The 144,179-nt window shown below is 30.9% G+C and overlaps 1 protein-coding gene and 1 long non-coding RNA gene across 2 annotated transcripts; both read right to left on the bottom strand.

Moving 5' to 3' along the window:
- Positions 1-24,667: 24,667 nt before the first annotated feature.
- Positions 24,668-25,903, bottom strand: LOC149056651 (uncharacterized). Its single transcript, XM_089224080.1, has 4 exons — positions 25,709-25,903; positions 25,539-25,638; positions 25,122-25,406; positions 24,668-25,042 (listed from the first exon to the last, which is right to left on the bottom strand). Exons 1-4 carry the CDS (start codon positions 25,901-25,903, stop codon positions 24,744-24,746), a joined length of 879 nt encoding a protein of 292 aa, XP_089080206.1. The 3' UTR covers positions 24,668-24,743.
- An 18,198-nt stretch (positions 25,904-44,101) lies between these two features.
- On the bottom strand, positions 44,102-94,121 carry LOC149056650 (uncharacterized). The gene is made up of 3 exons (XR_016190856.1): positions 94,034-94,121; positions 60,588-60,783; positions 44,102-46,804 (listed from the first exon to the last, which is right to left on the bottom strand). It is a non-coding gene; the product is annotated as an uncharacterized LOC149056650 (long non-coding RNA).
- Between the last annotated feature and the right edge of the window lie 50,058 nt (positions 94,122-144,179).

Below are 144,179 nucleotides of genomic sequence, written 5' to 3'. Positions count from 1 at the left end.
TGCTGCTGTTTTACTTGTAACGAGGGTATTCGTGAATAGAGACCAATTTTTGGACGCCACACGAGTACCAACAATACATTTTTTTTTTTCCCAAAGTACTAGAAATTAATACTCTGTTGGCCGAGGGATGTTTTTCCGTTCACAGTAAGTTGTGTTGCATATTCAAACTAGAAACACGAGAACAGAAATTTCAAAACATATTACCTATATGTGATGGTTCCAGACCCAATGCGTTGTGAACAAATAAATTTCATAAATTTCTTAAATTATAAATAGATTCACTTACCCATTCAAGATTCTCGTATACACTATGGTAGTGTTTTGCCATTTTTTTCTCTCCTCTTCGGTTCCTTTTCTACCGCCGCCACCGCCGGACAAAGTGTCAATAACAAATAATATATAATAGGCAGATTGAGGCGGCGGTATTGTAGCCGTTATGCGTGTGTTTTTTTTTTTATTTATTTATTTTTTAATCAAAATGGACAAAAGGGAAAAATATTCGGAGTGCCGGTGAAAAATGAAATTGCGACAAAAGATCGTTTCCTTGTGACATTCGGCTAATCCATCAGTAGAAGACCCGGCACTCCCGCCCCCACTCCGTCTCAGTCAAGACCCACCCGTGCCTCACCCCGTCGATCAAGCCCACTATAATACGACAACAACAAGAGCAGCGAGCGCCTAGACGGACTCCTTCCTCCATTACACTGCAGCGCCGCGCACGCTAATTACATTTTTTTTTTCTGACGTTTATAAAAATTACACTTCGGATATTATAGTAAACGTATAGTGTAGTAGTATACACGACGCGCGTATCTCGTCGTGAAAAATGAAAATATTTTATTAAACTTTGCCATCGCCGCCACCGCAACCGCATTCCGTGGAAGTGCAGCGCGGGAGTGAAGACTTTTAAAAAATATTAATAGATTTCTTCGGCCCACGGTGGTCTTTTCATCACCACTACCCCCCAACCACAACCATCACACGCGCTTATGCAGCTGCGGTGCTCCCTCTCTCGCCGGCGTCGAGCTCTTCTTATAAAATATAATATTATAATACATTATTTTTTTCCCTCGAGTTTTCCTCCCTAATAAATGATCCTATCATCGTTCTAAGTACAATCATTAGTCAGAGCTGTTGCTCAAAAAAGAGTAATTTGCCCTGGGAATTCTTGTCCGGGATTAATTTCCAAAGAGTATAGTATTAAAAATATATTATTCATTCAAATTAGTTCTAATAGGCTTGACGCCTCCTCTTCAAAGGGTAAACAAAAAAAAAATACAATAATATAAACGATAAACTAATTCGTATTGTATTAAAATGCACACTTATATAGTTATATATATATATGGATATTATATACTACTTTTTTCAAAACTAACGTTTAATCTTATTTCAAGAGAAAAAAAAAATACGAAGTTATGACCGAAATAGCACTTCTTATTGTTATAGTATTATTTAAATGTTACTGTGAATGTGAAGAACAACAATGCATACGGTTACGAGTGCATCATTATTTTTGGGATGGATTTACGGTAAGTATCCGTTTGCTCTCAGTATTTTTATTTCTCATAAAAACTCCGATGATGTTCACGCAACGATGAACACGATCGTAACGTATTCGTTAAACTTAGTGTGATGTCTGTAAATGTGGTCGAATGAACTCGTAATTTCGTCGGTGTTCGGTATATAATATTTCGAAACTTTACGTTATGAAATCATCCAACAAACATATGTAGTCAGTAGTCGCGATGTAGCGGGAAATAATCATTGTAATATTTTATAGTGACTTGGTGAAGCGCAGTCATACTCTCAATCTGTGGAAACGCGCTGAGCTTACGCACCGGCCACAGTTGCTAGCTCCCGGATGGGTGACCACCCGGGATTTCTAGCAACATATTATCCTTGCCACACGTGCATGTTACAACCCTACAAACTTATAGAAAAAAAACCTACAAACAAAACTAATCTTTACCGTACCACCCCACACCTAATGGCTTTTGTTTCCGCGGGTTTCCACCAATAAATAAGTAAATAAATAAAAATAAAAATATTATACACTATAGTTATTACTTACAAGCGTCTTTCAAATCAGCATCGTGTAAGAATGATTCTATGAAGTTTTAAAATTTACAAATATCACCCCCTCCCCCGCCAGTTCAATAATCTAATCCAGTGGTTCCCAAACTTTTCCCCTTTGCCTTTTTTAGACCAAATATATAGCCACGGCGTTCTACTGTGAATACCATGAACTGAAACTTTTTTTTTTGTGGGGGGGGGGGTGGGAGTGGAAGTGTTGTTGAGTATTAATAAATCGTTATGAAATAGGTCACAACACACATTTCCCAGCTTTAATCCTCCACACTCGCCATATACGTCCTGGTGATTTTTTGAACATTGTTTTTTTTCTTTTTTCCCCTGGCATTTAAACGACATTACTAAAATATGAAGTTTATCATAGTTTGTTATGGTAAAGGCGTACGAGTATATCCATAAACTGTACAAATATATTTTCAAAGTTATGAGAAAAATAAATAAGTGCAGATTGCACGTTCTTGACGTTTCACCCAGCCCACCCGCTCAACAACACAAAATGTCTGCATGATAATATTTTACGAACTGATGTATATTATGTACCATATACACCATGATATTAATTTGTTTAGGTGCCCGTATTAAATTAAATAATATAATAACGTAGCTGGTTGGTGACACCTGTTGAGAGCCCCGCAGCGCGTGAGGTTAGCTTGCGAAAAGCACTAGTCGAATAATAATTGTCGCCGCGTACCTGTTATTACGATAATAATATTATGAGTGCGCTCGTGAAAATATAAAATATTATATGACTGATAAATCAGGGGCGTTGTATATTATGATAGTTATTTTATATTATGTTGGCCGCATATCACTTGCGTCCCAAAAAAAGGTATATTTTTCAAGTTCCTATAGTGAATTTAATCGGTAACATGCGCCCGTTTTAGGGACTTGAATCGGTTATATAATTATTATCGATATTATCTATTAAAATCACTAATATCGATAGTTCATAAACTTAAAATATCATAATATAATATAACATAGATTTTTATATAATAATAATTATTATTATATTTACTTATATTTGAATTGAACTGTAATAATTACTCTCTATTATCATGACAAAATGTAAGACATATGAAATGTTATATTATTTTTAATCGTATACCTAACTTACTTATTACCTTATATACTTCTATATTATAAATTAAAATTAACATAAATGTATTTTTTTATTTTCATTTTTACATCAAAATTAAATCGATGTTTTCGAGACGCAATTATTATAGGTTATTAAAAACAACAAAAAAGGTGTACCGGGACGCAAAATATAGACTATATTATGATCCTTTTTAAATCTTTTTGTGGTACGCTATTCACCTACTGAAAATGATTTCCGGCGCAAGTATAGTCATCACCTAAATTTATATATTATATATATAGTATCAAGTATGCCTATATTATTATTGTAATATATAACGTATCCGACGATTTTGCGTTTCAATGAAGCGCATAAATAATTACAGCGCTGAACTCTCGACGTCGGGGGACGTCTCCGATTCGAGTTCATAATAATATAATACGATATTACCTACATTAATTGAAATTAAATCTGTATGGTCGTATTATATGTTTGGTTAAGCGGTTTTGCGCGAGTGTGTGCGGTGAGAGTGCATATACGTATAGTACCTATACGTATATGAATGCGGTGGTGGCTTTCGATGAAACCCCAGATCAAGAGCGTGTGTGAGAGGCGACTTTCTGGTTTTGGGGGTGGGTAGAGAGACTTGCTCGGGGAGAAGGACTCCTGTGCAGGATATAATCGAAAATTTCGGGTCCACCCGGGGTCGTTAATAACCGTCCAAGTAGCTGTGCCGGTATTATTGTTGTAACGTCGTCGTCACATTAATTGGATTTCGCTGTTGTAAAGTGTTTAGACCAAAGAGGCATCCGGCCAAATCCCCGTAATCCCGGCCACCGCCGACGCTGTCCACGAGGACGTCCTTAATTAAACCGAAATTCCACCGCGCCTATTCCTACACACACGTACACACACATCACCCACATCCTCACACGTTTATATACCTACTGTGACTACACCCCGTTCTCACACACCCGGCGTTCGGAATACCCTCTGACCCTACGCATGAAGGTCGACGCGTCATGTAATTCGTGTAATATGTTGCACGATCCTCTGCACCGGTCGAGTGTATATATTATATATGTATTATATGCGAGAGGCTACAAAATTCCGAACGTCGGTTACTACACTACCACTAACCTAACCTATACCACGCGTTACCAGTCTGCACCGACCACTGCAACAGCGTCGCTCACAACTTGAACGCGTGTCCGGCATTTAATTCGGCCTTCATATTTTTCGTTTTTTTTTTCACATCGCTATTGTATTTCCGAATTGATTTAATCAATCACCAACCCCCATCCACCCACCGACGTATGATGATCATTGCGACGAACGTATATCTCGTATATCGTATATCTATAGATATAATTGTTACGAGTATATTATGTTTACATAGTTGTTGGTACAAAATTCACCAACTTAATATAGCTATATATATAAATTATAAATTGATCACTTACGGGTTTTTTTTTTTCATCGAAATTATTATCGAGTGGAAATAAAAAAAGGTTTAATAGTATTCTGAAAAGTTCATCACATATATTCGTTGTTAACTGAATATTGGACATTTTGTGAAATTTTTAATAAACCTTAAACAAAAATTATAAACAATTTAAAAAAAACAATAATAATTATAACATCTCCATAAAACTAATAAATTCTACTTACTTGACTACATATTTTTTTGGAGGGGGGAGGGGGTCGCAGCCTCTTCAGACTTCCACTGGATACGCCTACACTGACTTACGGCTTATCCATGTGTTATCTATAATATATAACTTTTATAATTATTGCAGCATTGTAAAAATACTAACTTTATGATTGTAATTGGTTTTTTTTATTTTACAATTAAATAACCACTACGTATATTAAAGTGTTTCGTGATATTTCGTTCTATAAATCAAGATTAAATTCTAACATGACGTAATCATAAAATTCGCATGAAAAGCGTTCAATTCATTTCTGAGCTTGTATAATATTCGTTTTGTGTTTTCATAATAAAACGATAAAAAACTATAAAAATGTATAAGACACTCTAACTTTTAAGTGCGCACAATATATATTTTTTTTTACTGACCATCGACACTGGTTAGATGTACTGCAGTAATGCACTATTTTTTAGTTGTTATTAAAAATGTTTATATAGTTTTTCACATATTTATAAAAATTATTATCAATTAAGCTACTACAATTGTAAAAAATTACAGTAAAGTATTTAATTGTTTTTATTTTATTTCATATCTCGCGTTCCTAAAAGTCGTATAATGTTAAAATAAAATAAAAACAGTTTTAGGTTTTAGATAGTTTTCCTGCTGACTTTTTTTTTTTATTACAATATTGGCCATATTGAAAAATGTTACGACGAAATATATTATATAGTAATTTATCCTAAAGTTAAGTTAAACAACGATTTTATATCAATGTTGATAATTTTGTGAGGGAGCGTTAAGTAATGCGATATCGGTACGCTCATTATAAACGCAAACTATTTATATATATGTATTGTACATTTTTGTGATTGTTTTTAGATCCACTAAATGTCTAGGTGATCTAAGGAACGAAGAAAATCTTTTGTTATACACGTATGCTCCATACTTTGACCTAATCAAATCTTAGTCGCCAGCGATGGCAACTATTTTGATAAATTACGATGTTCAATAAAGCCTCATCGTTTGTATAACAATTGACATTTTGGATTCCCGCTCAAGATGTATATTCCGACATTCAGAACGGCTCAACAGGCAACTTACGAAACTATGCATCGAATATTTCACTAGGTGACCCTAAGTGAAAAATGTACCAATTAGATGTATTTTCCTATCAGAAAAAGGCGCTGAAGTAAATTCGTCGAAGTGTCTTACAGATAATTCTAATAGAGGCGATGGCGATAAACATAAATTATATACAAAAATGTGGAAATCACTTACACTATAATATACTGTGTATATTATATTAATATGCATATTTTACCATACACTCTGAGAAACGAAAGTTTTCGTTTTCGTTACCATCACAATATTATTATGTATTGCAGTTTTTCCAATTCATTTGACCTTGTGGAAATTAAAATCGAGAGAAATATTTTCGATGAAGAGTGCAACACAGCCCGTGAAAATTGTTCGGTGTGGCGCCTACAAGCCGGTCAAACTAATAATAATATGTGTACCATTTGTTATTATCGGTGCACAGCAAACGTCTACTAATTAAGATTTGTTTCCATCGAGAAAATTACGAACTTTTCGCGGGCTAGAACGGTGAGAAGGGTCACTATTCCCCCGGAAAAAATCGTTTCACTGCTGATTCGATTACGACTGCGTTGTACAACCATTAGCGGATTTTATCAAGCATTTTGTATTCGGCTAAATGTGCGCATTGTTAAAAATCACGACAAGTGTATAAGCATCGTCGTTTACATAAATTATATCTTGTATTCATATCAGTACCTACTGTTGTGTGCAACGTTAAAACTTAAGAGAAAACTTTTTTTTTATTGCACGAAAAAAAACTATATACAGTTAATGGCTTAGAATAGAGATAGGTATTAAATATATAACGTTGTCGTCCTTGAACTGTTAAATAAGTGATGGGGTAAGTAAAGTCGCGATAAATAACTCCGTAGTAGTTTTATAATATTATTATGGTATGGCCAGAGTTTTTTTTTTTCTAAGCTATAAATAATATTTCTTTTTAATTTATTATTCTAATATAATAAATGTTTATATCTTTTATGAGCTTGAGATTTTTGTTTGGAAATCGCGGAATGTTAAATAAAAAAGAAAATATTTTATTCAGCCTCGTGTTGTAAAAGTTATATTCAATAAATTAAAAACAAGACTACAGCTGATATTTTTATAAATATCATTTTTTAAAACGTCATTTTAATTCAATTTGATATAATTCTTGCATTTTAGAGACACGTTTTGTTATCAGATTTATAGGTTGGGATCTCAACGACGGCGATGTAATCAAGTGGGCGAGGAGTTATTTCAAAACCGTTGATATTATTATTTAAATTAATGTATTAATATTAATTATTAATTGATATTAATTAATTATTGATTCTTTTAAGACATAATTTTAATTTTAATCTGCATTTAAGTGTTTATGAATTGCCAAACGAAACGAATACAAAAAAAAAAGAAATGGATATTAAAATGTTTGTGTATATCACATAAATATTATAATATGAATTTTGTAGGTCAACATTTTAGAGTTTCATGAAATATTCTACTCCTTTTGAAATCAATTTTTATCAATTATTATAAAGAATTTAATTGGGTTTTATTTGATCCTATGATTATTTAAATAAAAATATACTTACAATATTTATGAAACACTTTTTTGAAGAAATTGCAAAATTACGTGTATTATATTATAACAACGTTCTATTACCACGGGATAGACAAATCCATGTTAAACGTGGATGTGATTTTTGTTCAGTCTGTTCAAAAAAAATAAAAATAAATGAATAACAATAATATTATTTGGAAAGTCTAAATTCAAAGGACAAAAAATAATATATCTAATAGGTATATTATAATGGTAGGTAAACAAAATAATAATGATTTTCAAGAATTAATAGAATATGATAATCACTAGCTGTTATGAATACAAAGACATTGAGTACGAAAATAATATACCCATATAAAGGTTTACGAAAACCTGCAAAATATAACGGACCGAAAATTATGATTTTTTTTATCAGTATAAAATCTGATCATCGCCAAAACAATTCCCTCGTGTCGTTAATCGAACATATTACTACGTACAATACGCGTTTTTACTGGCATTATAACTATAATATAGGCACCTACGTATATTATTATTATTATTTTATTACTATTATTTTAAGGGATGCATACGAATTGATATGATGTAATCCTTTTAAAATTGTTATGCGATACCACACTCGCCGAATGCCTCTCGTGCATGTGACCCAAACAATTGCAGCTATTATGAATTGCTGCAATTTACGCTAATAGATTCCACATGTTACACCTGCGACTGATTTTCGATTTCGATATCGTAAACGGCATCTGCGTTCCGGTTGTACTGTCGAAAATCCCGGCAAATGTGTTCTAAAATAATAATAATAATAATAATAATAATAATAATAATAAATGTAATAATTATAGGTCATAATAATATAATAAAATAATATGCGTGCACGGGGATATCGAATCATTTAGATGTGACACAAAACGGATAACAATATTTAAGTACCTACATACAAATGTACAAGACGTTCTATAAAACCGTTAGAAATTAAATGGTTATTTTTTGACACGATACTAATATCATGTATAGTATCAGACGTTATCTGCAACACTAGAGAGTTCTTTATGATTATACGGGAGTTGAGTTAAAAGTTTTTTAACATTATTTAGTTAATTATTTGCAAAGTAAAAAAAAAAAAAAAAATAGGCGTACGCTTAATAAACACAATTACTTAACTGTAATAATATTTTTTTGGCCATAGTAAATTAAAACGTTTCAGCACATAATGTGCTATTACAAGTATTTACTTTTGTACAATTTTGATGGCGTTGATATCATTAATCATAATTTCTATAACATGATATAGGTAATGTTGGTAATTTCGACGGTTAAGACAAAAATGTGAGCTAATGAATACGGTTTAAAATTTCAAGTTAATGAGAGGGTGTTATAGGAAGGTGGTATAGACTTTAGTGAAACAGATTTTATATTTAATAATAATGGTGTTGCGTGAAGTGATAATAAATTGTGGATAGATGGTGACTTTTGCGATTAGTGCATTTTGAATAGAAGAAAGAAGGGAAATTAATGGACTTATTGATGAATTAAGAGTTGTTACGAAGTTATAGATTTGGTCTGTGTTCATATTTTGACGTGTGATAATATAAAAACCATCATAATATGGGTCTTATAATATAATATTTGCATTTAGCAATCAATGATAATTGTTTTTTTTTTCATGGGTAATTTTTAATTTTTAACACAAACATTTAAATAATAATAAAATTAATTTTGAATACTTGAAAAAAATTGTTTTTAAACAAAGTAACGGTAAAATTATTTGAATATTTAACAACATTACTGAACGGGCCGGGAGCGTAAGATAATAATACGCGCGCCCGGTTACCCAACTACTTCGTAGCGCACGCACACACCGACCGACCTGTGTAAATGTGTATACGTGTATATAGCGACTCAAGGGAAGTGGACGGGGTCGCCGAGCAAGACCAGAGAGTGCTAGTGTGTGGTGGTGTGTGTAGATGTGTATATTTGTGTGTGTGTGTTCTTAACTGATAAAGGAGATAGGTAACTCTAAGTAAAAATGGTAACTCAATTTAAATGCTGATAAATATATAATAAACAGTAATAATGATACTACGGCCCTTTTGGCCCAACAGGTAAAAATATAATATTATGCTGCTATGTGAGCTTGTATAATTGACAAATATAAATATATAATACGTAGCCCTCCTGGCCCAACAAGATATAATATACGCTGCTATGTGAGCTTGTATAGACAATAAATATAAATATATAAATTACGGTCCCTCTGGCCGGTAAAAATAATAATATTATAATAGTGTAAATAAATAACAATAATAGTAAAAACTCACAATTTGTGGAGCGCAGTCTGGCCAGCTGGTCCTAGCTATACGGAAAAGTTCACACTCACACATACAAAATAGAAAAATATAACAATAATAATAATAATTCACGACATACACACTATGCCGGAACAATAGTAAAAATAATAATCTGTGGCGATTAGCGCCCGTACAATATAATAATATTAAATAAATTAAAGTGGCGATTCGCGCTCACACGAATTACGAATTATAATAATACTAAATAAATTAATGTGGCGATTCGCGCTCACAAGACATAAAATAATACTTGGTACGTCGTGCCGATAAAAAAACTATATAAAATAAAAAGACGGCGATTTGCGCACGTAATTCTTTGCGAGTATTTCTCGTGATACTCCGAAAACTAGACTGGTTTGGTTGGGCGGCCGTGCTAAGTATATTCGCTTAACAGCGGCGGGCGATCGCACGTAATCTACATATTATATAATAATTCACAGTTGATACGGACAATTAAAACAGAAATAAAAACAATAATACAAAATATAAATATATAGGTACAAACAGGTAACAGATATGTGATGTGGGTGTGTGTGTGTGGTGAGCCGGTCGGTGGCTATATAGTGTTATATGGCGTCGACATCCTCCCCCCGTTGAAAATCTGATTTTTCAACACTTGAGTCCTCATCATGCACTGGAAGGCAACATAGTTTCACTGTTGGTCGACGCATTTCCACTCCGCTGGCCGTGCGAAGAGTTACCACTCGAATAACTCCATCCTTACCCGGATGAAGAAGGATGACTCTTCCTAAATTCCACTTGGTTGGATGATTGCTTTCTCCTCTTATTATCACTACGTCATTTATCTGCATTGGTCTTGTACTGCATAACCACTTACCGCGCACTTGACACTGTGGCAGGTACTCACTCTCCCATCGTTTCCAGAATGTTTGCATCAGATATTGTACCTTTTTCCAACGCCGTATACCATTTGGCTCGGCTTCTGTGAGATCATTCTCAGGTGGTAGGAACATGGGCCCACCAATTAAAAAGTGCGCTGGTGTTAGCGCCTCTAAATCAGCCGGATCGCTACTCAGAGGTGTCATTGGTCTTGAGTTTACACAGGCCTCTATCTGGCATAATAACGTGCTGAGTTCTCCCAAAGTGAGCCGTGTGTCCTTCATTATCCTTGTGAGATGAAATTTTGTGCTTTTCACAGCATTCTCCCAAAGCCCTCCAAAATGAGGGGCTGATGGGGGGTTGAATCTCCATTCGATTCCTTCTCCTTCCATTCGCTTATCAATTTTGTCCATGTATGCAGTGAGCTCCTTTTGCGCCCCAACGAAATTAGTACCATTATCGCTATAAATTCTCTTACATTTTCCACGCCTTGACATAAATCGACGTAAGCAAGCTACGAATACAGCACTTGTTAGGTCTTCCACAGCCTCTAAGTGAATTGCCCTAGTCGAAAAACACACAAAAACAGCAATCCAGGCTTTGATGCCGGTTACTCGACGGATTCCGCTTCTGATAACAATCGGACCAGCAAAATCTACCCCAGCGATAGCAAAAGGCCGAGAGCATTGTACTCGATCCTTTGGTAATGGGGCCATGAGTGGTAACAAAAACTTAGGTCTTGCCCTTATACACTGAACACAACGTGATGTTACTGAACGTGCCATTATTCGTCCTCTCAGTGGCCAATACATTCTTCTTATTTCGGCCAACAAGGCCTGTGGTCCACAGTGCAGTAATTCTCGGTGCCGATCTTCAAATATTAAGCGCGTTATTTTGTGGCTTGCTGGTAGTACTAATGGATGCTTTTGCTGTTCAGATATGTTGGAATACTCTAGGCGCCCTCCGACATGGATTATCCCGTCCTTTATGAATGGCTGCAAATTCTTGATTTTGCTTCTTCGAGGTAGTTCCTTATTAGCTTCTAATGATTTTATCTCCTCGTGAAACGACTCTCTCTGAACCCATTTGATCACAGCGACCTTAGCGCCTTGTAACTTGGGAACTAATAAATGCTTTGGATATTCAATAGTTCTTTTTAGCTTCATATACCTTTTGAATCGTAAGAGCCATGCTACTGAGCGTACTAGTTTGTGCCAATTCGAGAACGCGTCGAAGAGCTTAGTTAATGGTAGAGAAATCACTAATGCAAGTTTTACTGTTCGTTGTTCCGGGATCTCTTCATCTTTGATTAACTGTACTTCTGAAGTATTCCATTGGCCTTTTTGATCTGACATCCATCTTGGTCCATGCCACCAGAGATCTGCTCCCAACAGCTCCTTGGTACTTATGCCACGGGAAATAACATCAGCAGGGTTCTCGGCTGTACGTACGTGGTGCCACTGGCTCGCATCAGTTAATTCCAAAATTTGAGATATTCGATTTAGAACGTAAGATTTTAATCTGGTTTGCTGACTGTTTATCCAACTCAAGACTACGATCGAATCAGTCCATAATTGGCAACTTCCCAACTGGAAGCCCCATGACTCTGACACTTTGTTGACTAATTCGGCCAAGTAATAGCGCCCCATTCAGCTCTAAGCGTGGAATGGTAGTTCCCTTCAAAGGTGCTACACGGGTTTTCGAACATAAGAGTCTCGAACTCCATATTCCGTTGCCATCTATAGAACGTACATAAATGCACGCGCCGTACGCTTCTTCCGAAGCGTCGCAGAACCCATGGACTTCGATGTCCTTCGACAGACTTGGAATCGCTTTCCTTGGAATTTCTAGTACCTTCAACTGCCCTAAACTTTGGTAAAAGGCGCTCCATTTTGTTTGCATGGCTATTGGCAACGGTTTATCCCAATCCATTTTCTCTGCCCACATTTGTTGCAGAAAAATTTTTCCTTTTATCAGCACGGGTGTCAAAAACCCAAGAGGGTCAAAAATCTTATTGAGATCTGATAATATCACTCGCTTAGTTAAACATTTCGGTTGTAAAATAGGAGATATAGTAAAAAAGAATTGATCTAACAGTGGCTTCCATTCCAGTCCTAACGATTTCACTATTTCTCCATCTCCTATCTCAAGTGTAAACAACGTATCACCTTCCCGTTTACCCATTTGTTCAATTATATCTCGTGAGTTTGAACACCACTTTCTCAGTGGCATTTTTGCAGAATCAAGGATAGAGTTTACCTCTTTCTGAATTCTACAACAGTCCTCCACACTGTCCGCGCCTGTCATTAAATCGTCCATATAAAAGTCACGAAGAATAGACCTTGACGCTTCGGGGTATTGTTCCTTCACTTCTTCTGCCAAAGCAACTAGGCATTGTGTAGCCAGAAATGACGCTGGTGTCGTTCCATAGGTCACAGTCGTCAATTGATAAGTACGCAACTGCTCTTCCGGATTTTGTCTCCACAAAATCCGTTGCAGGTTCCAATCATCCTCTGAGACGCGTACTTGACGGAACATTTTTTCGACGTCGGATGTTACGACGTATTGGTGTTTTCTAAAACGGGTAAGTATTCCGAATACGTCCTCTTGCACGGTAGGACCGCATTTCAATACCTTGTTGAGCGATAGCCCTGACGAGCTTGTGGCTGACGCATCAAACACAACTCGGAGCTTGGTTGTCAGACTTGAGCCTTTAAGGACCGCATGATGTGGTAGGTAAAAATATGGTTTTGGTAGCACTAGTTCATCGACGACTTCTACCATATGTCCCATTTCAATATATTCATTGATGAACCTTGTGTATTCAGTTCTAAACTTCTCATCGTGCTGGAATCTGCGTTCCACACTGAGGAATCGGGATGTCGCCATAGCCAACGTAGAACCCAACTCATTCACTGTGTCTTTCCTTGGCAGACGTACTATGAACCGTCCCTCCTCATCTCTGTATGTAGTTTGATTAAAATGTTCAACCGTTTCTGCCTCTTCCAAACATCTTTGATTTGCCTTCGATAGCCGTCCGAAACTGGAAGTCTCACCGACCATAATCGCTTTCCAATCTTCCTCTAAAGATTCGCCGACTGAATGAATTCCAGCTAAGGTCACTACTCCTATTTCACCGGTCACTATCCACCCAAGATTGCTGGAGTTCAAAACTACATTTTTGACGTTTAATGGTATCCGAGGTACAATAGTTGAGAACACATCAAAAAATACTCCACCACCTATTAATAAATCAACTGTCCCTGGATTTTGAAAGAAAGGGTCTGCTAGTTGTGACATCAAATCATCTGGAATTTGCCAACCCTCTTTTGGCGTTTCACATGATGGTAAATTATTCACAATTGTTGGCAACACGTAACATACCAACTTAACACAATAATCACTTAGTCTTGATTGAACTAAGACTTCAACATAGGATACAGCTCTCACTTGGCTCGCCCCAATACCACCGACTGGTAGGTTAGACTTTTTACATTCTAGTTGCAGTGACTTGGCGAGGTTCCCTGATATAAAATTCACCTGTGAGCCGCTATCAAGTAGAGCTCTACACTTACGCTGATTGCCTCGCCTATCAGTAACAAGGACAACTGCAGTTGCTAGAAACGTGTAGTTTTGTTCTAGTCCATTAAAAGCGGATGCAGCTGCCGACACGTTTGACGTCTCTGTTGTAGCCCGTTCCCTTTCAGTGGGTTGTTGAGGCTCTGGATCCTTGTCAAAGTGCAACAGTGTGTTGTGCCTTCGTCTGCATATACGACAACCATAAAGAGATTTGCATACAGTTGCCATGTGAGTTGGAGAAAAACAGTTGAAGCATAATCTTGAGTCTCGAACCACTGTGACACGATCTCCTATTGATAGATCTTTAAACTTACCACATGCGTATAGTTTATGTGGTTCAGAGCAGCAGCTGCATTTTATATTATTGGGGATTGAGGCTATGAGTCCTTTTCTTGTAGCTGTATGATTAGACGTCTTCTTCGTAATTGCGCTATTCGTCGGATATCTTGCCCTTTCACCCTTTTCATTAGCATCTAGTGTTTCGGAGCTCTCAAATGCAATACAACGACTTGCAATGAATTCTTCCAGCTCGATATATGTTGGTAAATCTGTGTTAGTTCGACGCAACTGCCATTCATGACTTGTGGTCTGGTCTAATTTCCTCAAAATAATTGTTACGAGCCATGCGTCCCAGTGCTCAATCGGTTGGCACAACGACTCAAGTGCGGCGATATGAGTTGAGACACATGAATGCAGCTTCTGCAGTTCGTTCGCCGAAGCGACCTCTACTCGGGGTGCGTCAAGAATGGCACGAATATGCGACTGAATAACCAAGCTTTTGTTTTCGTACCTCTGTTGTAATTTTCTCATAGCTACTTCATAGTTGAGTTCTGTGATCGGTATCCCTTTGATAATATCCGATGCTGGACCACCTAGTGCCAATCTAAGGTAGGAGAATTTCTGAGCTAACGAATAATGCTCATTATTGTGAACCATTGCCTTATAAAGGTCAAAGAAGGAATTCCACTCCTGTATATTACCGTCAAATTTCGGTATTTCAATAGGAGGAAGCCGCGCTTGTTGAGAATGCGAAGCACTAGCAATTAATGAATTATTACTCATCGACGAGTTATGCGACTTCTCCTGGTTAATCAACTCTTGCATCTCCGAGCGAACCGCATAATAATCATTTTCAAAGGCTTCTCTAGCCTGCTCATTATCCTCAAAATTGTCAACATCAAGAAGTTCGATTTGACATTGTATCTCATCGAACTTCCTGCTGATCTGCGGCAGTTCTTCCTGCCTGAACTCCACTAACGTAATACCTTGTTCTCTCGGATTAAATGTATTCATAAAATTTCGAGCTCGTGTTAACGAAGCCTTTATGACACCTCTTTTCCTCTTTAGGTCAGTTAAGATCCTTTGATCGCTCTCGTCTAAACCCATAATCAATGTGAACTAATACAATATCACGTCGAGGTCACCAAAATGAACGGGCCGGGAGCGTAAGATAATAATACGCGCGCCCGGTTACCCAACTACTTCGTAGCGCACGCACACACCGACCGACCTGTGTAAATGTGTATACGTGTATATAGCGACTCAAGGGAAGTGGACGGGGTCGCCGAGCAAGACCAGAGAGTGCTAGTGTGTGGTGGTGTGTGTAGATGTGTATATTTGTGTGTGTGTGTTCTTAACTGATAAAGGAGATAGGTAACTCTAAGTAAAAATGGTAACTCAATTTAAATGCTGATAAATATATAATAAACAGTAATAATGATACTACGGCCCTTTTGGCCCAACAGGTAAAAATATAATATTATGCTGCTATGTGAGCTTGTATAATTGACAAATATAAATATATAATACGTAGCCCTCCTGGCCCAACAAGATATAATATACGCTGCTATGTGAGCTTGTATAGACAATAAATATAAATATATAAATTACGGTCCCTCTGGCCGGTAAAAATAATAATATTATAATAGTGTAAATAAATAACAATAATAGTAAAAACTCACAATTTGTGGAGCGCAGTCTGGCCAGCTGGTCCTAGCTATACGGAAAAGTTCACACTCACACATACAAAATAGAAAAATATAACAATAATAATAATAATTCACGACATACACACTATGCCGGAACAATAGTAAAAATAATAATCTGTGGCGATTAGCGCCCGTACAATATAATAATATTAAATAAATTAAAGTGGCGATTCGCGCTCACACGAATTACGAATTATAATAATACTAAATAAATTAATGTGGCGATTCGCGCTCACAAGACATAAAATAATACTTGGTACGTCGTGCCGATAAAAAAACTATATAAAATAAAAAGACGGCGATTTGCGCACGTAATTCTTTGCGAGTATTTCTCGTGATACTCCGAAAACTAGACTGGTTTGGTTGGGCGGCCGTGCTAAGTATATTCGCTTAACAGCGGCGGGCGATCGCACGTAATCTACATATTATATAATAATTCACAGTTGATACGGACAATTAAAACAGAAATAAAAACAATAATACAAAATATAAATATATAGGTACAAACAGGTAACAGATATGTGATGTGGGTGTGTGTGTGTGGTGAGCCGGTCGGTGGCTATATAGTGTTATATGGCGTCGACAATTACTGAGTACATACAAATCTCTGAAGTGTTTGTAACAAATAATTTATTTAGTATGTTGTATTTGTTTAAACAACGTATTCACTAGGTAAATGTTGGCATGAGAAAATAACGAACGTTTAAACGGCACAAAACCGTGATGTGGGTGGGTGGGTCTGATCGCAGAAATCGTGTCACTCCAACTGCACCACCCATGACATAACGATTATCTTCTTTTTCTGCTTATACGATGTTCGGTGTTGGACTTAATATTATTTGTGGAGACATCGAGAAACCCGAGAAATTTCAAAAATATATACCTATATGCACAGTTGTACTGCAGATTACATCCTAAGTCCCTCATACAGTCAGTGCCGTCACGAGGGCAGGACAAACGGAGTCACTTTAGTTGCGTCCCGTAAAAAAGGTATACACGAATTGCGTCCCAAAAACTACAGGACGGAATTCGTATATTTTAATCAGAGGTTCTTAAACAACTAACAATTATAAATATAATCACAAGTCAATCAAAACATTGTTTATGAAATGTAATAAAAAAGTAAATAAATGTTAAATCATTTAGATCTAATCAAAATCAATATCAATTTAGTTCATAATATAGTAAATAAATAAATAAAAACGATAGTGTTGTTAATCAAAATTTCAGTCAAAATTTAGGTTTATAAATTTATAATTATTCATTATCGAAACATCATATCAGAGCCAATACTCCCTTATAATTAATATACCTCGGAGAACCCATGAAAATAAAATAAAAACGGGGCACATGCCTCGTGTATATATATACAATATCGTGTAAATAAAATATTTCCAACTGGCACTGCGATTACAGTAAGGATATTTTTCGAAAATTCCAAACGGGTTGGGACAAACCGTTTGTCGTGTCGCAACTAGGTGATACATATAACAATATTAAAATACACGTATGTATTATAATAGTGCGCATATAATATATAAAACTCAGTGGACACGAGTAATAATATCATACTGTGCATCCCACGTGTATTAAAAATTATAAAATCTGACTGTCCATTAACGTGCACGGGGAATTAATAACGAAATGTCAGAGCGTCCGATGTATACATATTATTATTATTACTATTATATTATACGTTTGTGTGTGTAATAATGTTAAAACGGTCCCGTGGTCATCGTGACATTTTGTAGACGTAAACATAACTCTAAAAAGCCTCTCGCGGCCCACCGACCCTCCCACCGCATCACCCACCGCATCACCAATGCTGCCGCCGCCGCCACTGCCGGCCAGTGTCCGACCCCCCCTCACCATGCATCGATAACGCTCGCCGAATCCGACGCAACACGACGCATCGTGCCGTATTTTCACTCACTGACGCACACACATCTGTTGTTTACAGGGTGCCCACTCGACTTTAATTTTTGTGTGCTTAAATTGAGTACCTACCTATCGTCCGAAGTATATTACATTAAAACATCGTATAGGTATTTTAACGGAGGAAATCTGATTTTCACTACTTTTACCATTTGTTTTTGTTTAACGGACCAGCTTAATTACCATTTCATTACTATTGTAATTTGTTAACAATAATCATCAATATTTTAAGAATAATTTTCTGTTTCGAAGACGAGGGTGTTGTCACCCGAAATAGAAATTGAAAACCCATAAAGACTAAAACACATTATCGAAAATAAAAACAATATCCAACAATATTATTTGCGTTTTTGTCGTTGTTGTAAATGCATAATATTACTATAGCCCTACAAGTGTTCTAAATACTAAAGAACAATTCAAAATATTATCAAAAAAACTATTGCAAGTTAGAGCAGTCAGCTGTAAACTGATCACTCCGTATATACGGTTACCACAACCACCACCCTACACACGTATGGGGCATTGGGGCCAGTCGCTTATATACGCACATGCACTCGGCGGGGCGAGAGCTTTCGGTTCACTTCATTTCACTGTCCCCAGCCTATATATTATAGTGTGTGTGTATAATATAGCGGCCGACTCGTTTATTGCGAAATTGATTTATAACCTTGTGCATATCAACAATACACCCCCTTCGTATTCCGAACACACCCTTCTACGACCGAGTCCGCACCCCCTCCTCCCTCACTCTACGAGTGTCCGGTTTTAATACGTAATAATAATAATAATATATATATACGTGTCCACTGACCATATCAGTCGGTGAATTATTGCTATACATCAACAGTTATATTATTATTATTATTACGGATATATTTGTGTATTACTGTAATTATATTAATATATTAAATCAATGTGGGTGTGTCTACTGAAAACGCTGATTGATATACATCACCGGTGCATCGCGCAACGATATGGGAACAGAGGTTGTTATCAGTGGCGGTGACGTTCCTTACAACAATTTCAGTTGTAAACCGTTGTAGAACGTTTAAATTCTAACGATGACAAAATAAAATAATCATATTGTTTATTATTGTAAATTGTTGGAAATTTATAAAATTAGTGGTTTCCGGCGTTTCGGCCGTCGATTGATGACAAGCCGATTAATTACTATCACTGTAATACTCGGTAAAATGTCCTACGAACCCCGCACACGCACAAACAGTTCAACAATGCATTTTCTATATGAATATGATAAATATAGTAAAATAAATATACGTCGACGACGAGACAACGTATAAGCGATTGAAATTCCCTTCCCTATTTTGTATATGGGACTATCGCACGGTTAATAGTATGAAAATAATTGCATCGGAATTAGTACACGGAAACTTAAAAGTTGGTGGTACCGACGTATTAGTGATTTTCAAAAGCGTTATATGAGCCAATAACGGTTTAATTGACGTCATTTTATTTATTTTACTCATTTTGTTGGTACGACACTGCACCACTGCCAGGACTGTCATCGACAAGAGACCAAGGCTCTTATAATCTTAATTTATTAATATTTAAAATCAAATTCAACTAATTAAATTTTTAAATTTTTAAATCTTTAATATTTGTATTTTAAATTATACCATGATGAGTGATAAAGATAATGGTATTATAAATAATAGTTTTATCATACGCGAGTGTGGAAAGAAGAAAAAACGTTATATAACTCTTGTAAAGTAAAAACCATAAGATAAATTGCCAGCTTTCTAGGGATGGAAAAAAAAAATTTGTATAAGTGGGTACAATTTTTTGTGACTACTTACACCATTGATTACTCTAGTTAGTAGGAACATTTAAACATTAGAAAAAATTGTTATTGTAGCACAGTGCCTAGTAATAATATTATATTAAGCTATCATCATTATAGTTTTGACAGTCTTGACAGCAGTGTTGTAAACAGTAATATTTTATAAGAAAACAATCACATAGCAAAACATTACGATGTTTAAAATTAAACGTATAACAAAATATTTACCTTTACACACCGTGATGCAAGATCTATAAAGAAGAGATTAGCCAGTGTCGGGTGAAGAACTGATAACAACGGTGTGGGGTGGACAAGTGCGTGACGTAGCAATAGACCACAATCAAAAAATGGTCGTTGCGTTTTGTGTTTTGCGTTGTTCCGTAATTCCGTTCAGTATTCAGAGTATTCTTTATTTCTTTTCTATGATTACAAATGTATGATTAACTTATATTGTAATAAAGTAGACAAATAAATGCTATATTTTATTAGTTATTGTTATATTAGGTATAACTATTTGTTATTACTTATGATTATTGTTTGCAGCTCTAATACTTACACAATTATACTTATTAATTGAATTCCTATTTAATTTATTATTAAATCTTTTAATACGCCAACAAATATATCATCAAGATTGTCAAGAATGATATTTAGACGATTACATTGCCGAAATGAAGCAATGCAAAAAGTGGTTAAGACTTATATTAGTTATATTTTCCAAAGAATATTCATAAGAACAAAGTTTAATTCCATGCTGCGTCTATCATACTTTCCTGCCATCTGGAAAATTGCTGTCGTAATTCTCATTCCGAAAGTCGGTAAACCTAAAAACATGGTTACCTCGTATAGACCCATTAGCTTGCTGCCCACCTTAGGCAAACTCTATGAAAAATGTCTCCTCAAGAGAATCAGACCCATCTTATCCGAGCATAGTATTATACCTAATACTCAATTTGGTTTTCGATCAAAACATTCGACTCTGCATCAAGTACACCGTCTAACTGACACGATTGCCTCTGCGATCGAAAATAAAAAATACTGTACAGGTTTTTTTCTCGACGTCGCACAGGCGTTTGATAAAGTATGGCATAATGGACTTCTATTCAAACTAAAACAATTTATGCCAGCTCCACTATACCTTATCCTAAAATCATATTTAGAACGCAGAAAATTCAAGGTCAGACACGGCAATGCTTTCTCTCCACTGTTTAACATCGAATCAGGTGTCCCTCAAGGTCGCGACCTCTCACCTGACTTATATAACATCTTTACATTGGATATCCCTAAAACCGACAACACTCTACTTGCTACATTTGCCGACGATACTGCTATCCTCTCAAGTAATAGTGACATAACTATAGCTGCACAACACCTTCAAGAACATTTAAATCTTATAGATAACTGGGCCAATAACTGGATGATTAGTATAAACGAGAGTAAATCTTCCCAAGTCACTTTCGCTCTACGCCCTGGCATTTGCCCTACCATCAAACTTAAAGACAAAAGTATACCTATCTCGAACGAGACAAAGTATCTAGGTATAATTTTAGATAAACGTTTAACTTGGAAACCCCATCTCCAAAACAAAAGGAAACTTGCCAACAGTAGACTCCATCTCTTCCGACCTCTTCTTAAATCTAAACTTAATCTAAAAACCAAAATGTTATCGTATAATACAATGATCAGACCTGTCTGGTCGTATGGTATTCAAATATGGGGGATGGCCAAACCCTTAAACATTCGCCCCATCCAATCTTTCCAAAACATTGCCCTACTTACTTTAACTGGTGCTCCATGGTACATGACAAACCTTTCACTTCACAACGACCTCAAAGTAACTAATGTCAATGACTACGCCAAAATTCACTACCACCGTTTCCACTCCCAACTCAACTCCAGTACTAATCCTCTCATTAAAGATATGGCTTCCCTGCATATCCCAAGCAACCCCTCTTGCAGGCTCAAATGAAATTGGAATCGAGATCTCCTTAAGTGATCTAAATCCAACTATAAGTTCTTAGGTGTTACCAATGGGTGACTTCCTTAAAAGTTGTTGTTTTTAAAAAAAAAATTATGTATATATTCTATATCAAAATTACTAAATGTGCCTGTTGTACAGATTGTTTTTGAAAAAAAAAAATAAAAATAAATAAAAAAAAAAGAATAAAGTTTGAAAATCAAAATAAATTAGAAATGAATAAATTAGAAAAAAAGAAAGTTATGTAAAAAAATTGTGAAATAAATTTTAAATTATTTTTGTCTTCAATGTATTTTGTTGAAACTAAAGAGAAGAAAAAATCTTCTTTTTATACCTATTTTTTCCATCTTTTCCACTTCATAAATTGTTTTGTATTTTTATAAATTGTATTACGTTTCATTTAATTTGAATGCCACAAATCACTATTAATTAAGTGTCCTAAATTTTTTGCACAAAAAAAGTGGTAAACATGCAAACCAAAAGGGTCAAAATTTAAGTCAAAATGCACAAAAATATATTCCAATATTCACCATAAGATTATAAGTAGGTATTAAAAATAATATAGTCATTCAATTGTACTTATTTCTGTGTTAATTATATTTAACTTATCAAATTAAACGAGAAAATGAGTAGAGTAAATGATAGCAAGAAGAAACTGAACATTTTGATTATATTTTTATATTATTTTAATGAAATTGTGATAATTTATAATAATAATAATAAAATAAATTTGCAACAATAATATATATATACAATGTATATAATATATATATTTTACATACATGCATTTTTTTGTGTATTAAAATATTGCTGCACCCTCTAAACGCTGAGCTTGGTGAATTTCACTATCTGGACATCCCACATCCAGTTCATGAAATTGTCGATTTCACCACAGAATACATATAACTATTTCACTTAATGGATGCGACATTAACATAATAAATTGGTGATTTATTTAATAATTACATTATGAATAAATATATTCACATTCATATTATAGTTTAATTATAATTAAAAATGTTTATGCGCCTACAGCATATAAACCACCTATAGACCGTGAATTAATATTATTAATAAGGTCTATTGACTACGTTACTCGTAACAGCCAATCACCGCGTTTTTTGATTACTGGCTAACCTCTTCTTTATAGATCTTAACCGTGATGGACTGCAACCGGTTAACTGATAACACACAAATACAAATATATGTTTATTAAAACGTAAAAAAGTCAAGGAAATCATTTTCGAATTTAAGAATTCCCCATATTATTTCGGTTATTTCGATATTTCGACAATAATATTTTGTTCTGTGAGAATTGTTATATTATGGAAAGAGGGACGTCGTGTTCGGAAATATAGTAGTACCATTGAGGTAAACGGAAGGAAATTCACACACACACACACCCAAACACATGTATCTAATAGGTTCACCACAAATTACAGTAATAACAATGACAACTATGACGACGATAATATCTAGTTGTTTTTACGACCCTAGTCCGAGAAACGGAGTGTACGCGATAAGAAAGTATATAATATACATTATGTAATATTATTATCGTGTACAATACGTATAACGTTAAAAAATAGAATTCCGTGCGTCACGGCTAAAAGAGTATAATATCTTTTATGTTATTCGTCCTTAAAGTTTAAAATTATTATTTATTATTAGTATAGCTATTGTTATTACCATCATGTTTTTTTTTAAATCACCAAAAATAAATGAATACATAAGATATTATGGATATTGTACATAAAGTATAATTATATATATATATATATATGTGTGTGTGTGTAGTTTTAAACGTGAGCTATATACAAATAAATTATGTACAACTTTCGAAAGTGAATAAAGCGAAACATTTGTCGAGACGTTGAGCGATATTTAATCATAATAAATTGTACATTCGTTCGCTATACATAATAATATTATGTATATAAAATACATAAGATTGGAAGTCGAATAAAATACGAAACTATACGGAATCGGTGATACATCAACGTTAAAGTGCCGATTGATTGATTTCATTCATTGGAAAAATTATATTGCAACATTATATTATCATAACACACCTTCGATTCGATTTGAAATTCTAACGCAGAAATAAACTCGGCCTTTCTAGGCGACGCACAGTGGTCTGAAACCCATTTTTAGCTGGCCAAAAGTGCTATTTAAAAAAAACAAAAAACGCTAAATTTTGGTATTTAAATATTTGTATTACAGTATTTTCATTGCAAATTAAAAATATGAGGTCAATCACTTGATTATTTAATATGATACAACCGCTTGATTGGAAATATATAGATTTTTAACAAATATTTTAAACTTTTACGCTATAAATGGTAATCATTTTTTTTCACTCTAAATGATTTATTTAAAATTTTTTCTTCTAATTCACACTTATTATGCTGTTCTTGATATAATTCTGAAAGAAATTTTTTTTTTTTCATTTCTATCAACAGTAATGCAAAATTGAACACAAAAACACACGTTTTCCAGTATTTTTTCGGTTATTGAAGAACATTACTAAAAATTACGCAATTTTACGGACTATTGAATACATACATTTTGTAGAAAAAATTGTCAGTAATAAATTAAAATCAAAAAATTTTGCACCAAATTGCTTTTGTAATGTGCACTTCAATTTTCCAAAATTAATAAGTAGGTACTCACTTTTAATCAAAAAATTATTTTTTATTTTTATTTTACGTAATTGAACCACTTTATTTGATGTACAACTACAAATGTTATAATTATATGAAATGTACATCATTTTAATAGAAATATAACACCTATATACACTTTAATCAGACAAATTAATGTCTGTTAATGATTGATTTAAATCAATCATAATATCTTCATTAGTTTCATCAGCTGCGTTTGATTCTATCGGTCTTAAAAGTTTTTTAATGTCCTCTGAAAATTCTTGTGCATATTTTGGTAAAGCATTCCGCAAGGAAGATATATATGGATCGGATGTAAATAATAAGGTATGCATTAAATCTTCATTCGTATTTAATCTAGAATTTTTTCTAGTATGATGCTCTCTATACACCTTATATTCTTTATTTCGGATTTCTTGAGCTTCTTCCGATAGTTTACCTTAAATATATAAATATATGTTACATTTTAGTAAAATAATATAATATGTTAACAATATTGTTTATCATACTAAATATACCTATTGGAAGAGGAGCAAATCGTATAACGGCTGCACCATGTATTAACACTTTGTGTAAACTCGCAGGCATATAATACCATGGGTATAATGACACAAACATTTTTGCTGTTATTAAACAGTACTCTTCAAAGTAATCAACATTGATTGCGTGTCCACTTGCCATGGCTAATAGTACGTTCCTACATCGTTGTATTAGGTCTGCATTAATCCCAGTACAATCCGCTGAAATTTCGGGTTTTCTAAAAAATTTTCGTGCAGTATTACCGTAATTTGTTGTGCCGTGACCTGTGCAAAATTGAATGTTTTATAATAGTTTACTTAATTTACAAATATAAGCTAGCAACAATAAATTATTTAGTGTTGACTATATACAAATTAAATGTATAGCTATTGAGGGTATATAAAATAAGTATATACCTTGCAATACCACATCGACTAACAGTCCCATCTCGGACAGAAATTTATTTTGTATGAGTTGTTTTCTTTTGTTGAACATATCTTTATGAACTGCCTTAACCTGATGTTGGAATACAATATACAATTTTTGTTAAAATAAGTTTGAGATAATGAAATATAATAAGGTTTACCTGCCATGTTTTGAACTCTAAACGATATGCTAAATGCAAAAAATATTCAAAAAATCTTATCCATGCATGTAGCGTTGAAAGTCCAAATCTGTAGTTGTCTGTAATACTAGGTCTATTTATGACATTATCAATATTATTGAATTCTTTTGATTTACACCCACAAATATAACAAGTCTGGCTTGATATTCCAGTCATTGAATTACAAACCTTTTTAAAATGTAAAATGAAAATGTACTGAAGTTTAAGTTTAAGTTTATATTATAAAAATAATAATCTGTTGAACTTAAGTAATTTATTAAAAACACAGACATATTACCTTTTCATCTACCATTGAAAATATGAGTGTATGTTTAACTTGAACGACTTGGTCATTAAACAGAACATCTGTGTTGCATACATTATTAATTTGTTCTTCTATGTCTTTAACTTCTTTTTTTGTGCTTTCAGTAGTTTCTTTTTTATACATAAACTTAATCGGTCGGCAGAATTTCGTCGATGATGGAACAGGATTTTGCCAAATAATATCAGAATCATTATTTCTAATAGGAAAACATCGAAGTTCTAGAGGCACAAGTGAAAACATGAACATATGGTTTGATCTGTAGGTGTAGAACTGTCATTAAATTTTTGTTTATATTGAGATTGACCGCTGCTCCCATCACATCCCCACTTGTACACCATTTCTAATTCAGCGTTTAAATTCTTGTTACAAATTGAAGATATTTTTAATATTCTATTTGTAGTATGATCTAAGAGACTTTGTAGTGGAATTTTACAGTAAGATTCTGTTATATCTATGTTTCTAGGATAACAATTTTTTTTTTCCAAAATAATATTTTCATAGGACGGATATTCATTACAGTTTCTCTTTTTAGATCCGAGACGAATGTTTGTATACTACTGTTTTGTGAGCTTATTATCTATCATAAATGCTAAAGCTTCATCTGGACTCCATCATTATCCAAACTCTAACATAATATTATATATTATTATTATCATAGTTTTCCGGCACAGTAATGATTAGGCTACACCGTCGTCGTGAAGGTAAATAATCTGAGAGCATTGTAAACACGTAATTCATAATCGAATACTTGATGTATTGTGTTTTTTACTAATATTTTACCTACGTAGAAACACATACGGTTACACGGTAACCTATATTATTGTATGTATTTCTCTAACAATTATGGTGTTGGTCGAAATATTAATGATGATATGTATGAAAATATAAACGTAAAAAATTGTAATTCAATACGTTCAATGTGCTTTAGAAAATATATTGGCATAACATTGTGCTGCAGCGTTTAAACAGACTAAAATGCACTTCAAAACACTAAGACTTAATTTAAATTAACTAGGCACATATAAATATATTATAAAAGACGCTGAGACGGGTAAATAATGTTTTAGATCAGAAACAGTCTTAGAACGATTTTCAAGTCAGCGTTAAGTTTTAATATTTGAAATCGAGAATATTATTTAATATTTATGTGACGATATCCTCCTAACAACGTATTATTAAATAATTTCAGACGTCAATAATAAATTGCAATAATATTATATATATTTTGTGAAATTCATCGATACGAACTTTAAACAGTCAAACAAAATAAATCGTTCTAGACTAACGGTCATTGTTTTTTTCTTCAATTTGTACGTATTTAAAATGTATAATATTTTAATGGCTTTAATACGGGTAATAGTAATAATTGGAAACACGAGAATAATATAATAATATAAATTATAATGTCGAGTTGTCGGTCAAAAATCAAATTTTCAAAAGCCTGGCATGGATGAAACGAAGAGACCATCGTCGTTGTGGTTGTTAAGGAGATTTTTATCAAAAATATTTATGCAAAACTGCTGCGGAACCAATAAACTCCAAAAACGTTATACATTAATTGATCCTTGTTGTTTTTTTTCATAAAAACAATTTAAATAACGCGCACGCACAGGCTTGATGGGAATACCTGAATCCATCAACCCATGTCTTTATTTATTTTGGGTGCGAGTTATACTGATTTGGTATTATTATCGCATAATTATTATATTGTTTGTCGAACATATTTTCTACGTCTGCAGATTAGAACTCGTATAATTATTATTCCACTAGTACAATATTATTAATTGTTTTCGAATGAACTATTATTACGATTATAAACCAATATTATAATGATATTGTTATAACGATTTTACAATATTTTAACGGCACCCGTAGACGCGACACTTTGTATCGAAAGGCATTTGACCTGTTTCCGGAGAGAGGAGGATGTGCTCGCTCAGCAGAGTTTTTGGCATCGTTTTTCAGGCGTATATTCTATGTTTTTGGCTCTGTTTTTGCCAACAATTCGAGTAGGTATTTTAAAATTGGATTTTTTCTATACACAGCGCACAGAATACAAATCGTATATATAATATAATATATATATATATATATATGTATAGTTGTTTTTTTCTAATAATGTTTTAGCGACTAAAAAAAAAAAAAAGAAGTGCTTGAGCCAAAACACTAATTTCGATATAGATTATTTTGAATTAATTTTTAAAACTGTGCAATTCGCTTGGACGTAAAAGATTAATCAGCCCTTCGTATCGACTATAATTTAATTTTATAATAATTATTATAATGCGTTTGTTACGAGCGCACCTACTATGAGCCACGCATTATATTATTATTAATTAAATACGTATGTTGGGTTAAGTTAGGTTACGTATTTAGAGGATTTTAAAGGACGTTTAGATATCATGTGGTTAAAAAGTATATACGCGAAATATCAATTAAGTATAATAATGACTGGGCAGGGCAGGGCCGGGCCGAGGGCCTGGCAAGGTGGGCAACTGCCAGGGGCGCAAAATATGAGTAGGAATGGGGGCGCAAAATTTGATGTAATCTAGGGAGGGGGCGAAAATTTTTATTTTGCCAGGAGCACCGCTATTGATCGGGCCCATATTATTATAATAATACCATTCTAGTATCGGCATAGGTCCACGGCACGGTAGTAACGCAACAATAACTAATAGTCTAATAGTCGTGTACAACTAAACAGTCACATAATTATCCAGACTTTTTTTAGGGGTGGGGGTGTTACACGCTATAAAAAATTTATCATTGTTAGTGTAACGTGACAACGGCGATAGTGATTACTGGTATAAACACAGAATATTTATTGGTATAAGACATATTTTATTATTTTAGTATGCGTTCATGTATAAGAATAATTATTTTAAATCGTTTTAAAAAATAATAGCAAATACAGTCAATTGAGCCAATGAGGGGGACATGACCTCTGTACCCCCCTGGATACGCCACTGCAACTAAATATATTTTATGAACCTATCGTGATTGTTATAGTTGTCTGAAAAAACAAATAAAATTATACACCTGAAAAACATATTCAAATCCAAATTGCTTTTAAGAAAATCCCTAACTTGAAAATCTGATCAATACAAATTTGTAATATTTTTTTTATGTATTAACTAAAAAATTGATACCTAGTTGATAAAATATAATTGTACCAACGCCATTTATGTCCGTAACATATTAATACTATATCATCTCGAGTCCTTGAAAATGTCATGAATTTCGAATAAAATATTAATGCAGATTCGCCTAGCTATTGTGCTTCACATTCGGAATTGTGTAGGTATCCGAAACACGAACTCAATTTAAGCACGCCACCTGTTATACACATAATAATATTATATTAATATCAATACAAATAAAATATTATTTTAGATTGTCGGGGTGTACAACACATCTAAAATATAATATTACCTATTTATAAAAACATAATATTGAAGTTAAACAAATACCAGAAGGCGGGACTACAAAAAGATAATCAATAGGTAGGTATGTGCATGCAATATACAAGCTGATTTTTTAAGCATGTTCGTCTTATTTTTATGGTTAAGCTATGAATATACATATACAGGGTGATTTTTTTATCGAAGAACACTCATACTCATACACTCATACTTTTTAAATAATGAGTGTTCTTCGATAAAAAAATCACCCTGTATATTAAAATTCGGATTTTTTTAATTTTCAAATAGGTACACTTGAAGACCATTTTTTGGACCACTTAAGAATGATCGTGTATTACTGCAACAATACAAACTTCAGTTTTTCAAACAAATTAAATTAAATTCAAGCTAGTATCGTTTTCGAGTTACGTAACTTTATGATATAAGGATAACGATTTCCAGTTAAACAGGGAGGTGTTCATTTGAAAAATTGAAGCTGATATTGCCACAGGAATACTACTTTAGTAGTACAAAAATATCATAAATTTGCATATAATATGGTCTTTAAGTTTAATTGAAAATTCTAAAAATTAAAATTTGAATTACCTTATGTGCTATGAAAGCGGAAAACGGGGGTGAGCATGATTAAAAAAAATTACCCTGTATATTATACTCTGTCGAATCGTCATTCCTTATTATTACAAGACGATAAACTATTTCGAAATTATTTGCGAGGAACGTCAAGCTAGTAATTTAAACGGTTTATTTGGCTTCCACCTCGTTAGAGAAAAATTACATACCAACCATGGACATAACCCTAGCTTTAGGTCGTCGTACATAATAATAGAATAATTCCCAATGTCCAATAATTAATAGGCAATGAACAAATAGCTGTTAGGTGAAAACCCATCGGAAACACGAAAACACGGGTATTCGTTATAACTCATAATAATAATGATGATAATAATAATACCTATATAAAACGACTGCAGGGTATAAATATTTGAAATAATAATTAGTAATTTATTGATTTGGTGTGAAAGATATTGCGGGGTTTAAAGACCCACAAACATAATTCTGGTTATGCACTGGTTATTATTATTATTTTCTATTTTTCGATCAATGGACACTACACTGGTTGCTTTATTGCGTATGTGGTATATCATTATAGCTTTGGTAAAATAATGAAAAATGTCGACTGCAGCAGCAGTCAACAGCTGATTTAAATCGAACTTTTATCAAATAATCACGAAATTCATAAGATATAATACCTAGGACTGTTCGATTATTTTTTTTACCACTCGATAATTAATTTCACGTTTTAATCGATTATTTCGATTAATCGATAATTAATTGTCATTCCAAAAATCGATTTTTAACGACAGATTAATCAATTTTTTATTGACCAATTAATCGATTTTTTTATCATGGATAAATTGATTCCTTAACTTCTACACAATTTTAGACAAGATTTGCAGGATGACTATAACATATTGAAGTAGATGTCCACTTACTTTTATAATATTATCCTCAATACATTCCGAATCAGTTAGCAGAATGCAGACGTAAGATAAGATAGACTGATAGACGCATAGCAGCCATATAAAAGTAAACAAACTCTTAAAATGTAAAAAGTGCTAAAAATAGAAATTAATTCGAACCGTCAAAACACGATTGAAGATAATCTTATCTTTAATCGTGATTATAATAGGAAATTCGATAATTAGATTAATAGGAAATTCGATTATTTGATTAATCGGAAATTCGATTATTACGATTATTTGATTAACTGGAAATTTGATTATTTCGGTTTTTTTATTAATCGGAAATTCGATTATTTCGATTATTTGATGATTAATAGAATTTTATAAAAACCGTAAAATAATCGTTGGGAAAAATAATAATCATTATAATCGATTAATCAAACAGCCCTAAAAATACCGCCATTGAATGGTTCAACAGTATTTCAAGAGTTAATCAATTGCGCTTAAAATTACCTTTTGATATACAAATTGCCCTAGGTCTTTTCTGGGTCGATAGACCAATAATAATTATACGCAATAAAATAAAAAATATTCAACGAACGTCTATATTAATAATATTAATTGTACATTATAAATCTATAACTAAAAAAGCGGGTAAGTCGTAGATGTCGCTCTGCTGTACAGTAGGTTACAAGTGGGTTACTGTAATGGATGGAATTAAATTTGAATCCAATGATATTATATCATTGTATACGAAAAACGATTCTTAGCGAAGACGGTTTATCTTTCTAGGATATATTATAAATTATTAAAATTTTTCAAATCTTAGATTTAAAAAGAAAAATGTTATGAATTTCTAGTTTGAAATAATTTTCGAATGCTCGTAAAAAAAAATTGTGACTATGCAATCCTTTTATTTTTCAATTGTTATTGTAAAAATATGATAGGAGCTATGTATTAAATTTTCAAATCTTAGATATAAAAGGAACATTTTTTATGAATTTCTAGCATAAAATAATTTATGGATTTTCGTGATTTTTACGTATGTTGTCAAAATTCAAACTTTGAATCCTTGTAAAAAAAAAATTGTGACTATGAATTTATTTTATTTTTCAACTGCTATTGTTAAAATGTGTTAGAAGCCTTGTACTAAATTTTCAAGCTTTTCTGCCTAACAAATAAATTGTTATTGATATTAATTAAAAAAAAACTAATAATGATCGAAAATTTCAAATGCCTATGAATAGTTCAACTTAAGTCGAAATTTTTTGAAAATTGCATGGTGGATAGAATATACTTATATAAACATTTATTAACAAAATTTCATGTATCTATGGTCATCCGTTTTAAAATTACTTCAAAAACCAAAATTGATTTTTGTCGAAAAATGAGTGTGCGTAAAATTTCCCGTTTTTCCCTTAATTTTTATTTTGTTTTTCTCGATTATTTAGAAAAGTATTAAGAAGTTTTTACTTTTGACCCCCCCAAAGTACCAACTAGATTCACTTTCTGATCGAACGAGGTACTGAAGTCAAAAATCGAAGCATTTTTACTGCCCCAAGACGTGATGACAGACACAAAAAAAAAAAATAAATAAATAAAAATAAAAACATACATCATGGTAAAACCAATACATTCATCGCTCCGCTCAGAATCTAAAATACACATACATATAAATAATTAAAATTTTATAAATGACTATTATAATATTATATTCAACAAATTTATAGTATATATTTTTATAAAAATGTATATATATGCAGCGCAATTGGTGTACAGGCCTAAAGAACAATTTTTTTTTAAGGCACAACTGGCCCATGTCCAGCATTTCATCGCATCGACAATACAATATGATAAAATATTATTTAAATAAATTCTTAAACTTTTCAAATGAATTCTCATTCACGTCTTTTGCGTTTCTCTAATATTCTCATAAATAACGCGATGAATGTCATAACGATTATTATAGACATTTAAAACGATCACCTTCCAACCGTTTGAATTTAAAAGTAATGAAGTCCAACAAAATATATATATAATATTACTATGGGTATGGTTATAAAGGTATTACCTAAAATTGTACAGAAAATATCTTTAAAAAAATAAGAATTATAATATTTTATATTATGGTTAACATTTTACTTATCCAGTGGGTTTGAAGTGAAACATGTCAAACTTTTAATTGACAAAAATATTATCATAATCTAAATTATAGGTATTTCATAAGATTATTTTATTTTTCATAATTATTATTGTAGGTAGGTAATCGATTTCGTAGTTGTACTTGAACTGAACTATAATTTATTACCTAAAATGAAGAAGAGGATTGTCTGTTCTTTTTTGTTCTCTTCTTGAATTATGTCACTAAAAAGCTTGTCTGGCGGCGTTACTCGTTTATTTTTACAACAACTCTGTTGATTTCTCCCCTTCGATTTCGCAATTTCGGTATTAAAGGATTTTTTTTTTCAAACTTTTCATGATTTTAATCAGTTCACCACAGTGTAACGTTTTGACTTGTTGAACTTTAAATTTATGTTAAGTAACCATGTAAAGTTTATACACGTTTCACGACTATTGACATATTATTATCGTGTTGTATTTTTTTTTTTTTTTTACAGTGGACAAATATAGTAATAGGTACCTACAACATAAGTTTATCGTTTATTTCAGTCCTAATATATTACATAGACTGTATTTTTTTTTACTTTTGTTTCATGTAACAAAAATAAATTATTTTACCGTAAATATTATGCTCTTAAAAACAAACTATGCGTATATTGTTTTGTGTTTCATTAATTATTTTGATATCATATCAATAATGCAAAGGTATCCCAAATCAATATAAAGAAATATTATTATAGCGTAGTCAATGTAAACATTTAGGGCCGTTCTTACAATGTCCGGTTAAGTGTCGGTTAAGACTAACCGGTAGAATTCTATCGGTTAACTCATGATAAATTCTTCCGGTTAGTGTTATCAGGCACTAACCGAGCATTGTAAGAATGGCCCTTAATAAATAACATTATAAGGTTTATCGTGCTTATCAATTATTAGAAGAAATAATTACAAAATATTCCTTTTATCGTATCACTGATTGATATTCATCACAATACAAGACCTAGCATTGTACGATTTGTTATATTGTTCTCAACTCCATTATTTATTTAAAAGATTTTTTTGCATTGTAATTTTAAATACAAGGACATTTCCTTTTAGTTTGATTCATTTCGTGTTTATCTTTTTAAATAATTTTTTTACCCTTTCACCTGCTTAAATGAAAAATTCACGAAGGGAAAAAAACGTGACAAGTGGACGACTATATACCATTAAATACCTTTATTTGCTCTTTTTTGTTTCTAACCAAAGCCATATTTTGTTTGTAGATCTCTTAATTTTGCCAAGTGCGAATTTTCACCCTAACAGTGCATTCAAAAAACAGACCATTTTTTCTCTCTTCTTGTTATCTTCGTTCGTATAATCAAATTAGTGAAAGTTATTTTACGTAACGCACCAGTACACTTTTTGCATTTGGTTTTGTGGTTCTAAAAAACTTCATTTTTTTTTTTTTTGTTACTCCGAAGAATAAGTTTACAGCTTTGACAATTTGGTGTATAATATAGTTTTCAATGTTTTGTTGAAACTTTTACATTTAGGATTTTTATCTAAATCTCTTGAAAGAAAAATAAGCTTTATATTTTGGATTTCTTTCTATAAAACCTGAGACTCGTGACGTCAAAAGTTTGAAACAACTTTTAAAATATTATTGTTATATCATTTTTTAAATTGCGGATTTTTATATTAAATGTAACATAATAATATAATCATTACCTCTATGATATAATAATTTTGGTATATTATTATAATATGACGATGGCTATCCTTTTCGAAAAATCAATAGTTTTGTAATTTTCATTTTTAAAGCGTATACGTTCCTCACATAATATATTATTTTCATTATATATTTAAGAATTGATTTTACAGTTCAACGTTGAATGCGTTCTCATTAAATCGACCAAATTTGATGATTATTGGTTAGACGGCGGTTGTCACAACACGGCGCAATAGTAATACTTTTACACTGAATTATCATATTTTATTGACATTTTAGACAAATAAAACGATAGAAACTGATAGTAATTGCGAAACGCCTTCATACACCGTATACGCGTATCTTCAAAAATATATTATACAGCATTGTAGAAAATAAAAGAACGATCGAAACGATTTCTCGTGTTTATAGGTCATTTCGTTGTATGCTCAATGTTGATAAATCGTTACAGTGTATTATGACATAGGTGGTAAATGCCGGTTGCTCGCTGTTTTGAACTCATAAATTTTACTCCGTTGATGTGTTAATGCATCTACTTCCTCTTCGTGTTCAGATGTTACTCTGTAAAACATGTACATACTACTTATACATATATATATAATATACTAGTGCAGAACCCACTTTAAAAATGATACGTGAGGAGCTTAAAGTCTCTAAAATATATGAGTGTGAAATCTTAACCAAGTTTTTGAATCAGGTAATTTTTTCTTATTTTAAATTGTTGTCAAACAAACGACGATTCCCGATTGAAATAATGATTGAAACCTATTCGTACAGGCGACCTAATATACTCTTAAAATTAGAGAACTTAACCCAACTGATCAGTAGATGTCTTATTTTATTTATTATTATTATTATTATTATTATTAATTTATAAGTTTAAGTTTCCGATAAACTCAACAACGTTTCTGTTTATGTCGCCTCAAATTAAAATTATTATAAAATACTAAAGAGCAAATAGTTTCAATTTTTATCAAATTTATTTTAATCTTTCGTCATATAAAAATCCAACTAAATACGTTATTAAATTTCTATTTTATAACGTACATTTAACAGAAAACAAAAAATATTTTATGATACGTAAAACGAGGTCAACATCATCATAATAATAATTATTATAATTTTGAAAAACATTTCAAGGCGAATAATTATGTTCTTATGTAAATGTGTTTTAATTTTAAATAACAAGAATAATAATTCTGATTCAGGTTAAAAAAAATACTCAACAATTATAAAATACAATAATGTCTAATGAAACTATTATACTTAACAATGCATCATATCAGATAGTTTACGTAATTGTTTCGCAGCTAGAGGGCGTTAAGGCTTAGGTTTACTCGTATTTTTGGAGATTTTCATACAAAAACCATACCAAGAGGGGTCTCAATATTTTAGTTATAATAAAACAATATTTGCTCGTTAAAACTTGAAAGTTTTTAAACTTATATTTGCATCGGCTTTTTATTTTCAAAGAAAGCAATATAACAACATTGTTGAAAATTATTTTTATTATTTTAGTATAATATTTAAAAAAGGATTGTCCGTTTTAATATTTTATTCTTGGTATATCATTCGTAAAATAATTTTTAGGTCATTGGTCATTAAGTGTTATGAATTAAATTAATAAAGATGTCATAACGATAACAGTTATTATAATAATACATTAAAGTGATCCACTAAAATATCCACAGCCATTATTTTGAAAATTTGTAACAATATAATAATTTATACCAGAGATCTCAAAACTACGGATCAAATTCGACAGTGACAAGTCACTAAATGAACTAAAAATATGTGTGTAATATCCAAAATTAAAATATCTTTATCGCACACAAGTGTCAATATTATATCAACCCTGTCATAATTATAATTAAAGAACTATTTTAAAATATTTATAAATATATTGTATATATTTCTATAAAATTATTATTATTTAGTATGATAATTTAGTCTACTATAAGAGATTTTGATATTTTATATACCATTTGAATAAAAAAATTGGTTTATACCTGATTTATACATTATAACGGGTACGCATTGAAACTGAAGTTATAAATTAATAATATTTCGATTTATTTATTTAATTTACCCTTAGAAGTCTATTTTAAAGTACATTATAATATAGTTCATTAGAAATATAAAACAAAAATAATTGGTTATTTATTGGTGCACATTAATTGCATGATAAATAAATGTGTAAACTTGGAGTAAGTTGTACTTACAGCATTATAATATTATGATGTACTGAAAAATGCATCGTTTATATTTATTTATACATTATTTAAGTTGCTATGTATTTTTTTTTTTATACATATTAACATTTTTTTAAATTCAAATGACTAATTTGTAGTTATTTTTATTTAATTATTCCGTTACCTATTATAACAGCAAACGTTGTAGGTAAATTGCAGCATATTCATTTATACTTCAAAACACACGTATTTTTTTTTTTTTACCCGTTATAACGAAAACAATTAACAACTAGTTATTTATTTTCAACAGTATAACTCTGCATACCTACACTACTAATATCACAAATAATATTATGATTATTTAGATGAAAAAAAAAATTTAATTGAGCAGTACATTTTTTTTTTAAAGTCAGTTATAGTTTCTTGTCCATAAATTAGTTTTATTATGCATTTTATGTTCAAAGTTTGAACAGCAAAAAAGCAGTTAAGGAATAAGAGAAATATATATTCTGTACGTAAAAAAAGAATGATATACGCGTATAGAAAAATATCGGATATGAAAAATGAGTTTCAATAAACTTATACTGTAACTATAGAAAAGTGTTAAACGATGGGTGCCTACGTAATGTCTTGGACGGGTTTTTTTTTATATAATCTGTACAAGTTTGACATGATATAGTTATTATGGTTTATTCATAATCTCATGGAATACAATAATTCCAACACTGTATTATAGAAATTGTATCTACCGTAGCAGTATCACATCACGTCAATAAAATAAATAGATTATTGATAAATATAATGTTTTTGAATAACTGATACTATTACAATCAATCGAAAACGATAAACAACAAATAATTAACACCATTTTTAATAAACATTCAATGTAGTATGTCATGTTATGTTCAAGCAATCAAACGTATAGTACAAGACCCAATAAACATAATAATATTTTACTATTTAAAACCAAAACGATGTAATGAAAAAATGAATTAATATATTGTTGTTATTCGTCGTCAAGTCACTTTCAGTCTAGTTCGAGAACTTAAAATCTGCTGACGTTTTGAAAATACAATATTACAGTATTAACTGTTACAGAATATACTTATAAACGTTTTAGGGCCACCTAATCTAACCAAAATTCAAAAATCCTACAACATATAAACCATGTTTTAAACAGTTTGTTGTATTTAGAAGTAGAGACGAGTATACATAAATCTCTCTTTATATAATAATATAACATATATTATAGTACTCACTCGTAAATCCAAAAGTTTCGAAATAGTTTGTTATATGCGCTTGTATGGCGTATTGTTTTTTTTTTCATATTATTTTTATGTGTTCGGAGACCTTTTAAGTTATAAGCGGGTGAGACGGGTACGTGACATTTGCAGCTGATGCTAACAAATGGCGTCCACTTGGATTAAAAGCGCAACAGCTCACGCGGGGGGTGGTAAGCTGGAAGAGAAAGCAAGCGCATACTGCAGACAGTAACTACGGGATGTGTTCAAATTTGATTTCTTTCTGGACAACAGCGTCTACATGTCTCATGTTATATATAAATATATTATGTCATATATGCGTCACAGGCACGACTATTTCGTATCGTGCAAACCAGCATTTAGCTAAATTGGTTTTGACTTGTCTCCCTTTTTTTTGTATGCATTACGAAAGCGGACCCATTCTGTCACTTAATGTATACGCAACCAGTCCAACCGTTCAATAATATTATGGTAATTAGAATAATAGAAAAACATTCCATAAAGGCCAATATATACATATTATAACATTGTCGGAAGCATTATCGTTGGTTTCGTTAAATAAGGGGTGGCCCAAAACTATAATATAAAATAACAACGAAAAAATAAAAACTTAAGTTCAATCAAACTTTTTTTGCGCGGTAACACATAATGAGATTTCAAATAAAAGAGCATTGTATGGGAGTTGTCAACAGGGAGTCGTGCTTGGATAACTGTTCCGGTCCAAAAACTTCCGATATAAAATGAATTTCATGATAATTAAAATGTTTCTAATGTTTATTTTGTTCTATAGTTGAAATAAATCAATGGAAAAATTACCTTCATTGTTGATGATGATATAATGATTTTCGACTGCCAAACTTAAAATATCAATTACACGACAAGGTACATAATATAAATTATACAAAGTTGAGACAAACCATTGATTTGTAAGACAATTCATATAAATTACGCGTATACGCTCAAAAGCCTATTTATACATTATACATACAAAATATGTAATGATATGTTTATCTCTAAAAGCATAAGCATAATATTATTTTATATTATATCGCGTTTTAGTCAATATTCAAAAATATATTTAATGCATTATTTACGCACATTGCACTGTGCGATTCGTATATTTTTGACAAAAGAACTAGTCTATATAATATACTTTTAAACGATTATATTGTATTATTATTTTAACGGAAACTGTACGGTTTTTTATTTTTATTTTTTATGAGTGCTTGATTGGTGTCTGTTGTATATTTTTACAACGCGTTAACGTCAACTTCAGCCATATGTCCTTTTTTCATTGAAAAGAAAAAAAAAGGAAATATACGAAGGTGTTAAATTGACGATTTATATAATGCGTACATATATATGTCACCCACCCGCTGCTAAACGAATTACAAATGATTTTGACAACAAGCGACCGAAATATTTCTAGAAAGTGATGTACAATTTGTACATTTTCGTACCATCATCATTGTTTATTGTTATATTTTATACGCCTATTTCTAAAATAAAACGGTAGGTAATAGTCTTTCGATGAAATGTTTGAAAATATTTTCTTGCCATAATAAAAAATCTAAAATATTATGCCTATTACTATACTAACCCACAATACGTAGGTATCTATTAAAATATACATTTTAATACAAATTGTTTTTTTTCTATTTAAAATATAACTATTAGACTTGAGCTTTGGCTTGAGTGTATGTGCGTTTTTTCTTCGGGTGTATTCAAAATAGGACAACAATGCTTTTATTTTATTGTACACTGTATTATTTTATTGATATTTAATTATAAACCTAAAGATATTATGAATCTATATCATATATGTATTCACGTGTTTTGAATGTAAAGGGTGATTTCTTACGCGCACCTACTTATTTGTACGTTTAAATTATGCATATATTCAAATTGAGATTTTTGGAATTTTTAAATAAATTCAAAGCTCATATTTATAAACACTTGAGATTTTTGTACTGTTTAAGAAAGATCCAGTGATTCCGTTTTTCAAGGAACCACCATTTTTAATTTTTAATTACCAAACAGATATATTTTTTTAGAATTTAAATGTATGTGTTAATCAAAATATTTAACTAACGTGTAGTATTCTCGAGTTATATAACTTGTGTACTAAGTATAAATGTATAATATGTCTATGGTATTTTATTAAGTAGATATAAGTGCTTTGAAAATTATAAAAAGTTAGTAATCACTATTGATTTATTAATATAAATAATTTAAGGCGGGAAAAAGGTGGTCTCGCTAGAAAAATAGAAGTTTTTGTTGCCACAGGACACTCCTTAAGTAGTACAAAAGATATCATACATTTTAAAATATGTTCTTTGTGAGGTATAATTAAAAATCATTAGGGTTAAAAATTAATTTCCATCAATGTATACTATTAAAGGAAAATTGTAGGTTAGGTTATACTTAAAAAGTCTCCATTATTATATTAAAAACAAAATCTTACTACTGACGATTTCGTGTTAGATGACTTATCCACATTGATGAATGCATAATTAAAAAAAAAAATTATACATTTCATACTTTTATGCATACAAACAAATTATTAAACATTTCAAGGTTTTGAAATGCAGAATAAAATATATTGCATCGAAAAAATATATTCTATAGGAATAAAAAGAAATAAATAATGCTCAAAGAAAATACACTATACGTCTGGATAACGTTATCTCTATTTTCTTTTGAAGAGAGTACCTACATATTATGGGTTTATATTTAAAAAATATATATTCCCATGATATTTTCATCTCAAAGGTCTGTGCAATTGTATTCTTTACTTTTAATCCCTTTGATGCATTTTGTACTATATAAAATAGAACTATCTATACTTAAATACCTACACCATATTAATTTTTATTTAAAATAAATTCGGATAAATAACAAATTTGTATAATTAAGTAATAACACGTATGATGTTGTAATATACCTAAATAAATTATAAATCGTAAACATCATGATGGTATAAAACATTTACTATACCAAAATAATAACTTTAATGTTATCATTGAAAATATAGATGTTTTTTTTTTATTGAATGTAGTAATTTAGCTTTAATTGCTCTGTACTTAATTTAAATATTATTGGTAATTTGGCGCAAGTGTCTTATAATTAACCGAACAATCACCCTATTATACACGATAGTATAGTTTGGTTTATTACTTGCTGAACATTATCTAACATATTAGTTATTACTTGTTACTCTATATACCTCAATAAAAGATAGTGTAGTTTGGGAAAATTTCTGAATTAATTAACTATGAAAAACTTACCATTTTGATTACTGAATTCTGATCAAACATGTTGGATAATTTAACCTAGAAACATATTTTAAAATGTATTCCAAATTATTTACTCCATCGCTCATTAATTTGTATTTAATTATAATAATCATTCAAACGTTTTTAAACGAGATGAATGATGACACACACTTACATTTCGTTGGAAATATTATTATTTTTAAGATCAATAAGAAAAACAATTTATTTTTATAATATTTTGTAAAATATCATACTTTCATAACATCCTATATTTTAAAATTAACATTGTATTGTACTTGATTAAGTATGATAGATTTGTAAGTGGACACGTAATTTAATAATTCTGGTTAAAATCTAGTAAAGGCGAAACGAGAGATTGAACAATATAATATGAGAATGAAGCATTAGGATCAATCATCAAAAATATGCAAATATGTTAGCTTTCCTAAGAAAAATCGACCTATACAATACAATTTAAACTTTCTGCTAACGATAACCATAATGTTAATGTTAGTGAAAATCACACAAAATTAATACCATATTAATTGTATAATTTTAGTTCTATAAATCACTCATTATGTATAAAACAAAAAACTAATAACCTTTGCTGTTGATGTTTTAAGTTCAATAAAACAAAAATATTTTTATATAATACAATATAAAACGTCATTGTTATTAAAAGTATAAGCAAAGTATAAACTGTAATAAAGTTTAATAGCACTTTATTATTCACTAGATCGTTTATCTTTAAATCTAAGATCCATTATCTAAATTCCTTATTAGCTGGATTAAATTGGTAAGTACTTGGAAATTTATCTTATTTATTTACGTGGTAGAATATAAATAAGATGGAATAATAGTTTCATGAAAGTAGACAGGTATTTACATTATTTATCAACAGTATACCAACTATGTTTTTTTGCCCATAAGTAAGTAGACTCATTATAAACAACCGCCTGTTATTCATAAAGGTACGTGTATCGCTTGTACAATGCATATGGATTAGGGCTATTTGGGAGAGAGTTTTGTCGGTGGTATATATTTTGTTATGTTAAGTCTGAAAGTGACGTTTAATCGCATTTTAAAACGATTCTGAACGAAACGCATTAACTGATAAACGAATCGTATTTTGTATTAAAAAAACTTTAAAACTAACACACACATTTATATTCTTATATTTTTTCCCTCAAAGATGACTTAAGATAAACTAACAGTAACTTCTGCTGAAATTTAAAAAAATAAAAAATGAATGGAAATGATTCAAAACTATTAAAAAAATTTTTTTTGTCACATGCCATTATATTTATTATGTTTAATGAATCACAAATAATAGTATACGAGTATTAGTAGTCTAGTTAGTAGTATAAAATTTCAGAAATTTAATATTTAAACAATTAAATTAAATTTTTCAATTAAGTTTGCTTTTAACTTAGAAAGAGGAAAAATTAGAAATATTCGTTGAATTTTATAGTATATTTCATAAAAGTAAAAATATATCGTAAAAATGTTATCAGTTTAAATATTTGTTTTTAAACATATAATTGATAAGTTCAGAGGCAATGATAATATTTAATATTTGCGTGGTATATAGTATACCATTTAGAGTGTTGTTATTTTATAAAAACAAAATTAATGGAAATGAAAATAAATAATAAAAATAAAAATGGGGGAGGGGTCAGAAATATTAAATTAAAAAAATTATGTAATGAACTTTTTTTACTTACATCACTTTGTTCATTTCGTATTTACATAATGTTCTTACATATTGCCACGGTGATAGTCGTTTTTCAATATTATTTTGGGTTCCGCAAACATTTATAATTAAAAATTGGAATGCAGATGGATATCGTGCTATAAAACTGCCCCTAAAACATCTCTATGATATGTGAATTTACATAAAATATTTACGTGAAAGATCAGTTTCTGTTCTAACTCGTAAAATACATCCTCTAATAAATGAAAAGAGTAGATACTCTATGAATAAATACGAAGTTTTAGAGTTTTTTTCATAATTTATGAACGATTTAGCATATATCATATAATATGACTAACATGAATTTATTAACAAATATAGTATTATAAAATATTGAACTATCTGAGAATTAATTAAGTTTATCCGATGATAATTTATCATAGGTATTTATTTATTTAATTGGCTTAATAAAATTCTATGTAATACACAAAATATAAATGAAAAAAATGTCCATTTTGTTTCATTTAATTTTTTATGTAACTATCATAAATTATACACACTCATATGTTTTTTTTTTATTTTTTTTTTTTTTAGGAATACTTAAAAACGTGTGTCAAAAACAGGACAGTAGGTTGATTTATGTTATTAAATTTTTGAAATATTCTAACAAAGTAATTTGATTCAAGGTAAACTTTGGTGAAATTTGTTTTATTTGATTAGCTTAAATTACTGGCATTAACATACAGAAATAATATGAAAAACATAATATGATTTATTAATGTAAATGACCAAAACTAATTAGTAGGTATCAAAGATGTAAAACGTAAAAACTAAACTACGAAATAATACTATAAAATAATAATATATTAATTATTATAAAATATAAAAACAAATAAGTTATTTTATGTATCATAATCAGGGCCAACATCATAATAATTAAGTCACTTAGCTTAACACTTAAAATCACGAATTCTCGATCTACAAACTTGTTGTAAGTATAATAACTAGTTCCTAACAATCGTGAGTAATATTATAGACCTAACCTAATAATAACCTAACCTTACTCAGTCGTAGCTATACCATATATTACCCATATGGTTATTTTATTAAATCCTAATAGTATGTTATATCTATATAATACACATAACGATTGTTACTACATTATTGTTTTAATTCAGTTTTTTGTTTGGTGACTAATAGCAAAATCTCGTAAGTTTTCTCTACGACCACGTCATGAAATCGTACAAAATAAATACCTAGCTTAAAATAATAATACGATTTCGTAACGCTCGTAAACAAAATATACGTAATTCAAACGCGCGGTGGGATATATATTACCGCACCAAAAAAAAAAAAAAAAACCGATTTGTCATTTCTGATAGATTTATATACTCACGTTGTCTCGTTACGTTTACGACGTTATGAGTTGTGAAAACAAAAATTTAACAAAAAAAAAAAAATCAATATAATAGTATGTATTTTATATTGTATATTATTATAGTTGAGTAGCTATAGTGGTTTTTATGTTAATAGTGGTGGAGTTGGGTGGTGCAATGGCGGGGAGGTGATGGAAAATGTATCGTTTTTATTTTTTCATTTTCTTCCCGATCCGAGTTAGTGTGTCGTCGTCGTTCGGATAGATTTAGACGACAAATATGCAGCGTGTACGCATAGAATATTTATTATTACATAACAACGCGGAACGCAAAGACTACGCCACGGAAGATATATAATACCTACACCGATTTATAATATATTTATATAGATCACCCACAAAAAACACGTTATAAAACTGAAAAAAGTATATAAAAAAAACCGCTGCGGTTCGACTTTCTGCTCGCACCACGTCGACGACAGCAGTACACGATCGGAACCGATCGATGGCCACTAAGGTGACGGTGATGTGCGTATACCTATATACCTATATATTATATAACATTATACTGCTATATACTTATACGGAAAAACACGCACACACACACACACATATACATGTATACAGATAGATGGATAGATGGGTGTCCAATATCAACAAAGCCTAAAAAGTGTGCGGGGGAATGAATCGAGGGCTGGCGTGGTGGACGTGCGGAACAGGAGACGAAGGGTGGGTATAGTCGGCTGTTGTGGAGTGCGCGTAGTTAGGGGGTGGTTTTTTTGGAGCGGGGTGATGTGCCATGTGCCGTGTGGCGCGCGCGAGTGTGTGTGTGTATGTATGTGTGTGGATTCATAGCGGGCGGGTTGGGCGAGTGGAAAATCGCACGCGTCGTCGAGGGAGTGGTCGCGACGGCGGAGTGAGTATTCGCATTAGTTATGGTTTTGACCTGCGGACACGGTTTGATTTATCTATACGGTCCGAGGAGTTGATGGTCTGAAATATAATGCCGACGCGCGTCCGTCCGGCCACCCACCCGCCTGTAGTTTAGCCGCTGCGGGTAATGGCCAAAGCCCAAAGGGTGGACGGTCGGGAGAGTTTTCCGTTTTTAATGGCGTATATACTGCACTCTCTGTAAATGTGTATACACCGGTAATGGGTGGGCAGACAGGCGGGTGGATATCAAATCGCTCGGAATCGCCTACGCTGGTATATTGTGTATAGATACTCGCGTATACATAACGTATAGTGGAACACGATCACGGTCGTGGTATACTCTTCGTAGTATAGACACTAGACAGTGGTGGTAGTGATGTAAGCATAGTATAGTGTTAGTATCAATAATGGTGGCTATACAGTGGAATCGGACAGCAGTTCTTATACCAGCAACAAGACCACTACCGAGGTACTAGTAGACTAGCATATATGTGACAAAGGTTATAGTTGTGTAAAGCGAGTGGCGGTGGTGGAGGTGGAGGCGATCGTCGTCGTGCATCGGGGGTAGCGGTGGCGGTGATTGCGAACGCGCGGCCGATCGCGTGCCGCTCGCCGTTCGTACCGTAGTACACGCTATACGTGCGTTTTATTATAATGATAATGATAATAATAATAATATAAAGGCGAATTTCCCGGAAACCCGTTGCTCCTCCTCTTGTACTGCCGACGCCACCGGAACACGGTCTTTCACCGATCGGGTGATATGGCGGACGGGTGTCCCTTCTAAACCTCTTCCGACTTTCACGCGAGGGGCTAAAATGAATCATCTCTGACTATTCGCGCTGACGATGACGACGACGGTGATAACAATAATAATACCAGTAATATAACGCTTGTGTATTCAGTTTTTCGTCTTCCGGTTTCGCCCCACCTCTCACTCTCCTCGAATGGAGGGTCCCGGAAGCAGTGTATTGTGTGTATTTATACGGACATTGCACGTGCGTGGTAGTTATGTGTGTGTGTGTGTGTGTGAGAGAGAGAGAGAGTGTGTGCCTGTCCGTGACGGTCGGGTTCAACAGTTTGTAAAAGTCACTGACGACGGTGATGGTGGTAGTGGTGGAGGCGGAATTGTTGCTGACGACCGTTTCTTCCGCGACAACGGCAACAGATCCTCTTGCGGCAAAGACTGCAGCAATCGACCGTGCGCGCCCTGTTGACATGCCGGCACGACCAGACCACCAGTAGTTATTATGTTCGTTGAGGTTATATGGGTGATCGAAACGTATAGTTATCGTCATCGATGCTCCAACTGTAATCGAAATAATATTATATTATAACGATGTATTGAAATAATGCACGTAATATATACGAAGGCACCTACTGTAATACCAATTTTTTCTCCTAAATAAACATGTCGAGTCCTTCAAATAAACGTCGAATTATCTATTTGCAGTTTGTGAATATAACACAATATAATAATATTTATAATTCAAAATTATCGTCAACGTTTTATGACAAGTAGATAATAGCAGATAGTATAGGTAACAAAAATCAATTATTTATGGTCTAAAAATAACGAAAGCCCACTATAAGTTGACGTTCCTAAATAATTTTATATTCGTGACTTATAAAATGTGTGTGTTAAGCACAAAACTCAATATAATATAGAGCCACCGACTGCGCGTGCAAAATTACTGTGTCAAAAATACGGATTACGGAATATTGTTTTTCCATACCCTAATAATAGTATACCATTTTTTTTTCTCGGTATACCAACTATTTTAAATTTGAATTTGAATTATAAAAGCGGAAATAAATCATGGTAATAGCAGACCGAATTAATTTTGTAAGGTTGGTATAATAGTATGAAAATAGGTGAAATTCCCAAAACGGGTTTTCGGAGTTCAAAATTAAAACATTCAAATAGTAATTTTAATCAAATAATATAAATCTTGTTTTAATCGTATGCTTGCTATGTTAATATATGCTATAAGTAACTATACTCATGGTTTCTCAAATTTCTTGAAATTATGAAATTAATCTGTCTTAAAACTACGGTTTTTAATCATTCACGTGTCTAAATACGCGATAAATGAAACTTTTTGAGATTATATAATCTTATGTGAAGCGTTAAGTGAGGAAGAAATACTTAAACTATAATATCCTCACTTGACATAGAATCTAAACTAATCAAATAACTCAAGTTCTCACCAAAGTGATATATGTATATTATATTATATTTTTCATAATTCATATAATATTACAAATTATTGATATCAGATTTATGCTTCATTTTGTTTTAAAATGAGCATCAATTCCATACGTTTTGTGAGGTATAGAATATTCAATATTTCAAAAAACCTTCATTAAAAAAAAAAAAAAAAAAATAGATATTATGACTTGAATGAATGGAAAATTGTTTATGACATAGGTATGTATCTTGATTATTATGTATTTTAGATTTGGTTTTAAAAATTATTTTTTATAAGTTGTTTCCCAAAGAATGCAAATATCTCATGAAGTAACAATTTGGCAGAAAATTTGAATTGGCATAAGTATTTTTTAATGAATAAAAATTTGTTAAAATATTTAAAATATTTTAGATTCTGAACGAAGTGATGAATGTATTGATTTTACAATGATGTGTGTTTTTTTTTTTTTTTTTTTGTTTTTTTTTTTGTGTCTGTGTACAGCATAACTAGTTGAAATAATGCTTCAATTTCAAACTTTGGGGGTGGTTTCCGATGTAAAATTGAAGATCCTTGGTGCATTATAGAGGTCAAAAGTAAACATTTTCCAACACTTTTCAAAAAAATCGAGAAAAACAAAAAAAAAATGACAGAAAAACGGGAATTTTTACGCAAAATCAGTTTTCGACCAAATCGATTTTTTTATATGGTTGTAATTCAAAAAACAATCACTTTAAATACTTGAAATTTTCACCAAATGTTTATGTTAGTGTTCTCTATATGCAGTTTAATTTTCAAAAATTTTTGACTTTTTTTGAGTTATTTATAGACCACTGAAATTTACACTTTTTTTGAGAATTTTTTTTTGAAGTGTCGGTAAAAAAATGTTGGACGACCAAAAAAACTTGAAAATTTAATACAAGGTTCCTTATGAGTTTTTCTTATTGTAGCTAAAAAAAATTAAAAATCGTAAGTCACAATTTTTTTTAATAAGCTTTTATAGTTCAAAATTTTACGAAATCTGTCGAAAACGCGAAAATTTGCAAGTAATTTTGAAGTTGAAAAATCATAAAAATTTTTGCGTTTATAACTAAGGATTAAAAATACAACACTAAGTTCTCCATAAGTTTTCCTTCAAGTAGCTATAGAGAAAACTCGAAGTATCATTATAGAAAAAATTTTAAGTGCGTTTGAATTTTAAATTTTTACGAAATAGCGTAACGATAACGATTTATCCTGAAACGATTTTAAATATTTGTTATTATTCAAAAAGTATAAGTCCTAGATACTTGAAAATTTTACCAGTTATTAGGATTGGTATTTTCTTTACATGATTAAATTTTCAAAATATTTTGACTTTTTTTGAGATATTAATAGACGACTGAAATTTTCAATTTGTCTGAAAATTTTTTTTTGAAGTGTCGATAAAATTTTTTTGGCCCTATCAAAATACTTGAAAATTTAATACAAAGTTCCTCATAAGTTATTCTTAAAGTGATTAGAAAATTATAAGAATACATAGGCACAATTTTTTTTAATAAGCGTTTATAGTTCAAATTTTTACGAAATCTGTCGAAAATGTGAAAATTTGCAAGTAATTTTGAAGCTGAAAAATCATAAAATTTTTTGTGTTTATAAATAAAGATTAAGAATACATCACTAAGTTTTCCATAAGTTTTACTTCAAGTAGCTATAGAGAAAACTCGAAGCGTCATTATAGGAAAAATTTTAATTGCGTTTGAATTTTAAATTTTTACGAAATAGCGTAACGATAACGATTTATCCTGAAACGATTTTAAATATTTGTTATTATTCAAAAAGTATGAGTCCTAGATACTTGAAAATTTTACCAGTTATTAAGATTGGCATTTTCTTTACATGATTTAATTTTCAAAATATTTTGACTTTTTTTGAGATATTTATAGACAACTGAAATTTTCAATATTTCTGAAAATTTTTTTGGAAGGGTCGATAAATTTTTTTTGGCCCTATCAAAATACTTGAAAATTGAATACAAAGTTCCTCATAAGTTATTCTTATAGTAATCAAAAAATTATAAAAATACATAGGCACAATTTTTTTTATTAGCATTTGAAGTTCAAATATTGACTTAATACGTAAAAATTACGGCAATGTTCAAATTATCTTAGATAGAAATTCATAAAAATTTTTCTTTTTTGATCTAAGATTTGAAAATTTAATACAAGGCTCCTATCATATTTTTACAATAGCAGTTGAATAATAAAAGAAATGCGTAGTCACAAATTTTTTTTATAAGCATTTAAAATTCAAATTTTGACTAAATACGTAAAAATTACGGCAATGTTCAAATTATCTTAGATAGAAATTCATAAAAGTTTTTCTTTTTAAATCTAAGATTTGAAAATTTAATACAAGGCTCCTATCATATTTTTACAATAGCAGTTGAAAAACAAAATAAAAATAAATGAATAATTTTTTTTAAATGCATTCAAAGTTTGAATTTTGACAAAATACATAAAAATCACTCAAATTCTCAAATTATTTTAAATTAGAAATTCAAAAAGTATTTTTCTTTTATATCTAAGATTTGAAAATTTTATACAAGGCTCCTAATATATTTTCACAATAGCAGTTGAAAAATAAAAGAAATATATAGTCACAAATTTTTTTTATAATCATTTACAGTTCAAATTTTGACTAAATCCATAAAAATTACGGCAATGTTCAAATTATCTTAGATAGAAATTCATAAAAAATTTTCCTTTTATTTCTAAGATTTGAAAATTTAATACAAGGTTCCTAATATATTTTTACAATAGCAGTTGAAAAATAAAAGAAATGAATATTCACATTTTTTTTTTTTTTTTATTTTTAAAAGAAATTTACAATCTATACCTTAGGCACAATGAGTAAATGTGAAACAGAATATATATAAGGTATCAAAACAATTAATATTAATAATAAAAAGAGTTTACAATAAATTAAATTTTACAAGCATTTAAATTTTAATTTTGACAACATACGTAAAAATCACGAAAATTCGCAAATTATTTTAAGCAAGAAATTCATAAAATATTTTCTTTTTAAATCTAAGATTTAAAAATTTTTAGTAATCTATAATATATTCTAGACAGATAAACCGTCTCCGTTCAGAATCGTTTTTCGTATACAATGATATACCTATCATTGCATTCAAATTTAATCCCATCCATTACAGTAACCTACTGTACAGCAGAGCGACATCCACGACTTACCAGCTTTTTTTAATTTAATTTTATAAGCAATTTAAAACGTATGTAATTTTCATTCTGGATATACGTATATTGTCATTTTTGGAAATATTCAAAATATGTATAATAATAATATAATTTATCATACATAAAGGATAAATTATGATACTCATTTATACATCACAATTTAAAACCATTGAAATTCTAATACATAATAAAAAAAAAAATTAAGTTTTTGATGGCCAAAAAAATTACCTAAATAATAAAACTACCTACCAACTATAAACTCGTATACAAAAATCTTTTTTTCGTTAAAACGTTTATATAATCATGCCATGTAGCTAATATGAAAAATGTTATCTAAAAAAAATGTATCTACCTACATAAAAACACTCTCATATAGGATAAGCTTGTTCTACGTAAAAAAATAAAACAACTACTAAGAAAATAACAAGATAACCCTAAAAAGGAACGCATCTAATTTTTGAAAGACTCGACGAGACGTTATATACTACTATTTATGACAGCGATTTTTCGTGAAGTTCACATGCGCCTGCGATCATTTTAAAGGAGTAATAAAAACTCTCGGAAACAATGTTTTTGAAAATAATATGCCATGTAGTTACGAATATCATACAATATTATTATGTTCGTTTTATAAATAATAAAATTTAAGACGTTATTATTTCCGTGATCCGCTGGCAGTTTCAGAATTATATTAGAGTGTAATAGAGGCACCTAAGACAATTAAAAAAAAAAAAAGGATATGTTAAATTCGAATGGACTATATATATTATATAACCATATTATGTATACGTTTTTATCACTAGGCCACAAGTATACACGTTTAACATTTTTATTTTAGATATAGTTCAGTTCAACGCAGTTCTAACGGTTTCCGCTAGCGGGACTTAATAATACATAGCTAAGCCACTATTATTCGGCACCGAGGTAGGATATTATTATTATACTGAAACAAAGGTGTTGTCTGTGATGATACAAGCACATCTGGATTCTAGCGACATCAGTAAACCCGCATCCGTTGATGAAGGTTCGTGTATGTGTGAGTGTGTAGGACATCTTAATAATAATAATAATATACCTGCAATATTATATTATGTAATAACCAACTGATGATTGATGACAATGCGAAATTATTGAACACAATTCAATGCGCGCTGTAAGGTATAAGACCAAGCCATACACCTATAAACACTAAATAAATGTCACACTGTGAAAATTGATCGTGATTTATAGTGTGCCTAGGACGGGACGGACGAAATGCAATTAAAATTTCGATTATATTGTTTAAGAGCATTGAGTAAAGTTGATAATAAAGAAATGGTTTCGCACTTGATGAAATCAAAAAAGAATTACCTATAATACTTCCTCACAAAATCGATTTCGCTGCAAATCATACAACATACATGATTGATAGTAATATATATGTACCTATAACATTACACTACCTACCTAACTTCTTTCATGATATTATTATGTTAGTTATTATTATTTTTATTTAGCCTTGGCCAGTAATTTGTAATTCGTATGAGAGTTAGTAGAATATAGAGTATTTACATAATAATATCTATAATATTGGTCATATATACAGTTGATATAATTATTGTTATATACTTATATACGATATATAGAAACAGCTGCAGAGGACTTTAAAAGTATGTATATAAAATATTACATCAATCTGTATATTGTTCGAACGTTCTTGTACGTCATGGTAAAATATGTAACGTGATTTTTATTATTCACAGCGATATTTCCTTCGAGGGTTCGATTGGTTCGAAACTGTGTAAAACGTCTACTGCTATCCAAAAACAAATATTTGAATATATAATACTAGAGTCAGAAATATATATATATAATGCACTATAACATTACCATTATTGTGTAACAAGAACGGAAACTTTACTACCAAAGGTTCCATTAAGAATTTGGATTCAGTATATATGGTTGAAACGACGTTCCCAAGAGTTCAGTATCTTAGACAACGTCTGTCCTTATATGCACAACGTCGTACGTAAATGGCACGTAAATATAGGCACTATATACACCCTATCAGATATGATGTCAGTATAGGTTGATAACGACTAGGCGATTCTCTGGAGGACTGTTACGGATATGGTCTAATCATCAAAAATGACGATAACATAGTAACTCAACGCATTGTAATATTATGTATAGACCATCATGACGTAGGTTTACATTTTCTTATATAATATTCCTACGTGTGACGTTAAGTCATACAAATTACTAAACACGCAAACGCGTAATCACACTTTAGAATGACGCGCATAATGAAACACAATGTTATTTTGCAACCGAAAGCGGTATATTATATATTTTAAGTTAGGATTAAAATTGTGTGTTTTTAAGACTCTTAGTTCTAAACATTTAAGTACCGTAGTCCGAAGTTGGTACATCTGAAAACCCCATTATTGATGACTATGTATTTTTAAATGAATAAGTGTTAAGTTACATCGGTAGTATCTACATTAATCATTGGAAATAAATATAGATACCACTATTTATTTGAAAAAAGAACTAATTTGAAATAACTAATACATCATAAACGTTACAACTATGAAAATGTAAAAATAAAAAATAAAATAGTATAATATAATTAAAAATGACAGCATTTTTTAATATGTATTTCATATTTATCATATAATAATATAAGTAATATCATTTGTGTTGAATATACAAGTCTTAAAATTATAAATCAAAATCATACGTAGGTATAAAACTTCGATTTATCATATATATCTATAACTAATAAGAAATATTCAAAAAATCAGTTCTATAAAGAACCACTTAGATAAGATTTCTACTCCGAAGTAAGATCGAAATAATCTCTGTACAATTTATAATATTTTAATTTCCAAATGAAAATAATTATTAGAGACAAAACTAAAACAACAATTAGGTACAACGCACAGTTATGAAACAAAAATATTACTGGTTTCGTTCCAAAAATGTTATAGGTAACTATTTTTCCAAATATATATTAAAAATATAACAGCATTAAGAAAATTTTAAGTTTTCGATCAAATTTTTAAATGGTTATGAGATGAAAATGCCGTATAAAAGAAATAATAAACTGGCCACTGAACGTTAAAAATAGCGAAGGTAATAAAATTGATAGTCTTTAGGTAATACAATATAGAATATAAAATAATAAAAATAATAGTCCAGTCACGACAGCAGTACAGCACTAAACCCAAGAGGGATAAAAACCACATTGATGTATCAATTCTTTTTTAATAGATAATTCAAAATCGAAAAAATAACAAAAACCTTACATGAATAATATAGTACGATTATTTAAGAATATGTACCTTTATAATATGATTTCTAAACTGATTGAAAATGTAAACGATTGGTTACGATTATGGTAAAAATTAAATGTAATCAATAATAAATTTCAATCTTAGAATGCGTTTATTGTAGCATAACCCATAAATGAGTATTATATTTAAAATTTCTGTTACATGAAATTGGATGTCATTAATTTATTAAACCCTAACTACTTTCAAGTTTCAATTTCCCGAAGAGGGAATAATATACGTTCTTATTACGTTAAAATTATAAAATATTATCACTATGGTCTGCAGATATGAAGAAAAAAAAAATGGTGGAAAGTATTATAGCTGTGGCGTTCAATAAAATAATATAATCTTAAGCAAACTGCAAAGTAAACTATACATTGGTAATTAAGGTATGTGTGAGCTTTTGTTGTTATCCACGTATGGGCTGAAAAACATATTATGACGACGATAATGACAACGCCACTCGACGGGCGTCAAAACCGAAATAGACCTAACTTTATTATCATAATATTAAAATACCCAAATGTAGACCCGAACCTAGCCTGCATCATTGCGTATATTGTATAACCTATTGTTTTTAATGTACACACAATATATAATATATATATATATACTTGCATTATATTATTAATATACACCCGGGACCTTCTACGTGTTTCATCAGTGAATATAATACTACACCTATTATAAATAAGTCATGTTGTATAATACTTAAAGGTGAGGTCGGCTGAAGGTTACGTTATGGTGCGTAAAAGGTTTTGTTTTTTATTTCATTTTAGGATCGGTCGAACCGAAAATCAAAATAACGTTATTTTCGGCCGAGTGACTAGGATTTTGCGACACGCGTCGTTAAACGGTTGCATTTGAACGTGGGCGGTAAACGGACGCATTTTGATTTACAGGACACTGTGCATAGAAAAACGGGGAACAGTGCGTGTATCATGCTGTAATTTTTTCATATATATCTACCAACCCATGTTTTTTTTCAAGCGTTTGCAGACTAACCATCCACAAAACCCCCGGGGCTCGCCGGAGGACGAACGGCTAAACTTACTACGGCACACCGAGAGACGTTATAATGATAATAATAATAATAATAAAATATCCTCATCGTCGACAAACGCTTCTGCGACGAACATTTTGTCATCGGCAGACATGTTTATTCTTACACCTGACTGACCATCATCACTAGCATATATGCGTGTTTTACGGAAATAAATAAACATGAGCTTTATTCGACGACGCCGACGACTTTATACGTATGTACAGTGTATACATTATAATTTAATTATTATGTGTACCTACCAACCTACCAGCTACTGCATGATTATTCAAATAATTGTTTTACGTCGTGTTTATAATTAAATCATTTCTCGAAATCACGTTCACATCGCCCCTCCTATTCATACCCAAGTTAATTCATTATATTATTTTGCCTCATCGAGCTAGTCGCGACGTCAACGGGAAGACTTATTAGCATTACACCTATACTATAGGGTACAAAGTCAACTCTCGCGTAAATATTGTTAAAATACTTTTATGAAATATACTATATCGGTATCAGTTATTATCATTAAATATTTACTTCATAATCCCATAAGTTACTATACGTAATTAAAATTATTTTGTTATTAATTTATTATAGACTATAATATTATAGTATCTTCGACCTATTATCAGTAAACGTATCTAATTGAAAATTGAAAATAGAACAAGAATGTTTTATAAGTTAAAAATATATAACTTGTGCAAATTACCTTCAGTATATATATCATCTCCATGAATAATTGTCTATTGCGACAAAAATTGAATCATGCTTGATTGGTTACTTGAGAGTATTGATTCTTAAATCTGGATGATATAATATTTTTACTTAGGTAAGTACAACTCGAGTTCAAATTTTGAAATGCAATCTTAATAAATTATTGTAAAATATTATTATCCCTAACAAGGTTGAAAAAATGTTATTTAAGTTAAAAAATAAAAGTTAATTAGGTGAATAACTAACAAAGCCCTTGCAAAACTCACGTTTTATACAGTAAAAAACAAAACGACATTTTTTTTTGTATTCATACTATCTTACGTGAAATAGGTAATAAAGACATGCACAGATACACCGATTTTCAAATGGTGTACGAAAATGCATTATGTTTATTTTATTCATTGTAACGACGCTGTATCTTGGCTTTAAGTTTAAAAAATGATAACTACAATATTATATACCTAGTATTTTATAACAGTAATGGTACGTAATCAATTTGAAATAATTCTTATTGCAATTTGTAGGGTACATCTAGATTTGGTTGTTCGTATAAATGTCATATACATTTCCCTATATTATTATAAGATGATGCTGGATTTGTAAACGGCCCGGCACAGCATTAATATTTATGTCCGGAGAAGTTTAAGCATTATATCAGAACGTACATTATGTTATATATAATAATATTATACAGCGCAGACATAACAATAGACTTTACTTAAAAGTCACCGCAAAAGCCCGGTGGATTTTTTTTTTGGTTTTACTTAAACAAGTGTTTATAGAACATTTTTTTATTTTGTTTTTATACAACCAAACATCTCGTGCTCTAAAATAAGTAGAGTTTGGATTTATTCTTTGATATTTTAAGCTCCGAAAAACGTGCGTTCTATTATGATTATGATAATAATAATAATAATAATAATAATAATAATAATAATAATAATAATAATAATAATAATAATAATAATAATAATAATAATAATAATAATAATAATAATCATAATCATAATCATAATCATAATAATAGAGGATGGCGGTCTTAGCTGGTGTTAATGTATACGTGTAAGCAACACCGCGCGCGAGTTTGCAATAGCGAATGTCCGTGTTCTGCGTTTGAGACGTTCTCTTGTTCCTCAGTTTCTTCGGATTTATTTATAATAAGTCGGACTCGGTAGATGGGTTTGTGGGCAGGTAAGAAGGTAAAGGTACGCAGTTTATCGGAAAGGAACGGCATAGTGGATATTATCGACGCGCGATATACGAATTCCACTTTAACTTCTTTTCGGGTCTCCCGGGTGGCGGTGGAGCGCATTGTCCTATGATTTCTTTCATTATTGATAATGGATATGCCACGCCCAGCAGAGCACCGTGTTGAATCATTTGTCACACCTGTTCGCCAACCCGAGTTGACAGTGCCCGTCTACGAGCGCACACACACACACACACACATCCACCTACACAGACGCAATATATTGTATAAATACAACACATACAATAATCAATCATCGATATTACCATCGCTTTTTCTCTATATATACTTTGGATTCGACGTTGTAAGGGTATATGTGCGTCCAACGTAATCAGGGCAAAAGGAGGAGTTTCTTTTGTGAGTTCCATATGTTTTTATTATTTAGTTACGATGCACACACCGAGACCTTTCGTTGATTTTTTTTATTTTACACCCCACCGCCGTTGTCACTGATGCCGAGAGCACAAAAGACAAAAATTAAAAAAAAAAAGGAACCACGCATATATACATGAAAATAGCGTACTGGATAATATAAAAGGAAAAAAAAAAAGATAATTTTAGTAGAAAATGTCGAAAGGACCATTAATAATAAGTTATGCGGCTCTTCGATATTAATTACGCCTCCACTGCACCGCATAACGCCAACACCACAGCCACCATAACCACCGCGCCGTCTCGTTTTCTTGTGTACGCGAAAAAAAAATGCTCATAAAATGACAAATACGTTAATGTTCCCTAATAACGTTAATTAATTATATTATTAGATTAAAGTAATTTCTAAAGAAAATTATTTTACTCTCTTTTTTAACCCTTTATAAAAATATTAAATTATAAAAGTCTTCACTTTTCACTTCTTAAAACATTTTTTTACCAGCAACCAGTAATTCCATATTATTATATATGTGAATATAAATAATTTATTTTTTACGCACACCGCAAACTTGTATGATATTTTTTTATTCCTCGTACATCTTAATAATTAGAAACAAAAATAATACATCAGAATAATATAAATGTTTATAAATATTTAATATTTATCTATGATCAATATTTTCAAGGTTATTTATATATTTTTAGTAGTTTAAAAATTTTTCAAGAACATATTAAAATTTAAACACTTCACATTTTCTTAATAATTTTAATACAATATATTTTATTTAAATAATGTTTATCACTCATATGAACAAAAAAACATAATAATAATATTATTATATATTCCCATACCTTTTATCCCTATATTCTATGTTAGATAAATTGCATATTTCTGTCATGAACATTATAATAATTTAACATATCTTTAAGTGAAGTAATATTAGATATGTATGTACCTGACCAGATTTTAGATGTGACGAGCCAACTTATCACATGGCGCATGTATACTATTGTATGACAATAATATAAAATAATTATAGTAAGAAAAAAGTCAGACTATATTAAATAATGTTTTTTTTTTTTTTTTTTAAACATGTTAACTACTTCTTATTAATAGGACGATTTTCAATTTTCCACTTTTTCCACTATTTTATTTAACTAAGGAATAACACATTTTTGATATAAATTAAATAGGTATACATTCAAATTATATGTGGAATTGTGGACTGAACAGACATAAATTAATTTTATTAGAGTAATTTTAACGTAGTATAGTTGCATCATACTAATACGTAAACATATTTGTGAACAATAATATTAACTTTACAGTCGTAATACAGTGAAGTTAAAATAAACATTTTTCAAATCGTTTAAAATAACATGATAATAAATTCCCTATTAAATGCTCAATCACTAACCAGATTGGTAATACAATACATCAAATTGTATAAAACGGATTTTCGTATTAACCTATACATGTTTAAACCATCGGTAAGCATTTAATATTTTTATCCGAAATAAAATAAATGAAATGAATGGATCTCATATGAACATTGGCTTGAATAACTTGAGGGGGTGGGGTTGTTCTGCCACGGTACCTCCTACTTTGATGGAAAACCGTTTTTTTTTTTTAATTTTTTAATGGATGCGTTAAATTTTAATTCACATTAGTAAATCATATTGCTTACAAATAGATTCTAATCTAGGGGTCTATATCTTTCTACTTATAAGGGTCTTCAATTAAATTATATTGATATTGATATTACTTATGTAGTACAGTTTGAACTAATTGTTAACAAAAAACGAATTTTATAATATTATATGGTAATTTCAGGGCTACTGCAACCTTTGCTCGATTCACTCACCAACCCCCTGGGGGCTTCTCCATGAGGTCCAATAAGGGTCTCTAGCTCCCACCGAATTTTGAAATTTAATCTGTATTATGCTATAAACTGTTTCTTAATACATTTAAAAATAAAATTATGTATTGAAACACCAAGTGACGAGAAACTACTGTTACGTTTGTTTTTGTTACTTTCCACAAATTATATACATCAAGTGCACCATGCCTGTATATATATATATATATACTATAGAGGATTAAATTCGTCGCCATTCAACCAGCGGTCAGTTGGGCAGCACCAAACGTTTCGAATTCCGTCTGCTAACCAACCCGCTCAGACTTCGCCCGCATGACGTGTCCGTACTCAAAAGCTAGTTGGGAACGAGGGTGCAAAACTACGTGATGGGGTTTGGGTCGCGGGTCGACGGTATCGTTGATATTAGGCGTACGCGATCTGCATTTGAAAGATTCCATGCAGCTTCAATTTGTTAAACAAGATAGTCATAGACTAATAAGTGGTGCAGACCACTGCCACTGTCGCCATGATGATGGTTGGTGTACAGCGTTCGGCGGCGAGTGATCCAGGCTCGTGGGGGAATGCCAAAATCCTAAATTCACAAACCCCTCCATTGTCCTCCTGATTCAGACACAACGGAGCTTAACGTTGTCTGCTATTTGGACACGAGCACGAACATTTTTATGCACGTACGCTATACATCTCTTGATGTACGGGGTAGATTCGTTTACTAGCTTCATCAGTTACTATCTATATGTCATATTTCTAAGATAATTTATGTATTATTGGGGGGAACGATTTCGTACAATATTTTAAAGTATTTATATAAGCAAATCTATTAATTATTATTTTTATTACATAATCATGATCGAAATACTTTTCTTTAGTTTCATTCCCATAATTAATAATGAAATTTAACTTAATTTGTTATTCTAACAAGCATTAGAAATATTTTGATGAATATAGTAAGTTGCAGTTCACCACAACTCGTTTTCTTTAAAAATACATTCCTATGTAAATTGCAGACAAGAACATTAATGCTGTCAGTTAAAATGCTGACAATTTACCGTGTATAATATAAAGCATCCACTAACATTATTCTTACCTTTTTTTTTACAAGAATTACCCTCGATTTTCCGTGCTCGTAATATGAAATTATGTTTGAGTATCAATATGGTAACGGGAAAATTGAATGCTGTCTAGTCTGCTTTCTTGGTCTTATGTCGTAGAGAAATATTCAGAAAAATTGTACGGCACACGCTTTTATCAATGCATCTATGTTGGCGCTCAATAAGCCTGATCTACAAAATAAATATAAAATGATTAAAAACAATGTGGATTACAAAATATTATTTAAATTCAGTATGAAATTTTAAGGCTTCGATATAACAAAATATACTCTTAATTACATTTGCGTTCTTAATATAATATAATATACATTATTTTAAGCGTTGAATAATATACGGGATTGAATTTTAATCCTTAATGATATTATGTATCTTTAAATTCCAGATTAATCTAAAGAAATACGTTGAGTATAATATCATGATTGAAAAGATAATAATATGTATTGTAAACGAATTTGCATCGTTGAGAACTATTTACTAAAAGCTTTTTGTATTTATATAGTATACATTTTATATTGCATAAAAATATATAGAAGAGAGATAGAGATAGAGATAAAGAAAGGGATAGTAAGAGACAGAGTTAGAAAATTTTCAAATATACAAAAAAACTTATAAAAATTGGCATTTGACCAACTAATTCTATGAAAAGCTTCTTTTTTGTTAAGGAAATGGAAGTAACAGATAATAGGTAGATGAGATAAAATATTAAACAGAATTGGTTTTCAAGAGCTCATACAAGTGTTACGTATACATATTTTCATAGAATTTTGTCAAAATCCAAAATCCTGTTCTTTAACTATATAGTATACGTGTATACGTGTACAATGTATGCTATACACGCTTATAAAACAATAAATGACTACCTACTTAAGGGTTAAATTACTACCTCCATAATATAATAATTTTAAGTGAATTTGAATTAACTTATGTTTTATAGTATCAAGATTTTTGAATAGTCCAACTTAAATATAGCGTTATAAAAAAAAAAAGTTTAAAATAATATATTACTTATATCAATATTATACTGCTTAATATAATACTATTGTCTACTAGTGGTGGGAATTATCGTTCCTTTCGTGGAATCGTTCCAATCGGTACAGTTCCAATAAAGTACCGATTCCAATATATTCGTTACATCGGTACAATCAGTACATTCTTTCTTTAGTTACACTTGTTACTTGTACCTACTCACATTCGTATAGTTCCTCGCGGAACGATAAAAATACTTATATTCAAATGTTTACTCATTCTTGCAATGGATATTTAATATTTATGAACGAATATGCTTCGTAGCTCGTAGGCCTTTTATACAACACTATTTAACTGTATTCGGGAAAAATTAACTTTAAATAATTAAATTTGTATCAGAAACACTATGTTTTTGTAAACATTGTTTACAATATTACCTACGAATATTCGGTATTCAGTACCCGGACAGTGACGGTAGGGGACCATTTTGTAGTTGGAAACTTTGTACCGAATGTACCGATGGAACGAACATGGAACGATAAATGTACTCGTTCCTACTCGTTCCACCAATGTAATCGTTACATTGTACCGAATACAGCAGTAAGCCAGTAACTACCCACCACTATTGTCTATTCGTATTATAAGATTATACTAAACAAAAACTTGATTAGGTACCCGCAAAGAAAGAACCAATTGTAATTTTCAGAGGATTTTTGTTTTTCAGTAACTATTGTATCAAAAAAAAATTAAAAATCCTATAACTGCCTATTTAAAATATCAAAACTTGACCTAATTAAATACTTGAATACATTATGATAATCTAGAATTGGTTGTTTCATGATAAAATTATTTATACCGACTGAAATTTATTTGTAGTAAATCACAGTCTCTCATGTATGGTTTGAAGTATATTATTGCATATTATTTTAACCATTTATCAAGTACTTAATAAACTCTAGATATCATACCAATCATAAAGAAATTAAAAAATAATCAAAAATCTATTACAACCTTATAACTATAATTATCTACTTTAATATATTCACCAATTCCATTACAGTACATTAAAATGTATAAATAACTATATAAATAATTTATAATTTATAAAAAAAACTAAAGAAAATGTAGGTACAACCCTATAAATAAAAAAATACAGGTTTAACATAAAGTACCTATAGTAATATAGTTTACATATTTATAAAGCTATATTATACATTCTAATATAGATTAACTCTATTGCACATGTATAATAGTTATTTTAAGACTAAATAATTAAATCGTTAATCATATAGAAAACTAAACGCCCTTTTTTTCTACGATTATTATTTTTATTTGAACAAATGTATTTTTGGATTTGTTATACTATTACTTATTTGAATTTTTACAAATTTGGTTGAATCTAAGATTTCTGATGAATAATTAATAATAATAACATAGTTATGGACACATGCAATACGTAGTTTTACCAGCCCACAAGGTTGGTATTACTATACTTGATTTTCAATAACTTTTTATACAGCACTATATAAAATAACCTCGAATAGTTTTAGCCATCCATTAATTTATTATCAAAGAATGATTCACTTTAAAAGCCCAAAATATTTATTTGATTCTGAAGAAATCAAGATACCTATTTCTATTTTTTTTTTTTTTTTTTTTTTTTTTTTTAATTGAAAGTGTCTCAACTGTAATCAGTAACAACTCAATCAATCGATTGGAAATTGAACACAAATGTCAAATGGTATTTTAAAATGGAAATTTTATTTCGTTCAAAAATGCTCATGAGTAGGTAAAATATATATCACCAAAATCTTGATCAGTTAGATTTTAGAAGCAGCTAAATTTTTCACTATTTAACTATGTGAAAATTATTATCGTAATATTATCTTTCAAATTAATAATGATAATACATAACTGGTTCTATAAAACGGATCTGACACATAAATTTTATTATTACGTTTCACTCAAAAATACATAACATAGCATAAAACATATATCACTCATTTTAGTTTAATTTAAGATTAATACCTACAGTAATAACTAATAAGTCATATAATAACATAATTACATAATTATTGGCTAAAATATTTGAAGATCAATAAATCGAATTTCAATAACTTTAAATACTAATTAAATACATACCTACGTCATAGTAGGTATAAAATAAGAATAAGGTGATTTTTCACATTTTTATTTGTATGCCAAAGTTTACTAGGAAACGGTATTTTGTGATAATTTAAAACATAATAAAGAAATTACATGGTTGGACCATAAAATGAATAGAAATTGAACTAAGGGGAATCTTTTAGATATATTTGTTTGATTTATATTAAAATATAATGTATTTTTTTGTAAATCTTTAGAGAGTGTTTCTCCATTATGTTGGTTTAGCTAGTTTTCAATATATATCTAAACTTATTTAGATGCATTAAACTAAATTTTAAAACTTGTATCATACCTGTTCTCTCTATGTAAATATTTAATTAAAATTAAGAAGTTCAAATTTTAAAATGTTTATATTAATTAGCATTATAAATATGATTATAACGAATTAAACTTTTTATTTTATTACTTGCTTCTCAAACTATAAGTTGTTATAGCTCAATGATTTAAGTACTAGACAAAACAAAAAAAAAATTAACTATTAAAATGACTATTTCAGATTTTCAGACATTTATGAAGCATAACATTAATTGTTTCAACTTTTATTTTTAAGATTGGTTTCTAATAGGCAATAGCAAATATGATTTTCTAGTCTTCTAGGTGATCAAAAACATGAAATTACCTGTTCTATACCCAATTGATTGTAATAATACAAATATAATGTTAGCCAAACTATACTTAAAAAAAAAGCGAGAAAGTGGGTATCGCTCTACTGTACTTTAGGTGGTGGGGTGGACCTCTGATTAGGGTAGGTTAGATTTGAATGCAATGATAGGTATCATTGTATACGAAAAATGAATGCTGAACGGAGATGATTTGTCAGTCTAGGATATATTATATTTAAATATTGTCATATATTCTATTTTGAAACAAATATTTGATTTTTCAATTAAGACGCATTTTGCATAGGTAAGGCATGGTTAATCAATTTTTCCAAAAACATTACATGTAGTTATCATAATTCATAATACCTTATATTATCATAGATATACATATACCGGGTTTGAGGATAAATCGTTATCATTACGCGATTTCATAAAAATTTAAAACTCAAACGCTCAAAACATTTTTCCTATAATGACGCTTCAAATTTTTTCTATAACTATTTGAAGCAAAACTTATGGAAAACTTAGTGCTGAATTTCAAAACCTTAGATATAAATATAAACAATATTATGAATTTAAAAATTTTGAAGTACAAAATAATTTGCGAATATTCATGGTTTTGACGATTTTTTGTCAATATTTGAAATTCAATTGCTAATAAAAATTTAATTTGAATTTCCGATGGACATTTATTTTGTGATAAAGATTGAAAAATTTGTAAGGAATCTTGTATTATAAATAAGAAAATGTTTAATGAATTTCTAGCTTAAAACAAATTGTGAATTTTTGTGATTTTTACGTATTTTTTCAAAATTCAAACTTTGAATGCTTAATAAAAAATTAGTTGTGACTATGAATTTATTTTATTCTTCAACTATTATTGTAATATGTTAGGAGCCTTGTATTAAATTTTCAAGCTTTTCTTCCCAACATATACATTTTTATACTAATATTACTTATAATTATCGAAAATTGCAAATACCTATGAATAGTTTAACTTAAAATCGTTTCAGGATAAATCGTTATCGTTACGCTATTTTCGTAAAAATTTAAAATTCAAACGCACTTAAAATTTTTTCCTATAATGATGCTTCGAATATTCGTTATAGCTACTTGAAGGAAAACTTATAAAAAACTTAGTGTTGTATTTCAAATCCTTAGTTATAAACACAAAAATTTTTATAATTTTTCAACTTCAAAATTAATTGTAAATTTTTGTGTTTTTGACAGATTTCGTAAAAATTTGAACTATAAACGCTTATAAAAAAAATTGTGTCTAACGATTTTTAATTTTTTTAGCTACAATAAGAACAACTCATAAGGAACCTTGTATTAAATTTTCAAGTTTTTTTGGTCATCCAAAATTTTTTTTCCTACCCTTCAAAAAAGAATTATCATAAAAATCGAAAATTTCGGTGGTCTATAAATAACTAAAAAAAAAAACAAAACATTTTGAAAATTAAACTGTATATAGATATCACTAACATAAACATTTGGTTAAAATTTCAAGTATTTATAGTGATTACTTTTTGAATTACAACCATATAAAAAAATCAATTTGGTCGAAAACTGGTTTTGCGTCAAAATTCCCGTTTTTCTGCCATTTTTTGTTGTTGTTTTTCTCGATTTTTTTTTTAAAACTGTTGGAAAATGTTTACTTTTGACCTTTTATGTATAATGCACCAAGGATATTCACTTTTACATCGGAAACCACCCCCAAAGTTTGAAATTTGAAGCATTATTTCGACTAGTTATGCTGTACACAGACACAAAAAAATAAAAACACATCATTGTAAAATCAATACATTCATCACTTCGTTCAGAATCTAAAAGATACTGATAAAATCGTTTCCTTCACACCGAATCAGATTTTTTTTTGTTTATGCAATGATTTATTCCTGATTTCAATTTCAACATATTACAGTGAAATACTCTTCGATAACTATAGTCACTTGAAATCTACTATACGGCCGAGTGACTACCATGTTTCATAAATATTGTTTAAAATTATCAAAAACGTAGCTCTATATTAGGGCAAGAAAAGACAAAATAAGACATAACAATTTATTAGAAAAACCATAATATTTAATCATATTTTGAAGCATATAATTCAATAACTCCAGTTTTTTGCTAAGATTTGAAATAAAAATTTCTAAATTCATGTTGAAAATACTAAATAACTGAACAAATATACTAATTCCAAATTCTAGTCGAAAATTCGATTCACATAAAATTTTAAAGTTAATTGAATTTAACAATATTGAAATAACTGCTTTAGATTTTAATTTTTTTTTTATACCGGCTTCAAATTTCCATCATAACCATAACTTACACAGTAAACTAATGGTCATTACATCATTTAATTTTTTACAGCGTTATCTCATCTCTCCCCAGTTTTTTCAGACCACCGTTCGTAGAACTATTTCCCTTCACGTAATCGTGCACATTGCATTTTACTGTAGGTTCAAAAAAAAACATTTAATTAAACACTTATTTTTTTTATATACAATATAACATGCAATCTAATATAATAATATATACTAAAACAATTTTATATTTTACATGATAAGTAATATTGTAAAACATAGGTGGCATATTTAATGACCAGAAAAACATTAAAATTGCATTTTGTATAGTTAATTTAAATGTAATAATAGAACGCACATAACAATTCAATAACGTCAATGAATAATAACGAAGAATAGTAATAACTAATAAATTCATATTAATAGGTAATTAGAAAAACAAGCGTCTAAATTTATAATTGCATGTATTCTAAGTAAACCGTCAAAATAATTGTTTATCATACTAAATGCTTTATTGGAATATTAATGAAAAATAAGGTCTTGGAAATTGTTTTGACTACCTACCATATCACTGGTAATCCGGTAATCTGGTAATTACTACTGTTATAAACCGCACTACTAATTGTAACATTTTAAAATTTAATGAGTTAACTATGGACCGCTTAATCGTAGAAATCATTTCGTATTAAAAATAATTCTATGACAACAATGCATTAGCATTGATTCAATGATTATTTTGAATAATACAATTTAATTTTATTTTATTAAATCCTAGAGTTAACTAACTATTGTTAAGTAATTATGCATAAATTATTTCTTAATTTGCATAAAATACGTCATAACACAATACTTAATTTAAATACTATTGGAAAATCAATAAATTTCAAAAAAAAATTAGTTTAAATTTAAAAACAAAGATTTTATACAACTTTAAAACGTGGAACTTTTAAATCTTAATAAAGTATACATTTTCACCCTGAACCCTTTCCTGCACTTAAGTAAAATACTAAAATATATTGTCCTCCTATATTGTATCATTTTTAATTTATTTTATGATAATTTATTATGGGATTGATAAATATTTAATTTTATAATATCAAATTTATCTAATAAGTACCAAAAAAATAAATTTTCTGGTTTGATTGAAATTTAAAAAAATTATACCTATATGTATATTATAATGTAATATATTAGTATAATGAAAATTGTAACTGCTATGATAATATTAATACCTAACAATTCACAAACTTATAAACTATGCATGATATTATAAGTACGTAAATCAAATTTAATTTAGTATTATAGGTACAACCATGCTTAAATTAATCAATTGTTACTCAAACTTGTCATACGCGAGATACATTTATATAATTATTATATACATATGTATGAAATCAAATTTAAATAATTAAATAAATAATAATACAGTTTTAACTTAATTAACATAAAATAACAAATAATAGTAATATAAAAAATTACGTACTTCAGATCAAAGCAGTTAATAGTTACAAACTACAAGTCGAATAAAATATGTAAAAATAATTCTTATTTGAACTTAAAAAAAAAAACATGTTATTATTTTTAGAGTAACAATAAAATCAACTTTTTACGTAGAGTAAATAATTATAAAATCAAAAAATACTCGTTTGAAGTACTAATATTTGGACAACATTTTAAATTAATAATACCTATGATAAAAGTACAAAAACAAAAATTAATTTGATAAATTGGTTTAGTGTTTGGTTACAACTAACAATAAACAGCAATACTGTAATAATAAAAATATTTTATATTACAATATTTTAAATGTAGTACAGACATACATGGTTACAATGATTATTTAAAATATGTCTATCAAGTTGACTAATTATTAGGCAGTTGTTAAAAAGGAATTCGGTAGTATTTTCATCTACACAATAGTTTGTCTTTCGTATCATAATAAAGTTGATTTTGCTTACTAAAATGTAAATATTGCGGATCGATTTGTATAGTTTTCGAAATCACAATACATATCAATAAATAAATGATCATAAATTAACTGAAATATAACTCTGCATTAATATGCAGGATAACGCGAGGGTGTAAATATCAACGTTACGACTTCTACTAATGTTATAATAATTTACTATACGAATATTGCTGTTAATTAATCGTTATTTTTGTTTCAAACTTTGTTTCCTGATCGAATAACTTATAAATAATATTCTGTACACATCTACGTAGTCGTTAAATACACTGCCAGTAATTATTGTTCATACATTTGGAACGGACTGTCAAAGGAAGTATTCGAAATAACAGTGTTTCGAGGTCGTAAATAATGACTGTATAATAATATAGTGGTTAGGGCTGGGGAAGTGTTCGTATACATATATAGAACACCGACAGACAGGGTTGAGAAGAATGAAGACTATACAAACAGAAAGAAGCCAGTAAACATCCCTGACCCGATTTATATTTAAAACAAAAATCGTACAACGTCGCGTATTTATCAAGCCCTTACTTAAATTTACTTGTTGGTTTAGGTATTTATAGTAAGCTATACAGACTTAACAAAACGTTAATACCACAATTAGTTACGCTCTATGTTTACGTATTATACTATACCTTCATTAACTTTTTGAGAATTTTTTACATTCACTTGTACAAACTGTATCCAGTACCTATATTTATATACTACAATACCAGCTGGTTTATTCGATCTAGAATTTATTACAGTTTTTTATAACTATATTATATTAATAGTAATAACTATTCATTTGCAATGATGTGGTTGTACAATTAAAAAATTACGCCTATGTAATTAGTGTATTGTTAGAACAAACAATATTACTAGTTCAAAAACATTTCAAAAAAACGTCCGCTTCTTTCGATAGGTTGACCTAACCTAACCTAAATAAGACTATAATAGTATAATACTTAAAATAAATAGGGGCTATATGCATTCACAACACGGTCTTGAAAATTCTAAGCACGGTCCTGATTTCAATTGACCGATTACAAAAGGTTTCTACCTCACGTGTAGATGAGAATAACTGAAAAAAGGAAAGAGTTGGACTCCATTTTTTTTTACATTTTAAATTAAATATGATAGTATTATGAATTGTTTTTAAAACATGATATTTTTTCAGTAGAAACTAGAAAAGAAGCAATCAGTAATACAATTTTGGTAAGATATCGATTTTATGATTTTGCAAATATATAGAAATGCCACACTCTTACAGTCTTACCTAATGGTCGACTTATTTCATAATTTATTCGAACACGTATAATAGCGAAACGCATTAGACCCACATGGGTACGATTGCCTCGTTTGACAGAAAGTTTGTTTTAACGAACTATACCAATAGATATTATAGTATATTCACATAATATTAAGTTATTAACAATGTTTGTACATTTTTAATTATTCACATGTATTCGTTCATACGTTAGTCAATACAGATTGAATATGATTGTTATAACTTATGATAATTATAGCATATTGATCCAATATTGCTATAAATGTACTGCAGGTATTCTTTGACAGAGTTATTTTATTGGCAGAACTGAATAATTAAAAATTGATAGTAATTAAAATGATATAGGTAGTCGATTCAAGAGAAATAAGCGAACTTTCCTAAAAGCTGTATCTCTGTAGTTTTCCGAATTTTATTGAAGAAGTTTTCTCGTTATAGTCAGTTTTATATTAGTTTTATTCTCTCAAAGATCTAACCATCAAGCATAATATGAACATATTATTAAACCGTTTAGCTGTAAAAAGGTTTGTATCATATACAGTTTTAATTACCTTTTTTTTTTTTTTTTTTCGTTAGTATCGAGAACCGGAGGAGGAACCATGGTGCCAATACTTCTCCTCCGGCCCCCATCGTTTATTGATAAAAATAACCAATTACACATTTAGTAGCTGCGACGGGCCAGTCTCCCGTTCGCTAGCTATTACAATGGATGTTGTACAATAGTAAAGAACTTGTCTTCGGCTACATTTTTTTGAAACTTAACTATAAGTATGCGTAATTTTAATTAGTTCGGTGAATTCGGAGGTCTTTCTGTGGCCTGACGACGCCTTTCCTCATCCTCCTTCGTGGTAAGGATGTTTTCCACCATACGGTAAAAAAGTTTAAAAACTTCCTCGGCTTCTATGAGAACCGCTTGCCTATCGATTGGGTCCAGCGGCAGAGTCTCGAACACTGGACCGCAGATTATGTCGGGCACGTCGATGGTGTTCGGACGACGACCTAGCCGGGAGGTTAGAGCTTCCCGAAATCCTTCCCAGTAGACGCACTGGAATAATGTGTGTTCGGCGGTGTCCGAGTCGTCTGCACACTGCCAGCAACGTGGACTGGTGGCCCTGCCCATACGATGGAGGTACCACTGGAAACAACCATGGCCCGTGAGTGCCTGTGTCATGTGGAACGTCAGAGGCACCCACGGGACGGTCCTCCCCAGCCATCTCCCCAAGTCAGGGATGACGCAGCGCGTCCATGCGGCTTTTGAGGTTGCTTGCCATCTAGCCTGCCAGGCACCGATCGTAGCGTTTCTCGCTTCGCTTTTTGCGGTTGCTTTGGAAGGTCGTTGTTCGCCGGGTTCCAAAACGTCGCGTAGTCGGGACCTGATACTGCGTCTTTCCAATCCGAGCAGATCGGCGGGCGGCATGCAGGCCAGAACCAGAGCGGCCTGGTCCGACACGGTGCGGTAGGACCGGATCACCCTCATGGCGGCGGTCCTCTGTGGACGGATCAAGATCGCTCTCGTTCTGGCGACGTCTGTGATGGTGGAGATCCAGACAGGAGCGGCGTACAACAACTGACTTTCTACAACGGACGCTAGCAGCCTCCTCTTCCACTGAACCGGTCCACCTATGTTCGGCATAAGCCTGGACAGAGCAGCGGCTGAGCGGGCTGCCTTCGTTGCGACAGTGTTCGTGTGGGCTGCAAAAGTCAGACGCTTGTCCAGAATGACCCCGAGGTACCTGATTTCATTTCGCAGTGGGATCAGGTGGCCGTTGATCGTCAGTCGAGGTGGGACAAACGCCCGTCTCCGAGACAGGATCACCGCTTCACTCTTCTGATGAGCCAACTCCAGGCCCCTGCTACGCATCCAGTCGTCAATGGCCATGAGTGTGGGATTGATTGCGTCTTCGAGTTGCTGCCCGGTCACGGCCATTCCCACGACCGCGAGATCGTCCGCGAAGCCGACGAGCTGCACCCCGGGTGGCGTGTCCATCGTCAGGAGGGAATCATAGGCGACGTTCCACAAGGCTGGGCCAAGAACGGAGCCCTGCGGCACTCCGCAGGTCACCGGCCTCTCCGCCATCTCTTCACCAGTCAGCAGCGTTCTATCAGTCAGCCAAGACCGGAGCATCTCCACCAGGTACTCCGGGGTGTTGATGTGCCTCAAAGCTGCATCGATTACAGGCCACCTCAAAGAATTGAAGGCATTCCTGACGTCCAGAGTCACCAAAACACAGATACTTTTCTTTCTCGGGGTGGTGGCTGCCTGTGCGGCGATGCCGAGTACCTTGCCAATTGCACACTCCGTGCTGAATCCTTTCCTGAAGCCAAACTGGTTAGGGGCTCTTCTCCGTCCCCCGTGCTCGTCCAGATGATCCTCGAGTCTTTGGAGAAGGAGCCTCTCGAGCAACTTGCCTGGGGTGTCTAACATGCAGATCGGCCTATAGCTCGACGGGGCGTCCGGAGGTTTGTCTGGGCCCTTACGGAGCAGCACCAGCCGTGCCCTCTTCCAACATGTTGGAAACGTCAGCGCGTCGAGGCAGTCATTGAAAACGCTAAGGACTGCGCTGGGCTGGGCGGACACGGTAGCCCTGAGGATCTCATTGGGAATTCCCGAAGGTCCAGCTGACTTGCCCGATGCGAGTCTGTTGACTGCTCTGCTGAGTTCTTCTGGCTTGAATTCCGGAATGATTCTGGTAAACTCTATCGTGTTCAGCACCGGGTCAAACGCCTGAAAGATGTTGTGCACCGCTGCGGAAGGAGCCAAGCTCCAATCCGTGACTGGGGCTGCCGGGAACAGGAAATCGGCGATGACAGCCTCTCTGCCCCTGGAGTCCGCGGCTGGGTTGCGGGAGCCTAGTTTCTTCATTACGAGTTTATATGGTCTACCCCAGGGGTCGGAGTCGATCTGAGCGCAGAGGTCAGCCCAGGATTTGCTCTTCGCCTCTCGGATGGCTATTCGAAGCTTTCTTTTTGCAGCGATGTAGAAGTACCTCGCTTCCTGGACGCCAGGCTGGTTTACGTGTCTGAGGCAGGCTTGGTAGCGCCTGCGGAGGGCCAGGGATTGCCGCCGCAGCTCAGCGATCTCCTCCGACCACCAGTACACTTGTCGCCTGCCCTGGGGACCCGTTTTTTTTCTGGGCATTGATGCCTCACAGGTGCCGAACAGGAAAGTGTCAAGCGAATTCGCCGAGGACAGGGCTTTCTCAACGCATATGGGTCCGACTGTGGCTCCTAGGCGCGTGGTGCTGAGGTGACCGCGCAAGGCGTCAACGTTCAACTTCTTCACGGACCAGCCAGGGTGGGCATGGGCGGGGAGTTCGGCTTGAACTTGGGCCTGGGCCTGATTCGCCGTGCTGAAGCAGACGTAATTGTGGTCACTCAGGGTTTCCGTTTCAGGTACATGCCATCCCGTAACGTTGACACCTCGGTAAAATGTGACGTCTATTATTGAGGTGGCTGCCCCTCTCACGAAGGTGGGCGTGGTACCCGAGTTGGCCAGGATCAGTCCTAGGCTGGTGGCGAGATCGGACAACGGACCGCCTCTAGGGTTGTTAGTCCTCGAGCCCCATTCGATGTTCCAGGCATTGAAATCACCAGCCAGGATAATCGAGGCATTTCCCCTAGCGCGGATCGCCGCTTCGAGGTCGTCGAGGAAGAGTCCGTAGTCCAGCAGTGTGGCCCCAGGTCTGAAGTAGCAGCTAAAAACGGTCAGCTCACGGAAAGAGAGCCAAGCAAACCCGTTGCCGGAGCCCCGGCCATCGTGGCTGAGCGCTGTGTGACACGATGTTCCCACGGCAGCTTTGCGGTCGGCGCTGAAGCACCATCGATCTTCGTGCCCGTGATTGGTAGCTGGTTCAGACACAATGAGGATGTCCGCCCCGATCTCGTCCGCCGTCTGTGCCATGAGCTGCTCCGCTGACCAATTTGCGTTGAGATTAATTTGCAGGAAACTAATCATCTGACGTCTTTGCTCCACCCGACTGTTTCCTGGCAGCGCATGCGCCCGAGCCCGGCTTATGCGTGACCTTCTGCAGTCCGGCGTTTTCACACGCTATGCAACGGTCGTCCGCCTCGGTACAGTTCTTCATGGAGTGGCCTATCACGCCGCATTTCCAGCAGGCGCCAGTCCTGTCTTCTGCTGTGCAGGTCCTGGCGTTGTGTCCGAAGGCCTGGCACCTGAAGCACCTCTCTGGTGGCTGCGTCCTGGGTCGGACCCGGCACATGGTCCACCCGATCGGAACTCTGGATATTTGGGTGGCAACGTGTTTAGGCATTTTTGCCGTGGCAATCTGTTGTCCAGATCGTGTGCCCCATATCCTGACATCACTGACTACGTCCCGGTCGATCTTGACGGTTGGGTCGCCTTGACCAGGAATGGCGTTACGGAGAGCCTCCAAAACTTCTGTTGCGGTGGCGGCTGCGTCGATGTCCAGCACCTCGACCTCCACTTGTACGCCGAGCTGAAGAACTTTACCCACGGTGTCTCCTAGCTTTAGCGACATGGCTGAGACTATGTGTTTGGCTGCTGTGACTGAGTTTCCTCCTTTGGGAAGCTCCAGAAGAAGACATCCATCCCGCGTCTGTCTCATGGTGACGCTGGTGCCGATCTCTGCTCTGGTCAGGCCACAATTGCGTACCGCCAATACTGTGTCTCTGTAACTCTTCCCGTCGGCATTTTTAATGAGTATCGCTGGTGTTTTTTTGGAAAAACCTGAAGGCTGCGAGCGGGAGCCGGCGGTGGGCTGACGCGCTGCCGTCGTCAGATTTTTCCCGGTGCGTCGGCTGACGACTTGGGACCAGTCTTCCGTGTCAGTTTCCATCGCGACGTCCGTCTGTACTTCCTGCGGGAGCTGGCCGCTTGGCAACTTTGGTTTCCGTGTTCTTCTACGAGCAGTTACCGCCTTCGACTCTATGACCACGTGACTATCCCAATAACCTGGGGTCAGAATCATGTCCGTGGAGGCATCAGCAGTGGAGACTTTCTTGTTGCTGGTATGTTCTCTGTGAAGTGGTCCGAACTCTGGTAGGTTCAGCACATTCCCCTTCTTTGAGAGAAGGGAATCTACCGTTTGGTGCGCCTCATCAGTTTGAACTAGCAGGCTATGTAAGTATCCCTTCAAGGAAACGTCCGCTGTTTTTTCGATGATTTTCTTGGTATCGGAGGCGGCTGCTTTAAGAATGGACCTCGTTTTGTTCAGTTTTTCTCTGAGTCTCACGCACCAGACGCTCCCGTTGACCTGAGGTGGTTCCAAGGTGGCTTGGGAGGTCTCTGTGGTCTTCATCTTTTTTTTCTCAGGCTCGAACGGGGCGCCAGAGCTCCAACTGAGGGCGTCTGCACCAGTCATTGCCGCCACGACCCGGTTAGTGAGGTCCATTTCACCGTCCGAGCTGGTGTAAGACATTGTGCTACCAAGGGCCCGAGCCCCGGGTCGCTGGTGCAATGTGTTGTCTTCGGCTGCCTGTTTGTTGGTCCGACTTGTCTTGTTCACTGTCCCGGCTGAACTGTTGTCTTGGTGGTCGCACACGAGGTCTAGTAGCCAACGGCTAGGTATCTGCGCATGTGCACGCGGAGTGCCTCGTGGTTGGTCACTGGGCGTGGTTTGGTGCGCCTGCGCGCACGGGAACGGACGTGGTTGGCCGCTGGGCGTGGTTACGCCTGCGTGCGTGTGGCTGCTGCTTTTGGACGCTGGGCGTGGTTTAGAACACACCTCGCGCACGGATTTGACGATGCCTTGGATAGTGACTTCCTCTGGAGAGCTACCGACCACTAGGTACGTCTGCTCTGAAGAGCTGCCACGACTCGACTTAGTTTTAATTACCTACCATAACGCACAACTGGAGTAAAAATATTTAAATAAACAATTATACTTTTGAATGTGTATGTATAAATGTTTGTTTAATTATAAAATATACATTCATATAATATAGTGTTTTACGAGCCACGGCGTAAGTTAAAAAACTAAAACGTTGCATGCATTTAATTAGACGTGATAACTTTCATATGTCGAAAACAACACATAAAAGTATGATAATTATATATCATAATATTAAGTTTTAATTTATATTATTATTACTATACGTTTCTTATGTATGGCATATTATTACCAAGTTACAAGCGATAATATTATGTTGAAAATAAAACCAAAAACGAACACATTAAACTCTTCTCCACCAAACACATTTAGTTGAAACACCGTCACTGCTACCGACTGCATTACAAAGGTTATTGTAGTCACACATAGGCACATAGCACAGTGAAAACGATGATTAGGCATCATATAAAGGAGCCGTTTGAACTTTAAGAGGAAAATCATATTATAGATGTGGTTATATAATCAACTGAAAAAGCAACTTGAAATAAATAGATTTTATTCTTTTCGTTATTTTTGATTACAGTAATGTTCAAAGCCGCTTTTAAACTGAACTCCCACTCCAATATAACTGCCACCTCCACCACCACTATGATACACTATTTCGGAACGCCTATCGCAATAAACACACTTGCGTACAAAACAACTTTGTATCCATATGTGTGTAGGAAGCATTAATACAAATATTCTAATGTATTGTGTTGAACTCAATATGTCAATTAAAAGCACTGTGCTTAATGTGAAAACATTTTTGAAAAATAATAATAATAATATTGATATATCATTAACAAATTCATTAAAAATTATACACAACAAAAACAGTCGTACATTTTTTAATATTTTTTTTTTTTTTTTAAACATAAAATGTATAATTTATTTAGGTTCATGCATTACTCAAGAGAGACGAAATAAATCAATCATGTTTTTTACACTATACAAAAATAATATTTTAATAATAATACGTAGCAAACCCCGTGATTAGATGCGCGGTAACTGTTGTGCAAAATCCGTTTCCCATTTTTTTATATTATATAAGTGTATAAATTACAGTGAAAACTCTTTATAACGAAACTCGTTACAACGAAAAACTCTATATTACGTAAATAACATTAAGTTAACTTATAATGATTGGTTTGATTTAAAACCTATAAATTACTCTTTATTACGAAAACTCTCAATAACGAAAGAAATCACATGGTCCTTTCAGATTCGTTATAGAGATTTTTCACTGTATATATTTACGACATAGCTGATATAGGGGTACGTGAGGGAGGTGTGGCTGCAAAGCGGCTCACCGTAACTCAACTACCACAACACGATAATTACGATAAATTACAATTTTTTATATTATCATTTAATAATTTAATAAAAATAACACGTTTATGCCCATTGCCCGATATAACTCGCTATAACCGTCACAATAATTATATTATTCACCTCTGCTAAATTATTTTTTTTCGCCACACTGGATTTTATTAATAAGTACTTGGCCGTTATTATCCAACTCCACAATGGCTTATACGGACAATAATAACAATAATAATAATAATAATTAGTATGAACTGATAGACTCAAGAACTCGAATCATCGCATCTCTGCCGTCGTGGTTAGGTTAGGCCTCTCGATTCGGCCGAGTATACGGGGTTCGATCCGACGATGACGACGACAATATTATTATTATTCCTCGTCGTAAAACGGTACCAGCATGGCGACGGCGGCGGAGCCGGATTAAGCCGAGTGCATTTACGTTTAATTGGATCCGTCGTCTTTGTCTATAAAATTATCTCGCTGGTTTTATTTTCTTCGGATAAAATGTGTTCTTCGCTGCAGCAGCATTAAGTACATACAAACGAATCAATTCATATATACGTATATATACACGGGATAATAAACGCGAATAAGGCTCGTCCTATTGTCCTAAGTCGCCAGAGATGGTCGCACCGCGCGTACATTTATTATATGCTTACGCTTACGTAGCTGCAGCTCTCCACTAGTAGGTTTTACCGGGCTGATTGACGTATTTTATGTTATTATATTCGCAGCGCTCGCCTATCTTTCGACTCCGATGATAAAATAGATTTCATACTGACCCGAATCAATTTAATCGTGAAGCTGATGAGATTTTTGAGCCAGCTCACTTCGATCAAAATGCGTGATCACAAAATATCTTCCAATCTATAGGATTTCAGACAGTCTGACATGCGTCGTATATCCAGGGCCGGCGTGAATAATTTTTTGCTACTTTCAAAATCTTATGACTGGAACGCAATGTTATTCAAATCAAGTGAATTTTCGGACAAAACATCAGATATTCTTATTTGCTATACCTTTTCCTGTTTTATCGACAATTTCACCAATAGCAATTAAACGGTCACAAACTTCAGCTTTCGAGTTGACATAACGTACACAGATGCTTAATTTATTGATCTTTATGTGATAAATCAGGCGTAGTATCAGCCATGATTGAATACATTCCAGCTTCTTTGACTTCTTCTATTATAATATTTTTTGTTTCTATGCCTAATAAATTTATAAATTCATTCTGAGAATCATGACTTAAATAATATGTTGAATGGTATCGTTGAAAAGAAGAGTCATTTAGCCATGTTTTCGTAGTTGGATTGTGGCGTGAGACGAGCAAAACAATCTGATAAAAATTTCCATTTTTTCGTCATCATCGCCACTAAAAGCTAATCCTTGTCTAGCTAATGTGCGGGATACGTCAAATAAAAGTCTTATAACAGCCTTATGATACTATTTTTGCTTTGAAAAATGTATAGCGTTTTCTCGGTGTTTTTTATCTAACAAATTATCCATAAGGTTAGAATGCAAAATAAAATTACTGTAGTCGCTTAATGCAGCTTTATGAGCATTCGAAGTAAAATGTTGTTCAAGTTTTCCCGGCTTCGCTATTGCAACATATTAATACCATATTAATACGAAATATGAATATTGGGTATACATGTTGCCATGTTGGTGTACGTGCGATAAACTTCTCAGAACAATAATTCATATCTACACGCCGATATCAAACATAATACTATTTGACGAACAAAAAGTAAACCCGTGAGCCGCTGTGCCGCACAATATTATGTATATAATATATATAGGTAATAGGTACACAATTTACAAGACAACTTGTTTTTAGACTTTTCATTTACAAAAAACTATTTATTTTTTTTCGACGACCTCTATTTAAATCTTAATTTTGCTGACTCGGTACAATTAAATTTGCTGAGTGGAGGGGGGGACATCATCCCACGCCCCCTTTACGCCGGTCCTGGGTATATCTGAGTAGACACTAGACAGTGACATACATATAGGAGAGGCCCGCTTTTATACAGTGAAATTATTACAAGTCCAACTCTAACATAAACATATAGATTTGAGTGTATACATTATACACGTTATATTACGTATAACTATACTCTGTGGCCTATCATACGCACTTTTGATGTCATACCTTAGGTTTTTGTTTTTTCTATTAAGATAAAATTGCACAATATTTATTTTTATTGTATATATTATTATGATTTATTAAAAACATTTGACTCCCAAAAACAAAATTCTAAATATGGCTATATTAGTGCTATGCTTGACCAGTAGTAAATTGATCCATATATAGTGAAAATAATATTCAATATATTCCACTGGGAGTAGATATCTGGTATATATAACCTAACCAGCCGGATAGAGGTATATACTAGGAGTACTCGCGTACAATATAATATTATGATATCATGTAAACTTGTACCTGTATTACAGTCCATAGAGACATTAAAGTTAATCCTGAAGATGTATTAGATGATATTGCTAAAAGACCAAGGAAATTGGATCTAGTTTTGTAAAATTATTCAAGCTACCTAAATATCATAAATACCTAAATTTTTAAATTGTATAATATAGTTATAAAATATATAATTTTATATTAACTTGTATTTTTTAATAAGCTATAGTAAATAAAAAATTTGTTCTGGTGGGGGAGGGGGTTACTGAATGAGGTGTACAGATTTTGATAAAACCTATAATCCCCCCCCCCCCCCAAACCAAATTCCTAATTACGCCACTGACCGCTGTAATGTGTAAATAGATAAATCGCGAGCAATCCAACTACCAAGATAATCTGGAGCCAAGTTAAGTGAGTTACATTTTGGAAGCCATAACTACAACAACAGTATAATAATATGATAATTTATATTTATTATTAATTGCAGATTAAATCGTACAACGTGTATATTTCACATTCAGTACACGTTCCCTAAGATTTTATCACGTGTGTAATATATTTAATTAGGTAGCCAAGATTTTTTATTTGGATGCTACTACAGCTAAATATCATTTATATGCATGCGATATGTAGTGAAAACTCTATGCATAATATTATGATACATGGATCTTACCCAAAATCCAAAATTATCTTATTATATTTGAATATTTTATTTTTATAACTAAAATAATTGATTAAAACAGAAAATTAATTCACTGTATATTCTATATATAATTGTGTACATTATTCGAACGATGTATTGTTATCCCTATTAATTTATGTTTTTTAGCCATCAAGATAACTAAGCGACTAAGCCAACCTAAAGCTCTAAGTATAATAAGTTTTTGGAAAAAACTGACATAATAACTAAAGAGAAAATGGCATGATTTAAAAATGGCAATTACTATTTTCCTTTAATAAAAAAAATAATAATAATGAAACAAACAGTAGTTGAAGGGAGTGTAACAACATGTTATTATTAACCCTAAATGGCAAACGAACACGGTTATTTACTTTTGTGGGAGCAGGTGTCTCGAATCATTTGGTTGCTACGGATACCAACTTTTAGTTTTCCCAACACATAAAATGAATTAATAAATAATATATATATGTTTGTTTTTTTCTTATTTTCAACGAGAAATTTCATAATACAAAAACGTACAGATATTTGCAGAACAAAAAAAATGTCACTGGAAATCACGCAGACATAGTCTCGCCGTCTCTGCGCAACACCTTTTAGCACATGTGTCAACGATATTAAAGCAATAGGCGTCTATTGAAGATGACTATTTTGTGAATTTCACATTGCATATACCTATCGCAGCATATACATATATTTTCTTATACACAAAATGCGTGTGCACACTTACCCGTTCACACGTATAAAGGTTTGCATATATTACGAGGCAAATGTATAATTCCCCAACAACATTTTGTCGTAGGTTGAAAGGAAAAAATTAAACTAGACCATATGTGGTTACGAACCTACGAGTGGAATATATAAAAGTGCAAAATAATACGGAACTATCATCTTCGTTTTGGATAGAAAAATACTCTGATGCAACAAAAAATATATAAGTAGGTTTTTAGCAAATATTATAATACTAAAGTTTAGCACATATTAAAGATTAAAACTGAAAATATAATTTGTATTTTTTTTTTTTTACTTTTAAATTTTTTAAGTAATTTTGTTCCTAGAATTAAAATTTAAACTTCCTTATAAATCGATTTTTATAAAGAGAAGGACGGTTTAAAGATTTAAATTGTGTAGTAAAATATTAACAAACACAATAGTATTATATAATACGCAAACCTTAAGTTTACTAATAATATTAACAAAAAAATAATTTTTACATTATTCAAGATGATAATTTTGGAATAAAGTTGGAACAGCAGTTACAGAACTAAATAACTAAATAAGTATTTATAAATTAGAAAGCTTAGAATAAAGAAAACTAGCTGATATAATTTAATAATAAACTCAGTATAAATATAAAATATAGTATAATATACACTTAACCTCTTAATGTTGAGTAGCTATATTATGTATGTAATCATAATTAAAATTATTTAACGAGATACGTAGTTAGATAATAGATATGTTATAAGAAACACAAATACTATTGAAGCCAATAAAATGAATAAATTACATGGAATAATATAAGAGTAGTATATTACATCGTATCTATCTGTCAGACTGGATAAGTAAAAGTTAAGAGTTCAACTCGTAGCTATAGAAATTGAATACTAATTTTCTACAACTACGGACAATTAGAACAGGGCTAATTGTTTTAAAGTTTACGCCTTCTAGATTTGTTCCAAACTCAATTAGTAGATTTCGGTAGCAAAATAAGGAAGGAAATATACGGATTTTATACCCTATACCCTTTGTTGTAAGCATTTTGTGTTTGTTTATGGCTTTTTATTTTTTTTGTTAATTTATTTATTCTACCGTTGTTAATCGAACAATTAAGATACCTTGGCTCGATAAAAACCTTATCGGTTTTACGTGGCGCTAAGTCACTACCACGGTCGAGCTTAAATTAAATGAAAGTTGGGAATTAATTTTCCGAAGCGAAGCATTCGAATTCCTCCCACGGGAAAGTTATAACGAAGCAATTTGTTCTACTTTCCTTAATTCGGAAAACACAAGTAGAACAACTCGAATTTGTTACACACGCTGTCATAACTTGACAAGAATCCTGAGGCTGTAATTCGATTTCATTTGGAAGCAGACTGAATAACAAAAATTTTCACGATAAAACGTATAGCTCTATAGCTGCTGTAGCTTGCATTATACGCATATATAACTTACACGGTTACACGTCTTATCCTTCAACGGACGTGGCGGAAAAGGTGAATGAAATTGTATATCATTCAACTTACGCGATTTATTTATCATGTTGGATATAAAACGGTACACTGGTGAAAGTAACACAACGTAAATACAAATAGCTAGTTTAGAGTGAAAAACTACATAGTTAATTTGAATACCCGCACTATACTATTATAATATCATACATTTACATCGCATCATATCATTGTGATAACGAGTGAAAACATTGAAAACAAGAGAAAAAAAGACTCCTGAAGTATCAGAATATTGCACGTATGAGTTATAGGAATATACGAATAATAATAAAAAACTAAAAAGTAAAGACACATGGAATACATTTGCCTTTTCTATTTTGTTCTTCACCCCGTTCTTGACTTATGAATTCCATTAAATTTTGTTCGGTTTCACAGGAATTCAAAAGGATAAGATACCCGAGGGTATGTCAAAGACATACCAATGGAAATTAGATACGGTCGACCTGAATTCAACGAAGTTTCGGGGTTTTAAATAAACGGACGCGCCGACAAACTTTTGCAAAAATTCCTACCCGGTGCGAATTTATCCACAAACATGTCGTTCCGACAACGGAAGACACCATAAAGCTTAAAAAGAAATGTTTTTTTTTACCACACAGTAGGTTAGGTTAGGTTAGATATACATATAAATATATATATACATAAATAATATAACTAATAACTACAAAAAAATTTAACGCGTCTGTCGGCAATTCGAACTCAAAATAAATTTTAGACTTACAAAAACTCAATCGGACAATCCAATGTGCCACCCGACGATCAATGTACAAACAGAGATTGTGCAACTTAAATATTTTGAGTACAATTTAGTTTCATTTTAAAAATAAATACTATAGATGTAAGTTCTATATCTTTAAGGTGATAAAGACTGTTTATCAAACTTTCTTTTTTTTGTTTTCAAATTACAATTTTTATATAGTGTACTAAAATTATTAATTTGTTATGTTGATTTAATTGATTTTTATATCAACATAACAAATTAATCATTTTAATACACTATATAAAAATTGTAATAAAGTACAAACCAAAATTTTATGTTGATTATGGATATAAAGTTAAGTTAAGTATAAATTATACAGCTACTAACAAAATTCAAGAAATGTTTGACTCATTCATAATAATTTAATAATAATAATAATAGTGTATTTATTCATTATATTAGCATGGCAGTGAAAAATATTTAGTGATCAAGATTGTGTAGAAAATAGTATTGTAGTATAATGTTATATTGACTAAGAAATGAACAATAACCTGTTTTTTATTTTTTAAATTGGTAATTACTGATAAATATACCGGTAATATATCTTTATGATGATTTATACAAGAAAAATTTCAATAAAATGTTTATCTCTAAGTAAAAATATGTAAATAGACCCAATAATTTTAATAATGGAGTAAAATATATTCCAACAACTTATCACATTTGATTATTTTAACATAATTTCACATTTTATTTACAGAGAGTGTTGATTTAACAATATTATTAATATGAAAAATTGAAATGACACACACATAGCAGAGTTTCTCTACAAAATAATATAAAAGCAAGAAAAACATTTATTACGTTATTTGAATTTGTTTTTATTGTTAATTGTATTATATCTATACATTTTATTTTCAAATATTTAATTTCTAACGTCGAGACAATAAACCTATAAAAGTTATTAGAAAATGTGATTTCTTTTATATATTTTTCATAGACAGTAAATACACTCAGATGATTGGACAGGGCAATTTTATTACGATTCTGTAGAGAATATAATTTTATGTTACATAATATACAAAGAAATAATATGACAGTCAGGATCATGCCAATCTCGTATTATTATATATTAGTTTTTAGACTGAATATTTTTAACGAAAAAAAAATGTAAAATAATTAACTTCAAATGTCTTCTTTGAATTAAGATTTCTATTGAAATAATTCTATAAAAGTATTATAATATAAATCTCGTTTATGTGTTAAATGTTGTCATACAAGATTGCTTATTATATTAAGTCAATCGATTACACCACATTCGTTGTACGATTTAATAACACAATTTGTACCGTACTTAAAATAATGTGTCATAATATGTTATTGTATAAACATAATTAATCGTAGGCAACGTTTCTTGCAGCGTTTTGGGGAAAACGGATCAATTTCCGTATATACAAATATACGATGTTATTTATTAAGTTTTCAGGTAGCTGATACATATGATTTTGTATGTGCGTGTATGTATCATAATAAAGTATATAAAATGAGTATCGTATAGCGTTTCGCGTTCGGCTAATCCAATTCGAATTCAGTGACAAATTTTGACAAATAAACTTTCAGTGTTATTTTATCGAATTAGCATTCCCCTCACTCTCACTAATGGTTTCCGTGTTGGATGGAAAAAAACAACCCCCGAAGGCATAATAACGATTTAATAACGGGAATTTCTCTCGCAGACACATCTGAATGTCCTGCAGAGCTCATTTTTCATAAAACGCGTATGTATGGAGATGTATATGTATATATACATAAAAAAGGAAAACAGCAACAAGGAAAAACACGATCCCATAAACACGGTCCAAAAGTGTTGAATTCATTTTTCAACGTTATTGACGCCTGGCGCCAGTGAACCCGTAATGTGATAAAAACCCTCCGGACGACTGCAGCATGGAACGTACAAATTGTATAAACATTTCCCCGCACCACTTCTCGGTCTATTGTCAATGAAAAGCTGGGGAAAGGACATACGAACGCCGTCGGGAAAGAAGGGTGGTGGATTGGAAGAAAATAGTGAAAAAATAAATAAATATAAAGCTTAGGAGCCATAACTCAACAAGGCCGATTTTTATTGAGGAATGTTACAAAAAGCACATTTGGTGTATGCGTGTGTATAAAATATATGTATGTATATTATATACATACACATGAGAAAGAGTCTGAGAAAGAAACACAGAGATATGGCAAAACGGCTGGATACTAAACCGATGGACAAACAACAAAATACACGCGAACTATATGTGGGTTTTGTGGATCTCCGTATAACCAGAGGGGTTTTCGCCGTACGCGCACACACAAAATATATAACGACCGAACAGGCTGCAGTAAAAAAAAAAAATGATATTTTATTTCAGTTATAGCAAAACATTATTGTATTGGAATGCGTTCTTTGGAATTGTTGGAGCCGGATCGTATAAACGTAAGTGCAGGCATTCATGTACTGTCTGCGTCGAGTGGACTTTAGGTCAAATAAGTACCCAAAAAGTATTTCTTAATCGAATTATGTTTTATAACAACTATGTAAGTACTCACATAGAAGGCACTTAAGTAAAATCCACAAACATCTGTGAACAAAACGAGAATAAAACTGAATAAAAAGAATTTTATTTCGACTGGTACATTGATTAAAAGAAATAAATTCATTTCGGTTGTCAAAAGTTAAAAACCAACGCGTATTTGAAAAAGAAAACTGAAAAATGTTTAGTAAACATATATTATTATAAAAACTGTTTAAACGAGTCAAGTGAAAGTTTAATTCATCCCGTTCTCCCTACAATAGTTGAAATTCAAAAATAGTACTGACTCTCAGGATCTGGATAAATAAATTATTGTTTGTTTTTTATTATATACAATGAAAATATGTTTAAAAAATTACTTTTTATTTCAATCCAAAATGAAAAATCCAAAGTAACTAACTTAAAATTTGTATACCTACATGATACACAAACCAAGCATGCTTATTCCAATTTTTTATTTAATAATATTAAATGTATTCAAATTATAATTTTTGGAATTATTAAATGTACCTAAAGACTGTTTTATAACTAATACGATTTTTGTATTACTTAAGAGCTTAAAGAGTGTCTTGTGGCAATACAAATTTGTGTTTATCATAAGAGCCTCTTCTGTTTACTGTATAAAGGATAATTTTTTTGAAAATGTTGATGTAAGTAATTCAAAAATGGTTTAGATATCTTTAAAATATAATATACTATTGGAATTAGTAATTATTATACTTGGACCACTTTTACAAATTATTAATTTTGGTTTTAGCAAACTGGTGAATTGTATTTAATCGGCCTTATATAAAAACTACTCATACGAATTTTGATTCTAATTTAGGTACATCAGAATTGTCATAAATGGTATCCATCAAATATTTTTAATTGGAAATGTAGTTCTCATTTGAGAAACAGAAAATTGTATCTCACAGGACATTCCTTAATTAGTAAAAATATCTCAATAATTTGAAAGCATGGTCTTTAATATATTATTATAGAGATTTAAAAGTCCCAAAAATCAGATTTTAAACAACTGTATTGTTAAAGAAAGAATTGTGAAAATGCTTGATAAATCACTCTTTATTTAAAAAAAATAATGATTATAATATAATATTATTATACTATTAAAATTTATAGTATATATATACATTATACTTAACAATTTGAATTAAGGGCTAAGTTTATATGTTTTACATCATGGTTTTTTTTTTAAGATTCTGCACTAATCGATGAATGTATTGATTTTACAACGAAGTATGTTTTTATTATGCTGTAAGGCAATAAGATTTAAGCCACTTAAGAAGTTATATAAAATGCTACAACGTTTGACTTTGAGACTGTTTTTTGGTAGAAAAATTAGTCTATTTAATGTTTGGAGAGAGGAGGTCAAAAGCGGAAAACTATCAGTATATAATAAATGGTAAATAACCTAACAAAAATCAATAAAAAATGAGAATATAGATATTATACAAGTCGTAATATTAGTTTTCTTTTGTAATTCAAAATAGAATTCCAGAAGGAATCATTGAGGATTGAATATTAATTATTAATATACTAATTCATTTCACTAAATAATTTACCAAATTCATTACACATTTTTTAGATAATATCATAATCTAATTTTCAAATATTTTGTATATTTTTCAAGTGTTTATATAAAGCATAGTAATATATTTTTTAATATCTATTATTTTTATTAATCTTGATAAAAACAATATTTTGGTTAACAAGTTTTAAATTATAGCGATTTAAAAATATAAACATAAATACATATTTTATTTACCGGCATCAGAGATTTAAATTAAGACAAAATGCGAAAATGCGTCAAAAACACGTAATAACTATTTCATACAATTGTAAGGCTCAAAATACATTATCTAAAACTTGAAAATGCAGTTTAAGGTTTTAATGATTAATCTTAAAGCCGCCAGTAAACATTAAAGTCCGTAGGCTCCTAGAAAGGTATTTACTTATAAGTTACAATAAATAAATATTTTATGAATAATTATTACATCTATTACAATAATAAATGCGATTATTTTGTCAAAAATTAGTTTAAGTAACACCTAAATTTAACTAAAAATAGTTAAGCATATCGTAGTAATCTATACATTATAAAATATTCTTAGAAATTGTGTCAAACACGCCTTATTTTTTTCGGAATCATTTTTCGTATGCAATGGTTTGTCAATGACGAGTTTTACTCAAAACCTGGTATATAAAAGACTAACAGAAACGGTTGAATAATATAATACGCATACATCATAAGTATATGTATAGCATAATAATACTGCCAAGCGATTGGAAATTACTTAAAGACTATGCTTATAAAGTATTCCAGTTTAAAAATAAAAATAAGTTTATTTTCTAGAAAATAAATCATTGAAAATTTTTTACTCGGCTAAATATGCAAATTTCAACATGCTAACAATGTGCAAAGTATTTCAGGTTAAATTTTAATTGTTTAATAATAAATATTATTTTTTTAAATAAATTAACGGGCTCAAGGATAGGCAATATAGCTACATACATGTATTGGTGTTAAAATTATAAAAACTCTTAAACAAAAATACGATTTTTGGTGAATAATTGAGTCTATAGTTTTATAAAATCAATATAATATAAGTACCTAATCATAAGTAACTTTTTTAGTTTTCAATTTATTGTTATTTACTAAAACCAATTTTTGCCCCAATTTTCTTTAGATGACAAATTTTTCATTCCAAAAAATAGTAATAAAAGAATAGAATACAAAATGAGTAGATAAAAGTAATACGAACAAATAGCAAGAAGTAACATATACCTACCTACCTTACTTAATATTGGTCCAGGAGACTTAATGTTTATCTACCTAAACGGATGTTTTATAAAAAACACTGAAATCTTATATTAGACGTAGTAAAATTATATAATGTTATATAAATATTTTTTGTAGTTGTTTTTACGAATGTGCAACAACTGAAGTGTCTTTATGGTAAATACGAGTTTTTCAAAAAATATATTTTTATTACGTAAAAGAGTAATATTATATTAGAGGTACATCAGTTTAATATTCTATATATTTACATTTTAACTGTTTACACATTTAAAATTTGTTAAAAGGATATTAATTGTTATAGTCGATTGTAATAATAAGCAATGTTTAATGTATATAATGAATTATGATCAACCCGAAAATGCACACACAATATAAATATTATTAAATAATATAAATACATAGTACATATATTCATATTGTACTCGGAATCTGGAATTGCTGAGATACGATTTCGAATGAATAACCACCTGTGAATTTCGAAACAACCGTAAATTTCCCTGCTGCGTCATTCCCTCGCTTTCCTTTCAATTAATGGGAGTTACAACCCGACTACTGTTAACTGTTAACAACTTTTTGCGCATAATTATTATAATAGTAATAATAATATAAGACCGTTAATTAAACACTTTTTAGCTCTTCGCTGCAGTCTATTAAATCATAACAACTCTATAAAGCGACATTTCCGCATCTATCGTACACTCATAATACCTATAGTAATAATAATAATAATAACAACAATGATAATATCGTAAAATCTTTTAATTTACTGGTTTAAGACGATAATTCACTCGTTATTAAGTGTAAACGTGTATTCACAAGGTTTATATTTTTGGTCGACCAATTAATTAATCCAATAGCTTTTAAACAGAATAATATATTCTTTATTAATTCAAATCGTTTAATCTACATATACAACAGGTATTTTATTTTTATCACGGAACGAACAATACTTATTTCACCTACTACACAATTATCCTACCTAATATTTTTTCCGAAGTTCAGTGTTTTTACAACGCTGAAAATAATTTAAGCTTAACTAAAAATACGAACAGTAAAATAATATACATATAGAACTAGTAAGTCAATATTGTCAACGATTTTTAGTTTAATTTAAAAACTCATTCGAACGACTGTATTTTTTCTCAAATTGTTATACGAAAGTTAATTTTTTTAGACAGAGAGATATATTTGACGTATAAAAAAAATGAACATACAGACAAAAATTTGAATAAAAGCTCACGACGATCGACGATGCATCCAAAATGATTAATATCCTACAATTTTGGGGAGGCGAAATCGTTTTGTGGGCGTTGAACGAAGTGGCAGATAACGGAACGCTGTCTCATTTAAACGTTTAGTCCGGAATTAGCGATCTGTGATCGCTTTCAAATTTAATGCTACACATCCGTCAACTGTATCTCGTTCGTCCGGTTTCCTAATTATTATTATTATTATTATTTTTATTTTTTTATTCACTCATTTAAATAAGGGATAACTGACAGATATGATTTATGATACCTAAAATTATTCACAAAACATTTCTCAGCAATTTTCAACAAAAGTGAGAACGAATAAGTGTCAACCGGCATCTTCATCCGGTAAAAGTACTAAAACGCGATTATTATTTGAATGTGTTTCAAATTATTTAGAGTTTAACCGTTTCATAACTACTTAAACATTGAACAATGTATGTTTATTAGTGGATTAAGAAAACTTTTTTTACCAACAACAATAATTTGATTAATTTGAAATATTCTTATAGTATAACGTAAGTACACATATCTCAAAGAATGTCTATCATTTTTGATTAATCACTTTGATCACTTTATCAGCATATTGTTTAAACACCTATATTGTGTTTATATTATTATTATTATTTTAGAACAGTACCTATCTAATTATAAATCTTTATCGGTGACTAGTTCTTTGCAATTTAAAATTTGACCCCTGAATTTTGTTCTACAATTTAATTCATAATCTATTAATCATACTAATGGTTTATTAATGGTAACTATTTAGGGTTCTACTGAGAGAAACAGACGAGGGTAATCTAAAAATATGCAATGCGCATCCCTTACCATTTCAGAATAATTTCAAACTTTAAATCATGGTAAAAAAAAAATTGCATTTATATTGGTATAATATATATGATTAATGTTTCCGAAAAAATAAATAAACCAAATATATCTCAGACTAAGGCTTGTTTAATATTTTACTGATTAATATCCATAGTATTATTTGCATCGTATAAAATAATATCATGAAGCTGTATTTTGATATTAATAATAATTCAAATTTAAGACTATAGAATATTTAAAATAGATTAACCGAGTTATTTTAGCAGCTGGTGATGAGAAATGGGCAAATAAAAAATAAACATATTTATATTTGCAATGAATATAGTTGCATAATGGCCGGTTAATAATGCTAATATCATTGGTGTAATTAACGCGAAATTACTCTTTAACATTTTAAAATTGCACAGTGTAAGGATATTTTGGCTGGTACACACCCTGGACCACACGCGATGTGCCTACCCACCCATACCGAGTGGTGAGACGAGGACGATTAAAACGATGAGCAACAACGTTTTATATCGGATGCATATTAAACGATGTTATTTAACGTAAACAAACTGAATTCAATAGGAACTGATAGAAAACGACCTTTTTCGAAACTATCCACAATGCTTTTATGAAACACGATCACCATTATTTACTCTTCACCGCCAATCATATCCCAGAGTTTTTATCTCTGTCTCCGTCTTTTGTTTTCGTCTGTCTCTGTTTAACACTCCTGCTCCTAACTTTCCATCTATCTATCCGTGGCGCGCACACACATATATGTATACCTTTCTCTCTCTGTCGCGTTTTCTGACCAACGAAATCGCTCAATATTGTTGTACGTCGTATTCACAAGTATACACGCTCATGCGCGTAAATACACACATATTTATATATATCTAACCTACAATAGAGTCCGAGGAAACAAGAAACCGCACCGATAACGGAAGTCGAACTACGATACGGTGTGTGCGCTTTTTCTCTTTTCTTGAGCCCCGGTCGTCGTCATCGGGTTGAAACTATTAGTGCCTTCGTTGTCACCGCCTAGCGAGTAGTATTATCTCCGCCTTGAGTGTATATTAGACGAAAAGCAGTCGCGTGCGTGTCCGCTGCTGCAGTGCCCCCAACGTGGCGTGGTATATCTGTTTGCGAGAAGACACGCAACAAAAACCCTCAACTGGCCCGCTGCCAGATCGCTGGCGCTATGGCGGTGTACGGCAAATACACGTTTAACTAAGTATGTCCGACGACCGTCTACACAACTTAAACCGAAAACCTAGCATTTGGACGTAGCAAATAGATAATATAATGTAGGTACTGAAGACTCGGAACACGGTGGTGGACGTGATAAACACAACTTGATTGTGATATTAATGGTAGGGGCGAATAGGTGGATGTATTGGTGAGGATGAAGAGGGGATCTTTATAATAATATGATAGAAGTATATATAATTCACCGTAGCATCCACGTGAAATAGTCATGATTTCAGAGATAAACTATGTACCAATGTTTTAATTTTTCTCCTATAAGTACCTATAGTAGTATTTCGTGATGTAATTTAATGAAATTCGTCATATTAGAAGATTTGCGAAAAAAAATAAACCCTATTTCAATGGAAAAGATTCACAAGTTAAATGTTATACAGCTTCAAATAATTACATATACATTTTGTATAAACTATAGAGTTATATACATTATTTCTAAACACTTATATTACGTTTGTTAAACTTTTGACTGACAGATGGTTTTCTACGCGCAGTATTAGGTTTCAAACTGTTATTGATCGGTTCAAGTAATGTAATTATTTATCTTGTACAAAAATAACAAAGCAAAACCTTTTTATTTATTAATTTTCTGCTAAAACTTAAGGCTTCATACGAGTCACGAGGATATCATTTTACAGGGAGCTGTGAGAAATATACATACCAGCTGTTGCAAAGCAGTGATATAACGAAAATAGGAAGGTTTGACTAAAAATCAAGCTATTATTTATAATTTCAAAACTTTATTTACCTAATATCGTAAATCATATTAAAAGTTGATACAAATATTATCAAATTTTAATAAATATTTTTTTAAATTATAAATTCAATAGTATTATAGCAGATTACTGATTATTAAAATATTTTGAGCATTGATTTTGGAAAAATGGAAAATTGTTAATTTTAACATCTTGTCTGTGTGTAACTTTATGAAAGGATAAAATATTCAATCAATTTTTAGAAAATTGGAAAAGTTTTTTCTTCTTTTGTATGGTAATAATGAGACTTGTTAGCTATCTACCACTCTGATAGAATATTAGCATGAGAGCAGTGAGAGCACATTCATTAGAATTTGGTAGAATATTGTTAAATTTAAATATAACTATAATAGAGTAAGAACTCGAAATACGAATTAATATAGTTTTTTATATTTAAAAATATTTACATTGAAAAATCTAGTTGGCTTCAGCCTGCAGGAAGGTATTACGCTAGGTTATTACCTTTACACTAATATATTAGTGCTATAGCTCTGTTATATACAGTAGGTGTTATGCACACCTCGTCGTTAAGTAGCAAGTTGGTTACTATAAAATATGTGTTGAATTTGAATAAATCATTGTATTCGAAAAACGATTCTGAGCAGTTTTACAGCCCATATATATATAAGTTAATTTTATGTTCATATTGATACAAAAGTAATTAATTTTACTATTAAGAGTACGTAACAGTGGTATTTGTTGTCTCCGTCTTACCAGTGCATAATATAGCAAATTTACGCACTGCGGGTAAGACGGAGACAACAAATACCACTGTTACGTACTCTTAAGATAAGAGGTTATAAATTATCAGTAGATCTAAATATTTTATAGATGTCATTGCGTAGAGTAAAATTTATAATAATACACACATCTCAAAGCCACGCGATATATTCGAATTTTAACAAAAAAGTAAATTTTTTGTTCGTTATTTTTGTTGAAATCTCCAATTTTTTAACATTTTAACTAGGTTTTAAAAAAAAAATATGCATTTGTATTTTTGGAATTTGGATTTCAGTTTAGTTATTTATTAGAAACCTGGTGTTAATAAATCATTTTATTAATATAAATTATTTTATAACCTTAGAAACATCTAATAAAAATAAAAATTTAGCATTTTGTAAATTTTGAATTTCAGAAAAATGTGTGCATATAAGAATTTCTACAAATTTTGTGAAAATGTTAACTTCAAATGATTATGGAAAATGTAATACTTTTGAATTGCCAAAAAAAAAAATGTTGTGTGGGACCATGTTTTATATTTCAAGCATTTTTACTATGTATACGCCTAAACATTTTTTTAACATCACATAAAAAAACCATCAGACTTTAAATATCTGTAAAATATATGTAGCTTAAAACAAATTTATTCAGTTATTTGTTTTCAATTTACTACAAAATAAAATAGATTTTTCCTTCCAATTATTAAGAAAGTACTGGAAATTTTCAATTAGAATTACTATAATTATATTAGATTTGCTTACCTATATCATAAAAATGTTTGGAGTTGAACATTATTCTTTTACAACAAAAAGTGTATTTGTAAATATTGTAGAATCAATACATTTATCACTCCACCCAGAATCTGAAATCATAATATAGTTGGAAGTATTATAGTTTGATGGACTTGATTTTTAAATAGGAAAAATAAGTTTTATACTAAAAAAAATAAACTTAAACACGCAGGTTATCAAATACATTAATAATATTTACACAGGGAGTTATGTACACTAAGTAATAATAATATTATAATATATTATAGAATATGGTACTATACAGATCCAATAAAATGCGCGTCTTGCGTCGCTAAGGTGTAATATTATTATAATAATAATGACGTTATTATACTATAATTATCATAATAATATAGTTATTACGCGGTTTAAAGTATTTCAAATCGTAGTAACGAAACCATAAAAAGCAGGAGGCTGTTCTGCAGTTGAATTCTCGCATAAAACCAGGTTATCATATAGTATTATTGCGCTGTTATAACGCGGCGGCCAAGACAATGCGTGTGACACTTGCAGTCGACTAACGCGCGACTTCTATAATATACGCACACATCTGCAGCTGTATTGTTAATAAAAGCGAACCCTCGCTCGCCGTAAAGTTTCGAAACTTACCGAAACACTCGATAACGTCGACGGCGTTGAAAAATAACAATGGTTATTATACGCCGTGGTGATATTAATAAATCACAATGATTTTTTTGATTTTTTTTTTTTTGTATAAAAACGCATAACCTCTACTTCACTTTAATGATTCGAATTAATGCATTTTCGAGTGTATAAAATATAATAATAACGCGTACACGGGTTATATATTATTATGGTGTAGTATGTCGGTTTTATATACATATATAATATGTATACGACTTCAAAAAGGGCAGTTATTCCATTGTCCAAAACACGCGTTTAAATTGTTATCAATCGGGTCCTTATAATATTTTTACCACGCCGCAGCCGCACGTTCGGGTCCAGCTTATATTATTGAACTGCAATAGCATTATGGGTACGAATGGTATTATCAATTGTTTTCGGATTAACTACAAATAAATTCAGTACCCGTGCATTCATATATACGTATAATATATCCTAAAACATTATAATGACTACTCTCATTCGCACTGTTTTTTTTTTTGTACAACCCTAACAAATAAAAAAACATAGTACGCACAGTAATTAACCAGATATCTATATTTGGTAACTAACCTATACGCATTTAGGCACGCGAGTCTCTTGCAAAAGACCTGTATTTATTCGTAACTCGTTCCGGCTATTAATGTATAAATAAATAAAAAAGCAAACAACTACAGACAGTATATTATAATACATATTATATATTATTTAAGTGACGGCGGCAGGGGCGGATTGTACAAAACGATCGTTTTGTTGTTCGCGCTCTATAAATTCCCTGCACACTGACAAAACACAAACTACTCACACACAAATACATGTATACTAGTATACCTACACTATACGTAACACACATATAAATATTATAAAGTACATATACATATTATATATATATATGTGTGTGTGTAACGTGTGTGTGTATACGCATTACGCTCTCTCATACTTAGACCCTCTATATTTATTTTTTGTGTATATAGTGGAATCGTCTAGCGTGATTTAGGGTAATTGCACACAGTCTGTCGGTGTGCAGCGAGTTGGTGCGCGCGGCGTGAAGGTAAAAAAGAAATCGAAAAACGTTTGTTTTGGACGATTAATAGGCTCTAAAACTTTTATTCCCAGACGGCCGTAAACCATTGTCAAATATTTGTCGTGCCCATAATAGTTGTACGTCCTATATACTCGCATATACATATATGCGTGCACTGTATATATATATATTATATAAGTACCTATACACTATTTTTGCGTCTACGTCGTTCAATATACGTTAACTATATATATATATCTGTGTGTGTGTGTAATAATAATATGCTCTTGTGTTTTTGTTGTGCTCGCGTATACAACACAGTACGCCACCGCCGCCCACAAAAGCCAGGTGCGCGCGTGTCACGCCAAATGCCACTGCCACTGCAGCGGGCTGCACACCCCTTGCAAACAACACACGACTGAGAAAAAACACGTGCTCGTTTAGCAGCATGTCTCGTTTAAGTCGATGACGGAGAGAGAGTGAGAGAGAGGAATAACGAACCCCCCCGACGAACGTATAATATATTGTATTTATGTGTATGTACAAATATAATATATATAGGTGGCACTACACGCGCATAAAGTGTTTAATACCCGCGTGTTTATTATTAATGTTGGTAAGAGTAGAGACATTGTCGGTTTGCAGGATGAGCCGCGAGAGATTTGATCTTCAATCAAAGTCGTCGTTTGTTCTAAATTTGGAAACAACGAAAAATGTGCACCGTGAACAGAGAACGCTATTCAACGTGACGCTTGGGCAAAGGTGTATCTATACCTATTATTATTATTTTGCGATCGCGTAGAAAAGGGGTCGCCTCCGGTGCACGAGCACTCTGACACCGCTGACGCCGTGAGAGATCCGAACCCATATACTATATAGTATTATATATACACACACGACCCGCAGATTGTCATCTTATTCGGAAATGCCACTCTCATCCGTCACCCACCACACCCATATGTAAAATATAATATATTATAATACAATATGTCATACCAGGACGTTGCAAATCAGACCATGCAAACATGTTTCTACACAATCATATTAGTATTGGTATTAAATATTATAATCCCCTCCTATAATTGGAATTAATTTTGATTTCGTTAATTTAGCATTGTAATTTTGGTCTAAATAAGCTACGTTAAAAAATTTGAAAGTTGTAATTACGATAAACCGTGTTAATATTAACTAGTCAAATGGTAATTTTTACGCAAGAACATATACGTCCCCAAGCACCGCACATTAAACTTATTTACTACAAACTTGAAAGTTGTAATATTTTCCAAAAAAAAAAAAAAAACAAACAAACAAATAATTATTATAGATCAATATCTTAACATTTAAACAATTAGTAAATATTTTTACAAACGATTTGATTTATTACAAGAAAATCAAACACAGGTATACATTAATTATATATATAATATATAAATATTTAATGTGAATGGATAAAGATTTATAAAAACAACTCATAATATTATATCCAACACTTTAAAGTTTAACCGTACTAGCGAATTATAATTATTTATAGGTGAGTTTTATTATTTTTTATGTAGTCTTTGTGCATTCGATATGGTTTTACACGCAAATGGTAATTGTTTTTGACTGTGTACCGCGATGGTTTTATATTTTTCCCCGACTAGGTACGAAAAATCGCCATAACGTCAATATAAGCATGTCAAACTTATAAGATTCAGATTTTATTAACTCATACCCATACGTGTATGATGTAATTATATACAGAAAGTACATATATATTTTCTATAAAACATAAATACAAATAATACAACAATCCTCGTAACACGACGATCATGACGTATTAACATAACATAATATAAACTACATATTTACATAGGTTTGAGTACCAGTGTATGTAATTAAATATAATATTTTACTCTTATAAGGTGGGTTACCACGACACACATCTACGACGTGTACGGGCATAGAAACGCTTTGCTGTGATTGGTTGGTATCCATGGTAAGCTTTTTTACCAGTATACGTTCTTACCACGCAACAAACCACGTTGCCAGGGTGTTGGATCTAGTTCAACAATTTCCTAAACACTGTTGTAAAAAATCGATCTCGATATCACAAAACATGTACCTATACAAAATGATATCGGTTATTATAATAAACAGTTTTATAACTATTTAATCCCCCTCAACCCGTACTACCAATGTTAACAAATATGAAACGTCCGTTCAAGACATTTAGTTTTATAATCGGTGGTACTGTTCATATTAATACATTGGTTTGAATTCAAACCACCAATTTGATTATTTTAAATAATATATTCATATCGAAACAAGAGAACATCGTAAAATAAATTTGGTTATTAAACGGCAATCTCTAATAATGGTAAAATATATATTAAATTACTATTTAACTAATTTACAATTATTTTTTCTAATGGATTATAATACTTAAACGACAATTTATATATACTGATATTATACAATGCTATTCACTATTCAACGTTGGAAATGCGGCGATCATAAAAATTAGTTTCTAATTAATAATTCACTTCATTAAACTTTAAAGTTTCTGCCAAAAGTAATATGACGCCATTGTTTGTAGTCTTGCTGATATATCTTATAGTTTTAAAACTCCTGAAAAATATTATTTTAAGAAATGGTCTAAAGTGGAATATTGCCAAATTATTAGTATTTTATTTTTTAGGGAATATATACAACCGTATTTCTCTTTCACAACCATATGCTGTTGAATAGTCTTTTCAATATTCACTGAACATTTAAAATGTTTTTTATTATTATTGCCATTATTTGAATGACTTTGTATCTACTTCCCGTTACGATCATGGCAGCAGACAATTAAAACTCACACGCTATTGTATTCCGAAACTATATTGATGAAAACAATTCCAATATCATAAAAATATTTTATCATTCTGCAAAGTAGCGTTTTACGATTTAAATTTCAAATATTGTGCTGAAATATTTATAATTGTCTATTTACGTATTTCTGCGATATTTTTTTTCTTAGTTTTAATCGTATTTGTATAAATCTCAGTACTGATTATTTAAATAACAAAAATATACATATACAAGGTGTAATAGATAGAACTGACTTGGAATAACTTTTGTTCATGTATAATAAATTTTTTTTTGTTTTTATTTCTTAGTACTAACTGAAAATAAAAAAAATTTGAATAAATTTAAAATAGCCTATTTCTGAATCTGATTATAAGGACAATTTTGATGGTAAAAAGATTTATCTAAGTCAAGAAGTTTATTTTTTAGAATTTTTTTAAAATTCAATATTTTTTTGATTAAATGAATTTGAAATGCAATAACTTTTATAAAAATATGATTTTTGAGAATTTGCTGACATGAGTATATTTCTTAAATTATTAATTTATCATATAGCACTAATAATTTTTGTCATACGATGAATTAGCAAAGTAATTGCTTTCAAGGTAGCTTCAATAACTCAATAGCCTAGATTATTATTTTAAAAAATAAAAATATTATAAATTATAATTGATGCTATGAATTAAAATATATATATTTCCAAGGTCAAGTTATAATTATCTATATATTTGAGAAATAAAATGGTTTTATTGCTGTTTTTTTTAAATTAGTCTCCAGAGCTTCTAAGAGGTTAGTTGGAGTTCCTAAACTAATATTTTACTAATAAAAATAGATAATTATTGATGAACATTGTATTGTAAATCAGAAGAAATACGAAAAATATCGAAAAAGGTAGTTACATTTCTAGATAAAATTACATTCTATAATAAGCCTTGAGCTAACAACTACCCCTATTATTTATCTGTTCTAAAAAAAAAAAATGAATTTAAAAAAAAACAGGTCTTCTAAATCGACTAGTTATTATTGAGTAAAATCATTATACATATATTTTCCTCACAGCTGCAAGGTTGAGTATTTCTCGAGATTTTTTCATAGGGCAGTATGAGAATAATATGATTGATTACAGCTGATACCGTGGACAATAATTGAACCAAATCGACAATAATACCGTAGAATATTATGCGTACGTGACAGAGTTTTGTTTCATGCGCGTTATGAATTCAAAATCAAAAATGGATTCAGTGTTAATTTTATTTTTTTATTAGAAATAAGTGAACTTTTTTTTTTTTTTTTTTTCTTTATTTGTAATACACAATCTGTACACAATCGGCACAATAAGAGTATGAGCTAAGACAATAAAAAACATGAAATTATGAGCTAAGAAGCCACCCACCGATGACACTTATGTTTTTAAATTATTTGTTTTAACTTAATTATTATTATTATTATTATTAAATATGAAATAAGTGAACTATTTAAAAACATTGATAGGTACGTATAATTAGTGTGATTACATATGCGTACACATGCACGTGTGTATAACATGCATAATATATATTTTAAAGTTTGTGATTTATGACACAGATGCTAATACGAATTAATAATACGATATTGTAGAGACATGCTTATTCAGCTTGAGAAATTAATTAAGGTAACTTAAAACTTTCAATAATCAATCAAGCTCGATGGAAATATGGAATGATTTATTCACACGGCGCGATTACAACGGAAGCAAGTTAAAACAATATAATAAGAAAAATCACATCTACAGATGCAAGCTTAATTTTAAATAGTTCTTTTTATTCTCACTAAATACTATAATATTTTTTATCATTTATTATTAAAATACGCGATCTGTTACGATATTATTTTACAATAAGCGTATGTGGTTGAAGTGACATGGCTTGGGTGACAGGAGATAAGAAGCCGCCCCATTGGAGACACTTAAGGAAGTACCTACTATAATACATATAATAGTTTATATGTTATATGTTATTCATATATAACTATCTTTTAGACGTTATGAGCCTTGAACTATTTATTGAAATTAGTATTATTTAAATAATCGTAAACACGTTTAAAAATCATTGCGCTTAAACTTAATATTTTTATTGTCCATTTATATATTAGGTACTAGCTGAACCCGTGCACTCCGTAGCCCGTTAAAAATCCTACCTCTTATATGGTTAATACTGTGTGTTAAATTAATTTCATGTGATGATGCTTGCAGAATATTTTTATACATATAATGATAGATAGTGGTTAAAATATATTATAATCTTACTGGCGATATTCAATTTCGTATATCATTATGTAATTTTCTTCGTTTTATCAATATAATTTTAACAATTTAAATATTGATTTAATTTAAAATAATTATTAAATTGAATAATATTTAGGCATAGGTATCATTTACTAACTTAACCTATCTTCTGCCCATATGTCTAATAAAATTATGTACCAAATGTTGTCGCAATCGGTCCAGTTGTTTAAGAATGTATATAAGACAAACAGATATATACCTATTTATAGCTATCTATCTATATAGCTGTATCTCTATATCTATGATGTCTTTTTGTCCTTTATTTAAATGCTTTATAATATATGCTTAATTTATACGTTTTTCCAATAATCACGCTTGGATAAATATTGCAATTATAATTATATCAAATTTCGCCGCAATCGGTCCATCAATTGGATCATTTGGAATGCATAAAGGATAAATAGACAGGAATCAATTTTTTTAAATTTTATTTCCATATGAATTTCCCATTAAACAAACTAACGCTTGTGATTTATTAATTTATTAATTCGCTCAACAAATCATGGAATAAGTAATTTTGAGCAACATTTGTAAACACCTTTTGAATGAGTTCAGCTTTTGAATGTGTTAATTGATAAAAACTCTTAGGAAAGGTGATGCAGCCAGTCAGCACATATATAGGAAAATTGCCATTACCTATATCAATGAGTTGTTTAAAGAATATATGTCTCTAGATTGATAATTTTGCTACATGACACGCATATTCTTGCTTAAATGTAATATCTCGAGATGTTTCCACAATTGGAGGACTTTAAATATGCATTCAGTTCATAAGCTAGCGTTGAATGTGGAACCACTGGCAATATTTGGCGAAAATCACTTGGTAATAAAATCATTGCGCGCCGCACCAAATTTGTTTTGGTTGTTCCGTAGATTTTTTAAGGTTCTATCTAAAGCCTCTAAAGATTTTTTATGCGCTATCGCACATTCGCCCCACACTATTAGTTTACATTGCTGCAAAATCTTTGCCATTGCCGAATTGTTGGAAATGTTGCAAGTTAGATTGGTACTTTTCGGTTATCGTACCATTCGTACCCCAAGGGTCGTTCTCGTACCCCATTATATTTATCTCAATATTGTCAAGTTTCATTGCCAAACGAATAAATTAATAATTGCCAAAAATATAATTTATTTTGATAAAATAATATAATATGAAATTATATGAATACAAAGAAATTATAATAAAATATGAATACCAATAAAGTATAATAAAACATCAATACAAAAAAGAATTATAATAAAGTATTAATACCAATACAATATGAATACAAAAAAAATTATTGTAAATAAAAAATATTTTTATGATGGAAGCATTGAGATAAATATAATGGGGTACGATGGCGGAATCGGTAGGTATATCCCGACCGCCGCCGCAGTCGGCCGGCCAACCGTTGGCGGTACGATAACCGAAAAGTACCGTTAAATTTTCATTGCTCAGTATTCAATGGCAATTTTAGAGCTGAATGGGGTCTGTTGTTCGACCGTCTTCAAAAAAAGTTGCTGCAATGCCTGACGATTGAAGAAGCAAGATTTAGAGCAATTTCATTTTTTGAACGAATTGTCACCAATATTAAAGTAGGTAATTAAAAAAGTTTTTCCTGTACCACCAGGAGCGTATAAGAAGTATATCCCTCCATTGTCATTAATTAAATAATTAGTATCCTTAAATTTCGGGTTCTTCTGACTAAGTTTGTCCGCCACCTTATAGGAGGCATATTTAATAAGTCACAAACACATAACCCTTTTATAATTGTATAGAAATGTGTGGCTTTAGATGCACATAGATGCACAGTAAAGAGACGATAACATTTTATCACAAACAATTGACTTATTACCATAGACCAAATGCCAAATAAGTGGTTATAATATGCTTGCGTTATTAGCAACTTTTATTTATTTTATATATCATAATCTATATTATATTTAATTATATATAACCATCACTAATAATAGCCGTCACTATACCAACCATTTATAAATAAAGAAAAATTTCCATCCCAAAAATAAGTTTGGCTGCTCTCGAGAGAACGTCTTGTTTGTTTAAATAGTTGCCATTGACTACCAAAAAATATTATTATTATTTAGCTAATTTTTTGCTGGATAGATTGCGACACTGTCATTTCATCACCACCTCGTCATATTCATCTAACCCGGTAACTTTCTTAAATTTTTCTTGCCCAAAACCTTCTCTGTGATGTGCTCTTTAATTTAAAAAAAATTGCAAGACGATCCAATAAGTAGTTTCGGAGTTTATCCCGAACAAAAAAAAGCGATTTCATTTTATATATATATAGAAGTATAGATATAGATATAAAATATTATGTAATAAATTTAAAATAAATCACTCTGTATATTATGAAAAACCCGAACGATACAATAATATTCTTAAAACGTTTCGGTGAAACGCGTCTTGTATCTATTTCAAAAAGCAGTTAATTTCATTGTTTTGTAAACAAACATAAAAAAAAAAATGAAAGAAACTTATATTTTACTCACGATTTCAATTGAAATCCCTTAGATATTTTTTCTTCTGGGCATTTCGCATTTAATGTGTTTTTTCATGTCGAATATATACATAATTCATTTGAAAGTATGCGATTGCATTATTTTACCGCCGATATTGTTAATTTATTCGACGATTCGAGGTTAGGGCGTGAGGGTATTGGTATACCTACCAAACGCATATAACACCCGTGAAATGAAAATATAATATAATCATCAAAAGAAAAACGCGTACAGTAAGTAGGTATATTATATTCGCCCAGAGAAATATTTCCCATGTGGCCTTTATTATAATTTACTATTATATGATAATAATATATAGTTTTTGTATAGTGGCACTTTAAGTACACGATATATTATAATCGTCAGTATAACGTAATAGTGGCGAACGTTTTTAATCATAAACATTTTTTCGATACCACGCAGGTACCACCTATACATCAAAGCACGGAATAACAATAATTATAAAAAGAACGTTACCTATTATAATATACGCATTCTAAAGGCTATACAGTAGAAAATCACGCTCGATGATACATCAAAAGGTGTCATGCACATGAGCGTTACTGCTAGACATGCAGCCATCACTGTTAAAAACGCGCACAGATAACAATGTGTTTTATGCGAGCATATGTCTGGATGAACAAAAAATAAAATATGTACTACAAGTCTACAAGAGTCTTAAATGTGGAAAACCTATTGGAAAAAATACTCGTCGTGTAAAGTGAGTGAAAAAAAATGATATTATTAAATTATTTTTTTTGTTCTTTAAAAGTTTGAACAATAGTAAAACGTAGAAAGGTACCTACAATTTTTCTATGAATTTTTTTCCATCCTCATACAATGCCAGTTTAATATCATGTGCTTTATTATTATAATAATAGATATTATCATATAGTAACATATATATGTACGTGATTGAATAGGTACCTATAGGTACTACGCCATATACCCTCCACCACGTGCTTAATAATAATAATCATAATATGATTATATATTTCACGTATACATAGTATAAGTCAGGGGTGGGCAACTGGCGGCCCGCGAGCCTTTTTTATCTGGCCCGCGCTACATTTTCAAATTGCATTAGGTATACAATTTTAAACTTTATCGTCTATACTCTATACTCTATAATCTATAATTTCTAGTATAGTGTATACTCTATCTTATCGATATAATAATTGTTATCTGGTATTGAACATTGTTAAATGTATAAATGTCACAATATAGTTATAGTAGGTATATACACATGTATTACCTATGTCCTATTTCATTATAAACAAAATAAATGCTATTTAAAATGTATATTTTGAATGACCTTTTTTTTTTGCTTTCTATGCTCTGGCCCGCTATATTTTAAATTTCTAAAAATTGGCTCTATAGTAACTGTGAGATGCCCATCCCTGGTATAAGTGATTTAAAATAAGTGGTGGGGGTTTTATAATATAATATGTTATACTTGTTCGTTCTCTTAACATTTAATATGGCTATTGGCTATTATATCGGTTAGTACGACTAATAGATATTGGTAGAACATAACTTAGTCATTCAAACCAAAAAACGGTAAGTGGGGTGACATTTGTTATAAAATAAGTTACTTGTAGATCTCTAATAAATTTTGTGCACATTTGAACTTTTAAAGCTTACATAAAACAAAAAATGATGTATAGGTATGCGTTTATAATATTTTTCAATTGTTATTGAATCAATACATGAGGAACCTTTTATTACATTTTCAAATCTTTTGACCCAATAAATAAAATTTAATTGACATTTACAGAAAAGAACACGAAAAAATTAAAAATTGAAAATGTCATTAGACAGCTAATAACAAATCGAAATATTTTGAAAATTTATCAAATATAGGAGTTATAAAATAAACATTTAGAAATATTTACAGTAATTCATTTTTGAGTTACAACAAAATTGAAAAAAATCATCAACTGTGATGACACTATAGGAATGAATATCCTACTCAACTAATATAAATCACATTAAAGTATTAAACATTTAACACAACATTGACTTGGACATTCCCTTTCAAATTACACATAAAGTTTGAGGTAGTTTTACCCAGCTTTACAATTGGACACTTGCAAATATACCACAGTTTTCTAATGGCCAAGGAGGCCACATTTGACTACTTATTATATACAATTAATACAAAGACATGGATGAAAGAAAATTTATAAAAACACACATCATTATAAAAATCAATACATTCACTGCTTCTGTCAAAATATAAAATAGAATAAAGTAACTACAAAAATGAATTATTGACATTTTACATACGAGATATGATTAACCATAAAATAATAAAAGCAGTATAAGGCCAAACAATATACTATAGTAATTTTCTATCTAAAATACGTATGATAAACAATAAAATAATAAGGTAAATCAAAATCAAACATAATTCCTATTAAGTGTACGAATTAACAATAATATTATTAGCATACACAATTATAATTATGATTAGGTAAAAAAAAGAAATAGTTAATTTATTAGCAACGTGGTCTAATTAATATATTATTATGAAATTTATTTATTTATTTATTTATTTTTTTTGGTCTTTTCATATTAGATAATATATTTCATAAAAACTATGCAATATTAAAAAAAAAAAAAAAAAACATTTTTAGAGAAAAGTACGATATTTTAGAAATTAGGTATAAGTAATTATTAATTACGTAATAATGTATACTATATAGTTATAAGTTATAACATATTATTAATTTCCTATAAGTCGGGGGATCAATAATGTACAGAAATAAATTAAAAAGATTGAATCTCCCTTCTTCGACCACTGCTTTTATTTACACTCATATGGGCTTACTAATAACATGTATTTAATTAAATTCATTATGTATAAACCATGACTCATGAGTCACAAGTATACTATAGTCAAAATATTATTTAAGTCTAACAGCCATGGCAACTGATGTATAACTTTATAGTTTATACACGATACTAGCTATCACTACTTCCAAACGAATGATTCAATTTCACGTCATAACTTGATGATAAACGGTCATTGGTTACAACGATTTTTTTCACCAAAAATTTCTCCCGAAGAAAAAAAGGATGGTATATAGCTGTGAAACTTTTTAAGAGTAAAGAAATGATTCGAAGTCGGTAATTTATCTACTAGAAATCGTTGAAGGGGATTTTTATGTTTTCTTTAACGGCTGAACCATATATAGTTGAAAACTCATCTTTTGAAATGCCTCTTTCAATCCCGAAGAAGACACATTGACAAATACAAATATGTTTCCCGAATAAAAATAAAACTTATCTTTGTCGGGTATCATATACTATATTATAATTTATTATAATGTATTCATTTTTTGATAAAAATGAGTCGGCAACTCCACTAATTTTTTCCTTAGAAATAGACACAATATTCATTCATTTCAACGAGCATTGACAATTGCGTTTTATATTTTGTTTCGTAGCGGAAATTATACGCTCATATTTCGTAACTCATATAATGTATTATGCATAGTAGTTAGTGAGTCTAGCATAGATATGACAATACGTGACATTTTGAAACATCAGAATTTATTGTACTTATTTGAATTTTAATATTTTAAAACTCTTCATAATATACACTACTGCATTAGACTAATAGAGTATACAATACATACAATAGAAGAGCAAGAGATATAGGTCCGACCCAGGATCATTTAAATTCTTACTTAAAAAATATTTCCATAAATACCATTAAAATTTAGTTCAGGTATAGGTATATGGTTTGAATATTTTTTTCTACAGATTAATTTCTAATCATAAATCACCTTAAACTCAATTTCACTCTATATTTAATTATGAGTACACGGATATTATGAAGAACTTAGGTACTTTTCATTCTCTTAAAATTTGCATTTGTTTTGCAGCGCAATATATTGTTTAGTAAGTTGTTTATTGCTCTTTCCGTGTTTGCCAGACCGCGGATAGAGAAAAAAGACCTAAAGTGACATCTTGTTTTAGACTGGTAATCGACTTTCGGGGTTTCTGCGATTGTACATTGCACGAGTAATATCTATGCTGAATAAGGGATCCGTGATAATATATCGAAACCTGTATACGCATGGAGGGGTTGACGGGAAGCGTTTCTTTTATTTTCTCGACATATGAGACAGACCCTTTTCACAATGCCTCGGCCACGAGTGGGTCATGTCGAGTTCAGGTTTAACTTCGATTTCCCGTCGGCAGATGTTTACAAGATCTACTTTTGTTGACCGAAACGAGCCATTGTAATTTTTCAATGACCTATGCCAATATTGTGCTGCACACCAATATGTCATATACTAATACGAAAGTGCGTTAAGGACGTTATCCTGTACGTATACAGTACATATTATATACCTTTATGACTGCCATGAGTGTTATCATTGACGAACAAGCTACATATTAACTGTGCGTATCAAACAAATTTATTGGTCCGTTAACGATGGGGAAAAATAGTTTGAACAAGGTACATTAGGATTTTTTATAGCGAACTTGAATGTCAGTGTTTATCAAACAAAATAAAATTATTTTATTTTATTTATATTTTGTTTCCAACGGGTAAAAATAGGTATATATTACATTATAAATGTTTACATGCATTTTCTGAAATCTCGCGTAATCCGAAAGGGTTTTTCTAGACATCACCGTCAATACCTAATCAATTATTTTAACGTAATGTACGTGCAGTGACTTCTACAAACATAGCTTTTTTTTATCGTGACACTGTAACGACTAATGATACGTAATAATTGTATAATTAAAACCCAATAATACGAAATCAAAAATAGTTACTTAAACTCATAAATAAATAAACCAAAGAAAAAACGTAATTGATAATACAATAGTCGTGTACTACACACACTGTACAATATGTCGTAATATAATATGCAAATTGCATGCTATATATCAAAGTATATTATGTTAAACATTTCCTATATAATTGAGTTGAATACACCATAGGGCCAGCTCAATATCCCAATTATATAATAATAATAATAATAATACATTTACCAAATTGTATGAATATAATTCGATCCATTTGGATTCTAAAAAACTAACATCGCATTATTCTATTAAATCAATCGCGTTTAACGCACTGCGATGAATGCTCCCGTATTTATATATGTATAGGTATAGGTATAGGTACCTACATAATTTTAATATTAAAATTATTATTGTTTTATCGTTGTTCCCCAAGCGCCACATATAATATAATATGCATGCTACCAGCACGAAACGAATCGGTACGCGAGTGAATAAAAATAATATAGAAATCATAAACAATCAAAATAATAATTTAACTTGTTGAGTGTAACGTTGTATATTTGTATTGACGTATAGTATCGACGCGTTACACACGAGCCGGTTGCTAAAATGATATACATACCAACGCAATGAAAACAAATCAATCCAAGTAAAACATAATACGCCTTATTGTTACCCATGTTCTATATTTATAAGTACCGAAAGAATCTGAATTTTTCACATAAGATTTATAATCATTTCATATTATAATTAAGGTATTTGAAATTTCACACAATAATCAATAGTTACTAGGAGTAACGCACATCGCAAACTAGTTTTCGTCAGGCATATAAAACATATTTTTGAAAAGCATGTATACTGTAGTACGTATATATATACCAAATCTAGGGAAAAACCCCCAAAGCTATACTAAACAACTAAACTGTTGAGTACGACAAAAATAATGATTAATAATACAAAAATACACAATATAACATTTTGATAATGATTATTATATCTTTTTTTGTTTGCTCAAGAATCGCAAAAAAAAATTTTTAGAGACATTATTTTTCGACTAAAATTCATTTTTTATTTACGTATTTTAATATAGCCACATAGGTCCTACTGTCTTTTATAATTTAAAAACGATAATTATTTGCATTGGGAATATTTTTTCGGAGATTTTTTTCCGATTACTATTATACCCACCACTCATTGCTTACGGAAGAGATGCCAAAAAATTAATTTTCTCACTAGTCACTAGGTTTCAAAAATAAGAGCATACCGGGACAGATCACTACCACCACCAATCCTCATTATATAAGCTCGCCTTTTGAGTGCTATTGTCAAAGTTTCGTCCGTGTCAAAAAATGTGAATAAATACAACACCCGGCAGCTATTATAATCATTAAAATTCACTGTGGCCACAAGCTTCTCTCATTAACCAAATTAACTTTTACTGATTACGATGGGTTTTTACATTATTCAGCGGCAAATAATAATGAACTCCGCAAATAGGTATATTATGCATGTAATAATATATTTAACACTATATAGCTGTCTAAACTTCACCGCCAGGGTACCTACACAATTCATTAAACGTACACTCTGTAGTATTATAATATATACAGGTGCAAAGCAGACACCTGGTCGTACACATGAATATGTATTATTCCACACTTCAGTTATGACTTTATGAGCACGAAGCCCACAGATCACGTAATTATTCTACTCACTTCAGATGTTTATTTTTAGGTTACTTCAAATCTGAAATCAACAACCCTTGCCCTAAAATTATCATAAGTTTACCGTCTGACAGAATAACGGGCGCTCGAATCGCAAACATTGTTAATAATAATTATATATTATTATTATCATTTCCCGTTGGTGATGCAACGGATTTATTCTCTTCGATGAATATTGTAAACTCAATCATACGATGCTTCTTTGATATTGAAACGAAATAATATTGACACACAATAACCCCAAGTGTATTTTACAAAGCCATATTATATCTATATGCTTGAGCAATGCCTTTTTTTAAGTTGTGCAATTCCAATCTATTGAGTGGTTCACGATTTGTACCATCAATAAATACAAAAAGGTTTCAAATGCATTGGGTTTCAACAACATATAATATCTGATATCTTTGAATACCCCTATATCACAGCGAAATTCAAGAAAAAAATCTACGGAAACATAATTGATTTTACGTTAAAATAATCATTTTGCAGTTTATACTTAATATGAAATCTAAAGTGCAAGTCACAATCTATTAATTTCAAGAAAATAATACATATTATGTTAAATTGTGTATTTACAAAACATCATGATACTAATTATTTTTTTCAGTTTATGACATTTATTGGCATTTTACTGATAAATACTGCACTTAGAACCTTTCTAAAGTTAAGGTATAATCTATTGTATAAAATACTTTAAGCCTCACACATTTATTTTCACTCTCCGATGTTACAGTTATGTTATAGATTTGAAGTATAATTTACAACAGATATGTTTAACTCCAATAAAAATAAATGTTAAATAGTGTTACGAAGGACATACATGTAAGTTTAGAAATACAGGAACACGTTTTGCTTTTTTCCCCTTTTATTTCTATAATAGTGATAAGAATTATTATCCTTCAATTTTTCTTGGCTGCCAAATTCGGTAAAAAAATCGTCCCAATCAGTTCAGTCGTTCTCAACTTCAGGGCATGCGAATAACCTGCCTTACAAAGTAATAAAATATAATATATAATACAGAGAAAAAAAGAGAGAGAGAGACAAAGAGGGATTGAAATCATATTATGTGTTTGATAAATGTTTTTTGTCTGTTAAATTAAACGACTTGACTAATCGTATCTGGATAATGTCCGAGCGCTAACGAAATGAAGATATATAATATTATTATGCTCTGCGTACAAGTGCAGGATGAATCGTGCGTGTATATATACATATAAATATATACAGACGATTCCAACACCACCACCGTCGTCGTCTGTCTGGACCGACCGTAAGACGCCGTCGTATTTTATAAATGCCTGCGCCAGTGTGTTTCAATTTCAAAATGAAAAATGAATCGCAGTTGCGAGCACAAACTAATAATATCATAATATTCGCACGCAAGAAGAAGTTATTATTATTATATTATGGTTCCACGAAATCGGACAGCATTATTGTATTTCCACAGAATATGCAATACCAAATCCACACGTATCTAATATCTACCACACCGACAATAATAATATCACTTTCCACGGTTAGACCCCGAACCGCATAAAATTAATCTGTTGTGCGAAAATGAATTTACAAACAGACTCCTGGGAATCGTAATAAGCAGTAAATTATAGGAATACAGTTGTAAATAATTTAAGTTTTTCTTCGAATACTCAGAAATAGACGCATATTATCATAATATTATATTATAAATACAATATTATGTATAAATGCATAATGTATATTATTATAAGTCAGTACACCACCACACACTTCATAATATTCGAAGAGGTATTTAATCACATAATCTATAGACCATGTAATATTACACAAATGACGGATGAAAAAAAAAAGCACCAAGAAGTGATGGTGCTTGGGGTGGAATTGCAGATACGAACGGTGGTTAAGTAGTGCGGTGGGACAGTGAGGTTATCGGCGTTCGCCATCGTGACCAAACGGGGCTTAAATACGCCGTCACGCGTTCGTCTAATGACTTCCCGAAATCCCTCCAACCCGCAACGCTTATCGTCATCTCACGCCGCTAAAACTATCTCTCATCTCTTCTATCTCAATCACTATACACGCTCCCTCATCATCATCATATCATTCGAACGTCTCTTCCTCTGCTGTTGTTCGACGATGGATATAAATTGCGGGTGTAGTATACAGTGGGTATATGGATATATTCATTCACAGAGTTTGGATCGTCGTCATTGCTTGCGTGCGTGTGGGTATGTATATATTATATATATATATACACACAGATTAACCATGGTGAAATTGCGAAAAGGATCAAAGCGGATGCCTAATGAAGATTGCGCGCGCGACGAGTCTTATCGTCGTCTCCATTAACGGTGTCGAATCATCGTCATCGTCGTCGTTGTCAGTAGAATAGTAAGTAAGTAAGTAAATACGCCCGAGTAAGAATATTTCGCAGCTGGTCCGTGTATACGCGTATATAATAATAGTATAACGCGCCTGCAGAGCTGCACACCTTCACTCTCTCTATCTCTCTCCCTATCTTTCTTTCTGGCGCACTTACACTCTCTCATTTGAATACCGAGCTCGTCTCGGAGGATTTCGTCTCGTCGCGCGTGTGCTACCTCCTCTGACGGTGGTGTAAATAAAACGGATATAACCAAGGTATCTGGAGGCGCGGGTACGAGCTTATCGCGTAAGCCGTTTTATGGTTCCAGCTGTCGTTTTGGCGAGACCGTGTGGCGACAATGTGTATGTGTGGGAATGGAAGTATCCACACACATATACACAAACACACGCAGACATATACATACATTATATGTCATATATAGAACCTAAACACGTTGACCCAGTTTTTGAGCTCGGCTCAAGAGGTGTGCAGTAACGAAAAATATATGAGTGACTGAGTGAGGGAGAGAAGGCTGGGTAGTGTGTGCGTGTTGGCCGTGAACGAAAGAACCAAAGAAAAAGAATGAAAAAAGAACTGCGGTAGATGGTAGAGAAATATCGCGTATACTTAAGACGGCGGTATGGTGTCGCGGGCGTTCTGAAATATAGCTTTTGCTCGGTCGAGGGGTCGGCGGGGGCTAAGTTATGGCTAATACTCTGTACACTCGTCGTCATCGTCGCCACTGAGGCTATATATACATATATATTTTATAACATATACGCAGAGAAATCGTGTAGAACCGTAGTCAACTTTGTACCACACATATATACGCGCAGTGCCTGTGTGTGTGTTCCAGACACCTATATAAGGGAGGATGAAGTAAAATTGGAAGAAAAAAAATACCTCATTGCGTATTTTTCTTTTGCCACTAACACGTGACCGCGGTCGACTGATTTAACGTTGCACATATTACATGCGATTACGCGTATAATAATAATATGCGATTAATCAACTGTATTGTATGTATCCATTACTCATTAGTCATTACGTTATAGAAGTATAATAATATGAGCTTTTAAATCTGCTCTTTAGTGTTTCTACTCTTGCAGCTCTCAATTGCACGGAGTTTCACGCCAAAACTATTACAAACTCTCCGACAAATTAATTAACTTATTTTATACTCTGATGACTTTGTTAACAACTTAATAATATTACATGAACAACATAACTCACTCAATTAATCGGCAACGAAATTTCAGCTTTTCGGACAAATCAATTTTATACCTATTTTACTATTACCTACTATATAATTTAAATGCAAACTAAAGATGTAAAGGTACCTAACGAATATCAAGATGAACGCATATGTATCTACAATAATTTACATATTATTATATTAAGTCGACGCAAAAATCATAGTTTAAACATAATATACAATATAATAATAATAAAACTATATTTAATAATATATTATCTTGTGTAATTAATATTTTAGTGTTAATATTACATATTATTTAAGAATGCGTAATTATACATTGCAGAATGCGTTAAACGTGTAACTAATACTCAAATCATGAGTTGCCCGTTGTTCGTTTTACCCTTAAACCCTAAGTCGAGCTCACATTTCAGAAAGTTTAAATTAATTTTGTAGATAAAATCGTATCACAATATTTTTATAACTATGGTTTATAAATTGGGTTAAAACTATTTATATTGATTTAAATTTATTCATTCGGTACCTACCTAACGGTTGCAAAATCTTTTATCAATACATAAATTGTCATATTGGTAATTTCATTATTAATATACTCAAAGTGAAATTGTTTTCTGACCTAGCTGTCTGTTTTGGTGACGATAAGAACCCTTTTGACTATTTTATACATTGAATTGGGTACATTTTCATACCATTACGTGCCTTCCTGAATCTGCAACAGTTTTGACCCAAGATAAAGGAGTTTAAGCGTAAAATATAAATTATGTCCCCTTGCAGAAATAGTCTCAATTTAAAATTAGGTTCTTGATTGTTTATATCAAACCAATTAAAATCAATTATTCAATAAAAATCAATATCAAAACAATAATGTAATTAATACGGATATTTTCCAGAAAATTAGAATATACCTACTTCAGTTACTAATAATTTTGATGCAATATTTTTAAAACTAAGTTTTGTGATAAAATATATTATGGATTAAACAAAAAACTATTGATATGGTATGGAAAACAAAATTTATAAGAACTTAGAATACTTAGGTAGGTATAACTTTTAGTCAATTTTATGTAATTTAAAACCAATTAATTTTCTTTATGCTCTCAAATAAATGATTATTAGTGAAGAAAAGTATATAATGGGATGTTAAATTACGCATACTCTGAAATTTCTAAAGTCTGTTGAATTCATGTACAAAAGGTTTAACCTTTACCTACCTACCTACATATCAAGAATAATTAATTATGTTATTGGATTTGTTAGGAACTGTTTATATTGTAATATTATACAAATTTTCCTTACTTGAAATACATTTTCATGCTTTTTAAATTTGTTTTATTATCATTTAATGTGTGTGAGAAAATCTGAGTTTTTATTCTATATATTTGTGACCCAACAAGCACTACCCATATTTTCAACTTAATGGGTAGGCACTGGCATTTGTGAATAAATTTAATAACGTTCATTTTTAATCGTTTATGATTCTTTAGTCTGAATAACTCACCATTATTAACATGTGTAACTAATACTTTTAATTTGTTAAGTACCTAACTCTTAATATATGATTAAATTAAATAAAATTAAAAAATATTAAAATGCCAATACTTATTAGGTTATTAAATTATTTTCTGAACAATACTAATCAATTCATTTCAATATTACAAAATATATAAAAACAAAATACAAATTAGCGGTACTTTGTATATGAAATAATACAACGTGTTCAGTTAATAAAATTAAAAAAAAGTTTCAAAACATTTTTAAATGAATTATAAGTGAATATATACTGTATATACCTACTATACATAGAATTAATAATGCCTATAAGGCTATAACCAAACCATTATGTTACAATAAAATTATTATACTAAAGTATTTGTATGATAATATAATATTAGTCAATAGACCGGAAATAAAATGCGTTTATAATAAATAATTTAAAAATACACATGCCATAGTATTAGCTTTGTTTTCTGGTTACTCGTCAATTAGGCGTTACTACAATATAATTATAATTTAGTCGCTAGGTATTTATAATTTAGAAATCAAACGTTTAGTATATTTAAATAGCCTCTATCATAAGCATATTATAATGTCGTGTTAAATACAGTAGATTTCCAACCGCTAAATCTGTGCTATTGCGATGCCCTAGGCAGTCGTTCCAAGCTGCCCTTTTTTTGTAAGCGCGTAATGTCACACGACGTCCCGCAAGGCTTTACTAATTTACACACATATGCATACAAGTATAATATGTTTAAATTAGTGGATTCCCAAGGGATACCCTATGTATTTATATTTATTTTATCTTTTTTTCTTTAAAACCGTGAAAAATCGATAAAGCGCACCTTGTGTGTCGTGTAAAATAAAATAGACGCCGGGTGTTCCATACATTTTCAAGGCTAAGGCTTTAAAAATAAATTTACTTATAACTCGTGATTATAATATACCATTTTTTTTTAAATAAACATAATAATAGTATTCCAATTTTACAATACCTACGTACCTACCTAATTCACATACTATGATTGCATGATGGACGCTTGGTATCTAATATGCGATGAATAATATACGATTTTGGACATCGGATCGTCGGATTTGGATGGTTATGTTAATGCGTTACTATATATATGTATGCATTATTATCAGCGGCGTTTGATTGTGGTAAAAATGTATTCCTATATAGATAAGGGCTCGTCAAAGGGGGGGGGGGAGTTAGAAAAAACTTTTATCGCATATTAACCACATAGTCTGTATGGGGGTATGAAATACTACAGTTGAAATTAAAAAAAAAAACAAATATTATCGTCTGCAGAAGCCGTTTCTTTGCGTTCAACATTTGTTACATATATTACTATCCGAAAAAAAGTTCTTTACGCGATTGTCGCACACTGTACACATTATTCACACTATTCGGTAAATAGATGAACTGCATTTTTTGTGCATTTTCCGCTAGTAATATAAACGACTATATTGACTTACCTACCGATATATATATAATAATAATACGTGTACCGGCTATGTACATTGTACGTGCATAAGTAATATTGATGGTCATGGTGTCGCACAAGAGAAGAATATGTGTATATCGACCCATATGATGGCAATATGAAAATAAGAGAAAAATCCCACGTCCCTATGACAAAAATAACTAGTGCGAAAAATTCTTGTTCATGGAAAGCGCATTCGCCCGGGTACTCGCGTAATATAAAATGGCGCGTTTACACCTGCAGCGGATATTGTTTCAGCGGTGCACCAAACTTTGGTATCGTGCACATTACGCTGCCTACGCTGTGTATTCAGTGCACAGTATTGCTATCGTAGAATTCATCTTAAACTATAATAATAATAATAATAATAATAATAGTAACAATAATAATATATGTAAAAATTACCTGTAATTGCAGAATATCTGAATATTGCGATAGCGTCGTCACGAACTGGAAGTTTATACGTAATTAGTATGTTTTAAACACGCGTCACCGAGAATCACACTATTAATGCGTATACGGATAATTAGGTTTAATTTCGGTTAGAATACGTCCCGGGATCGTAATAAACTGTCGGCCATGGCGTACTGCGGTCGTCAATTCTCCGTACTCGATTGCGCTGACATGTTCTTTTCGCGTCGCCGAACTCCGGTGAAGTATTAGCTCACGTTCAGACGTTCAGTTGACAAATATCCAAATCCCAAAAAAATTCTAACCTAACTCGCTAGTCGTTATCCACCGCGGCTGTCCAGTAAAGATCGCCACTTACTGCAGCGGTAGCGGTAAAATTCTTTTGTCTTGGCGGTGCCGGTAAAATTGTTTCCCGCTTCATTTTGCCGTACCTAACCGCCACCGCTACCGCTGTAGTGTGTGGCAACCTTTAAGGTTAACAACGTACAACGTACTTTACGTTCCATGGACCGTGGTATAAAAGCTAGACCGCAGTCCATTTAATGTTTATACGGTTATAGTCGGTATACAGAACGTGCTGTTGGTAACAGGTATACATCGACGACCACAATGCTTTTCTTTTCGTCTGTTCGTTTTCAGACCGCCATCTTTGTAAAGCATTTTATTTTATTTATTCATTTTATACAAGTGAAATGCAATGCAATGACTTTCCGGCCGCGGATTTCAGTCAAACCGTTTTCGCGTATTCGTCGTTTCGTACGCGCTTGCTCGACCGATGTGTCCGAGCGAAGTTATACGACCACGTCGCGAGTGATTAACTACGGTAGGTATCTAATTGCTGTTGATCGGCCATTATAGAATACGGTCGACGCCGACCGTATTCTCGAGACCGAGTATCACCGTTACACCCATAATAAGTACCCATGTGGAGACGTTTATGGTGTGGCGATTCGAACAAGAGGCGATATTAACTGCCGATGATTGGGAATCAAATTATAGAAAGCGTTTAATGGTCCGAAGACCGACACGAAACGAATAAGAACAATACCTAATAATCGTGACGATATTCTGGCCGTCGGTTTTCGATTTTCGATCAAACCGTTTTCGCTAGTATTCTTAATGTTGTGCAGTGTAACGAAATTCCGGTGACGAAATCTTTGCAGGTCTTGTTCGTGTGACACCACCAGTTCCAGTCGCTGCCATTTCCTGTAGACGATTATGTGCCGGGACGTGCAGGCGTCAAGGTAAGATGATTATATTATAAACTATATTAAGTATTATTAGAGTATTATCGCCTATATTATAATAGTATATGCAGGACCTTATTGTAACTTGTAAGGACATAGATTGCATGCAGATTTAAAATTGATTGCATTTATACGGTTATTATTTTGGGTTTTAAGTTTTTGAATCCTAGTAATCTCTTGGTAAAATGTTGTCACGTAACACACAGCGCCAGACCATTTTTAGTGCAATATGAAATTATAAAATTACAATTTCGGTCCTCGATCCTTGCGTTTCATTTTTTTTCATAATATGTATTTAAAAACAAAAAAACTAGTAAATATAAAATTATTTATACCTGTAGATATAGAATTAACTATTAAGTATTTGTTATTTTGCGCTCCCGCCACATCTTTACTTTAATTTACATTTGTTGTGTTGTAATGTCTGTGTAAACCAAAGTAAAACCTCGAGTAAAACCTCCATATAATATCAGTGGTTAGGTATCTGACGTCTGACGATTCTTAGTATCGAATAATAAGCATATATGCTTATAAGTATGAAGTATTATTGAGTTTAATGCATATAGTTTTATAAAATTCCAAGTAATTTCTCGGTAAAATCGCGAAACGCGATGTATGACAATTTTCAGTAGGTTAGTAGGTATAAAGTAAGAAAGACCAACATTATACCACCATATAGATGAATTGAGTTAAACTTGATTTTATGTTCCAATCACTATACTTAACTAATGGTTAGTTATAATTAAAATAGATCATATATTCATGAATCTTAATAATTGTCAACTTATAATATTGTATTGTATGGTATATCGTACACTGGATAGTTTATTGGCCGTCGAATTAAATAAAAATAAATAAACATTATTATTATTTTAAGCATTTTAACGTTCTGCTACTAGGTTTTTATACAAACCAAACTGTGTCACGCATAAAATATGTATATAATAATCTACCTATTAGATTTTTGACAAAAATTGTGTACCTATATAATATATAGGTATTCGTATTATCCGTTAAAATCTTGGACGATAAACACACCACTACAAGCTTTGAGCTGTTTGCTGACATTTTAATTTTTCAACTTTTTTAGTTTTTTTTCTTATAAATACCGATAAAAATGTATTTGTTGGGTAGAAAAGCTTGACAATTTAATACAAGGCTTATTACACATTTTAACAATAGCAGTTGAAAAATAAAATAAATTCATAGTCACAATTTTTTTTTTAAAGCATTTAAAGTTCAAATGTTGACTAAATACATAAACATTTCGGCAATGTTCAAATTATCTTAGATAAAAATTCATAAAAGTTTTTCTTTTTATATCTAAGATTTCAAAATTTAATACAAAGCTCCTGACATATTTTTACAATAGCAGTTGAAAAATAAAAGAAATACATATTCACATTTTTTTTTTACATGCATTCAAATTTTAATTTTGACAACATACCTACGTAAAAATCACGAAAATTCGCAAATTATTTTATGCTAGAAATTCATGAAAAATTTTCTTTTTTAAACTAAGATTTGAAAATTTTTAATAATCTATAATATATCCTAGACCAGAGGTATTCAAACTTTTTCAGCACGCGGCTCCTTTGGGTGTTCACAATATGTTTACGGCTCCCAAATTATTATGAAAAAATTGAAACAACACACGGATACAATATGGGACATATGTTATATGGGTGATAATAACAGTGACTTTAGTACTAGAAATAAAACTTCAAATGTTCGAATCGTAAGGTGTGTCGTTTTCATTTCGATAATGATTGCAGATAATATTTATAATAATTATACAGGACTTAGTTATATGATGTTGGTTTTCGGTGCTTTGACGCGGCTCCCTTTGCAAACTCTCGCGACGCCCCTGGGAGCCGCGACGCACAGTTTGAATACCTCTGTCCTAGACAGATAAACCGTCTTCGCTCAGAATCGTTTTTCGTATACAATGATATAATATCATTGGATTCAAATTTAATTCCATCCATTACAGTAACCCACTTGTAACCTATACTGTCTGCAGAGGGACATCCACGAATTACCCGCTTTTTATTTATTTTTATTATTATTAAAATAGAAAAATTTACAATCTATATATAAAAATACAATAAGTAATAAATTATGTTGACATTTATTTGTAGAACAGTGAACTTAAAACACATATAAATAGTCTGGAAAATATTGCCCGGTGACATAATTATATTACATACTATAACGTTTGATCTAAAAAACAAAACAAAACAACATTTTATATCTATATCTATGTTTAATCATAAACCAATACTCCTTTGTCGAGATATCAGATAATCTTATATGGTTAGTGTACGGAACTCATTATATGTATAGGTTTCACGAAAGTCTGGAACATGTTTTGGGAACCGCTGCACCATCATAGTTCATATAATAATATGGCAATAACAATATAACATACGGTAGGAGAATATAATAATATCATCCTTTAGCTCTCACACGGCGATACCAGTCATTTTTCCTAGCCGTCCCCGTCATCGCATAAATTAAACGAGCTTGGCTTTTATAATAATATAATAGTAAAACGGTCCGTGTGGCGACATACGGCGATGATGCTACTGCAGCGTTATTGTATCACGCATTATACAGATAGACATACATTAATACATTATATTTATATGTACACACATAAACGCATATATATATATACATCCATATGCAAAGGGTTGTGTATTATAATAATAGTGTCGTATATTATAATATTATAATGTATATTGTATATATATATATATATATATATATATAGTAATCAGGCATACGTGCGCACACAGGACGAACAACACAGCTGTGAACCGAAAACCCATGACGGTCAGAATTCGAATTTGAACATAATATCATTATAAAATTATAATATCCTATTGTTTGCGTAGGAGGAATAGTTTTTTTTTTCCCGAGAGGGACAAAAACAAAACATACGCGTTATTATTGTAATAATCATAGTATTATTATAAATATTGTGTGTTTTACGTTTTATAGAGGACACTAACCGTATTGTCACAGCAGATCTGTATAAAACTATAAAATTAGATACTGGTGCAGACTTTCGAAGGAAAACATTATTAAATTATTATAATGATTTGTATTGCTAGCGCGACAGATGCTATTTTCGTGTATATTCTTGTTGGCCGTTTAGACCGTCTTAACACAATATAATTTTATACGTGGAATTACCCTGAGTCTGAGATTCCTATTCAGCCACAGATTATAGGTTTATGCTCGTAAGATGCAATTTAATATTATAATCAAGACGTATAATATTATTATAATGGAGTATAGTCTAGCCAAATAAAAATACTGTAACTTAGGTCAAACATTTTTTTGACTCTTACGAGATGTTCACGTCGCATCTAATTCATGCTTTCTCAGTATAAAGTTTATAATACTATAAATATAACATCAATAAAATTGAATACTCGCAATATTTCTAAAACCAAGAGAAAATTATCACTGATGTATCGTGGGTAGTACAATAAATTAAAATATGCAGTATCATAAATTCATAACATTAATAAATCTTATACATCTTCAATGACTAATACATATAATTAACAAATAGTTGATTACAATATATGGTTAATCTAGAGCAGAAACTGTGGTTTCAATTGTTCATAGATATAGCTATCAATTCTATCAGATTATCTTGATAAAATTACGAAAAATTCTTAATTTTTTTAAAAAGCGGGACAGTCGTGGATGTGGCTGTACAGTAGGTTACTGTAATGGATGGGATTAAATTTGAATGCAATGATAGGTATCATTGTATACGAAAAACGATTCTGAACGGAGATGATTTGTCAGTCAAGGATGTATTATATTTAAATTTTGTCATAATATATTCTATTTTGAAACAAATATTTTATTTTTCAATTAAGACGCATTTTGCATATGGCATGCTAAATCAATTAGTGTAGTTATCATGTAGTTATCATAATTCATAATACCTTATATTATCATAGATATACGAATACCTGGTTTGAAGATAAATCGTTATCATTACCCGATTTCATAAAAATTTAAAATTCAAACGCTCAAAACATTTTCCCTATAAAGACGCTTCAAATTTTCTCTATAGCTATTTGAAGCAAAACTTATGGAAAACTTGGTGTTAAATTTTATAACCTTAGACATAAATACAAACAATATTATGAATTTTGAACTACAAAATAATTTGCAAAGATTCATGGTTTTGACGAATTTTTGTCAATATTTGAAATTCAAATGCTAATAAAAATTTGATTTGAATTTCCGGTGGACATTTTTTTTTGTGATAAAGATTGATAAATTTGTAAGGAATCTTGTATTAAATTTTCAAATCTTAGATTTAAAAAGAAAATTTTTTATGAATTTCTGTCTTATAATAATTTGCGAATTTTCGTGATTTTTACGTATGTTGTCAAAATTAAAATTTAAATGCTTGTAAAAAAATGTGACTATACATTTATTTTATTTTTCAACTGCTATTGTAAAAATAATATAGGAGCCTTGTATTAAATTCTCAAATCTTAGAATTAAAAAGAAAAACTTTTATGAATTTCGATCTAAGATAATTTGAAAATTGCCGTAATTTTTACGTATTAAGTCAATATTTGAACTTCGTGAAAAAAAATCGTGACTATGTATTTTTATAATTTTTTAATCACTATAAGAATAACTTATGAGGAACTTTGTATTAAATTTTCAAGTATTTTGATAGGGCCATAAAAATTTTACCGACACTTCAAAAAAAAATTGAAAATTTCAGTTGTCTATAAATACCCCCAAAAAAGTCAAAATATTTTGAAAATTAAATCGTGTAAAGAAAATGCCAATATAAATAACTGGTAAAATTTTCAAGTATCTACGACTTATACTTTTTGAATAATAACAAATGTTTAAAATCGTTTGAGGATATATCGTTATCGTTACGCTATTTCGAAAAAATTTAAAATTCAAACGCACTTAAAATTTTTCCTATAACGACGCTTCGAGTTTTCTCTATAGCTATTTGAAGGAAAACTTATGGAAAACTTAGCGTTATATTTTTAATCCTTAGTTATAAACTCAAAAAATTTAATGATTTTTCAACTCAAAAAAATTCTCAAAAAAATTGAAAATTCCAGTGGTCTATAAATAACTCAAAAAAAGTCAAAAAGTTTTGAAAATTAAACTGTATATAGATAACACTAACATAAACATTTAGTGAAAATTTCAAGTATTTACAGTGATTAGTTTTTGAATTACAACCATATAAAAAAATCGATTTTTTTGAAAACTGTTGGAAAATGTTTACTTTTGACCTCTAAAATGCACCAAGGATCTTCAATTTTACATCGGAAACCACCCCCAAAGTTTGAAATCGAAGCATTATTTCGACTAGTTATGCTGTACACAGACACAAAAAAAAAACACACACACATCATTGTAAAATCAATACATTCATCACTTCGTTCAGAATCTAAAATATTTTATACATCTATTAAAATAAAATAAATATTCAAGTGACGATAAAAGATATTATGTACCTATTCGTTAAGAACATCTTGTTGGACCTAAGTACTTTCATGCCTTTCCCTCTCGGTGTTCTCTAAATTTTAAATTTTAATTATGGCTACAAATTCCTAGGTACTTACAAGTTACAACACTTGATAATATTGTATATAATAATTTATTGAAATTGCATGCTGTGGATATAATATTGTTATAATCGTCTCCGCCGTTTCCCAAGGCGTGTTGCCACCGCCGGATCGACATACCGCCGATTTACACCACGCGCGTCTACCAGGAATAAAATTTATTCTCAGAAAAACTGCTCGTAATAATATTATATAGCGCCCACGATGCACACCATGAGACCCGGGAAATCCGGGACCGGGAACTCGCTTGCGGGATCGTCTATATACGGTTTCGATAAATATATTATTCTATTAGAATATATAATATTGCTGCTATATACGCTCTTGCGGGGCCGAGAAACCACACCGCAATACGGACGATATAATATATAGGGACATCGTTTATGTAAACGATTTAAGCCGCACCGGATTAGACCTTACACACGAAGACACGATTCTATCTTGCAGGTCGCGTCGTAGTTCAGACGGGTGTGGCGATGACCGCGGACCAATCGCCGCGTTTTGTTACAGCGCCAAACCGCTTGTCCGCTACAGACTCTCGCGATTCGCTATAGCGTATCTATATAATAATAATAATTATTATTATTATTATTATATCCTGCTGCAGTCGACGCGATCATTAACAGACTTTCATGGCTACGTCTTTCTATATGCGTGTGCGTACAGTGTCGCTCGTATCGTCATTACATTTGATACTGTTGGCAACTATTTTATATATACGTATGTACGTATGTGCATGCCGCCCGTACCCGACACGAATAACAATTCCGGACCGGAGTCCCGAGGGATCTCGGACAGACAGCTGAATGGACCGTTTCCATGTATATTGTGTATATATATATAATATATATGACTTGTAGTGTGCGAGATGGTTTATACATATATGCGAACGTTAAGGTATACGGAAACCGTGTGTAAAACAAATTTCTACACGCACGTCCGCCCGAAACCGCGATGACGAGGCGGCTCGTGTGCGCTGTCCAGACTCGAACGAGTAAACTGTACAATGTACATCATCCAGTATACGTACTGATTACGTAGGCATATAATAATAATTGTACGTACCTATCCTTGAAAAGTAGTATGAGCGATACCGTTTGGTGGGATCCCTTAGCAGGGCATACATATATTGAGACACGTCATAATAATATGATGGAAATAATAGATGACCATCATGATCGTGGCTCTGCACTTGACGATATATTATAATATATTATGTACCTAAGAACCGATCTCGAAAATAACCATCACGTGGGTGCAATCGATACAGCGCGCGCTAATCTTTAATATATTATACTACACGCAAGTGTGATATAATAATAATTAAAACCGAGAACAATAGTTTTTAAGGTTTGTTATATCTCGTATAGCTACGCCCAATGCATGTTATAGGTCGGATTTTAATACACGTATATCATATGGTATCCATTATAATATAAGGGTTCATCTGTCGGCGAAAAAATATGTATTTAAGAGGAAGCCACACCCGCATGTTTTGTCTCCGTCGTACAAGTGCGTAGCATAACAAATTTTACGCTCAGCAGATCACGATTATCTCTGTTAATTTAAAATTTAGAGTGAATTGACCTATTATAAAAATTAAAGGCAAGGTTATTACCGAGGGCATCTCATAGGCTTTTTATTATATTTTAATTTTAAACTGAGTTATGACTATTTTAAAATTGTAAATTATTTTTATATCTAAAAATACTCATAACTCGGTTTAAAATTAAACCGCGCGGGTGTGGCGTCCTCTTAACGTGAAAAACTTTTCTATGACAAAAAAGATTCATAAGGGACCATAAGTAAAAGAGTTTAAAATTAATTTTAAGTGGTCAGTGTTGGCAGGGTCAGGGCGTTCTGAAAAATTAGTTTGAAAAAACAAAAAAAATGTAAAACTTTATACTACCTACACTATATATTATGTAAATTTCATGGTTTATTAATTTTTATACATATTTTAATAAAACGTGAAGAATAAACAGTAATATTGGAATGGACTATTATAATATACTCATCTATTACTATTCTTTCGAATAACGGCGTTATGGTCGAAAACGATTTTTTAGAACGAATGGTCCATTAATATAATTAATATTATATTAATATAATGTTATAATAATTAAAATAATAATTATAATAATAATAATAAGAATAATAATAACATTATATATTTATTCGAATCAAAGTTTTTAGAATAACTATTGGTTAATGGTTTCGCGTAAAGTATAAACAATTAAATGTAACATAAGAAACTCTCATTGATTTGAACTTTATGTACAGTAACAGTATAATATAATTCTAATGATACAATTCAGTCATTCAAACGTTCTTATTGAAGTGTTGAAGTGTATAGACTTTTGCAGAACGAACTAAGTTACTATTAAATTTCAGTGGCTAACTTATCTCGTTGGCTAAAGAATACAATCATAATGGTTACGTCATTAAACCATGATAAAATATGTACAGGTATTATATTGAAATCTTTTTTTATACTCTGAAGTCTGAATACATTGTAATTTTTGCTATTTTTCTTATTTTCTTCATTTGTATATAATATAATGAGGCTACAAAAAATGAAGGAAATATATACTATATTCTATGTATAGTGAATGTATTAAATAATATAAAAAGTTTTGTTCTATTATTACTTTGTCTTACATTCATATATTATAATAAAACCTTACTTAACCAAACTGTTGTTTTATTTTTAACATAATCTACATAAATGATATATGCGTTATGCCTATACTAGTATAAAACTATAAACGTATATATAAACACACGATATTAAATAGTTGATTTAAATGTAATCTTAATCTTTAATATAACTTATTTTTGCGTATAAATTCCGAAAACATAAAAAATAACATTATGTACCTACGAAGAGGTATTACGATTGTTTGAAAATATTATTTTGTTATAAAACAACTTACGAATCATTATGCGATATTATAAGCCGTTTACAATACTAAAATAAATCGGATAATTTAAACCCCTTACGTATGATAAAGTTTATTTAAGTCTTCATAAATATTAATTTCAATAAAATCCACAGAACAAGTTAGAATTGAAACGTATTTTCAAACGTGATCAACATAATTTCTTGTCCAAACAAGAAACTAAAACTTCTCCATTAATACATTTAAATGTACGACTTTGTGCGTAGGTACTATAATATCATTATGTATACTCCGACTTCACTGTTTATGATACGATGCACATTCATTAATCATTAATTATTTAGATTAAGTTGTATGAGTAAATAATATAGTTAAGACTTAATAATATATTATACAGAGTTATTTGACAATTCATAAGTCATCCAATCATACAATACTATTATAACGAAAATAACCTTGATTTCACGTTATTATAACAATATAATAATTAGGTATATGGTTTTATAATGTATTATATTATTATAGGCCATTTAAAGTTATGTTTAGTGTTCATAATTAGTGATAATATTTTAACATTGACAAGCTATTCGTGTATTTTAATGAATAGATAACGTATTTTGAAAAATTTATAAAAAAAACATAGTAGATATTATGTTAGTATTTCAGCAAGGCAGCATATAAGCTTATCTTTTCCATAATCAGTAAAAACAATAACCAAAAACAATAATAATAATAAAAATAATAGTAATTACAATTTACAATGTATAATTTAAGTAAGTCAATACAATTAATTAAATTAATATAAGCAATGTTTATATATATAATTTTAATGACACTATTACATCCATGATATTTATTTATTAAAATTATATTTTTTGATTTTAAAATTAGAGTATTTTTTTATTTTATTCGCATTTTATTAAAAAATAATTATAGCAAAGTGATCACAAAAACAATTAGAGTAAAATATGACAATTAAAATAAACTTAAAAGTTTCAGGTACCTATACATACATATTACATACATATTAAGACATAATATAAGTACATATCATGACATATCGAAAGAAAATAGCGGGTAAGTGGATGTCGCTCTAGTGTACAGTATAAGTGATAATAGTGGGTTACTGCAATGGATGGTATTAAATTTGAATTCAATGATGTAATATAATTGTATAAAAAAACGATTCAGAGTGGAGACGGTTTATCAATCTAGGATATGTTATACTATATTAATTATATTGTTATAATTTTAAAAAAAAAAGTCCCTGAGCTATTTAATATTATAATATCGTGAAATCGCACTTTTTTCTCCTTTAACCGCTTTTATTTCGAGTACCGTTTCGAAAATCGAAAAATGACCTCTTAAAAATACCAGCTCAAGAACACTACCTTTAAAAAAAATGCTACATTTGATACTTTTGAGCAAGTTTAGAGGGAGAAAAAGTGTTTACAGAATAAAAAAGAAAAAGAAAAAGAAATAAACATCACTGTAAAACCAATACATTCCTCGCTCCGCTCAGAATCTAAAATTTAAGTAAAATATCATACCATATTAGGTTACATACATTATTATAAATCGGGAATTATTTATTAATAGATTAACTTTTAATTGTGTTGGCTTATTTTAAAAATATTACAAGTAATATTGGTTTATTACAGAGAATATACAAAAGTGGAAAAGAAGTAATAACACTTCTTTTGGTCATTTTTAATTTGTAATTTTCAAAAGTTATAATATATAGAAGTTTGATTTTAAATACAAACACGAAATATAATATACAAAAATTTTATTTTATTTTCTGTTAGAAATTTCCATTTTTGCATAGCAATATTTTTATCAACCCTCTGAATAGTATATTTTCAAGCGTAATTTAAACAATGTAATTTCTGAAAATAGCAACTTATTTTACCATCATTTTTAACACCCGTTTCATATTGTGTTCAAAAACTGTAATATACAGTAAAAATTGGTTTTCTTCAAAACTATTATTACGTAATCCTGAAAAATTGAAAATGTGACGCGGAAAATAATGTGCTGTTCCTATTTATATACGGTGCTGCCATATAACTAATCCTACAGTTTAAATCAGTATGACTGATGATTATTTAGGATACAATTTTTGACCATACTCCATATTATAATTCACAAACAAACAAAACTACTTATTGCTTATTTAACTACTATTAATTATTTGACTACTAACTATTAGGTTCTGAGTGGAGCGAGGAATGTATTGACTTTACCATGATGTGTAGTTTTTATTTTATGTCTGTTATCACGTTTTGGGGCAGTAAAAGTGCTTAGATTTTCGACTTCAGTACCTAGTTCGACCAGAAAGTGAAACTATTTGGTACTTTGGGGGGGTCAAAAGTAAAAACAAATGACCATTGATACATGACATATTCACTGAATGTTTATATAAGTGTATTCTATACACCACGACATTTTCAAAAAATTTCGACTTAAGTTGAACTATTTATAGGCATATGCAATTTTCGATCATTATTAGTTTTTTTTAAATTAATATCGATAAAAATTATTGTTGGGTAGAAAAGCTTGAAAATTTAATACAAGGCTCCTAACATGTTGTTACAATAGCAGTTGAAAAATAAAAGAAATACATAGTCACAATTTTTTTTATAAGCATTCAAATTTGAATTTTGAAATGCGTATAAATCATGAAAATTTGCAAATTATTTTAAGCTAGAAATTCATAAAAATTTTCTTTTCAAATCTAATATTTAAAAATTTAATACAAGATCTTTTACAATATTGACTACCGTTATCAAAAAAAAAAAAAAAATGTTCCCCAGAAAGTCAAATATTTTAATAAGTAGGTACCTATTAATAATCTATAATATATCCTAGACAGATAAACTGTCTCCGCTCAGAATCGTTTTTCGTACAAAATGATAGAATATCAAATTTATAATAAATTTATATTCAAATTTAATTCCATTAATTACAATAACTCGCTTGTAATAACCTAATGTACAGCAGAGCGATATCCATTTTCCCACTTTTTATAAATTATATTATATTAAGTACTTAATATTTTTATCATCAAGCTTTTGGAAATAATAATATTTAAGTTCAGGAACGTAGTTATTCAAATATTAAAAATATCCTCAAGATCGTCGACATATGTCTTTCATAATGATCTTAAATAACTTATATAGTTATATATAATCTTTTACATTATAGTATAATGCATAATATAGTGATATGAAAAACAAATTTTATCTGGATAAATTGCATTGGATTTATTAAAAATATCCCTCAGAAAATTTTAAGAAAATTAACGTTTTAATTGCAAATGTGCTGTAGGTACAGTACATTAGTATTGTACATACTTTTACATCAACTTTTGAACACTTTATTTCATATATTAATTTTAAACATACTTGATTTATATTACATTTTTATGAAATAGAAATTCTCATTTGTTTTATTTTGAAATCCTTCTTAAACAGGTATTTTAAATTTATAGATAAACATTTTATCTAATTTAGGTTCATCAATTTCATTACCATTACCTACGTATTAATAATCATGGAAAGAAACGTTAATTTATTTTTCATGCCATTTAAACTAATTATTTACTAATCTTAGTCAAAACAATTAACTTTCAAAATAAAGATAAATAATTTATTGAAAAAGTTTTTATTAACACTGAAAAATAAATTGTTTTTTGAATTTAAACACTGTGTGTCTGTGTTAATGTGTTTTAATATTGTTATATTAATTTCAAAATATTGAAATACAAATACAATTTGATAGAATTTAAAAAATAAATTGATTATAATAAAAAATATACTAATTAATATTTATTGATTTTAATGTTTATTTTAATTCTTTAATTTAGATAAATATAAATAATTAGTATAGCAATATGCACATAAAAGGGTTAAATAATTTAAAATAAATATTTAGATTAAATTTGACGATTCAGCATAATATAACTAAGTATGTTTGTTTATATAACTACTTGTTATGAATTACTAACTATAAATATAACATAACTTACTACTTAATGAATTCTTTTCGTAAATCGAATACAATTAAAAATACGATAACATCAATAAAATCACCATAAAAAGCACTCTACCTACTACATGGTACAATAAATTAGTATAAAATATTTTCTGCCTATTTCAGAAGAATATTAATATTGTACAGATTTTGTATAACCAATCTGTTTTATTAGCTTAATTCAACAAGTTTAGGAAGTATGTCGTATGTTAGTACCACAAAAATTGTTTTCTTAACAATATTATTGTGCGAACGAATTATCGAGTTTTTAAATAATTATTTGCAATTTGTACCTTACAATAGAAGCAATTGTAGCATCCAAATTATTTACAATATGACAACTAACATAAATACAGTGGATGACACTTAGAACAGTCGAATAAAATTGAACCAATATTTTATTATAGGTACAGTAGGACAGGTACACTTTATACGGTACTTTTTCAGACGCATACTATTAGTAAAGTTGTCCTTGTCTTTTTAAAATCGAAAAAGTCTATAATTTTTAAATGAATTTCCTCCCTACTATATAGAAACAAGTTGCTTCACGATGTATTCTAAATTTTATTGTAAACGATGATGGTCTATTACTAGTCCCCTCTCTCCAAAAGACATGGTTCAAAAATTATAATTCAAGTAATAAATTATTATCGAATATTTTTTTTATTGACTAATAACATTATTATTTTTAATAATTGTGCGTTATACGGTTATACGTTATTTAATATATTATTCTTAAGAAATCAAGACCGATCTTTTTTAATCGTACTACCACTCAATATTCATTCGGATACAGAAACATGGAAAAGAATAAATTGCATCAGAGGAAGAGAAATAGGGTTAAAACTTTAAGATATACCGATAGAATACGTCGAACAAATTTAGAAAGTGTTCTAGCAGTTTTGACATCTCTGATTTTGTATTGGAAGTATAAGAAAAAAATCATAAAAAAATTGGATAAAATATTATCAGGAATAAATAATAATTTAAGGGTTCTCGTCGCCTGCATTGAATACTCGTCGATTGAATTATTATATTATTCCGGATAAAATCTCCGGGCTTTTCAGTATTTTTCGAATCGAATGAAATTCGATTATCTTGTTATTATTGACTGAAAAAATACCAGGTCTTCCACGTGCACCAAAATGCGAATGTACCTACTTCCTACCTTTTCCCATACACACATAATATATTGCAGACAACAATATCGGTTTGGACTTTTGTTCGCGAAAAGCAAATAATAATAATAATAATATAAAACATGCGCCCGAGGCGTAAGTACCGTTGTAACCGGAAATCTCGTGTTACGCGCAACGAAATAACTGCAGGCACGCGCGATTTTGGTTCGATTGCAATGCGCGAGTCCAAATTCTAATGTTGGAACATGTATTCTTTTATTATTATTTTGTTCGTCCGTTTCTCTTTACCACCCTCGCGCGCGAACACTTCGTTTTCTAGCGAGCACCGGTTATTGCTTCGAACAAAACATATACAAGGAGTGGTGGCAATGCGAAAAAAAAACAATCATAAAAAACCGAAAATAACGCATCATACGCAAGGCGATGGGGCACGCCTCCTATGTTGTACAGGTATATAGGTACCTCTATACCGGATGCAAGCCGAAACTATTTATTATAGGTATACATATTTTTATAAAATGCGCGATAATGCGATCTATGGTGGGTTGAGATATTTTACCTATAGCTAACGGGACCCCGTGAAAACGAGATCTCAATCTGGCCGTGGTAGCTGGTAAGAGGACGTATAGTGTATACTTGTATATATATATAACACGTGTATGGTATGCTCGGTGGTATGATATTATATAATAGGTACCCGAGGTATAGTATAATGTATAGTAGAGACGCACGCGCCCTTGAACCCGTATCGTTATCCCGTTAACCTTTTTATTTATTTTTTCTTTACTTTCCCCGCTCTCCACGCCCCATTGACAGTATATTATATAGTGTGTTTACAACGAAAATAAATGTTTCTTTCACAATAATAATAATAATAATACGATCTTAATGAAAGGGACATCGGGGCTTCGGCGTGGCGGGGCAGGTGTATGAGGCTGCTGCCGCCGTGGTGGCAGTATAGAGACCAAGAGGATGCAGATCCGTTTTATATACACCCTTCGCGCGTGCCTGTCCCGGTGCAGTTTCCTACGATATACTGTGTACACGCGAGTCTGCAGGCTGCGGGTCGCTGCAAAGCGGAACAGATGGTAGACACGGGTTTATTCGTACCTGCTGCCTCGACTGCCGTCGCCACTGTTGCTTTCTACCCCCGAGAGTATGTGTGTGTGTGTTCTGTGTGCTACTGAGAGGCGTGTGTGACAGGGGGTGACGATACAGGCGACTTACACCTTTATTTTAATTTTTTTGTCTATATTATAATAAACGGACTACAGCTCCTTTCACGGCGGTCTATATGATCGCGCATTCACATATTATTATATTATTATTACACCGTTTTTACCCGAACACACTTATTATTATTATTTACACCACTGTTACTATTGTCAACACTTTGATAAATACACACGCTAGTTGTATAATAATATTATAATTTATATAATTCAAGTATAAAATCATGAATATTACGTCCGCGTGTCATCTGCTTGATATTCGGATACGACACCTGGACATGTTAGGATTAAGGTCGAAGCAAGTCTCGACGGCCTAAAATTATATGATTGAATGTTCCAAACTCCAAATACTGTTTTTAGCATACAAAAATCATTAATGGTTATTGTTTTAATTTATTACTACGAAAATATTAATATATTGAATGTCTAGTCTAGATATTAATTTCAAAACAACTTATAATTGAACTGTGATTTAATTTTTTATCAAGTACCTAACAGGCAATGCCATAGGTAATATAATAATATATATTATTATATGCTATATAATTGTATTGTTATGTATTGATGTATATTTAGATTTTTGATTTTGATAAGATTTTAGCATTTTACTTTAAACTAAATAATTACTACTGTTATATGTTCATCAAACCTAATTGAAGTGAAAATATTTTTTTATGACTTGGGTATGTGTTTAAATTTAATTAATTTGTGAGTACTTATCTAGTTATACTATACATTTTTTTACAATGTATACGTCGATAAATTGCATAACATATTTAAAATTGAACATGTAGAATACTTTTTTTATAAATGTTTAATATTTTAACTCTTCACTTATTTTGAGCAATTTCCACTTCTATGTGTCTCGAAATACTATTTTTTTATATGTATGTATTTTCTAAAGTTTTCTGCTAGGACTGAATTATATTTTTTTTAACAGTGGAGCTCACATATATAAGTATTGGTCCTTAATTCTTTTGAGAAGTGTTCTTGAACCTGGGGTCACCAACTAATTATTTACGATTATAAACGCATAATATTGTGATTTAAATCAATACAAAAAAAAAAGCGGGAAAGTGGGTATCGCTCTGCTGTACAAAAGGTAATGAGGTGGACCTCTGACTATGGTAGGTTAGATTTGAATGCAATTATAGGTATCATTGTATACGAAAAACGATTCTGAACGGAGATGATTTGTCAGTCTAGGATATATTATATTTAAATATTGTCATATACCTATTCTATTTTGAAACAAATATATTATTTTTCAATGAAGACGCATTTTGAATAAGGCATGGTTAATCAATTTTTCCAAAAACATTGCATGTAGTTATCATATTTCATAATACCTTATATTATCATAGATATACATATACCGGGTTTGAGGATAAATCGTTATCATTACGCGATTTCATAAAAATTTAAAACTCAAACGCTCAAAACATTTTTCCTATAATGACGCTTCAAATTTTCTCTATAGCTATTTGAAGCAAAACTTATGGAAAACTTAGTGTTGAATTTTATAACCTTAGATATAAATATAAACAATATTATGAATTTTGAACTACAAAATAATTTGCGAATATTCATGATTATGACGAATTTTTGTCAATATTTGAAATTCAAATGCTAATAAAAATTTAATTTGAATTTCCGGTGGACATTTTGTTTGTGATAAAGATTGACAAATTTGTAAGGACTCTCGTATTTAATTTTCAAATCTTAGATTTAAAAAAAAAAAATTTTTATGAATTTATACTATTTATAGCTTAAAACAATTTGCGAATTTTTGTGATTTTTACATATTTTGTTAAAATTCAAAATTGTAATGCTTATAAAAAAAAAATTGTGACTGAATTTGTTTTAATTTTCAACTGCTATTGTAACAATATGTTAAGAGCCTTGTATTAAATTTTCAAGATTTTCTACCCAAAAAATAAATTTTTATCGATATTAATTTAAAAAAAACTAATAATGATCGAAAATTGCATATACCTATGAATAATCAAAAAATTTTGAAAATTTCATGGTGGATAGAATATATTTATATAAACATTCGGTGAAAATGTCATGTATCAATGGTCATTTGTTTTAAAGTTACATCAAAAATCAAAATCGATTTTGTCGAAAACTGACTGTACGTAAAATTTCCTGTTTTTCCCTTAATTTTTAGTTTGTTTAACCCGATTATTTAGAAAAATATTGAACATTTTCTAATTTTGACCTCCCCCCCATGTACCAACTAGATTCACTTTTTGATCGAACGAGGTACTGAAGTCAAAAATAAGCACTTTTACTGCCCAAAAACGTGATGACAGACACAAAAAAAAAATATTCATGGTTTTGACGAATTTTTGTCAATATTTGAACTTCGAATGGTAATTAAAAAAAATTGTGTTTATGTATTCTTATAATTTTTTTAATCACTTTAAGTATAACTTATGAGAAACTTTGTATTAAATTTTCAAGTATTTTGATAAGGCCAAAACAATTTTATTGACACTTTAAAAAAATTTCAGTTGTCTATAATAATTATCTCAAAAAAAGTCAAAATATTTTGAAAATTAAATCATGTAAAGAAAATTCCAATCTTAATAACTGGTGAAATTTTCACGACTTATACTTTTTGAATAATAACAAATATTTAAAATCGTTTGAGGATAAATCGTTATCGTTACGCTATTTCGTAAAAATTTAAAATTCAAACGCACTTAAAATTTTTCCTATAATGATGCTTCGAGTTTTCTCTATAGCTACTTGAAGGAAAACTTATGGAAGACTTAGTGTTGTATTTTTAATCTTTAGTTATAAACACAAAAATTTTTATGATTTTTCAACTTCAAAATTACTTGCAAATTTTCGCGTTTCCGACAGATTTCCTAAAAATTTGAACTATAAAAACTTATGAAAGAAAATTGTGACTAACAATGTTTAATTTTTTTTAGCTACAATAATAACAACTCATAAGGAACCTTGTATTAAATTTTTGAAAATTAAACTGTATATATATATCACTAACATAAACATTTGGTAAAAATTTCAAGTATTTACAGTGATTAGTTTTTGAATTACAACCATATAAAAAAATTTTTTTGGTCGAAAACTGGTTTTGCGTAAAAATTCCCGTTTTTCTGTCATTTTTTTTTTTGTTTTTTTCGATTTTTTTGAAAACTGTTGGAAAATGTTTACTTTTAGCCTTTATAATGTATCAAGAATATTCACTTTTACTTCGGAAACCACCCCCAAAGTTTGAAACGAAGCATTATTTCGACTAGTTATGCTGTACACAGACACACAAAAAAAAACACATCATTGTAAAATCAATACATTCATCACTTCGTTCAGAATCTAAAATCAACAATCTCAATAATCAATAAACATATCGTGTCTAAATTCTACAATATTAATTTTACAAACTTTGTTAAGAATAAGACATAATCATTTCAGATCACCAACAACAACAGAGCTATTAAAACATTCTTAATTTAATAATGATAATTAATATTTAATAAATTTTTATACACACGCAGGACATTTATTATAGTAAAACAAATTAGCGATTAATAAACTGCAATGTCAGTGTTTTATGTTTCATAAGTAGGTATCATATAAATAAATTTTTTTTAAATTTTAATCTATGAACGTAGATATAAAATATGTATTTAAAAAGTTGAATATTCATTTGTGTGAATGTCATAGTAAAAAAGATAATAAGAAACACTACTCTGTCTACTCTATAGAGAACATAATCCGGGAGTGTTTAATAAATAATAATATTATACTTTGTAGATAGATACTGTTAAAGACCTACTCCCTGGTAACTGGTATATATTATATACGCGGGTCGGAAACAAATCCAATGGCGTATATTCAACGAATTTGTACGGACATCATTTAAATCGTTTTACGGCGTGTGGTTACGTGCAGAATGCAGAGTAGGTAATCGGAACCGCCACCGTCATCGTATATAATATACCTACGGGCTACGACGAATCGTACGTATATAGCATGATAGCGTATTTCAAGTGAATTGTGCACGCGATTTGTTGCCAAACTTACTCGTGGAAATATCTACTACCTACGATATGCGCATTTAGGCTACTTACTGATCTACGTCATGCAAGCGGTATATGCGGTCATACACCGATAACTCTACGTGAAATATGGTTTCGCATATACGAATCTATAGCGGTTAGGTTAGGTCAATAGGACGACGTGTAGTTTAATATACAGAGTGGGCCGCACCATGTCTTAGCGTTATTCCGTCATTAATATTATGAAAATATTTAAATCGTATATACCTATAAAGAAAATCCGGCGTGAGCGCTTTTAAACCTCTATAACGTTATAGGTAATATTGTCATGGTGATATTATAATATTATCGCAGTAAATAAAAGCAAATATAAAAACATTAAATTTATTATTTTGCACTAATAAATATTAAAAACGCGTCCCCAAACATCAACTGCAGATATATGTGCCTTAATTTGTAGATGAATAATTTGCGATAACTTTGTCATGTTTAGCAATTATTTATACGTATATAGGTATATATAATATATATGATGTTTATTTTTAAATGTATTAGCTTTTGTAAGCATGTTCTGTTTCACACACATCATCCATGGGTGCCCACTGTGGGGCGGGGGGGGGAATGGAACCAAAATCTCCCTGGAATTTCGTTAACTGTTTATATGACATATTATATTATATAATTTATTTGATACTTATTGATATATTGTAGATGCTTAGTGGTAGCAAATTATTGCTTATGTTGTCCTATACTAATTTGGCAATTGAATATCAATCTTGCGCCGAGTAGAATTTTACTCTGCCATTCTGCGGGCACTATAGACATGTATGTTTTAATTATTATTCTGTAATATATAAACATTATAACATTTATAGGTGTGCAATATAGATCTCTAACAAACATCGCCGCTCCCAGTATAGTAAACGTGTAATTAGTATAGAGAATTTGCATTGACTACGCATTATGTGCCTCCTGCAAGTTATATATTTGTCACTAAATTTGTTTTAATTTAAATTTATTGTTCTACTAAACAACACACATTAACACTAGTTAATTATAAATGTTATATTTTATGCATAAGTATAATAATACGGAGTTAGCATTAAGGTCAACACATTATTATTATAAATGCATCTTTCCTGTCTACGCGCTAAGCTTCGTGATAAACTGTACCTATATAATTAGAATTTGATTTCACTACATAAAAAAGTCGTTATTTTACATATTCTGAAAATCACCATTTACTCGATTTTTGACTTTTTATAACTGTATTATATCTAAACATTCTAAACTTACGAAAATGACTAACATAAATTTAATTATTTGCGACAATATCAATAATATTCCGATATTTTTAATTTCATAACTGCTCATACGTCTGGTAGGTATAATTTCTATATGCAAGGGAGGCTGCAAACAAATGTGTTTTAAATTTTAACCACAATTTGAAATTCTCTTAAATATTAATATTATATTTGTTAGCTATTGACAGGGGTGGGGTGGTTGACTCTCTACAACCCCTGAACTACACTTTGCCCATATGTATATTGGCCCAAAGAATCAATTTTAAAATTAAACGTTGACGGATAGGTTTTGAATAAGTTTACAGGTATCCTACGCAAAATAAAAAGTATGTCACTGGCATAGCGTCTTCCATTAATCATTTTCAACATAAACATTTTTCTTTTTGATAGTAATTTTTTTTAATACACATATATATTTAACTGAAAAATCAGTTGATAATATACAACTATTTTTCATATATTAATATATTTTATGATATTTAGTTCGAAAATGTTATCATTTTTTTACTCTTCTTAATACTATTGTCCATAAAATGTCATATACAATTTATAATATTTCTAGATATCTACTTACAGTGCTTACATTCATTACTTTTAACTTTTAAATACTATAATTTTTTTGATAAATGACAGATTGAAAATGGCCATATTATTTTTAATATCAGAATAGGAATCAAGTATATAAAATGGATTATTACAACTCATAAAATTGTAGATTTTACTATTATGATTTACTCATGCAGCAGTAGTATTTTGATATACCTACTTGTTTAGTTCACTAAATAATTTCAATAGAACAGTCTCAGTAAACATATAATAATAATTTATATTATGCACGTACAATATCTAACATAGGCATATTATATTATTATATCATACATGAAAATTATGTAAAATTGTTTACCATTAACTTATAATTTGGTATGTTTTTGTTATAAATATTGTTGTATCGAATTTCTTTTGGTTAAATTTTCAGCTTCGTGCTCCTTTTCTTTTGTTCTATTTAATATAATATTTTCTCAAGAACATATATTTTTTTCACATCATGGGCGCCCATAGGAAAAATTTTTAAGGAGGGTCAAAATAAAATCTTATTTTCACATATGAATGTAAATATGCATGTTATATTTGTATTTTCATATATATATATATATATATATATAGGTACAGTTGATTCATATTATTTTTTTTCCAGGGTGAAAAATGCCCTATCTCCCCCCCCCCCCCCAAAGGTGCCTATGTTTGACATTAAATTTTGTATTTATTGACTTCGTATAGTTATAGTTTCCTGTCAAGTACTTTATATAAACAATTTTATTGCGTGATTATAGAAAGAATGTTGAAGTTTTCCTATAAGATTTTAGATGTTAATTAAACCTATCATACATTAACTTTTTACAGCATTTAAATTTAAAAAGATTTATCAACTACTAATATCAGTATGTTTAATAAGTAGCTTAATTTTCCATAGGCTTTGCATGAAGCCACCACAATCTCGATTATAAATTAGTTGATATTGTTTGAATTGATTTTAAATTTCGTTTAAAATATCGTGAAACAATTGGTATAATATAATGATAATGCACAATGTATATAATATACGACCTTATACCTCTCACTTAAAGCGTAAATTATATACATATTACAAGAATCATAATGGAAATAAATGTTGACAGGTGTGTTATTATGGAGAATTTATGTACGTCTATAATTTCAACTTATCCCTGATACACGCTGAATAAGAAACACAATATATAAATTAAACGCTACTTACACAAAATTATTTCTTTCAAGTTAAAACGATATAACGATATAAGTAGGACGTAGGTAAATGATGTTAAAAATAAATACAATATTTAATGTGTGTATGGTTGAATATGGTCACTCGTGATTTATTCACATAAAAATAAGAATATAATTTTTATTTTCAAAATAGTCTAAGCGTCAGGATTTTTTGGTATATAAATTATGTATTATACTGCGGGTCGATTTATGTTTTGCCCCGATTATTTCTGAAGAAAAACATTATAGATCATCTATATGTATATATATATATAGTGTTGTAGTTAAAGGGGAAAAACCTTCATAAACTTTTGGATAAAACTATATATTTGCTGATTATACCCGTAAGTATCGATGAACATTATATATAGTTATGTATAGAAACAGAATTTCGACGATTGATTTTTATATTACGTGTTAGTCCACATGTGTAAATATACGATCAAGTGAAATATCGCATGCATTTTTATGTGCGACGTATAAAACAAAATAATATTTAAATATTGAATCGAACTGAAATAATTTGCATACTAAGATATATATTCGTACTTAGGCCATAAAATATTTCGAAGATAAGAGAATACAAAATCAGTTTCATGTATACGAATGGCTACATTATTATAATAATATATCTAAAGAAAAAGATATATTATTAATATTATTGTTTTAATTTAAAACGTAGGCATACGTCGATAACGCATGCAAGTAGAGGCGCGATTTAGTTTTATTTGGTTGAAAATTATTATATTTAGCCCGCTATATTTATCTTCTTACATTTTTTAATTATTATAATTCACATACTACAATAATATTTATAAAATAACCATCAAATGAAAGTAAGTGAAGAGAATAGATCTCCTCCACCATGGTCTTTTTCTCAATATCTAAAATAATGTAAATTATAAATTATATTTTTTTTTTACAATCAAACAGCGCATATTAAAAAATTTAACCATCTCATCCTCAGCCCGCAATGACAAAATTATTTGACTTCCGCTAGTTACCTATATTAGTCTATATAATAATAGACGATATAAGAATTTTTTTGAACCAACGAATTATTTAAGAACATAAATCGAGTGGTAAACAATTATGGCGTTTTACAATTCAATGTCTGTTTCAGACAGTTTGACTAGATATTGATGTAATTACATAGGATGTTCTTTAACTTTAAACAATTTAGTCTCGTAACTCGTTTACATTTTTCAAAAATATTCTTCTGCAATATAATATTATATTTTACCACAAGGAATTTACATGCGTTTTCTATTTTTAAACACACATAATAAGAGACCTAATTATTACAAAGTGTTTTTATTTAACGTAACTTATGCAGTTATAATATTTATTACTAGGATTGAAATTATCCATTCACAATGATACAAGGTTACGAGCTGTGAGCTACCTAGAAAAAATCTCGATAAGTAATCCCGTTTCGGATTTATATAATCATTAATTCGATAGAAAATTTAAAAAAAAATATCTGAAAACATAAGTATATTAAACCTCCAAATACCCATGCGACATTGAAACTCTATAAATATGATAAAATATAGGTAGGTACAACTGTACAAGAGTTTGAATCAAATTATTAAATGATATATATCATAAAAGGTCGTATTCGTACGGTTGAACATGTACCTAATGATGGAAAACGTTTAGGTAAAAGTCTTAAAAATGTATAATATTATAAGAATAAAATACGTATATCTATAACAGTGCTATCATTTATTTTTAAATAATTCGATGGAGAAGAAAATTCTACGATTTTTCTAACAATCAATATTTGTATTATTAATTATTAGTTATTACTAGGGCTGGGATTACGATGCACTTTGCATTGTTTTCCAAAGCTTACTGTGCGATGCTCGTCTGGTCACTAGTTTGTTTTATGTACTTATGAATGAGAATAAGAAATGCATTATTTTGCATTTTTTGAGTTTTTGGAAACCAAGTATGAATTAGAAATTTTATTTTAAGATTTTTAAACCAACATGGTTTCTATATAAATATAACAAATTATAATAGTAGTTAAGTATCTACTCGTAATTCGCATTATATTATCGGACAAGGTTTGAGTAACAATTAACTATACTCGAATTTCCTGTTAAATAATTTTAAATCGTTAAAATCGACGTCCGATGATATCGTTCGACGTTCAGTACAAGTTTTTTCGTCGTAAACACCGTTTTATTACTCTAGTTAATTTTTTTGATAATTTAATATAAAAATGCCAAAAGTAAAATGTTCGACAGCGAATCGACTGCGTGCGTTTGTACAAGAATTGGACATAATATTTTTTCTACCGACGGATTGGTGTTATTCTGTAAAATATATAACGTGAAAGTTACTAAAAAATTATTTACTGTACAACAACATTTATCAAGAGATAAACACATCAATGGAGTGGAACAGAGTAAATTAGAAAACGAGAAAAAGAATAGGTACACAAAGTTTGATTACAGAAATACCAAATAGGTCGGAATATTTTTTAGATTTAATTCGTACATTTTTGTCATGTCATATTCCGTTAAATAAACTCGAAAATCTTGCGTTTTCTAAATTTTTGGAAAAATATACCAATAAACAAACGCCTGATCGCTCTACATTACGAAAAAAATACGTCAGTATTTACGCATTTTTTTTAAGGGCATTTTATTGGGAGGTTTTTTAGGCTTTTAAATCCCAGCCCTAGTTATTACATTTAGTTTTGGTCAGTTGATTTGCTGTTAAAACAAAAATATATTATATATTGTAAATTACTAGAATTCGTTAATCTCAAATTTTCAATCTTCTTGTTCGTGGATGGAATAACTGCAATATTGATGTTAGGATCGCAAAAACACTTAATTACTTCTTTGATTCACTGTGATATTAATAATGATCTAAAACCAACGATATTTATAAGTACCCAGTACCTCACGTATAAGTATTATTTTAATTGGCACGAAACAAAATATATTCTTAATCACAAAATACTTAGTTCATATTAATACATTATTATTACATGTCGTCGTTATATTGTCCTGTATACATGGAACGGAGCTTAAATATTTTTTCCTACATTTCATAAAATAATAATATACATGCGTTGTTTAACGTGGTAAAAAAAATTACTAGCCACCTATTTACTATTCATAAATATATATGCAGAATATGTAAATCGTAACAATAACTCAATCGCATGACGTTTGTTCGATAATGTATATACGCGCACAACGCCCTAAGGCATCAGAAATGCTATACATATACAATACTAATTTCCGACGTATTGTCTGTTATTTATTTATTATTCGGACTTTTCATTCAATATAACACCAAACAAATAATAATAATAAAATTAAAAATATACGGCTATACCAACGATTCGTTCACTTCAGAAACACGAAATAAATGTGTGAATAAGCTATATCAGAGGTATTCAAACTGTGCGTCGCGGCTCCCAGGGGCGTCGCGAGAGTTTGCAAAGGGAGCCGCGTCAAAGCACCGAAAACCAACATCATATAACTAAGTCCTGTATAATTATTATAAATATTATCTGCAATCATTATCGAAATGAAAACGACACACCTTACGATTCGAACATTTGAAGTTTTATTTCTAGTACTAAAGTCACTGTTATTATCACCCATATAACATATGTCCCATATTGTATCCGTGTGTTGTTTCAATTTGTTCATAATAATTTGGGAGCCGTAAACATATTGTGAACACCCAAAGGAGCCGCGTGCTGAAAAAGTTTGAATACCTCTGAGCTATATGATTGTATGGCATAACAATATATGATATTATATTTAAACTCAATTTATTTATCCGAAGAAAATGATCAAGATTAATATATGTGTCTATCTTAATAGCTCCATCCTTTAACTCTCGTGGATGAGACAAGAACGTGTATAATAACTATTTTAATATACTTTGTATGTTATTAATTTATTATGCAATATAGTCATCCACTATAACTCCCGATTTAAACGGATTTAATAACATGCAATTTTCTTAAATAAAAACGACTGGCGCGGAGTTTATTATTAATATTAAACA

The sequence above is a fragment of the Diuraphis noxia genome, unplaced genomic scaffold (assembly GCF_037042655.1).
Source record: "Diuraphis noxia isolate RWA-SAM2 unplaced genomic scaffold, SU_Dnox_SAM2 contig0003, whole genome shotgun sequence".
In the NCBI taxonomy this organism is placed as follows: domain Eukaryota; kingdom Metazoa; phylum Arthropoda; class Insecta; order Hemiptera; family Aphididae; genus Diuraphis; species Diuraphis noxia.
This window is presented reverse-complemented; position numbering and strand designations above follow the sequence as displayed.

What these genes read in the sequence shown, in the direction of transcription:
- LOC149056651 (XM_089224080.1), bottom strand. Translation starts at nt 25,903, where the DNA reads ATGACTGGAATATCAAGCCAGACTTGTTATATTTGTGGGTGTAAATCA. An exon ending in AGTCGATGTGGTATTGCAAG is followed by an intron (nt 25,407 to 25,538) that starts GTATATACTTAT and finishes AATTTTGCACAG; the next exon opens with GTCACGGCACAACAAATTAC. An exon ending in ATTTGCTCCTCTTCCAATAG is followed by an intron (nt 25,043 to 25,121) that starts GTATATTTAGTA and finishes TATATATTTAAG; the next exon opens with GTAAACTATCGGAAGAAGCT.